General features: G+C 37.9%; 1 protein-coding gene and 1 non-coding gene across 2 annotated transcripts; both read right to left on the reverse strand.

Moving 5' to 3' along the window:
- Window positions 1–5,638: 5,638 nt before the first annotated feature.
- On the reverse strand, window positions 5,639–7,129 carry LOC105053628 (uncharacterized). Its single transcript, XR_012135476.1, has 2 exons — window positions 6,797–7,129; window positions 5,639–6,707 (listed from the first exon to the last, which is right to left on the reverse strand). It is a non-coding gene; the product is annotated as an uncharacterized protein (transcript).
- An 11,737-nt stretch (window positions 7,130–18,866) lies between these two features.
- Window positions 18,867–103,311, reverse strand: LOC105053627 (midasin). The gene is given in 85 exon segments (XM_029267180.2): window positions 18,867–19,226; window positions 19,456–19,581; window positions 19,687–19,785; window positions 19,881–20,060; window positions 20,149–20,430; window positions 20,582–21,037; window positions 21,040–21,251; window positions 21,254–22,072; window positions 22,075–22,276; window positions 22,365–22,568; window positions 22,653–22,799; window positions 22,935–23,243; window positions 23,740–23,958; window positions 24,031–24,189; window positions 24,289–24,356; window positions 24,437–24,563; window positions 24,656–24,913; window positions 25,183–25,415; window positions 25,546–25,643; window positions 25,733–25,890; window positions 26,607–26,763; window positions 26,865–26,933; window positions 28,067–28,180; window positions 28,263–28,342; window positions 28,428–28,540; window positions 28,618–28,693; window positions 28,777–28,941; window positions 29,020–29,150; window positions 29,242–29,323; window positions 31,358–31,480; window positions 31,565–31,792; window positions 31,883–31,984; window positions 32,131–32,319; window positions 32,659–32,838; window positions 32,958–33,110; window positions 35,048–35,161; window positions 37,599–37,753; window positions 37,931–38,054; window positions 38,543–38,632; window positions 38,711–38,852; window positions 39,694–39,770; window positions 39,855–39,940; window positions 40,040–40,175; window positions 43,897–44,157; window positions 44,245–44,327; window positions 47,719–47,784; window positions 47,863–48,049; window positions 48,166–49,019; window positions 49,022–49,673; window positions 49,785–50,081; window positions 50,084–50,676; window positions 50,809–51,016; window positions 51,161–51,325; window positions 51,419–51,484; window positions 51,575–51,664; window positions 51,742–51,842; window positions 51,944–52,042; window positions 57,236–57,386; window positions 59,179–59,252; window positions 61,156–61,306; window positions 61,890–61,944; window positions 62,402–62,595; window positions 66,613–66,918; window positions 67,018–67,122; window positions 67,282–67,477; window positions 67,566–67,633; window positions 68,400–69,688; window positions 69,691–70,174; window positions 70,293–70,418; window positions 70,507–70,683; window positions 70,764–70,820; window positions 70,898–71,020; window positions 71,132–71,228; window positions 71,300–71,360; window positions 71,363–71,398; window positions 71,480–71,602; window positions 73,110–73,188; window positions 79,332–79,451; window positions 79,531–79,640; window positions 81,651–81,817; window positions 81,926–82,132; window positions 82,223–82,494; window positions 84,811–84,895; window positions 102,663–102,967; window positions 103,067–103,311. Coding segments are annotated over 85 exon segments (16,320 nt in total). The 5' UTR covers window positions 103,172–103,311; the 3' UTR covers window positions 18,867–19,193.
- Between the last annotated feature and the right edge of the window lie 40,868 nt (window positions 103,312–144,179).

Here is a 144,179-nt window from a genome sequence, read left to right on the forward strand (position 1 = left end):
AACCAAGGCTACAGAAATTGCACATTACATGAATGCTTTCTTAAAATCCTTGAAAGAGCTTGCTCTTTTGGTTGATATAGATCTTACTCAATCCAACTTCTGTTAAGAGTTTCAACTGTACAAAGCAATATCCGGATCAGGTTTGGAGTAGACAAAACCTATTGAGATAAATGCATTGCCTTTTCATCCTGCCACGCATTTGGCTAAGAGTGTTACTCTTATTGAGTTGGCTTAGATTTACAGTTAAAGTTAATATCTCAAATATCAAGTTGATGATCTCCAAATATGTTTTGTGGTCGATAATCTCTATCTATGTCCTCATAGCATGTCTCTTGTCGTTATTTGCTATCAATTCTAAATTACACCTGAATTGCATTCACATATTGGCAACAACCCAGACAGCAAATTCTGCCTTTATATCTAGATTTGGGACCAGTATCGCAGGTGTTACATAGATATGCATCAGTTTGGTATCCATCACAGCTGTGCCAATTGCCATACATGGGCGGTCTACCCACAGTTAAGGGCAATCGCCCAGACAACTTGGTAAGCCTAAAATTGCCATTTGTTTTTCTCTCAGTAGCCCCTAATCTTTGATGGGTGGTCCTGAAAGCGATGCTCATGTGCACTGTATTCAAAAACTAGAGCAGATATATTTATTCTCTTTTTATGTGTATAAATTTGATGGAAAATCTTGTATTTGGTATGGACCACTACCAATCAGGTTGGTAGTAATCAAAGGATAGCAGATAATCACAATAGTATGATCCACTTGTGATGTCAGATCCTAGAGTCCACCCTAAATGATTAGAGCAAATCTAATAGGGCATTTGGTCTAATGGTATATGATTTATCACCTAGAATGTTAGAGGTCCCATATACAATTCCAAATCATTTGTTTTTGATCAATTTTCTATTGTGTCGGTAGCAATCACGACAAGTTTCAGTGCTGGTGAATTTCACAACCAACCGATAAATTTATCCTACATCTGTATAAGACTTTGTTAAGGTCATTGAAGAGCCTTTGTTCTAAATTCTCAAATGATTGTAGCAAGTAACTCCCAGATCTTCCCTTTTATCTTTTGTTTTCTTTCTTTCATGTTATTAGATGGGCTTGAAATTGGAAATTTTGCAGGAAAATACTCACTTATTTAGGACAGGGTCTTGTAGTTTTTTCTCATCAGATATATAAAAGTTGGCCAGATGAGACTGGTCTGGATTGTTAATGAACTACATGGAAGAAAAGTCAGAATGGGCATAAGAATAATGCAGAGAGAGGCACAAGTGGTGGGTGAAGAAAGGTCTCATTCAGACTTGGAAATGGAGCAGAATGGGTATGAAAGGATGAAAGATGGATGTCCATCCTTCCAACTTGGAGGCCCATTTTGAAAAGGTTGGTTCTAGCAGGAGAATTTTTTTTCCTAGGTTGAGCTCTTTCCAAGTCAATCCCACCTAACCAGTATTGGAAGCTTGTGAAGATTCTCTACGGTGTTCTTTGGTGTTCTCCAGCCTAATCTCGTAGCCTTCCTACACTGGGCATGTGCAAAAAAACCATGACCAAAGCCCAAGCACAGTAGTAGTTTGTAGAAGTATAATTACTAATTTGTGCTCGACCCGAGCGGTGGATCACAACTATTTTTCGCATGCCATATTTGCAATTACTTATCCATTCATGAGTTAGCCAAATCATTTTTGGGCATGGACATGAGATATGGTTATGACATGATTTGGATACCTTTATGGTCAATCTTGAAAAAAGTATGATATGATGCAGTTAGAATACGTCCCTGAAAATATGCATGTATGTATGTAGGTATATAGTTATGCATGTGTATATGTATATAATATGTCAAGCATATATATATACATAAACACATATATGTGTATAGAAAAATATTCATCAACCTTATTAGAATATCACAATAATACAGTTCATACTTGTTACTATAGCATCAATTTTTACAAGCCTGTCAATTAATCATCATGCAAGTTCATAGACTATAATCCATAATTGATACTTTAATACTAATTTATAGACTACAAAATTGACTCTCCCTGGGAACTATGTAAAGTCTATTTCGAAAGAATTTGTGGTACTCTTTTAACTCTTAAAAATAGGATACAAGTATCAAATACTTATATTTGAAAACTATTTAATGTGTATCAATATTCGATGCGGACATGTTTCAGGATTCAACAAACCCAACCTTCAACGTATATTTTTTACAACAGTTTATGATGGGAGTCAGCAGCTTCCAAACAAGCTTGACGAGCATGACAGCATCAAATTCCACATTAGGTTTAGGTATAAGCTCAATGAGCACTCGAACATCATCTGGATTTCACCCTTCGAGAAATGACATGATCATTATTTGTTTATTTGCTGCTTCAGAATTTTTATTCAAAGTTTACTTACTATATTAAATAAAAATTTGGCCTTATTGTATCTCCTAATCCAGAATGAATTTGAAGATAATTTACAAAGCAAGACAGATTTTAGACATTAGATTGTATGCAATTATAGGTTCAACTTATACTTTATACTATTGTAATAGAATAAGACTTTTTTCAAATCAGAAGGAATGACTCCAGTTTGGCAGGCTGGAACTCACTTATATTAGGAAGGTCCATATTATCCTAATTCGCAGCATTTTAGATGTTATCAAAAGCAAGGATGGACAAGTCTTTCCCGTTTTTTTTCCTCCCAAAGAAGTCCTTATTTTTCCTTTTTGTTCTTTATTTGAGATCACAGTTTACCAAAGAACAGCAGTTTACCAAATAGAACTTACCCATTGCTCCTTTCTCTTAGAGCATTACTCAATGACAAGTTTATTTTATCATCTACATAACTATATTTTTGGCCAAACAAAACTTTTTAGCTTGTGTCCATAAATGCAATCCCAATCATACTCGCAATGTTTTCCTTTTAGCTGGCTCAAGTTTGAACCATATCAGGCTTGAAGTCAAGTTCCATGCCTACTCCATTTGCCTCACTAAGTGCACTCTGTTCTCCAAATCATCCTCACATATATATATATATTAGCACAAATTTCTGCATGTTGAACGCCGTGATTAGCATTATAGGGCTCCACTACACATCTCTATCAACAGTAACCTCGTCCATGAACCTCGCACTGTCTAGGGGCTACTAACCATATCACCATCAAAGTCTGCAATTTCTCACTCACCAATTTGCTTAACATTGTGCCTGACAGTGAGAACATCATCTATACAATCTAGGTCAAATACTCGGAAAACAACACCATCAACATGTGCATCTAAAACTTTCTCCCATATGGAGGGGTGCCAACATTGAGCTAAGCCCGGTTTGCCAACTGTCAGGCATCTCTACAACTAGAGTGATTCATGCCACTAATTTTTGATCGATAAAAAACCTAATCTCCCACCTATGAAATCCTCAAATTGGTTTAGCATCTTTAGAGTGAGAGACTGCAATGTGGGACAACTTTCCGTCCAAACTTAGGGAATCATCCTCATGATGTTTATCGTAACTAAAGTTGAACATCAAGCTTTAGCCTCCATGATTTCCCTTTGTTACAGTAGTCGATCATGAGCTAGCTTAGCCTATAATTATGGTAAGACCAAGGTGCTTCTTATCCGATCTTTTTTTTTTTTTTTTTTTTCTTGACACCAGTCCCAGATCTAGTACATGTTACAATAACAATGATGTTAAAACCCTGATCAAATCCTTCAGCCTAACATCTTGGTCATGCCTCATCTTGTTTTCCATGATACTCCAATATTTTACTAGGGAGAAGCTAAAGGTGGGGTTGGATTGGAGACTTAGTCATTAAAGGTGGGGACAGAAAGAGAAGTCTAGTGCACAACCTAATGAAGCTACTTTATGATTACAAGATCCTCTCTTCTTTAGAAAAGCACATCTTATTATCCATTAGGTGGTAGCAGTGGTCATTCTCTGCCCCGCTTGCTTATTCCTCAGATCCTCCCAATTAATTGCTTGGCTCCAATGCAGACAAGAGGCCTCAGGTTGTTGACCACCATCCATGCATCCAGGACTCCCTTTTGCTGGGTACCATTGGAGGAACGATAGATAGAAGAGGTGGTTGTATATCCTATCCATTCATTTGTATATTTGATGAAACATAAAAAGATGGATGAAAATAACTTTCTCTTTTATTTGATATACAAAAAATAGAAAAAAGAGTAGATAATATTTATATGAATTTTTATTAAATTATTTTTAATAAAAAAAATATTATTATTATTAATTTATACTACTTATTTATACTAAAAAATAGTATAATACGTAAAATTATAATATTTATAAAAAAATATAAATACTTAATTTAATTTAATAAATAATTTATAAATTAGTTATATATGAATGATTTATTTATATATATTAATTATATAAATAACTAATTAACTTATAATTTAATTTAAATAGTTAATTAATTCTATATAAATAGTTAACTAAAATAATGAATACAAAAAAATAGAAGATAATTCGAAATATTTATTTATAATTATGAAAATTATGTACTAATATTATAATAATTAGTAATAAAATATAATGGTATGAGAGAAATAATTTAGGTAAAAATAAATAAATAAGATAAATGAAAAAAATAAAGAAGTGTTAAATTTTATGAAAGAAATAATGAAGGATAATCTTGTTAATATAAAAATTAATTTTTTATATATTTTATCCATCCTGCCAACTCTCTTTTCTATCTCCAACCAAACATAAAGTGCAAGGCATGTTTGGGTGATCTTAGGTGAATCAATACGGTCTAGTCAAAACCAAAGCTTGATTGGTCCATTCTGTTCAACTCCAGGATTGTAAAGGCTGGTATCTCAGCTATTATTTCTGGTGACTATGACCATGATTAATTGATGTACCAATTTATGTGAATTGAGAATGACTGCTGGAGCAACTTGCAACCATAACATCCTGTGATGTTGGTTGATGTATAGCAATCAAGAAATTAAATATCCACTTATATAATGAAAACAATATGAAAAATGCCAATCTAGACATTGGTAAAATCACTAAGAAACTATTTAAGACAGAAATTAAAAGACCTTTTCATATCATTTTATACTAATTGATCAGCGCATCATAGTAAGAAGCGCATTTCCTCTAGAAAGACATGCTTGATCAAATTCCTTACATGTTGTAGGAGTCCATCCTATTGACTATGAGCTTGAATAATTCGATCAAATATAGCATAATGTCATCTAAAATTGCATCTTCCAAACCTAAATTCAATCTGTTTACTTTGTAGGAAACAAAAAAAAATTAGCTAATAATTGGTTAAATCAATTTTAGTGTAGACAATTTGTTTGGAGTCAGTCTAAACAGATCTTTTATTGTCATGGGCTCCATTCATCAGGTAACTTATCTTGACTTGCCACCCTTCTCATACATCATGTATGTTGTGTAAGGAATAATCTCTCTCTGGCTGCAAAATATCTCCAATAATTCATTGTACAAATATGACCATAGGCTTCTCGAGACAGTAACATGCAAACATCGTTGAGCTGAATGGGACCCACATGGTAGCACCTCAATCAAATATCCATGGTACGAAGCCGCGTTATGAACTTTATCCAACGTTGCCACTTGCGAAGCCAACCATCATGATACGCTAAATTTACATACTGAAGTATCTTTTCTTATCAGAATTTTCACTCAATATCATCATATATTAGAAATGGATAATAAACTGTTAACAAACAAACAAAAATTAAAAAAAAAAAAAATTCATATACGTTTCGGTTATTAGGTATGAGAAGAAAAGGCCTCAGCACAACGAAAACATAACTTAAAAGTGGAAATAATAAAAAGGAACAAGAAAAGGGTCAAGAGGTGGAAAGAGCGGATCCTCTGGAACTTGGAAATTTCGCTGCTGTAGCTTTCGGTTTCCGGCGACAATGACCAAGAATTCGGCAGTGATTGGCAAAAAAAAAAAGAGAGAGAGAGAGTCAGAGGTGGAAAGAGCGGATCCTCGGGAACTTGTAACCTCCGCTGCTGTTGCTTTCGGTTTCCGGCGACGACGACGTAGAATTCGGCAGCGACGGCGGCGATGGCGGCGGAGACCGCCCCCCGCCGAACGCCACCGTCGTCACGTCTCCGGTCGTGGCGTTGTTGGAGTTGAGGAGGCCGATGGAAACGGGCGGGATCTCGAAGGTCTGGAGTGCCGGCGGTGGGTGGCGCCACTGCGGCAGCGGGCCCGCCAGCAGCAGCGTCTGGAGCAGCGGTCCCGCCGCCATCACCGCCTCCAGCAGCCGACCCTTCTCCGGCAGCCCCCGCCGCCGCGCCGCCGCCTCCATTTCCGCCTCCACAGCCGCCATCCCCGCCGGCGACGTCCCATTGCTCCTCTCCTCCTCCCCTCCCCCCTCGGATGACGACGACAAGCCCCCAGCCCCCGCCGCCACGTTGCTCCCTTCGTCCAATTGGACCGCCTGGCTAGGGTTAGGGTTAGGATTAGGGTTTGACGCCAGGTGGTTATTATGATCCATGAGGAGCAGGAGAAGGGCGTGGCACTGGTGGCGGGCCTCGTCGCGCTCTCGGGTGGCGATCTCGAGGAGGTGGGTTAGATTGAGGGCCTGGGCCTCCATTCGCCGGAGCTCCTCTTGGGCGGCGATCCGAGTGGATTCGAGCTCCACCGTCGTGCGGAGAAGCGCCTGCTTCAGCTCCTCGCCGTGATCCCGCTCGCCTCCTGCGTCCAATCGGTTCCTTTGGTCTTAAATTCGGCGAAATTGGCGAAAAAGAATCAGAATTGAAGATGGAGAAGAGGAGGAAAGGTACCTGCGGTGGTTCCCAGAGGAAGGCCCAGGGGGCGGCGGCGGAGTTGGCGTCGGCGAGAGGCGGAGGAGGAATGGATTGGTGGTGGTGGTGGCGGAGATCGTCCATGCGTCTTTTTTTCTCCTTTTTTTTGTAGTCTTGGAGTTATGGTAAAGAGGAAGCTCTTTCTCTTACACGCAGACACACATACTTCTCGTTTTCTTTTGTCAGAGACAGCAGAGAGATGGTGGGGGAGACCAACTGACCATGGGCGGAAGGACGGGAGGCTGCTATGTCTCTTTATAGCCCCTTGTTTCGTTTGCTAGTGTGAATCTGACCACCACCCGGTAGTCCAGACGAAGATTTCTTTCCTCTTTTTTATCTCCGTATTGGGACGGGTTCTAACCCGAACGCTTATTCTTGCCGCGCCCCATCCTATACTTATGGCATATGCAGGGGTGGCAAGTTATGATCCTGACTCATCGATCTCATCCATGATGACCTATTTTAAGTTTTTGATATAAATAATGAATTCGGCTAGATTTATAAGTCATTTAATTTATTTTAATTTATTTAATAATTATATCATGTCAGATACGTTTAACTCTTTAATATCACTAACTCGATTTAAAACCTATTTTACTTCTTTCTGTCTTATTTAATTTAACTCATTTAATCGGTTTAATTTATTTCAATTCATTTAATTTATTAAAAATTTATTTAATTTATTTAATCTGATTTGATTCATTTAATAAATATTTATATGATTCGAATCATATTACATATTTAATAAATAAATTGATTTGGATTTAATTTTATAATTTATTTTTAAATATATTAATTTGGTTGATTAATTTTTGATTCGATCAACGTGATCCAACACTCCTAGACCAATTGACCATAATACTCACTAAAAAGGAAGGCCCTTGCACCCACTCATGTGGCAAGAAAAATAATGCCCTCCCAAACAAAATTTTATTACTCATAATTTACTAGAATGTGCCATGTGCATTAGGTATATTTTCTTCTTAAAAAATTAAGTAATAAATAAATATAGGTAGAAGAGTTGAGCATCTTAATGTTAGTTACCTTATATGCATATGTTCAACAAAAATATGAGAGGAGAAATATTTAAGATATTGTACCAAAAAAAAAACATTTAAGGATATTAGGACAGAGTTTGAATGTACTAGATATGACTTGATATCGATATATTGTGGAGTTATATATATAGAGAGAGAATGGATAAAATTAACTATATAATGATGACCATTTTTTTTGGTTCAGTCTTCCAAAGGAGGTCTAATATGCCATATGCATTGGTAGCAAGGATTTGGATAATGATCATGATTCAACTTATGTGATAAAGATGATGGCTGTTATTCAACATTTATACTAATCATCAAATAGAATGAAGTATTTAAATTCAAATTTTAACCAGTAGAAATTTTATTTTTAGGTGATAAAATATTATTTAATCATGTATTGTCATTATTTTTTTAATGCTTAAAATTTTTAATTATAGTTGTCGGCGTATTTTTAGGAATCATGTAACAACCTATATTTAGCCATAATTTTTTTTTATCAGTGTGATCCTGTATCTATCTACATTGTTTTTTTTATTATAGTCTGATATAGATTGTTACATAATCCCTAAAGTCATTCCGGAAAGATTATGCTAAAAAAAGAAAATAATATAGGTTGATATAGGATCATAGTAACAAAAAATTAATGTCATTTGATATTGGCTGCTGCATGATTCTTAAAATTATACCAATAAGAAAATAATACAGGTTGATGCGAGATCAGCTGATGAAGGAAAACTATTATAATTGATACAAGTATTATAGTTTGATATAGATTATTGCGTGATCCCTAAAATCACTCTAACAAAATCATGTTATTAAAGAAAAATAATATCAAGTATTGTAGTTTGGTACAGATTGTTACATGTTCTCTAAAATCAATCTAACAAAATCATGATATTAAAAAAATAATATCAAGTATATAGTTTGCTACAGATTGTTACATAATTCCTAAAATCACTCTAACAAAATCATAATATTAAAAAAATAATATAGACTAATACAAGATTATACTAATAAAAAAAATATTATGATCTAACACCAATTGTTACATGATCTCTAAAATTATAGTAATAATAATAGTGATTGAAAAATTGTAAGCGCTCTAATGGTTGTGGTTTCAAAGATGGAATATTACAACAATATATAAGGTTATTAAGACTTTGTTGGAATAGATCTCTTACAAATTGTTATATTTTCCCTAAAAAAAAAATTTCTGTTCAAATAAAAGTTGGAGCTGTTATTTGCTCACTGCTGAGCAAGAAATAATATCAATGATGGTGGTTTGTTGTAACCAGATTATAAGCAAATAAAAAAATACTACGTACATGGTCAAATAAAAACCCCTGCAACTGCCACAGCAGCCATCCTGCCCGTTGGTCTTTTAATAAAGAAACCTGCAGGGCCACAGGCAACAAAGAGGACGCCCCTTGGCTTTGACTGGAGGCATTTGCAACGGAGAGATTTAGGAGGTAAGGCTAATATTTAAGGTTACCGGTGACCGTATGAATGAGTAATTAAAGGGTTGGTGAGAGGACGGCGCGGCAGGCCGAGGAGGAGCTCAGGGGAATGGCAGAGATGGGAACCCACTAGGAGGGAAAGAGGATTTGTACGCTACCTTGTGTTCGCCGATCCGTAGTTCTCTTTTCTTTTGTTACGAACATGTACGTGATGGCTATGATTCGTCTCACTCTCTAATCTAGGACTCTCTAACCTATGTAGATTGATATATAATACTGTTGAATATTTATAGTTCTGTACCATTTGTTCCCAATCTAATAGGAAAAAACCTCCTTAGTCTTGGTCTATCTTATGGTCTTCCTATCTTTCTTTCTCCGTAGTACCGGGAGGGACTCTGTTTGTCAAATTAAGAGTGGAGTTAGTTCTCCAATCATGGTTGTTTTGATGGTCGTGGTGAGATACACAGAGTTTCATGAGATAAGCTACTCCGTATGTTGCATGGGCTTCATCCAATCATAACAGCAGTATGAATTATGGATGGTTGTGATGGATAACTCAGATTTAAGATTGAATTAGAGAGGAATTTGAGAGGATTCTAACTGTTAATTAATTAAAGAAGAGAGTATTGGTGAGTTTTGAAGTTTCATGGATTGTTCCGTACTTGTTTTTTGTCAATGAAGTGGAAGCTAGCAAAAATAGGGCACTCTCTGAAGTCGCCTCTTGTAATTTAGTAATGTCTTTAAAGAGCAAGGATCAGGAATTGGTGTGAATCCAACTCTTAATTAAAGTAGAGAGTATAAGGTTTCATGAACCGTTCAACGCTTCATCTATGGTTTAAGAAATAATCAAGAAGGGGAAGCTAGCAAAAATAGAGCAAACCTATGAAGTTGCCTCTTGTACCTTCCGATGGTGTCACTCTTGGAAACTGGTGTGAACATTTCTTTTTTTTCTTTTTGTGGTAGAATAATGAGCTTAAAGTGAAGTAAAAGTTACAAACGCATAAAAACCCATCTATCTAAAAGCTTGGTGCCAAATATTCAATCCAGCACAAAGCAAAACTATAGTAGTATTAAACTAGTAAAATACGCATTATTTCATGTTTTCAAATTTTATTTAACTATTTAATACATCAAACATCAAAGCTTGCTATTAAAAAAAAAAAAAAAAAGAAAGCATAGATGACCCATTTTCAATGGTACATATTATACAAATTCATATACATGACGTTCATTTAACAAAATACTACAAAAAAAAAAAAAAATTAATGTAATGTGGGTCAATTCATAATTTACTTAATATTATTATACAACTTCAATTTTCTAACTATAGATTAATAACTAACATAGAACTCTCCTACCTGTTATTTTATATTACTTTGTACAATACTTTGTTCTTTATTGTTGTACTTTTTTATGCTAGACGCGCAACGTGCGTGTATGTAATCCAATTATTTGCAAAGGTGGTTAATTAGCTTAAAACATCACCATGATTGCTTGTAACTGAAATTCAATTCCCTTTCTTCATGTAAAATAGTGTAGTTAGACAGCAATAATTAGCTTAAAACACATGCATGCACCATCATTGCTTGTAACTGAAACAATCTATCCTCTTCTGTTCTTTCTCTTTCTTCATGTTAAATTGTGAACTCGTCCTCTGTAGTTGACAGCAACAAGAACTAAACCCCACAATTAAGTTATTATGAAACATAGTCCAGTCTGGTCCAGCTGGTCATCACACACTCCTCCAATGCATCGCTATGTTAAACTGTAGGGAAAACAAATTAGTTTACGCCAAACTAGCTTATGGATAACGACAGAACTTGCTTTCTGGGTCTTTTCTTTGCGTCCATCACGTAGTCAGTGCGAGTTACCTGGTTTCACGAAAACATTACGTGAGTGTTGTGAATAACGTCACGTGATTACTAGTTCATAAGCAAGAGAGAGAGAAGGTGGGTACCTGACCAGTGGAAGAGAATTAACGGACAACATGCTCTCTTCTCTTCCTTCATCTGGAAAACAGGCTTTCAAATATTAAATGAGATTTTTTAAAAATATTTATATTTATTGTTTCAATTAATATACATAAAAAAATCTCACTGTTTTGGGCACGTGATCTGACAAATGGTTTTTTTTTTTTTTTTTTTTTTTTGGAGGTATTGCTTATACTTGCTTTCAGATGCTACATACTAGCTGCCTTTTTTATTTTATTTTTTTTGTGATGCAATGTCTTAGTTTTATTAAATGCCTGCTATGAGTTCTTACCAAAAAAAAAAAAAGCCTACTATGAGTGGTTACCTTTTTCACATGGGAGAGGTTAATTCAGAATTCATATTTCTCAATGAAGACAATAAACAATCTCCATTCCAAGATATCCTCTCATCAGTTGGATCAATGCTTCTTAAACATTGTTATATGTTATAATCTTCAAGTATTTTTCTCTTAAACCTACAACTGAAGAAAAAGTAGCAGATAAACTTATCATGCAAACCTGGCTATGTCCCCCTTATTTGCTCCTTTGGTCATGGCGACCGCGGTTAATTTTAAATTCATACCATAGCGTGCGGTTTTCCTGTGGTTCGCTGCTCCCCAACAACCATTGCAGTGGGCCCCATCCGAATCATTAGGGATCTTCCACTTTAGCAGGAATCACAGGGACAAACATCAGCATGAAATTGAGTATAAGATGGGTTGAGTTGATTTGAACCCAAACTTAGGTGTGATGCTGGTTGGTTTGCTGGTACTAACCTCATAGTGAGTGGTGCACTTTGTTGGGTGGACCTCGATCCACTCCATGCCCAGGAAATCGGAGGTTTGAACCCGTGGGTTGCGAATGGCAAAGTAGGGGCTCAATTAGAGATGGCAACAAAATTCAAATCCGCGGCTATTCATTTCAATCCGACTTAATTGGATCGAGTAGTCAACGCATTGAATGAGTTTGGGTCGGATTTGGATAAAACCCAAATGCTTAATTTTGGGATCGGATTGGGACTAGATAGTTATGCACCCAATCCGATATCCGATCCGAACTCATACAAATTATTTTAATATTTTAATATATATATATATATTAAATATATTTAATCAATTATCATCTACTAGTTACTAAATTTTAACTTATTCATAAAATATATTTTAGCCAAATAAAAATTAAAAAATATTCATACAATCACAAGATACATGAATATTTGATATATTTTAAATTTGAACTTGAATTTCAAATATTAGTTATTGATAGCAGATTTAATTGTTGTTTTAGTCTTTTTGAAAATTGAAACTTAGATGTATTTTTTTTAAATTATATTTATATTTTTATTTACTTCAGAGGTGTTGGAACTAAATATTGTTGTTGATTGTCTTAGTTTGTTAAATTTATATTATACTTAAATTTTATTTAAATTGAATATGGAACTAAGTATTGTTGAACTAAGCGTTGTTGAATTTTATTTGCTTAAGATAATTTGAATTTTATTTTCATTGAACATGAAACTAAGTGTTGTTTAATTTTATTTGTTTAAGGTAGGTATGATTTGTGGAATATTAGTATGACTTTAAAGTTGATAGAAATGAAAAAAAAAATATATTCAATATGACTCAAGTGGGTTTGGACCGGATAAATCTGAATTATCCGATACCCAATTGAGATAGGTTTGGGCAAAAATAATTCAGTCCCGATAGTGTTTAGACTGGGTTTGGATAGATTATTCAGTATTTGGGTTTGGATTTGGATAGTTAGAAATCGAGCCCGATGCCATCCCCACTCAACTCATCATGCTTGTGCCAAGTTTAAGATCCAACGTTCACAATGAAATTTGTACATAGCTATTTAGCTTGCAAAAAATGGAGGCATAAACATGATTGCCTTATTAAGTAGCTACAAATTTCATTGGGAACATTAGATCACTTAAAGACATGTGCATCCTCCAAAACTTGTATTCATGATTTGTCATGACTCTGACTTGAGATCGTAAGTTGAGAGTCATAACAACCACCGTATATTTATAAAAAAATTTTTCACAAGCATGCAAAATATTCTAAAAATGATATCAATGCATCACAGTAAAATTTATAATAAATTAAGTTAAAATTTTAATTAATAAAAATTAACTTTAATCTCTCACAAAATTTCAATAATATTCTAAGATCTTATATCAATTACATCTCAAATAATAATCCAGTAAAATATATAATAAACTTATATTATCAACTCTCACTTTTAACTTACTTCCAAAGCAGTAACCCATGTCCACAATTAAAAATCTAAAAAATAAAAGAGAGATGATAAATTTGATAATCCAATAAGACATGAATATCTTAACTAAACATTCTAAATATTATCATAAGATATGATGTTCGAAAATAAATGCCATGAATAAATATAAGAATATATTCCATATAAATCAAATACTTTCAAATATTCATATATATATATATATATATATATATATATATATTATTATATATATATATATATATATATATAATCATAAATTTGATTTGAAATAAATTATATATAACTCAATAATCTTAACTACGACTACACTTATCTCTATGGTAGGGCCTAAAGTAGAGTGCCAACATATAACCCTCGTTAGAAAGGTCCAAAAATCAATGCACAATCACTATTGGTAGGATCCAAAAATCAACATATAACCTTCATTGGCAAGATTCAAAAACTAATATATATATCCCCCATTGACAGAATCCAGAACATAATTAAGCTGAGAGAACAAAATTTGATTTGTATCAAAGTACTTTTACAATATAATATATAGATATCATAATTTCATTGAACATATGCATATTTCATAATAAATCAATAAACCGTAATATTCTAGAACTTACTTTTCGTTTAAAATATAGTTTCATAAATCATACATAATTTCAAAGACTAATTATTTATTTTCAAAATAAATTATAAAATATTTTAAAAAAATGATTTATTATTTATCTCTATAAAATACTGATAGATAGATTCGACTTATTCTAAAAGTATCCTTCAAAATCTATTATTTAAAATATATTCTTTTATTAGCCTCAAGCCATAACTAATAAAAAAAATTTAAGTTCTGACACCCTTATAAAATTGACAAAAGTGATAGCATTTAACATTTCGATTGGTCGAATCGAGATAATTTTATCTGATCACGATTAGAATAGAAAACAGATATTTTAACAGAGATCCAAAAAAGTCAAAACTATTAGTATCTGACAAAAGTCAAAGTGAAGGTCGGTACACTGATTAGTAGTCAGAGATCAATTAGATCAAATAGCTTCATCAAATCAAGATAACTAAAATATAATGATTTGATAGAGCTCAATAAGGATCAAATATTGTGATACTCAACAAAGGCTCAGATGATATGCACATGTTGTCTAACTAATAGACCGTTTCAAAACCCCCTACTAGAATCAATTTGGATTCAAAGTAATTGGTTGAATTTATTGAGTTCATAAATCATATAGATAGAGAATATCAGAGGAAAAAAATTAATAAAATGAAATATAACTGATTAGGCAATACTGTCCGACATCCCGATTGATTCGATTAAGATGATTTAATTAAATCATGATAAAATTAGTGTATAGATGGTTCAGTAAAAATTACAGTTAATCATATCTAATGATATCTGGATCTTGACAAGATGGGTGCCAGCATGCTACTCGACGATCGCAGATCAGAACTCTTTGCTAAAGTCAAATCAAAATCATTGAAAGAGGGCTCCTAATTTGATCAATCTTAAAGAGATTATTTTATAGAGAGAAAAATAATTCTAGAGAAAGAAAATTCATAGAAAGAGAAAATAGAGAAAGAAAGTGAAACTTTATAGAGAGAGAAAGTGAGGATTTAAGTTCAGAGAAGAGAGAGAGAGAAGGGAGAGAAACTCACTCTCTTCTCTTTCTTTTTTCTTTCCCTTTTGCTTTTCTTTTCTTTTTCCCTTTTTCTTTTTTTTTCTTTTTTCTCTTTTCTTCCCACGGGTTCTCGACAAAAATGGGGACCTTTTGGTCTCTGTTTGTTCTCCGGATCATGAAGCACTACTGGTGCGGCAGTGGCCACTAGCAATTGGAGCTACGATGGTGCAGCCCAAGGATTCTAAATCAGTGGTCGGCGGTAACCATCAGCATTGGAAAAAATAAAAAGAAAGGGTGAAAAACTAGGGAAAATAGATGATATTCTTTTCTACAAAAAATTCCAATGATGGCCGCTAGAAACCCAATTTTCGTGGCCAAGGAAGATGGAGAAAAAAGTGAGAAGGGCTTTTACCTGAGTTTTAGTGATGATTAGCTATAAATCCTACAAACTCAGCAGATATCCTCGAAGAAAGAGGACTTTTTACAACTATGAATGGTGGCTGACGGAGATTTCATAAGGAACTTCATCTCCTAAAATAGAGGTGGAGGGGGAAGAACTTAGACTCCCTCCTGGCCTCAAACTTTGACTCCGAACAGGAGTCAACTGGAAGAAAAATCAATGGAAGAGAATGGGAGTCCTCTCTATTTTTCTATTTTTTTTAGGCTGCTTTAAGATTGATGCAACCAGATCTTTGATTGATTGGGATATTACATGATTTGTTGAACGCATTCATATATATGTACACACATATATAAATAGAGAGAGAGAGAGAGAGACAGATTGGACTTAAGTTGACTAGATCTGAGCCCAAATCTAATCAACTCTCCAATCCTTAGATCAACGTGGATCTCTATACACTCAATTTTAAAAAAAAATCTCACTAATAAGGATGGGACTATATTGGCCTTTATTGTGAGGTGGCGTTTGAAAAGAAAAAAAAAAGAAAAAACTATCTTAAGGGGATAGGACATGAAAGCAATGAGCTCAGCCTATAAACCTTTTGCTTGGATCATGTGGTGCTTGAAAGTAAAAAAAAATGTATTAATAAAGATGGGATACAAAAAGGATGAGCCCCCTATCTCTCGCCAGCAGGAACTCTTCTCCCTCCCCCTCTCTATCATCAGTGCAAATACCTTTCATTCTCTGTATATCTTCCTCTTTCTCTTACCAATATAGTCTCTTCTCATTCTCTCTCTCTCTCTCCGATGCAAATATCTCTCATTCTCTCTCCTCTCTCTCTCATTGGCACAAACTTCTCTCATTCTCTCTCCCCCTCTCTTTCTCTATAGCACAAATAACCCAAGCTTTCTCTCTCCCTCTAAAACTCTCTCCCTCTCTATCTCATTGGAACCGTGGCCTATCTTCTTATTCTCTCTTTCTCTCTCTCTCCTACGTCTCTCTCTCTCTCTCATCAGAACCATCCACTTGAAATACCTCTTTCTTCTCTTTTTTGGTGAGTCATTGAAATCTAGCTACATCTTTTTCATTAATTTATTTGTGATATATTTTGACAAAAAAAAATTTTGACTTATTAGATGGTTGTACTTTTTGCAGGAAAATGATTTCGAAGGCTACAACAGCAATTCATCTAAAGGAAAGCAGTTCGATGGGCTCACTTATGTTTTAGATAAACACAAATCGAGCCCTCAAAACTTGAATCATTCAAGGATCCCCCTTGATAAATAATAAGGGAGGAGGATAAATAGATGGAATAAAGATAAATTTTATAAAAATAACATAGAACTCCTCGGAGTAAACACAAATAGTTTAAGAATAAATATAAACCACACATAATAAATACAAACTTGACAATAAATACAAACCATCTAAAATAAATATAAGATAAGAAATGAGTTAAAGGAGGAGGACAAAAAGGAGAAGAGGGTGGAGAGAAAGAAGAGAGAAAAAAATGGGTTACAAATGAGAAGAAATAGAGGTGGAAAAGACCACTGTGAAAAGGGATGGCTTATGAGTGGTTTGGAGGAAGAAGAGCATGAGAAGACAAAATTGATAAGAAGGAAGGGAAGGAGGTACATGGAGTCATCATGGAGGAGAAGAATTGAATGAGGAAGAGGAGGAGAAAAGATTTTTTATCGATGAGAAGGAACGGATGTAGAGGGAGCCATCTAAAGGGATAGTGCTCATGAATTGGTTTGGAGGAGAAAGAGATTGAGAAGGAGAAAGAGGATGAGGAGGAAGGAGAGGAAAAGAGAAGAGAGGGACCATCGACAAGAAATAGGATGGAAGAGGAAGATAAGGAGTAGGATGGAGAGAAAGAAGATGGGGAAAACAAGAAGGAATAAATGTAAAGGAGGCCGCTGTAAAGAGAAATGATTTATAGACAACTTGAAGAAGGATGAGGAGGAAAAGTAGATGGAAAGAAAGAGGAGGTGATGGAGAAATGGATGGAGAAAAAGGAGGAGAAAGGAGGGAGAAAGAGGAGAAAAAAGAGAAGAGATGGGTTAGAAAGAAGGAAAGGATGAGAAATGAAAAGAGGAAGAAAAAGAGATGCCAGCAATGAAAGAGAAAGAGATCAATCAGAAAGAGAAGAGATGAAGATATGAATATTTTTATTATTTTAAAAAATTTTGTTAATAAAGATAGATGGTTGGATCATATTAGAACATATCGATAATTAGAAGAATCAGTTTGATATTTTTTAAAATATAAAAAAAATAAATAAAATTAAACTAAATAAAAAGATGTTCTTATAAATCTTTTATATTTTTTAAATAAAACCACCTCAACCAAACAGCCATAGAAGTTACAATTGAGTGCATCAAGATTTACATTGACATGATGTTGAGGAGTTGATTAAATTTGGATTTAAATTCGATCGATTTGAGCCTAACATCTCTTGCAAGAGTCAAACTAAAATAAAATCAACTAAATTTAGATTTAGATCTAATCATACAAAGTCCTACATCAATGATCTAAACTGTTAAATATAATCTACCATCTCAAAATTATTCGTATGTCCAAAGATATTATTTAAAAATATATTAAATAATTAAAAATTAAATAATTTAAATTAAATTAAATTAAATATATTTCTTTCTCACACAATCCCTATAATATGTAAATAATTTTAAAATAAAAATGACGACTCAAACCATGAATGCAATGCAAAACCTTCATTATTCAGTGTATATATATATATATATATAACAAACGAATCATTATTAATTTGAATAGAGTTCTTTTGTGTGGACACGATCCTCGAATCTCTCAACGAAAGCTGTACGGTTTAAAAGTTGAGAAAATGGAGTGTTGGAACCACGTGCCGCCATTTGATTTCTTCCTGCCGGTCTCTTTCGCATACGTACTCCCACCAAGGGCAGCGCACTAGACACATCTCTCAAGCACGATATATCATTTACCGTAACCCGGCCATATTTAGAGGCCTGGATAGCACAAAATGTACTCTGCAATTACCGAGTGACAGCAATAATTTGCACAAGTAAAATGCCCAGAGAGTCGAGTACACACTTTCTCAAGCATCATTTCATTTACATAATAACTTGGGCATTGCCTAAATGGCATCAAATGTAGTTGCAATTACAGAGTCATTGCAATAATTTGCATATAAATAAAATGCCTAAGAAAACTGCGTAGCATTTTCTCAAGCACCATTTCATTTCGACAGGTCATATTTGGAGGCCACAATGGCATTGAATGCACTTGCAATTACACCGACATTAAAATAACTTGCACAAATAAAATATAATTTTCCCTTGTTACGAGTTCTGAAAATACGCAGACAAAATTGATATATGGAACAGACGATATGCAGACAAAATTGATATACAGAACAAAATCTCGTATTGGAATATGTACACTCATATTGCATAGCTATTACCATGATCATTAACTTTTCCCAACTGTTTTTGGTTTAGACAGTATATGCTGACAAAATTGATATGAAACAAGATCTCGTCGATGCTATGTACACTTCATCTTGGATCCTGGAATGTACCAAGAAATCACGTCCATCATTGTCAGTTTCCGCATATGGCAAAAGTAATCTACTCGCTAATGCTCTGCATAAGCTCAAACCACTGCAAATAAAAGACAACACAACATGGTAATCAGAAAGTTCAAACTCACAGTTCAGTGTCTTATGAAAGGGTTGTGAAGTAGCGAGTTTAGTATGGAAAGGCCTTCTAAGCATGTAGAGTTGGACAGTACTAGTATCATCAAGTAATTACAACTGAGTGGAGGTGTCAATTTTGCCAAATTCTGAATGCTGAGGTAAAAGAACGGGACTATGCAGAAAGCAAGCATTACCTGTCTCAGCAAGTCAGCTAGAGTCCGAGGAAGTGCTTCAAGATTCTTCAACACAATATAATATGGGAATGGAAATGAATTTAGATATTTTGTAAAAGAAAGTTTTTCGCCTTCAAAAGATGCTTCCTGCAAGAAATATATATTTTCGGAATCAACTCCACCCGACCACAGAAGAAAGAATCTGAATCTAAATAACACCACTCCAATGGCGGAGTGCCAAAAGGCCCATACCATTAGGTCCATGATAGATTCTTGAGGGCTATCTAGAAGTATAAATGCAATCATCCGCTTTCTATTCAGAACATTCCTGACACAACGTTTCAGGTTTTCCTGCATTTACAAAAGTTTAGGGAATATTACAAAAGCCTGCATTTAGATACCTAGACAGTTGGCCTTCTTCGAGAAGAGGGGAGTAACTTAGATACCTTTTCATGAAACCTGCCATCAGCTATAATCAAAATGAGTTGGTGGAGTGGGTTCTGGCCTGAGGGCGTGCGTGCTTTTGCTACTGCAGTGTCAAGCATGTTGTTCAAATACTTTAACAGATCAACCATTGGTTCATCCGCTATGGTATTATCTTGCTTGAATGATAAGCTGGAAATCATCTGCTCCATTTTGGCCAAAAATGTCAGCAAAACAAGACATCAGAAATTCAAAAAAAACTGGCATAAAAAAAGTAGTATCATGATTCACCTTGACACCAGCTTCTCCAGTAAAAGGCTGATCAAAGTCATGAAGCAACTTTATGTTTCCCTTTTCACCAAAACTTGCAACAGCAAACTGCCCCACTTCCAGTTGTGACATTGCTCGGCACACTGTTACCAGAGCTTCAATGGCAACATTCCCACAAAGGCTTTCAGACATACTACGTGAATCATCAATTGCAACCACCACTTGATAATCCCTCTTGTTGGGCCTGGTTCGCCTCAACCAGATCTTATCTTTTCGGAAATGGCTTGCTATGTACGGAATAACCTAATAGTGACAAGCGAAACAGAATCCACAAAATTTGAAAAAAGTGAATAATCATATGGAGATGCATATGATACACATGAATCAAGAACCTATCACCATAGAAAAAGCACGGGGAAGCATATGGCGAATCATGAACATACTTTCATCTTACCTTTTTCATATTTATTCGCTTTCCAGTTCTATAATCTCCTTGAAGCTTGCTTGCCAAAGTTGGTTCCATGACCAAGCGCAACTGCTCAGCCAGTTCCTGAGACAACCTCGTTGTGACCAGTTCATACCTTTTCCAGTCTAAAATTGCTTTATGCATTGTCTGGTCGGATATTTCTTCAATATCCATGGACTTGGACAATGCTTTATCATTCATAAAGTTAGCAAGAGGCAAAATTTTCTCATCCATGTAAGAACTTCTGAATGAAACCATGTCCCCTGACAGGCTCTCCAAATTAGTTTCCTCCATTTCTTCCATTGATGCATCAATATCCACTACCGCATTGACCAATTCCTCATCAACTTTCTGTCTGGGAATTGAAGCTTGGTTAGCCTTCAGATGGTGCGTTTCAGAATTCTCCTCTAGAACATCATTTCTGTCAACATCCTTTTTCCTGAATAACCTTCCTCTGCAGTGGACTTGTTTCCTTCAGCACTGCTTTTAATCTGATCAGATGTTGCTGCTCCAAGTGCTTGAGTAGTGCTCTTTTCTGCTTCTGAAACATATCTATACTCATCTGCATTCTTATCAACAATATCATCATGAGCTACAGGTTGATGCTCCTGGGGATCAACTGACACCTTAGCCCTTTCTTGCCACTCCTCCATGGCATTCCTATACTTCTGTAAGGGTTCGTCTGAGTACTTTGCATAGGTGATGTATCAACTTGCAGAGTCTGAGGTTTTGGCTGATCAGAGGATAACCTGGAACCATCATTCAAGTCTGGCAAAGATAATTCAATTTTGGGCACCTCATTACATGGTAAATTCCTTGAAGGAGCAATGCCAGCATTCATGTCACTGCTATTTGCCCAGTGCATCTCCGGGTCTGCATTTGAGTCTATATTATGAGGATCACCTAGCGGCTCAGCTAAACCAGCTTGCTCTGCAGGATACTCAACTGACTCAATCTTAGATGACTGCAAAGTTTCTTTACTTGCATCCAAGTCCATATTTGCATTCTCAGCATCCTCCTCTCCCTTAGTCTCAGTGTTTTCATCTAGTTCCAAAGAGTTCTCATCATTAATGTGATCAATAGGACTGGAATTTTCATCTTCATCGTTCATTTCTTCATCAGACCGAGTAGGATCTGAATCGGTTCCATCCATCACATCAGAACCTTTAGGTTCATCCATGCTTACATCTTCCAAATTTTTCTCCTCTTCATGAAATTGAATTCCTGTTGGATCTTCGAATGCATTACCTTTGTCCAGATTCATGTCAACAGCATTCTCATCATCATCAGAAATACTAGGTTCCTTGTCCTCCTTGCTATGCCCATCAGACTCATCATCATCCATCTCTCCAGATTCTTCCACTTCTAAAGCACTATCATCTTTAGCCCTGAGTTCCCTACTACCGGAATCTGTTTCTTTGACAGAGGGACCTGATTCATATTTATCAACAGAAGTATCAGGTTTACCATCTTCATCTTATCCCAGAGCTTCTCATCAACTACCTGACTGCCATCTCCAGTCTCTCCCATCTTAGAGTCCAAGTTCATTTCCTCCTCATCTTCAACATCATCATCTCCTGAGTCCTCACTGACATCAAATGTATCAGCATCAAAATCATCATCCATCTCTATTCCTCTGTCCTTGTTACTTGGTACTTTCTCTGAGTTCTCCAGTTCATCCTGCTGAAAAGCATGATAGATAACAAGTTAGTTTTGAGCCAGAGTTGCTAGTAAGACAGACACAAAAACAAGCTTTGTTGCCAACTATTACCTTTTCAGAAGATCCAAGGAGCTGTGCTTCATTTTCTATCTGGTCGCTCACATCATTTATACCTTCACCCTCTCCCATACCAGTTCCACTAGCATCTTGTGTTCCATCACAAGCAGTATTTTCTGTTGGTTCTTCTACAGAACCAAGTCCTTTAGAAAATAGTAAAGCAAAAATATGGGCAAGCACATGAGTCATTTCAGCTATCTGCAAAAGAGTAATAGTATGTTCAGCTGATATTCCAGAAGGAACTAATCAAGGAAGGCAATGAATAAGGTCAGATATACTTACAGTTCCGTGTGCATCTAAAAACTCAGATAGGATGCCCTCAGCAAAAGTTACAATAAGGCCCAACAATACATGAAGATGCTTTAAATTTGTCTGTACCTGAGTGCACACTTCTGGTTTTCTATGTGCAGCACAGTTTACCAGTTTGCTCTGTAAAAACCATTCATTCAGATAAGGATCAAAGCAGAAACAAAGATGCACTCCGATAAAGAACAGAAATCATAAAATACAGCACCAGATTTAATGTGTGAGAAACTAGAATGGAGATCAAGGATAGGAATATACCGCTGCAACAACTGTTTTAGTAAGTGCATTATACATAAGGTCAAGATGTAGATTCATCATATATGATTCGAAAAGATCTTTCCACAAAGTGATATTCTCAGCTGACAATTCTTGAACAAGAGTATGGCCTTCATGAAGCACATCTAGCTTTCCGAACGCATCATTCATTAGTTTATTTGTTTGTGCAAAAGAATCAGCATATACAGCTCCAAGCTTACTGAAGACTTCCATGAAAATGGGATTCTCCTCACCAGCCAACTGGCTACTCGCCTCAATCTCAGAATTGAAATCCTCCATCAACATGTTCCCCTGCAAAACTCAGAAGTCCCTTTATTTCCAAAAGACTTGACCGATATAAAAGAAGAAGCAGATGTAAGCATAAGGTTTTATCCAATACAACATTTTGCTTAAGATATAAATATCATTGCTGAAGGTACATGAGCATCAGAATTGTGCAAAATTTTGATGTATATATTCATATCCTCACCTACACAAGAAAAGTTGTATTAATGAAAAATATGATAGATCTAATATAATAGGATTTGCAAGCATTGTTTGGTCTAATAAATTCACATAGAACTAATATATTGGTTTCTGTTTGATAGCAGCAATCTACAATCTACATCATAGATAATGGTGAGAAAGTAAATTGCCATATAGATAAGCCAACTTTGTTCCTCATCAAATTTCACTTACAGGATAGGTATTCCTACTGATGTTGATGGTTAAGATTTAAGATCCTACAAAAGTTGGTGGAAGATTCCACCCTAGTGTAAGAAAAATGAAAAACCAAAATAACATATACCTTGTTGATTAGCTCCTTCAAACGATCAAGCAAAATTCCCTTCAAAGATCTCATACATGCAGTTTCTAAGACCAAAGTCTGGATATCCTCTTTAATGTTGTTAATAATCTGAAAATTGCACATTACTAATTGTTCCATCTGTTCAGTAACAACAAAGGGCACATGTGCAGCTGTAGTAATAGATCTGTCACTGCCGATAAGATATTCATCCAACGATTCCTACAGCATAGAATGCTAAAGAGTTAAGCATTTGAGGCTAAGAAACCATCATTCAACAAATCCAATAATTACCTTAGACTTCAAAATGCTTGGGATAAACTTATCAATGAGAGCAGATAACACATCAGCTTCAACCCTGACAATGGTGCACGTACTCATATGACTGTTTTTGACTCTTCCAAGCAACAGGTTCACATCTTTTGACATGGCAAGTAGGCTATCAAGTAGTTGCTGCCAAAAAAAAAGGGGGGTAAAAGAAAAGACCAAATCACCTCCTACTTACAAATGAGATTCTCTATATCAGCTGGCAAAATACCATGCAAAACTTACTTTTTGAAGCCAAATGCACTTGAGCACGGCATTTTGGTTTGGACTTACAGAAATATTGCCACCAAATCCTACAAAAGAATATATAATGAAGCATCAATAAACAGGGCACACACAGTCACAATGATGTGTTATTAATGATATTGAATACCTGCGCTATTTAACAAATGAAACAGCTGCCTTAGATTTTTCAGCTGCTCGGATACACCATAAGCAACATATCGCTGCTCATGTTGCAGGATAATTAGATGGTCTAGGAAAGAGGCTGCTCGGTTAACCTGTATAACAAACAAAATGTGATGGTATATGCTCACATCATGCATCTCCACTAAGACATGTCATAGTTGAGAAGATAAGTAGTGAAGCTTGCCTGCTCTAGGCTGAGATCTTTATTGAAATTTAGGCAAATCTGTCTAAATTGCTGCATCATAGCCAGGCTTTTAAAGTAGTACTGATTTGCATCCTCCCATTTCAAAGCACCATTAACACCTGCAGGCTTTTCAGCATGGCTGGGAACACCAATATTGATGTCTTTACAAGATCGGTTGCACTCTTTCAGAAGCAAATGTAGCACATCATATGAAGGCTGAAGAAATGAGTTACTTGGCTGGCCTGATTGAACTTCAAGCTACATGACACCACCAAAGAGGTATCATAATCAGATGATCATAACAAACTCAACAATGTTGTGAAATGCAAACTCAAAAAACGATCAAAACTGGTTATCAGACTTAGAAGACCAATGATAAAACTAAGAAGGAACCCACAAAAGATCTAATGAATCTCTCACCTTTCTTATCATCCAGTCACAGTTTTTGTTCTTATGCATTCAGTTTAACAAGAATTCATCTAAAACTTTAAGAAATAAAGAAAATGGACTATAGATTATACATGTACCTCAGTAATTATGGATCTATGCCTAGATAATCCACAACCTTCCAAAGCCTTCAACAGATCCCCTAGCGCCCTCCTCTTTTTGAGATTTTTGGTTTCGTGTTTCCAGATATGAGCAAATTCAGCTGCATGGATGCAAATATTTTCAAGTGAAGTCCAGCCATCCTCCCATGCTTGCTTGAAGTGCCCACCTGTAGATTCAGAGAACAGGGCTTGCCTGATGGCATCTACAAGCCCTGCAGTAGCAGCATCAAATATTGCATTAAGACCTCATTTTTCATTCCCAGATATCAAATAACCACATCAACTCAGTTTGTTATACATTTAATCCACGTAAAAGAAAGCAGAAGACGAAATATATCAGACCTTTACTCTCCAAGAAATCAACACCAGGAATACTGTCGTCGCACATGCCCTGCAATGCTGATTCAGCCTTATTTCTCCAGTTGCCATACCATACGAACCTAAACCAAAAACAGAGGAATAGCTCTGAGAATGAATCTCATACAAAAAATGGAAGTGAAGTTATATCTGACAAAGAATGTCAGAGAACCTTTCTGTATTTCTCAGCTTCACAAGATCCACAGGAAACTGCAGCACCTCCATGTTCACTTCATTGCAGATCCTATGTTCAAGCCAAGATGGAACTTTATCTCTCACTAGTGCCGCTTCTTGGTTAAGGATAATCATCACAGGTTGTTGTAGAACATCCTATTCATTAAAAAGGTATTTACAGTCAGATGTAGTAAATATTTCGAAATAACACTAATCGTACATACAGATATACTACTAACAGACGATAATATCTTTCCTTTAGCAGACAATTTTCTGTTGAGAATCAGAACAAAGCCACTACCTGTTAGGCAGAACTCCAGCAATACCAAAATATGCAATGATGGAGATAGAGTCACACTAATCATCCAATTAGTAATTAACATGCATGAGAATGGCATCTAAATATAATGCAACCAACAATAAAGTCATATGTTAAGAACCCTGCCAGGATACATATGCAAAGACTTTGGAAAAGAATTATATAATCTTTGAGGTCTGGTTCCTGTTTTTCCTATAGTGTTTGGATCCAGGTCATGCATGGATCCTACCTGTATCCAACCTATGATTATCCTGTAAGCAATGCTCATTTCCTTTTGCCTTTTCCCTTTTTTCTTTCTTTTTTACTGGAGTTGAATTTAAATGGTTACCATGTAGATTATTAGTCTGCAAATCAGAAAAAAAAATCTTTTTGAATTAAAAAGTATATATTCTAGTTCATAGGAGGAAATCAACTCAAAGCAAAGACAACCAAGCAATCATCATATGTTCTATAATTGTAAAGATGATATAGATCCCAAAAAATAAAAAAGAACTTTAGACAAAGGAAAAAAAATCAGGATCATGAATTAAGAACAAGAAAAATGAGTTATTACATTGAATTTCTGAATTAATTTCCAGATCTTGTGTCGAGTCCTCCTAAAATTATCAATTGAAGAGTAATTGTGAGGGTGCTCCCAGTGGAAGAGTTTAAGATATTCTTTCAAATCTTTTTCAACACATCTTCTGCCAGCTTCAATGTGCTCCAAAACTCTGACAGCAAAACCAGTTATGAATTAAATATTAAATAGGATAAAAAAGGAAGAGAAGATATCAGACACTAATGAAGATTAAAAAGTGAGCTGAAAACTTACAAGGGCATAAATTGCACATAATATCCAAATGCATTGTACAGGATGTTCAGATTTTTTGCCATATTAGGACTGTCACAAGTCAATTTTAGAGTTAGTTCATGATAACCAGCTCATAAAAGGAAAAAGAAAGGAGAAAAAAGATATATGCACCATGATTATGGTTCAAGAATGTTAAAATAGAAGTAATGGTTCAAGGATGTTTGTTAAAATAGAAGCTCCATTAATTTTACCCAACAACATTGATGCAGAAATAGTAGAGGACAGAGTGAAGAATGAGAATATCCAAGTATTGGACCATCACATTGATTTGAAGATAAAAACAAATAATACTTACAGGAGCACAAACAAAAACATGCTCATGCAAGCTTGTCTTTGACAGCTGGGCAGTCACTTCAACCTAGTCTAAGGTGTTCTAAAAACAGATCATACTTCGTTTAGGGAATTATGGTGGAAATGCCATCACCACCCTTGAACCATGGACCTCTCCCCAAAGCAAGCTTTTAGGTGATGGGTGCTGACCAATGGGGACCCAAGTGCTAAAAACAAATCATATTTTAAATTGTAAGATGAGTTTAGTTTGTCCATGTAAATATGTAATGGAGTTTATTGTATAATAATAAATGGAAAAATCAATTATAAAGACTGTTCTTTTTTTTGAGAGAAGAACAAGAGCCCAACCCAGATTCATTACAAATAAGAAGGGCACAACAAGACAAACAATGCCCAAAGTAAACACAATTACAAAGAATTTTAGGGCTACCAATAAAATATATGTTAGTAATTACATACAAATCATTTTATCTGTTCTTCTCATTTAATCACCATCAACAATCCATGGAGTGCTTCACATTTTATACTATTGCACTTACGTTAATATTGTTCACTAAATATTTTATAAAATAAAAAGATCATTAAATGTTTTCCTGGAACCATTAGGGTTTAACCAAAAATCATTAAATTTCACAACATTAGAATGGACTATTCCCTTCTTACTATTATAAGAAAGGGCCAAGGGTCCCCTTGATTGTTTTCAATTTGCCTGAGTTCTCATTTCTAATTTTGGCCACAGTAGATTATTGACACAAACTGAAATATTCCCATATCATGTCAGCATGACTTGGATCACGGTTTCAAGTACTGACCCATGCTGGGCACGAAGGGATGTACACCATCAAAATCAAATTGCAATGAGCATATCTTACCTAGAATAAGCTTTCAAGTTGATACCATGTTTAAGCTGGCCATGGAAGGAGAGGAGGAGGTGAAGGCGTTTCTTAAACTCTCCCACACTAGAAGTTTGAATAAACTCCTCAATACTGCATGTTAACTTTGTTAGACATAATTCTGCATGTTAAAAAATAAACTGGACAATTAATGAGGAAAAGTGTTGGCACATGCCTCTGAATTGTAAACAAACTATCAGCTTCAGCATCACCAGATAATTTACGATGAAGAACTGCATGCAAGGGAAACCATAACTGCAGAAAACAACTAGAATGTTCAAAAATGCAATTGCTTGCCATCGTTAGTATACAAATGAATAAATTTACAACTAGCACATACCTTTCCAGCATTAATCTCATACTGTTTCTGAACATCATCAAGTAAAGCAGGCCAACAATCTAATTCAAGCTTTTGCCATGAGGACACCAGGTCATATATTGGTTGGAGCTCATCTGTAGAACATTATTAGATTGGAAAACTAAAAGACTAAAAAAAAAAAAAAATTGTTCCACCAAGATCAATATCTTACTTTTAAGGGAAAATCTAGAAGCATTCTCCTGCAACGATTGCGCTCGACCAACCAAAAGCTGCAACCCTAACAAAGCCTTCATAATACAAATTGTGCATTAAGAGGAGTGACCACTTAATGTTAGGCAGTCATTTAACACTCCAATCAGAGATCTCATACCTTCGACAAAGGTGTATTCAGTGGAATTGCTAAAAGAGTGTCTGTAGTGTCCAATATCTTCTGAAGACCTGGATGGTCCGGCCACTCATTCAGAAAAGATTTAATTTGTTCCTGAATGACTGTCAGTGGTTTGACCATTTTATGCATAACCGAAGCATTTGAATCCTGTAACATTAACAAAATTTGAGATATGTGCTAAAATCATACATGAAATGGCATAAGAAAAGATCTCTTATGCATGACCTTGTAGATATTGTAGACATGAGCTGGTTGACAAGATATGCCCAAAGTCTGCTCATACTCCAAGCATATGCGAAGCAAATGTTCTGGCATTAGGTTTTCATCCAGGATGGAAGAATGGAATGCCTGGAGGTCTGGAAAGAAAAAAGAGGCTATAATAAGCATATTTTACAAGAAGGCTATATGATTGAGGACCAGCTAACTGCATAACCCAGTAGAGATCACCTTTTATTATCCTGGTCCCTAATCTGTAGGATTCCATAAAGGAATGCAGTCTTTGTTCATCAGTAATGAGACCAATGCCAGGCTGTAATGCATGCCCAAAAAAAATAAGTCAACCATGAGAGAGAGAGAGAGAGAGAGAGAGAGAGAGAATCTGATAAAAGTTTTCATAAATAAAGCAGGCATTGCATAAATCAACTCAAAATCATAACAAGGAAAAAATAAAATGACAAAAATTTGCTCCCAAATCATATTTTAAGTTTCATGCTATCTAATAAAAAAATAATGCAGAATCCGGATCTTTTCCTTGCACAGTAAGGTTATAATTCTTAATATAACTCAAGTGCTTATAATTCTTGATGTGTTCCATCCGTACCACATTCACTTACAAAGTCTAGTGCATTTTAAAATCATCAGGGAGTTGAAAAATGCACTTTGAATTTGCAAGGGTTCAAGCAGTCTATAGAACAGTAACAGTGTATCTTAACACTATGCTTTCCAAGTTCCAACATATAATAATGATCAGAAATTATGGACTATCAGATACATAGAATTGACTCAAGCGAAGATATTTCTTACTTGGGCATAACATTATAAGAACCTTAAGAGTATAAAAATAGAATTATAAATATGAACAGATATAGATTTTGAGGAAAAAGAAAAGTGATGATGGAAAGAAGGCAGAGAGGGAAAGCTGTAGTAGGATATTTAGTATAGAAAAACACAACAAAAAAACTCTGCAATGGTCAAGTATAGCAAATGAAATGGGAAGTGCCGGGACTTAATTATTGCCAGAATTTAAAAATAGAAAAACACATAATGAAAATATTGCGCTATTGATTAAATTTAGCAAACAAAGAGGGGGAGTGTGGGGCTTTCTTAAGTACTAAAGCTAACAGAACATATTGCCTAATCGTGAAAAAAGGTAAGGATGGAGGCATGCAGGGTAAAATGCCACTTGTTTGTAGTCTCAGGGCAAGCAGACATACTACCAAGCAGCATCAATGATATACAATGTGTTGAGACAAGCAAAAACCAAAATGCTAACCGGATATTAGATATTTTCTATAAATAATCAAATCTATAATTAACTGGTTAAACATGAGGAATGATAGCTTTTCAGATAAGTTTGTGGGTGACATTTTAAATAAAGCAGTCCAAATGAACGCCAAATTACAACTCAAGCTATTGGGCATGGTTAGCCGTTCAAGTGCCCATTTAAGCACTTAAGCAGGCCCTTCTGACAACATTGACACTGAATGGCTAGCTAAAGTTTAAACATTTGAGTCCCACTCCACACAGTTGTTCATCATAGGAGGTTGGTGGATCGTCGTGTTGGGCGCATCGAACAAGCATGCTGACAATCTTCACACCTTATAACTCAAAAACATTTTTAGTAAACCTTGTGCCATGTCCAGAAGGGATATAGCCTGTTTGTAATTCAGGAGCAATACAGCACAAATAATTCTTACAATGTGGATAATAAATGACAATAAGACAGGTAACAGCAACAAGTGTTTCCTGGAGTCTTTGAATCAGCACTTTCCCAAGTGAATGTTTCCATTGCACCTACCATCAAGAAAGTTGTACTATTGGATAGTAGTTGGTGTGGGCCCATTTATGTGGCTTTGGCATTAGTCGCCAATTGAAGATTATTTTCTTGTTAAAAGTAAAATGATTAATGTCTATGCTGTTTAATAGCCAGTAGCATTACATGCAGAATGGTGCCACAGCAGTTACTAGAATCAAAGGAAATGTTCCACAAGGTTCGAGAGCAAGATTAGACCACGGATATGGAATTATAGAACATTAGGACAGCAAACCCTCACCTGACTGCTATAAACAAGATAAACATCTCTATTATTGGGTATACCTGTTAGTTGTTGAAAAATAATGTTAAAGCCATTTTCAAACGAAAATGCCTTTTATTCTGCAGCTTAATTTTACCTTCATGGTATGACTGGAAATCTTTAGGTGGCATGACAGACTATGTTAATACTACAAACCTCCTATGTGCCAAAAGACGTTAAGACATGAAGAAGAAGGGAAAGGAATAGAAAAGTGATTTTACACGTGCCATGTGGAATGTAAACCTAGCAAAGGAATAAATGAAACTTACTTCTTCAACAAGATCACTTGAACCAAATAATTCATTGTGGACAAGCACCATACTCTTCAAAATGTTGTCAAAAATGAGGTCCCATTCTTCTTCTTTAGTTTCATCTTCTTTAGCAGATTTCCTCTGGAAAATAAATAGTTTAAATAAGAAGCATATGAAAATCAAGACATGGAAGCGCAGCCAACAGAAAAGAAATTTATACCATACCATTTCAGTAAATTCTTGTTGCATCAAGGTCTCTCCATTCTCAAGTGTCAGAGGACCATCCGAATCCAAATCACTGAGTTGAGACATATCCCCTACCAAAATGTCTTCTATCTTGATCGAACGAGGCCTAAACTTGTAGAGTTGAGCCTCGTCATCTTCTTTGGCTTTCTTTTGTGATTTCATATTCATCCATAGGCTTGTAAAGTGACCAAATATATCATCCAAGAGCTAGCAAAACAAAGCATAACAGAATTTGTTAACCTTTCACTGTGGTATCCATGTGCAAAATAATAAATTAGTCTCAGCATGAGGGCTTACCAGGAAGGAAGCCTTGTCAATCACAAGAGAACAACAAACATGATGTGCCGCATGAATGAGCATAATATGATGAATGGTAGTTTGTAGCTGTACAAGTGAGATCTGTAAACCATGCAGCACATTTCATCAGCATTATATGTTAAATTGTAAGAAATGACTCATAACAAAAATTATGAAGTATCACTAATATGGATAAAATTTTAAGATCAGCAAATAATAATGACAAGCAAAAACTTATATGTACTCACTGATTTGTCAGGACTGATCTCACTTGATATGATAACCAACTTGTTCAATAAATTGAAATCAACTGCCAGGATGCTTGCAGATGCATTCATGTTGAAAGCTATGTTTTCAGTTCCTCTATCAATCAGCTCAACAGGGTATCCTCCAACTGGCAAACCTCTAGGAAACTGCATATAAGAATAAATTGTGGCCTGCAGCATCAAAGTCCTTCACACTGTCAATCACTACGATGGGCTAGTACATAAAGGTCATAAATTTGCAAAATTGAAAGAAACTTTAGGAAAACAATAAGATTAGAACTGCATATTACCTTGTCTAAAACAAGAATGGAGAAAAATACTGTACATCTGGATATATTCAACTATCAACTTACAAAACTAGTCACAAGTTACCGTAGAAGGAAAAACAAAAATTTTAAACAAGTATTAGATGTTTCACATTGTAAATGTGAATATGAATGCACCACTTATTTCAGGATAAAGGCTTTTCAAGGGGGGAAAAAACAACAACACTTAGAATCATATGCTTACCAAAATTCTTTCAATATTGTCTTCTTCAACCTTCTTTAGATACTCCCCTTCCAGAGCACTTGATACAACCATTGATAAACCCAATTTCATTTCATATACAGCAACTTGAACTGGTTGAATCAAGTCAATATACTCGGCAAATTCTTCCGACAGCCTTTTAATAAAGGAAGCAGAAGTGACCTGAATATTTAAATGACCAAATGTAGCAACAGATTGTAAAACAAAATACATGGTAATGCACGAAGATGTATATGGACCCAAAATAAAGAACCCGTAAGTTTACTATAAGCATATTTTACCTGCCAATTGCAAGCTACATTAATCATCAGTGAGCGATCAGCATTGCATTTCAGATTCTTACTAAGTTCCATGCAGGATGATGCAAGCTTCCGGAAGTCAGCACATACTGATCTCAAGCTCTTATATTTCTGAGGCTCAGGACGAAACACAACCTGTGAATGGTAGACTATGTCAAAAGGCTGTTATCAAATGAATTACATTAACTATCTTACATCCATGTCAACCAAGAAAATGTAGAAATGATCTCCAGAGCGCCAGTGTACAGATGGCTTTCACAGATTGCTAGCATACAGTGATGCAATATATAGATATTCAATACATTATGGAGTGCTTTGCAATCCAAATGAGTATGTGTCAACAAAGAGCGCAAGTCAACAATTTTCTATACATGACAGCTGCATCCACTATCACACTGCTAAACAAGTCAACAAAAGTATTTTATGTATCTGCAGTCGATCAGAGGCTGCAACTTGGGTGGGTGGGTGGGGTCAGGTTGAAGGCAAACCCCAACCCAATTCAACTATATATCTCCTAACACTGACCCAACCCAACTGAGCCTTGGATTGGATCTCTATAACCCAGGGCAACCTAATCCCATCTTAAGCTAAATATGGGTCTGTTGCTTCCTCGCCCACCTCCATTCTATAGGAAACAGGCAGCAAGTTGTGTCTGTAGTGGCAGTAGGCAGCTGATTGCCGCCATATAAAAAGAAAAAAAGGTATATTCAAGAGAAATGCTCTACACAAGCATAAGCACAAAGTTTTGAAGGTTTGTAAAGTTTTCCTGCCTAAGCGATAGCCTGGCCACATTAAAGCAATGCCCTCCACAAACTCCGTTTCTGTCTTCTTCCTACTTCCTTTCTTTACCTTGGAGTTTGGAGATCCTCTATTCTTGCTGAAAGAATGGGAAATTGAGAGAAAGAGGTGAGAGATTGGAATAAAATGAATTAGAGATTGAGAAAAGGAACTTGAAGTCTGTTAATAGGAGCAAAGGGCCGGCTGGGTTGCTCAATTATGAGAAGAAACCCCCATGGACAGATGGAGTCATGGACTAGAGAAGAGAAACCCAGCTTAAAGCCTTAAACAGATGTTGAAACCCTAACTAAGTGGAACTAGAAAGGCGGAGAGGGACCATGTGGAATTTAGAAGACTGTAGAAACTGGAGTCAAGTCCTGAGTTGTAGACTATGGACCACGTGGGCAAAGGGTGATGGTTGGCTCCATTCATCGGTATTCGGGTTGTGCCTTGCGCAAGTAGGCACTAGTTTCAAATTTTAAATGGAGGCAGTGGGCTTTATTTTAGACAGGACAGCTATCAAACGTGTACCTGACCCGACTTGACCGACCCAACCTATTGAATAAACGGATTAACCCGGTCAGAAGGTCAAAACCCAAACACGATCCAAATAACAAACAGGTTAAATGGGTTGACTCATTTATGACCAAACCCGTTTAGACCAAGCTCAAACCTCCTTATGGTAAGTCAAACGTGGGTCAGAGTGATGGGTCAGATTGCATTTTGCCAGCCCTACCTGGTATGCGGATCAATTCAGTGTATCAACACTCAATACACCTCTTATACCAAGTCTCCGTGGTATTGGTAGGGTATGGTACGGTAAGTATAGGGTGGAACATACTGATATAGTAAACCTTGGGTGATACCTTGGGTGAAACTAGTAGGGTTGGCAACTTTTCATTACCACCATGAGGTTAGATGTTATCATGGTAGAAACAAAAGAATAGCATTCGACAAAGTCTAGTTGTTTAAATGCCATAAAAAGACACCATTATACAAAAAAAAAAATATTGTACAACCTATGAGGTTCAATTAAATGAAACTCTAGAAAGAATGAAAATAAACCAGTATGAATATTCATGATATATATCGCATGACTGATGAATAAACAAGTAAAGCTTATCTCTTCTGAGCCTCAATGAGCTAAATGACATTATATATTAATAGAACATTCAGACAAAACGGTGGCCATTTATACAGGAAATTTCAGCTGAATTTTATATACAATGAAATTTAAATAATCAACAAAGAAGAATTGAGAAATGGGCTTTAGATAGAAAAGTTAACAGCATGACCTTTGCTTGTAGTCGATTCCGTTCCTCTTCCAGACTTTGTAATGAAGATACTCTCTGTTTTTCATCATCTCTTGTTGAGATCCTTCCTGCAAGCTGCTCACATTCTAGGCGCACCTACAGACAGCCAATCAATGATGAAGCTTATTTTTTACAAATAGACAGGTCAATTCAGAGACAAATACCACACTGAAAAATACGCAAGCCAAGTATGTAAAAGTGAGGAAGAAAACCATATATGCAACAACATAACAGTTTGTAGAGCTCTCACCTATTCCAGAAAGCATATTCTCCAAACTTGTACAGAGTGCTAAGTGGAAAAACATCTAGAATATATAATAGAAACTCCCTACGTCTTACAAGATATTGAATCAATCATAGGAAGGATGTTAAGCAAAGGTTGAACCCATTTTATTTTGCTGGTGGCATAGTCTATTTACGTGAAAATGTGCAATGTAATGAGAAGTTTGTTCTTCATTGAAACAATGAGGAAAACATATCTGTTTATTTCTTAGGAATGATGGTGGAAATTATTCTATTTTCCCTCCACAGGTGAATAAGGCTACTGCTCTGTGGAAGTTTACTTACAAAATTATGTTTTCTGATGTTCAAATGAATTAGCACTCTCTATCTATTAAACTATTGCCAGATGACATATTTATGCAGGTGCTTCTTTATTGTGATGCCAATCTCTCCTCTTTTTTCTGAGACGCTCATATACAAAACTACAATAATTTACCAATAAATTACCATAAAAGAAACATTTAAAAATATGATATGGTGGAGTAGTAAAATTATTCTGACTTTAAACGAACTACATGAAACTTAAAATATTGTCCTACACAAATTCACTAAACATTCTTTATCCTTACCCTTTACCAATCATAAATATCATTACGTCTCAAACATATAATCATATTTATATCTCAACGTATATCCACTTCTTAAGTAGGAGCGTAACAGATAATTTAGACAAAACATAGTTATCTAGTTTGTTTTATAAAATGTGAATGAATTATTCCACTTTCTAAGTTCAAAAGAGGTAAGGCCAATTTTTCCACACATAAATAGCCAATAACTCTTAATTTGTCAAGCATTTCAATAACAACAATCATAAACCTGATTTCTTATCTTAATCCTCTACATGGATCTACCATCTTTTAGCTTTCTATATTTGTGCTTTCCTAACTAAGAATCTATACATGTATATACATTTTTCATAGATAACTTTCCCATATTAGAAGCATTTTAGTAGGCAAGGATTGCCAAACCGGAACCGGATCCGTGCCGGCCGGCCGGCGGTAAGGTTTGGGACGCCTCATTGCCAGACCATAACGGGTCCGAACCGACACAGCACAAAAAGCAAAAGAGAGGGAGAACTAGAAGGGGGGGAGAGAGAGAGAGAGGTGGAGAGAGGGAAGGAGAGGGAGAGGCCAGCTGGCCACGATGATGGCCACCAAAGGCCGGTGAGGGCTGCGGATGACTGTAATGCACGGGATAGAATGTATTGGAGGGAGAAAAAGAGAGAAAGGGGGAGGAGGGGGAGTGAAGCCGGTGACCATGGTGCATGGGATAGGATGAACCAGAGAGAAAAGAAAGAGAGGAGGGAGATTGAAGCTAGCAAACCATTTGCCCGTTTTATTATAAACAGGCAAAAAAAAAAAAAAGATCACAATTTTGCAATCGAAACAGGGGCTTCTTACCCCTGTTGCAACCAAATGGAGGGGGAGGACTCTCCGGCGGCCTCCCCAGCCCTCCAACGGCCACAAGCGTCCCTCCCTCCCCCCTCTCTCCCTCTCCCTCCCTCCCCCCTCTTTTTATCTCTGGTTCACCCTCTATCACGCATCACGATCATCCATGGCCCTCCGACGATCACAGTGGCTATCCGCCACCTCCGACAACCTCTGATGGCCTCCCTAGCCTTTCCCTCTCCTTCCCTGCGCCGCCCCCCCCCCTCTATCTCCTTCAGTGCCCCAAATTCCACATCGGAACCATACCAATAAACCGCTAGTACGGTTTGGCATGCTCTGAACCATCCGGTTCGGATCAGTTCAGCGAACACCGTTAGTAGGTTTACTCAGATGTTCGTGCAGCATGCATTCATCTAGCCATTATAATTATAAAATATAAATCCTATAGACTCCATTATCATAGTTTACACTTGTAAATCGAGTGAAAGATGTCAAGATGTCTAATTTGTCCAAAAATGCAAGAGATCTAATGTAAAAATGTAATTGAACCACGCAAAGCACATAATCTTTCACTCATCATATATTTCATTTTTTTTATACATACAGTAACTTGTTATGCATTTATGCAATGACCATAATCCCAGTAGATGGGATTGCTATGGTCAAGCATATGACAAAAACCATGCCACTGTCAGGATATTGATAAGCCCATTAACTTTCATAAGCACATTATTCGCTTAGTTTTCACAAGCTACAATATACTGTAACTGTTCTGATTCTTCTGAATGTGTAAGCAAGTATCATTTGCAGGCAAGCTGATACAAAGAACCATACAGAAGAAAGCAGAATCAATTTGTGAATACCTTGATTTCAAGCTCCAGTAGGGCAATCTTTTCTAGTATCTGTGAATACTTGAAGGCATACTTCATTGCAGGATCAGGACCATCTGAATTTAACAACAGATGGAAGCGCAATGCCCCAATGTGTAACCATGCACAGCCAAGATTGTACAAAGAATCTGTACAAATAAATAAAGAAAAAAGCAATCTAAGTGCCAAATGATATTTGTTGTCAGAATATGCAGAACTGAAATATCCAGAAAGAGAGTAGCTCTTCGACTGACAGTATAGTCACAGAACTAATTTATTAAACCTACGAGTCAATAAACCACTTTATCATTAATACTGACACATACCATGGGATGGGTATTCGAAGTATAGTTCCTTAAGCAAAGGTTCTATAAGTGAATCCTCCAAAGAAGTCAGTACACCATGACTTGATGATGAGAGGAGTGACCTTAAAAATTGAAGCTCTTCTTGCTGCAGTTAATGCACACATGAAAGTTACAATAGGAAAAATTGAAAGCTTGCTGAGATAAAACAACACAAAATGGAGATCAGAATTCTGAGGAATACATTCAAGAACTCAATACTGATAATAGAAGTCCTTGCCAGGCACTTTGACTGTCAAATAAGCATTGAAAGCAGGTAAAAAAACATATTTCAAATAAATGCTCGCCTAGCAATCTTGGAATCACCTAATTTTACTATGTAATATAACATCCAAAAATTCCTAACGCCTTGGAAATTATTTAAAATAACAAATTATCAGATGACCTAACAGTACTTTCTGCAAGTACTAAGCAACAGCAACGCACAAGAATTATAATTAGTAACAGCAAAAAATAGACCAAAGGCCATTTCCATAAAGAATTACCACCAAAGGCCATTTCCATAATGAATTAATCCATGAAAGAACAGTAATCATGAAATTTCTTCAGAAAGAGATTTCATGGAAGAATGCTTACCGTTATACCATTATCCAACAGTGAACAAAGAATTGATTTTATCTTGCTGAATGCATCTTTATCAAAAGATTTCTCATGTACAAGTAGGATCTGTAACCAGTGAACCCAAAAGAAGATAAAGTTAGAGATGCTCATGTATAGAAAAACATATGTTACCCAACAAAGCACCTGTTTGAAGAGAGAATCAGCAGCAGAGTGAAGAACACCAATTAAATCTCCCTGTAATGGAGTATCTTGCCAAAGACATCTGGAGACAACTCTAAGCTTCAAGCAGTTCACATCATAATCCTTTACACAAGATTTACACTGACTGCAAAATAGATAATGTCATGCCTACAAGGAAAAAAAATGTCCAATAACACAAAAAGAAGGCCATGACGATCAACCACCGTATGGCATTAATAAAATACTAGAGCAGCTCAAATTTGGAAAACTACATTAATCTGAGATGGAAAGAGTTGACAAGATGAACCAATGAAGTGTGTACTTCATGAAACAAGGTTAAGTTTAAGAAACTTTAACTCAGATGTAAGATAACCATAACCATCTAGCATTTTCCCAACTACTTGAGGTCAGCTTTATGGAACACCATTCTCCAAGTATTCCGATCTAAAGCCACCTTAGATGTTATTCCAAGATTTTTCATATCCTTTCTCACAACCTCCACCAATGTTAACTTAGATCTTCCCTTCCTAAGAAACCTTCTACATGAACTAAAGCATCTTACATCCATATCGGAACCTTCTCGAGTTTTCGTTGTAATGTCCAAACCATCTTAATCGATTTTCCATCACTTTATCCCTAATTACTTTGAGTAACTCCTAAGTTCGATCACTCCTCCAATATATTCATTTCTCAATCTATCCTTTCTAGTTTTACCACATATCCATCTTGGCATTCTCATTTTACCATAACTTGTTTTTGTGAACCCTCTTCATCGCCAAGCACTCTAAGCCATATAATATTGTAGGCCTTATTTCAGACTTTATTGTTGCTTATACAACAATGCCCACCACTCCCCACCTGACATGATATACTAACTGAATGCAATTGAAAATATAGAAAATGAAGCTGCAGAAGAGCAAGATGTATGTTCCATCAAAACAAGAAGAAAGGTAACAATTTAGTCATAAAATAATTAATGATCTTACATAATCATGTCTATAGTTGCGGTTCTTGTTGGATAAACTAAGTGACAGGATTCACCATAATCACTTCCAGAGCTTATCTGCATTAGATTTTAGAGTTATTTTGTGGAGGGAGAAACAAAATCATACCAACAAAATAACATATTAAAAACATAATAACATACCTCAAGTGGTCCAGACCAGTGATTCCACAAGGAAGAATGATATTTGAACCACATTTCAAGAAGAAAATTGGCAAATTTTGTTTTCACTGCCAAAACATAAATCAGTGCAAATGAGCTGTTAACAAACAGTGATACTTATATATTAAGAAATCAAGGACAGACAAACTCGCCATAAATGTACTGACCTGAATCCACTGAATCCCAAGCATCTAGAATCCACAAAATCATTTGGTGCGGTGTGAAATCCATAGGTGACCTTGATGTGAAATCCAATGAGTATTCCAGTGCATGTTGCAGTAGATTGGATGTTTTGGACAAAACCTAGTACTCAGAGAGTGAAAGGAGGGTGATGGATAGATAGAGAGAGAGGTAAAGAGAATCAGAGATCAAACATGTTGGAAAACCAAGTCCTAGAAACCGATGGAGAGAGGCAGAGACATAAAGAGATCCACACAAACCCATATTAATACTTATGCCATCCATTCTTTTCAAAAACAGGAGAAATATTTATCAACATTTAAGAGCTATGTACCAGGGGAAAAGAAACAACTGGAAGAGTAGAGATGGCAATGGGTAGGGTTTGGGTCGGATATTGTACTACCCATCCCCAAACCTGAACTTAATACCCTATACCCAAATGCTACCCGATCGAATAAAAAAAAAATACCCATCCCCATACCCAATGGGTTCGGGATACCCATGGGTAACCCATTTCTCCATACCCAATCCATACCCGCCCCATACCCAAAACAATAAATAGCCAAAATAATTTTATGCATATTATCAATCAAAACAAAATTACCAATTCAATATAGGACATAATTTATAAGTCCAGATTTATAGAAATCAAACATAGAAATAGAATTACAATTCAACATAAAACATATAAACAACCAAAATAATTTTATGTATATTATCAACCAAAACAAAATTATAAACATATATATTCGGATATGGGTTCAGATATAGGTTCGAGTATTACCCATACCTGTAGGTTCGGATTTGAGTTTGGGTAGAAAACAGCACTACCATACCCTACTCATGCCCGTGCTACAGTTTTCGGTTTTACCCCAACTCAATCAAACCCTATTTTTCGGGTTTGACCGGATTTGGGTAGGGTGCATACCCATCGGGTCGGATCGATTTTGCCATCCTTATGGAGGAGAGCAAATCAGAGAATTTCACAAGAAAAATTATACGTCATAATGTAGTTTCCAATACTATAGCACCCAAAAGACCTATTCTGACCATATATAGGTTTCAAACTCTCTATGACATCAAAAAGAGAGATTCACAAACTGTATAGTCTATTCCCTATCAAACAGGAGAAATATTTATTAACATCTAAGAAGTCTATGAGCAATGTACTGAGAGAAAAGAAATAAATGAACAAAAGCAAATGTTAATAAATTTCACAAGAAAAATTATAGATCAATGAACTTGTAGCATGCAGTTTCCAGTACTATAACACCTAAAAGACCTTATATTGACCACATATCAGTTTTATACTCTCTATGACAACAAAAAGAGATTCACAAAGTCTACTCCCTAACTCCACTAGTCCAACCAAATTTTATGATAAAGAAGAGAATAACCTCTGCTTCAATAAGAGTCCAGTTCCAGCAAGAAAATTGTAAGGACTCCTCTACAATGGTTTACGAGGGAGATCTTGCAGAGCTCAAGCATGCATATCATCAACAATATGTTCCAGTTTGTCTATAGATGGATGTTGCAGGTTTCAGATGGATAACTGAGTGTGTGAAACTTTTATAGGATACTGAAGCCCTTCTAGGGTATATCAGGTTGCAATATCTCTGCACGACATATGAGTAAAAGGAACAAGGCTGCTGATTTTATTGCAAAAGACTATTTTCTTGATTCATCTAAGATTACTGACCCTTATTCCCATGTATCCACAATGTTCCTAAGATTTGAGAAATACTTTACATTATGATATGATAGAAGAAGTTATAATAGCAGCATTATATGGTAACACTTCTTAATATTCTTTTACCTTTCAAAGAAAAGAAACTTGACCGAGTATTCATGCAAGTATTACTAAGACAGGTGGAGAGTAATTTACAGACCATAAAAACTCTGGGCCTTGGCTACATGGGCTGCTCATTTGGCAGGAAACATATCCATGGGTGGTACTTGCAAGTAGCAACAAATGTGCACAGGCTTCTGCAACAAACATGTCTTACTAGCTGGATATAAGTCAGGAAGATACACCAATGGTCTTTTGGCAGAATTCATAATGGAAGAGTATGGCAAGAAAACCATGACCAACTGAATTTTACAGAAGTTAAATTTCGTGCTCTATGTGAGTAACTATGTAATGACATAAAAGGATTGGTCTGGTGTAAGCATATCTTTAATAGGCAAGAGGATGTTGACATCTAAGGTGGCCATAAAATCAATAATTTTCTATAAAGACTTGCCAGTTGATCAAAGTTGGATAGGATAGTTCCTGAGCTATTTACCTGGTAGGGAATATCAATAGAAATTATAGGTTGTTTTGTTGTTTATTAGCATAGAGAGAATTTGGTTGCATGCAATTCTATTTGATAAAAATTGAAGTTTCAATACAACTTGAAAAGCAGCATTCCAACTTGCAATTCTTTGGTTTTGTCTGCTTGCAGCTGCAGTTGCAGACTGAGACATGAAGACAAAGAGATCACATAAAGCTTTAAAGAGGTGGAGTTGACAGGACCAATTGGGTGGCACGTGTGATCCAAGCAAGTTCCCAAATGGCCTGCAAGAAATGGCCTGAAAGATGATGAGTCTAATTGCAATAGATGGGATCACATTCCAACTATATATGCTGCATGTTGGGGGACTTGCAGGTCAAGGAACAAATTAAGCACATGACTCACCCCAAGTCACCTTGAGGTTCATGACTCATAGGGCTGTCTTTTGCAGGTACCAAAACAGTCCTTAGAAAATTTACCCATCACTACAAGCATAAATCATTTTGTTGGTCAGCTGTCTTTGAAGGATGAGTAGTATTGAACTTCCCATTTGTTTCAATAAGGACCCTCCAAAAATATCTAACAGATTAAGACAATGACCTTAAGTTGTGGTCTTGGAAATTCCATCCAGAAGGCTAACTTTTTTAATGTAGTTATTGGACAACTTGGATGCATTAGAGGATCCTATTCACTATGGATGCTGAATACCTACTCTTTAAATCCTCAGATATGTATATTGTTTATCAAGCATACACTCAGCACAAAAAGGTGATCACTTAAATTTGTTTACCACCGAAGTTATTTGTAATCTACCTCCTAAAATAAAGCCACTGCCCATCGTTCCCAAAGAAGTCTAAGGCACTACTGAACATTCCCTCAGCACTTGATGGACACACTACAATAAGCTCATTGGGCACTTCATATTCTTTGCCATATTTCCTTCCTCTCATTTCTTTTTTCTATTTTTATTTCTTTTCTTTCCCAGGAGGGGCAGGCTGTGAAAACAAAAGGACATTTGGCAGTTCCATCAATGAAAACATGCAATATCCTATGCATGCCTCTATGTAAGACTTCCCATGCAAGAGCCATCTGCATAATCTAGCAGGTTTAGTTGATGATGAGAAACAAAGGTTTGCCTCTCAGGTGAATGCCATATTTTCGTGAAGACCAGTGTTATAGCTCTTTCACTTGAATATTATACTCTATTACAATTATTCATCATGTGCTACAGGATAGAAAATGAATCTAGCAAAAAGGAATATCGTTAGTGAATGCAATTTCAAAAAAAAAAAAATTTAATGCCTAGGCCTGATAAACTATCTTCTGTACATCACAATACATAATTATGTAACATCTCAATGTTTGTCTAGTGGTGTAAAACAATAAGGTTGTTCATGATCATGCACTATCAATTGTCCAAATATGTGCTTGACTAATTACCATCCTTGAAAGGATATCATACCACACAAAGATTCTTGAATGTTAACATTAAGCTACAATACAAAATGATTCTGCAACAGAAACAACATATGTAATGACAGAAAGCATCAAGATTCAATTAAGAGCCTTACCTGATGAACTTCGCAAGCATTTGCTGAGATGCACTTCGAAAATTCTTTGAGTAACTTGATATCCAGTGAAAAGCTCTTTATGTCAAATAAAGGAACAATCACCAACCAACTACTGAAACCAGATTGTCTGCATAAAATATCAGAAGAAAAAGAACAGCAAGTAGTAGTCGAACCCCCCATTGTGGAAGTTTTTGTTCTATCTGTAGACCCAAAAACCAATTCGATATTTTTCCTTTCATATTCAAACCTATTTAAAAGCCTCTGCACAAATAAAAAACAATAATAGCAACAATAATAAATCTTGTATAAAAATATAATCAGAACCACATGACTCCAGCAACAGCAAACCTGATGCAACTCCTCCAATTGAGCCACAGCGTTGGCAGTTTCTTGATCTCCCTTGGTTGTAATATATGATGACATACAAACACCTGTAACATAAACACAAAGAAAACCACATAAAAACAAAGAGTGTAAGTTAAAAAATAAAATTAAAACCCATAAAAAATTCAACAATTAACATGCTGAAGTTGAACCAGAAGCAGTGCAATTTAATAGGACACACAAAAAAAAAAACTCTTGGCCATTGGTAAAAAAATGTCATAACTAAATAATCAAAATGGACAAGCATGTTCTGTTAAGTGATCAAAATGGACAAGCATGTTCTGTTAAGTGCCTTTACAAACAACAGGTAAAACCAGAAACGAGAGAGAGAGAGAGAGATTGAAAAACATCATGAAATGTTCTAAATTAGAGATCTGGTTCTGGGATGTGTTTCAGAATAACATATGGTATAACTGTGGAAAAGCAAGAATGCAAGGGTTCAGTCTCATGGACCCCATGCTAACTCCGTTACACACAGAATCCAGCCTTCTTGTAAAGATAATACAAAAAAACACCTACCTACCAACATGTGCCGGTCTTTCAAAATTCAGGGATCTCTAAATTGGAGGATTTAATTCAATATGCAGATGTGTGGATTAATATTCTTTTTTTTAAAAAAAAAAGATTACTAAATTTCTTCGGTTAAAATTAGCCATTCATAGCTGGATAGATGGTTAAACTTATTAAAAGATTTCTAAGACTTCCTTCTCAACTACTAATAATGTTTGCCGAACCGCATCATACTGGGTCAAAACTATCACGAAAAGTCGAAAACAATATTTGGATTAGTGCAGGCCCTATACCCACCAGTGCTGACCCATACCAAGGTGAACCGGGTTGCGTACCATATTGTTCAGACCCATAACAACCCTTATTGCCTGTTTCAAGTGAGCAATATTGTGATGAAAGTGAGAAAAAGGACTGAGGATCTTAGTACAAGGTGCGTACCATACCGTACCCAACCAGTAATGTACCAACACAAAACCCAGTACCGAGATTGTAGAATCCATGAGGTCCTAAAGAAACACAAGGCTCGAAAAAAATTCTCTCAAAGAATGAAATCCTCATCTTAACAATATCAACGAACAATATGGAAAAGGAATATGACATCAAGGTCATCTTTCATTTTCATTTTTTTAGCTTTTACTTTTTTATTTCCTTTTGATCTCATTATGTTTATTATTGTTATCATATACAAATGCTCTTCCCTAGTCTTCTCTTCTTTCATCCCAGTTCCAAATTTCTTCTTTTTTTCAAAAAAAAAAAAACTTGGTTCCAGAATTCATTTTTGGGGGTTTTTTTATTTCAATGGTCGCCGAATCGATACCGAGACCCCAGACTACTCAACAATCGACACAGTACAAATGGGTCCATAATGTACCAACCATACGCTGCAAACTTTTTTTTTTTTTGAATTTTTTGAACTGAATTCAATAAATGATTTGTCAACTCCATTGACCCCTGCTTCAAAACAAATTACGGAAATAGGAGATCCCTATTTCAAAATGTAATAAGGAGGTGGTCGAACAAGGTTTGTCGTCTTGGTAATGGACCCTATACTGGGGTACCATCCTTTTATGGTGTTGGTACGTGGTACGAACCGGTACAAGGTGTCGGTATGGAACGGCATGCCGGTATGGGGCAATACAACAAATATTGAGCTTAGAAGCCCTCTCTCCCTCTTTCCGAGCCCTCTCTCCCTCTTGCTCGGATTCACCAATACCAACAAGCATCAACGGAACTGGACAGCCTTCGACGGCTTCATGACAAGGGAGAGAGGCTAAATTCGAAGGATGAGGAAGAGAGAGAAGCTGGAGCCGATTCCAGGCCAATCCACCATCATTTTCGGCTGGAGCAATGATATCAGAGCCGATTGCAAGCCCTAGTCTTTTGATTTCTCCTTCAAGGGCCGAAGAGAAGCTATTGAAGCTGTCATCTTCCAATTCCGAGCCCCCATCCTCCTCTCTCACATCAAATTGGGGGATATATGGATGTCTCGAATCAAGCATTTGAATCATGCCGTAACCATTGGGTATGCCTCAACATGGTTCTACCAACCTTGGCTTATTTAATTTCTTGCTATCTATTTCAAATTTCAATCTATTAAAGAAGTAGTTAATTGGACTGTTGAAGTATTGATTATGCCATTATGGTTTTCTGAACTTTGTTTTTAGGGAGCATTTCTTGCCCTCTTAGTAAAATTCTAATTCAACCTTAGTTGCAAATGTTTGAAACTTTGAATCCTTGAAAAACTTTTAAGTAATAGAGGACCTTGTTCACTAATGCATGAAGCGCATCTCATATTCCTTAAAGAGTGAATGCTATTATTTCCCAAGTTTCTGTGTATTATTTCCATAACTTCCATTTGACCATCCAAATCCACCTTTCTAACCTCCCATCTTGTGAAGTCAACCTTCAAAATAACTCTAGCAAGGTAACAATAGAAATGAAAAAAAGAATCAATATATATATATATGGAGGGAACTGAGTACTACTAAGAGAATGGGAAAGAGATCAAATTTCTACCATAGCACTATGAAACGGTTGAAGCTGGAATCAAAACTGCAGCATATCCTGCCTTTTGTTGTTGGATATCTAGATGTCTTAATTCTTAAAATTGTATTTAAGAGGTATATTACATGTTTCATAAAATTATGACTAAATACATAATCATTGGGTTAGAATTGTTATATTTAGTTTCATAAAAAGCAATTTTTCCATAATTTTTACAACTAATAAGCTATTAAAGAATGATTTTCTAATTAGTTGTTATTATTAATCCATATAAGGTGTGTTAACATCAACTGTACAAGTTAGCTGGTAAAACAAATAGGAGAATGAAAACAGTGATGTATTAGGAATAATTATGGTAGTAGTGGTGGTGGTAATAAAAGGTTAGATAAGAAAATTAACAATCTAATTATGTGATGTATGACGTTATCATACCTTTTGCATTTTAATTAACAGATTAGCAATTGACTTCATGAATATATTGCTGGACCAGTGATTCAGAGGTCCAGCTGATCAAACAGCTGCTTAAATGCCTGAGCTGACTTTTAAATGGCAAAGAGGGCTAGCAAGTCCTCTCAATCCTTGGTGACTGTCTTTCATTATCCTGATGGGACATCATGCATACTATAGCAGAAGAGAAATGTGTTAAATCAAAAACAAAGTTGTGAGTTATGACCCTTCTGTTTTGTATGCCAAAACAGAACTTGGATGAGTGACCATAGTTTCATAATCCATGCCTACTCATATTAGCGGTCTTGTAAGTTAGACAATCATCTTCAAAAGAATAGTTTATCTGGCATATATGAGAAAGAAAATTTTCCAAATACACTCATAAGAAACTGATGACAGATCCTAAAGATAGGCCAAACGAAATTGAGTACAAAAAGCATTCAATTGAAAAAAAAGTATAACTGGCATTGTAAATACCTTGCATTGCGAGGTGTCGAAGGTCAATATTAGTTGATAGAACAGCCTCCATTACTAAATGACTATCTGTAAAAGTATCCATGTATTACTAACAATTACTTGGCAAGCTAAATAATAGAAAATATAAATTTCACAAACTCATACCACTAAAATTTTGCTTTAATAACTTTTTCCTTGGCCAAACTGCATTACAAAAGCTCAATAGGTGCTGCAGTTTGTAAAAAACATCAGCAGAGGATGGTAAAATGGGATGACCCCCATAAATCCATAAGGTGGGCTCTTCTGTGTGCAGACTCCAAGTTGAGATATGGTTAAGGTTCAAACTCACCGACTGCAACAAAAATTTTTGTTAACAATAAAAGCCTTAACATGAAAAAGTGTGTAAGAACTTCACAACTGGTCAAATCCATCCTTTAAAAAAAATAATAATAATAAGAACAAACATACCAATAAAGCACCCACTGCTTCTGGGAATCTGCGCTGCAATTTCATTGCTTCCTTTCTTAGACAGCTCCAAATCACCACCAAGTATTCAAAATGAGATGAGGTAATGCTCTTCCAAAACGACAAATGATACTCAAGAATATTAGAGTATATTTGCAAAAGTTTCTTGGACTCTGCTACTATTTTAAGCACCTCACTTTCCAAGCATCTCAAAGAATTTAATACTGGTGATAATAAATAACACAAAGACTTTTCGCCATAAGAATAATCTGTTTCAGAATTCCATTGTTTATATGTAAGCCGCAACAAGTTCACACACTGGATTGCATTATCAAGATGTTTCTGGACATTCTTAATGTTTCCGTCTGAAGCTCCCAACTCCACCAATTTCTTAGAAAGCAATGGAAGAGGTCGCTCATCAATATTTATTTTATGATAAGAAACGACCTCCCTCCTGCCATCTAAAATGCAATTCCAAATGGGGTGGTCCCTTTCTTGTTCGAGTATAGTCGAAAAGGATTTAAAAAAATGACAATACGGTTCTAACATGGAACTGTACCACTTGAACCATAAAATATACAATACAAGATCATTTTCTGTTGCTTGTTCAATAGTCCAGTTTGCAGCAATGAAAAGCATCTGATTGACCAGTGCCAAATCAAATTCCACAGGCATGATGTTAGACTTAACATTCTGCTTGCCAAGAGCATTTGGAAATAAAAGAACTTGCAGCATATTTGCTGGTATTACAGATGGCTGATCTTTGCTGATCTTGTCAAATGGAAAAGTTGCATCACTGCTAAAATTGAATTTGTATGAAGCACATTTTGCACCCAAGAACTCCAAATACATGCATTTTGCTTTACACAAGCTTCTTTTGAATACCACAAAAAATTTCTCAATGTATGGGGCACTGGCCATCCTCCTGGCAATGATAAGGAACAACCTGACAGTGGATCCAATTTATACCATTCAGTATTTGATAAGTAGGAAACTTTTGCTTGCATGATTGTGTCTGTTCCCTCAGCTTCACCCAATGCTGACAGGTAAGTATGCTCCCAACTTAGTTGGAGACTCCATGTGAGCTGGTTGCCATTCATGAGAAGCTGCTGGAATAGCTGAATCCAACGCATAAGCTCAAGAAGAGTAATACGTACACCAAGACGTAATCCTGCTGCTTTGGCATACATATGTGCGTTGCTCATTGCCAAAATCAACTTGCTACTAGGTATACCAGAGAAAGTTAAGAGACTCTTTACATCGATTATCTCACTACCCATGCAGTCATCACTTCCTTCTCCATCAAGCAGCCAATTTGGTTGCATCAAGAAAATTTCTAATCCTCTGTTACGCATGGCTCTAGAAACTTCACCATGCTTTGGGTCTACAGTAAGGAACATTCGAAATTTGGGATGGGCATGAAGTACCACAGGCCTTCCATCAACAAGACCACATTCGTTTATAATGATGGACCCATCTGGCTCCACCAAAGAATTGATCCTATCAAGAACCTGAATTCAAAGACAAAAGGGATAGGCATCATAGAAAGTAGTAGTATATATGCACAGGAAAAAAAAGTAAGTTCGGAAAAAAATAAAAGAAAGCGTGGATTGTCAACAAACCGTCGGATTGCAAAGATTTGCATTGTCTAGAACAATCCATTCACCGCAATCAATGGCCCTGATCAAGTCACCTGCAACCCATTCAAAATTTGCTGATGGCTGCATCATCTTTTTCCTTTGCAATTCAAGGACAGTCTTTAGGGATTTTTCCAGGTCTTTGCATGACCATGACACAGGCAAGTGAAACATTTCCAAATCATGCTTCAGTTCCTCAATAATCTCAATTAATGGACTAAGCAAACTGTGAGATTGGGTTTTCAATGTTTCTGCAGATGCAGAGGCAGACATACAAGAATAGTTTTTCTTACTGCCAAAAATGAAAACCACTTTGCAAATAGATCTTTTCTACTATTTATTAAATCCATCCAGTTGACCTCCAACCGTAGACTGAAGTACTCATCAACATAGTGCTCAACCTGGGATATGACTGCCTTACAACTGCGATAGGAATTATACTGCTCAAACGATCCAAGTAACTCAGAAACATCAGTTCCAGAAGAAAGGCTTAGTTCAGTCAATTCATTTCCTGTGAGCTGAGCAAGCAACCGAACAAGTGAAGTTTTCCCAGATGAACTTGGACCGACGAAAATGCATAGCCATCGCTGCTGTATACAGTGAAGAGCAGCTTCCAGACTCTGACAAATCCCTGGCAGCATATTGATTTGGCTTTTTAATATTTTTGCAGGTTGAAAATGATTTCTTTCAACACATGCATTCCCCATGATCAGATACTTTGGATTGACTCGGAGTCTTGGTGTTGGAGTTATAGATGGTTTCAACCCAAATACAGCTTCGTAAAGCTTCAGAACTTCTTTTCTGTCAGTTGCAGTACGCATTCTTTGAAGGTATACTATATTCAAAAAGCTGTCAACTTTGGCATTCGCAGGTGCACCTTCAAATCAGAACTCACAGTATCATAAGGTTATTTTTAAATTTTAACCAACAAAAAAACGGATACAGCCAAACATTGGTTAAACTCAGTTATTAATACAAAGAATTCTAAGACTTTGTTTCTAGCTTGTACCTTCTATAATTTGGCATGATCTAATGACATCACGTAGATTGAACTCCCAGGGAGAGCCTTCTTGACCATATTTTCGATAAACCATCGTATCCTCATAAAGACAGTTGTTAAAGGAAATGAGCTTTGAAAGTACTGTTTGTGGGATTGATGGAAAGCGTGATTGGCAGATGAAAAGATAATCATCAGCGGCTAATTCATCCACATAAACCTGAAAATAATTGCAAAAAATAAAGCTACTGAAATCAAAATTCATTACTTAAAAAGAAAGCATAAGTGCAAGTAAAAATTGGCATTAGCATCATCAGTCTAACTAATTTTCTACATTAGCTCTACTGTAATTTACTTGACCAACCTTAGTAAAGCGATTGAGAAATGACTTTGGGAGACCTTTCCTGCCACCACCCTGACAAGAAGGATTCTGACATGCAAAAATTCGGAATGAAGGAGGGCATTTAAATGTTAAACCCAGCTCTGGTATGAAGACCTCAGCACGGTGGTCTAAAATAGCATTCAAACCCTGAAATTTGAAATCTTTTGTTTACTATAACATAGAAAGAAAATTAACATGACTGGATTGAAAAAACAATTCAACTTAGTGCAGTGTCAATGCCTCCAGGACAGATTGAGGAGCAAGATTAAGTTCATCTAACAAAACCCAGCTGCCATTCTTTAGAGCCTGCAGAAATTAATGGATCCAGAATAAATCACTAGTAATAATGCAGAAAAATTGGGATGTAAAATTGTGGAAAGAGATTATGCACTCAACCTGGAGAAGGATGCCATCAGACCAAGAAAATTCCATTCCAGTCTCTCCCTGAACAGGCAAGTCTGATCCCAAAAGATCCATCATGTCGGTCTGGTGAATGAGCAATAGGAGGTTAAAACATTTATCCAAGGTCAACTACAAGAAAAATAGTATTAAAGATCTTGAACCTGCTCAGAGAGGTTGATCCGCACAACAGTATGACCAGAGTACTCTGCCAATGCAACAATTAAACTTGTTTTTCCAACACCTGGACTACCTTCCAACAGAACTGTAGCAACTTGTGATGTGAGCAATTGACCAGTGATAAAGAGGAAAGGTATCATAAATGTCCATTGCTAACTAAAAATTACAGAAGCTATCCTTACAGACCAGGTTTGGAAAGCTGCATTGCACGCAGTACCCGCAAAACGTTCCGGCTAGTAGTAGGTGCCAGAAATTCGAATCCCTCATGCTTACACTCATTGCTACCTAAATAAAGGAGTGTAGCATTATGAATACAAAAAGTTCACAGCTACAACTATATCCAAGAAGAGTGAAATTTCTCGATAATATTGCCAACATATGTTATAGCTCATCATTTTGAAATGCAAAAATCAAGTTGTACAATAAGGCAGTGCACTAAAAACCAAGGCAGCATTTGGCTTAGTGATGAGGCGGGCATAAATCTTCCAATAAACCTCATGCTCAAATAGGAATAAAGAAAATAGTTATCCAGTTAAAACTGCTTATGCGAGGAATAATTATCATGAGGGAAGGCTAGGGTACATCATTCTGGGCATAAATGCCACATATATCCGCTTTTCCTTTTCCCATGGACAAAAATACCTGCACCTAGAGATATTCCAAAAATTTAGCCCAATTAAAAGAAATATGAATAACTTGCAGGTAACTAGCTCAAAAGGGATAATACGATTTTATCCCATTTTATCGTATTACCGATTGAAACACAGCCCAAAGGTCTCAACTTCCCACATCAACAGTATAATGCCAAGGCAGTTGGTGAGCGCATAGACAGTTTGAGGAAATAAATAGAGCAACTAAAAAACAATGAAGTAATGAGATCATGTAAACAAAGAACCGTTAAATTACTGGAGGCAGGCTTTACTGATGATACACAAGATATGGTTCAAAGCAAAAAAATTTGTACTAGAAGGTATCAAGACATTATTGGCATGATTTGTAAATATACATTATGTATTGCTCAATATCCACACCAGTGCATTATATTCACATGCCATTAAGTATCCTCTCAGTATGCAAAACCTACATATGGATATTACTGGCTTCAATCACTTACCATAGAATTCATTATGGACTAATAAGACTTATTAACCAAAAAGTGTTTAAATACAGACAACATAAATTTGATAAGATTTTCATCCAATTTCAACATCATATAGTGTGCTTATAAATAATCTACTAAAAATGCTAGACTTCATATTATAAAAATTTCAATAATTATGTTTTACAAAAAATGTAGGAAAGGAAATAGAAAATTAAATAATTACCCAAAAAAGGCCTTTGGTACACACATTCCATGCAAACACATATGAAGTATGTCGTAATATGATCACAGTAGAGGTTAGCACATATCATTTTAAACACTTAAATACTCTTCCTATATTTCCATGTATATCAAGATATCTGCGTGGATTAATCAAGCTTTAGAAGAGCCACCATCAGCCAATGCAATTGACCTTTTCTGACATAATGATGCCCTCATGGATGCAAATCCCAATAGGACATATCACAGGATGTTGAGTTGGGTACCATCACTACTCCTAAGTGTCGAGACAAGACCGTCATAAGTGTTGAGATGGGATCATCACATCATTATTTTACGTATTGATTGGTGCGTCCTAGGATATTCCCCAGCTTAACCCTCTATTTGGTACAAAGAATGGATTGAAGGAAGAATGGGTGGAGAAAGGATAGATGAGGGATAAGATGGATGGATCTTCCATCCATCTATATGTGGTGAAACATAAAAGGATGGATGGAAATGATTCCCTTCTCTGATTGGTATAAGAGGAATGAAAGGATGGATGATATTTACATAACATTTTTACTAGACTATCCTATGATAAAAAACTTACTATTATCAATTTATAACACTTATTTATACTAAAGAAGTAAACAATATATAAACTTATAATCTTTATAATCTATAATTATATAAAAAATTATATAAATATTTTAATTTATTTTAATTTAATACATGATTTTATAAATTAATTATTAGTGAATTGATTATATATATTAATTTTATAAATAACTAATTAATTTATAATTGAATCTAAATAGTTAATTAATATTATACAAATAGTTAATTAAAAATAGTAAAGAAAAAATAGAGAAATAGAGATAATTCTAATTATTTAATTATAATTATCGAAATTATGTACTAAAATTAAAATAATTAGTAATAAAATTCAATAATATATGTTTAATAGTATGTATAAAAACAAATATAAATAATATGAATGAAAAAGTGAAGAAATATTATAGTTATGTCAAAAAAATTAATGAGGGGTAATTTTGTCAATGCAAAAATCCAATCATCAATGCTTCATCCTTCCTTGGGAAGATGCAAATTAGTGGGCCAAAATGGATGGACACTCCTTTTTCATTCATCCTCCCAGCAACTTTTTGAACCAAACGGTGGATGGAGGCCATCCATTCTTCCAATTCATACATCCACCCTCTCATGACCCCAACCAAACATAGGGTAAGTGTTGAGATAAGGAGCAATGACAACTTATCCCATTCCACAAAGAAACTAGGTCAGCCCTATTCCACAAGATTCAAAACCTTTTAAAGCAATACCTCTACTCTTATATCTGAGGGGAAAAATGCAGAAGTCCTTTGATAAATGGGCGGTATCGAAATACCTCTTCCATCAACTGTGTTTCCTGGTACGTAATATAATTATATATGTTGTGATAATATAGATGGGTTGTGAAGGGAAGAGATGATGTTACATTCACTAGAAAATAAATAACTTGTCGCAAAATGAAGATATAAACTATGAAGTGATGTAAAGAAAATCTCAAAGGCTCAAACACCTATGTATTAAAAATTGTATGATTTGGAAAGCCCAGGCCCATAACTAATGCAATGTCTCGTCATTGTAAATCAAATATTGGGAAGATTAGATGCATAGGCAAGAGGTTTCCAATACATATAATATTTTGTACATGGTCATTATAAATTTTGTACATCATGTCCAACATTTATATTTTCATTTTGCAAATCAAATCATTGAAGTTTGTAGTAGGTGTGAGATCCTCTCTTTACACAATGTGCATATATTCGTCCATATATGCTAAAACTAGGGAACTTTTTAGCTCATAAATTACAAGAATTCATGGAGATTTGAAGAAAAAGCATACACGAAACCATGCCAGATTTTAGTTTTGACCACCTATGAATGCAAAGTTAAGCTTATTTGCGATTCCCACTAATAGGATGCTAATCAGTACCATAGATCCAACCCTAGGTCCAAGATGTTTCACCAACAGAAGAATTCTTTCCCAAGAACCAGATGTTTTGATACTAAAGCTTTTGTAAGCCCCACAAATTACCTCCACTTGGTTTTGGTTTAGAGATGCTGTCATTTAAGATTTTCATGGGTCCCAAAATTCCAATTATGTCAACTCCATCCAAAACCCATACTTAGCACAAGTCCTCTAAAGACAATAGTCATCTCAAATCCCTAGCAGGCTTGAAGGCTATACTCTAATCACAAGCATATAATATGTATCCCATTTTCGTAACACATTAGATTTGATAACTCCACCCAAGATATGCCTGAGTCTACATCACTCTCACCAGTCCCTCTTGATACATCTTTCTCCAATCTTGATCTCTCCCTTGTGAATCTCCATCTCATATTGCCCTTCCAAGACAAGGTTACCTCTATTTTTTGGCAGGGAAAAGATACTGCCAGTGGATGGTCAAAGAGGAAAGCTATGAAGGTCTGACTAGCAATAATATTTAGTATTTTCTATTATATTTGTTTTCGTGTGGGCATTGGTTCGATATAGAAGCTGATTATGATTTATGAATAATGCCTTCAAAGCATATGATTTCAGTTTTCAAACGTGTTAGATTTGTAGATATACACCGCACTATTTTTACAGCTATATATTAGATTTATTATATCCATGTTCTTTCCCATATTTGAACAGCAAATACCTTTCTATTATGCTTTCTATAGAATATAACATGATAGTATCTTCTCTATTATTTTTGGCCCTTCATGATGGAGTATGACCACTTTCGTTATTATGTATCATTTGTACTTTAATACAAGATAGCCAAAATATGTTTCCATATGAAATTTTCTAACATGGCACGATCTTGATAATACTCAATAACAGCAAATCAGTAATGTATTAGACATTTTTTAGAATCATTTGACTCAAATCAATCTTTTATTTCCTTCTCTATATCATACGTCACTTTGATTTTATACTAATAACTTGGAGGTATGATTCATTCAGAAATTTGTTAATCTAAATTCACCAATCCAGAACAACTATATCTTTTTGGGTTTGTTATTATTAAATTATTGGGCTCTTCAGTTGGAGAACATTCTTATCTGCAAATGTTTATTCGCCCTGACTTGAGATCTAAATAAGCAACTCAGCCATTTCAAATTAATCAACACAATTCATCAACAATATTTTCTTAATCTATTTTATTTTTAACATGCATTACATGGGTTTTTGGCTACTATATTGCACATGCATGCAAACATGATGCATACACATACATATAATTATGTTTCCTATAGCAACCTTTTGCAAAGAAAAATGTAACGGATAGGCACCAATAATCGGTTAAACTCCAAATGAAGGTATTCCGTCTTGGTACTCAGCTCTATACTGGTGCCACCCTGTTACTGTGTCAATATGCCTGGTCCAGGGGCCAATTCGGTGTACTAAATGTCGATACACCTCCCATATCATGTACCGGTACCAAACCAGTATGGTACAGCACACCGCATCCTGCCCAATTCGGTATGTTATCGCATCCCTTGATCCAAATGCAAGCCAATAACCAGTAGCAATTGTTTTTATCATCTATGGCATTTATATTGTATAGCATGTCCAGACCTCCCTACATGAATCTGGAACTACTACGTTAGTTTCTTCTCTATGCTTTGATTATGAGTGTTCTGGTTTTGATTAATCAACTTGATGTATCTTAAGTATCACTGTTGGTATGCAAATTGCCAAAAGATTTCCTTCTAAGAATGCATCATAAATATTTAAATCAATATATTCTAAAACATTTGACATCAAGATGTCCTTAATGTTAGATAATGCACCAGTTTGACAATTTCAGTTCAAGTTATAACCATCAATAAAATAAATTTGCAACCTCTCTCTATAGCAAGCTTTACACTCATTTCAAATTGCACAGATAGTTCTGAAAGCAAAAGTTATAGCCACACTAAATGGAGAACAGAAATTCACACGAACCAAGCTGCAAGTAATTGCACACATTATTGATGAGGAAGTTTTCACTGATATCCAAATTAATATATCAAATCAGCCAAAAAAAAAAAAAGACTGAATCAAGCTGGCCACCACACCATGAAAGCATTGTTATTCCACAAAATAATAAATCTACTTCCACATATAAACCAATTACCTTTAGCAATGTAGAATGGCTCGATACCAAAGAGATCTTCTGAATGCAAGTCATTGCTGAATAAGTTATCTGCGAGCTTTAGATCATCCCCCCATCCATAATTTTCCATTTTAAACAACCGTGAGTCAACCAAACTACCATCAGACACCTCCTGTATCAAAAAAAAATGATTTTCATATGATGTATTTAAACTGTGTAAACTATAAAACAATGGAGGGTAGACCAAATCCATTATTTATTTCAGATAAACAAACTAAACAATAAAATATAATTAAGGATTAGCACAGAAGGAAATGCCTCTAAACATATGCATTTTAGAAATTTGGCTTCTTAGCAATTGAAACTCCAAAAAAGAATATACCAGTGCAGAAATTCTGGGGAGATTCAGGAGCTATTGGTCATGATGGGCCCATATACAAATAATCTGATGCTTGCAGCGATCCATGACCCAAGGCTCCAAGCTACCTTCAGGATATGTTATGGATGACTAGGCAAGAACAGGGGAGTGGATCGAAATAAAATCAGTTGGTCATGTACGATAAAGACAACGGACAGTTTACCGGGATACAGCGGAATTAGGGGCTTCAATTACTTTGACTAAGTTGGATGATATAAAAGAAAACACATCGTGATGAAAGCCAAAGTCAAATTTGAATCGGATGGATATAAGGCATATGCATGCAAAAAAGGTGATAACTATGAGTTAGTAAAGTTATATTAAAGAAAGCAATAGTGTTGCCAACCTTATCAATGAGAAACAAAATGAGCAAAAGCAAAATAGTATAAATAAACAAAGAAAAGAATGTGGTAAACAGATGGGAAATTTAATGTGAAAGTTTGCTAAAAGCAGGATGAAAAAAAAAATGTAAGGCGTGCTAAAAGATTGTTGAAATGGTAAATCCTTTGCTGTTACAATAACAGGAAGGCTGGATAAGAAAGAGGGCACCAGAATTGCAATCAATTGGAACAGAAGTGGTCCAGGACCAAGCAAGCCATGATAGTAGTTATCAACAAGGATTCAAGTCCCAGTGGGACATCCTGCGGAATGTTGGAATGGGGCACTATCCCAAATGCTCACCATCATCATAGTATCCCAATTGGCACATCCAAAGGCATTATGTCAGGATGGGCCGAGATGGCATCGTGTCTTGTTTCATGGGAAAACCATGATGCCGTGCCTCACACAATCTGAATCATTGTTATGAAGCCTACACTGACTGGAAATGTACCCGTGATAGAATTGAATGGACTAGGATGGACAAATAGAGAGAAATATTAATACAAAGAATTAAAAGGCAAAAGCTGCTAAAAAAGTCCATATTTCCATGTATCCTTTGCACCAAATGACATGAGTAGCTATCGCACACATATACTTCAAAATGCAAGCTGTGCCTATATCCACTAAATATATGCATTTGATCTGGTCATTGTCTAATACCTTTTTAACTCTTCCATGTTCAAAATTAAGAAAAATGCACCAGTTACTTCCAGAATACATCTAGGAGGCTTCCCAGATACATCAGGGGATTTATATGGGTGGCCGCTGGTGGCAGTCTAATGGCTGTTCACATCTTGATAATGGGCATGATGTATGGTAATACTAGCCTATGTAACATTGATGCTATTGTTTAGAGTCAAATGGATTGGAAAATGACTTATTTGACCAAGTCTTTAGATGTTGATATTATTATATGGAATATGAACTATGTTATTGAGATAACCCAATATGCTTAATTGATAGTTTTTTACATGTTTATTTTTTTTTTTTTTTAAAAAATCCATCTGGTTATCATCATAACCCATCTATATCTCAACCTTCACTATCTACTGTATTAATGTATCTACTATCTAGTATGTATACATTCATCACAATTGGGTAGCCTATCTTGTATGAACAAAAATGAGACCAGCGGGAACTCATAACATAATCAATAGTTTGATACCTTTAGTTCTTTCAGAAGAAAAGACAGAGAACGCTCTCTTAACAATTTAGCATCATTTTTGGATATACCTGTCCCTGCAGAGTAATTAAGATTTCAACATCAACAGCTAAGAATAGAAGTTTAGAATATGATCTGCAACAAAATTACAATAAATCACCAATGATAGACAAACAAGAAAAAGAAATTACCAGACAGAAGTACAGAATAACAGAATATCAAAAGATGGATACCACTAGTACATGTATAATCCACACAGTTCACCATAAATAATAATAATATAATAATGATAAGAGTCACTTAAGTAGAGCCATACATACTTCCTAAGGAATAACTTCCCCATGATTACATATCTTTATAAATTGGATCACCAAAAACAGCATTAAGCAAAACATCCCACATGGGCCCAAAATAGGATTACTGGACACACCAAATAGGTTCACTTTTCTTCCAAATACAAATAATTTTATGTGAATAGCATGGAGCAAGCACCATATCTTATCCACAAAACATCCTATGCCAATAAGAGATAAGCGTGATTAGTGGATCAAGCGAGTGTTGGACACTATACCTTTTGCACAGAAAAGTTTTCCACGTATCTCAGAGTAAACTATTCCATCCTCATGGAGTATATTTTTCCAGAGTAAAAGAGGATTATGCGTAACTTAACATATTTACTCCAGGTTAACTTAATCTAACTACATCCAAACCAAGGTTACTCGTACCACACCAAACCAGCCAGTTTGGGAAGTGCCAAACCAGACTGATTGGTCGCCAGAACAGTTTAGCTGGTCCATTAGGGATATGAAGGGTGAAGCCCTCCCTAGTTTGAGACTCCCTTCACTTGGTTTCAAAACCCTACTCCCTGATGCCCTCTATCCTTGTCAAGTCGACAACAACGATCTATAACAACATCCTGGCAAAGTGAGTCTCTCTTTCCCCCTCCCTATCAGTCCCTGTCACTAGATCCAGAGCTCTCAAAGCTCCCTCATGGCTCGAAGCTCCTCATCCTCTCCCCCTCCATCTCTTTCCCCCTCCCTCTCCCTACTTCAGTACATCCTACAACAGCAAGGTACAGACCCATATCGTATCAAACCGATCATCAGCTGGTACGAGTCCTAGTATTGGTTCAGCAAACCTTGGTCCAAACAATCAACCAATTTGAAAATCAGATTTTCCAAATATTAACCTGTACTCTAAGACATAGGTTAGATTGTTTGACTGTTGAAATACAAATGTTTTCAGGCTAAACAAGCTGATATAGGTTGGCACTAGCAGAAAAAATGATCAAAAGAAAGACTCCTGCAGAGACATGTTCAGAATTTTTTTGACCAAAGAGGTGCAAGAGGATCCTACTCTGCCTTCTTGAACAGGCAAGGGTCTGCCCGAGCCATTTGGATGAACCATTATAAAACTATGATGCTAAAAAAATAACAGAGGAATCTTCATTATTTACATATACTATAAATTACAGAATAATTCTACCCTATTATAAATCCGAGATGAACTCCCTCATCATGATGCACTGTTGAGGAGTTAGCTGATTGCCCATCAACCATATGCTACATCCTCCAGTCCAACCACATCCCATGAAAAAAAAAAAAACTTTCAAAGATAAAATAAAACCTCGCTTTTCCTGTCTCTACCTACTTCTCACAATGAAGCATGACACATGACCCAAATAAGTTAAATATTTGTATATCTAAGTGAAAACATTGATTATCTTACTTTTTTAGATAATTAAACACCCCAAACAAAAAGAAAGAAAGAAAAACTAAAAAGAGAGGAAAACATCTCACCTAGATTCACTATCAAGAGTAATTCACATATAAAGAACAAATCCATACAGTATACAAGAATTGCTAGCTTTTTAGGACAAAAAACAAGAACTAAAATGGCAGTGGCTAAGAAAATATCTAAGAACTACATGGTTATTTGCGATAAAAACAAGAATTAAAAGGTCAGTGGTTAAGAAAATACCTAAACTTAGGCCATCTAGTAAAACGAGGAACACCCCATGTATGAATGCATATTCAGATCCAAGACTTCCCTCAGTCACATTTATAAATGAAATCCAGGACAACAAATCTCTCACTGTGAGTTGCCTCCCAGTTTGCAATTGATTGAACCACTGTTAAACAGATAGAAGAAAGCTGGTTGTTAGATCATATGAGAATAAGGAGAAAAGAATAAACAATGAGGCCATAAGGTATCTTTTTCTGGTGGCAGGTACAGTGAGACTACATAACTTAAAATACTTCCGATAAATAAACAATAAGATAACATAGTAATAAACCAAAAAAAAGGTTCCCCAACATGCAGTTATACTGAGCAAGCGAATGTTCTTTCCAACCTGCAGCCTGGTGATTAGGACTTAGGCCTCAAGTAAGTCCATCAATCCAGTAAATGTATATTTTATTGACCATACTTACAATAAGTGCGGTAAAACTATACTAGATAATAAACGAAAGCTTGATTGTAAGTAAATCTTCCAGTATTCATGAAAGAACACATCTACATGTCAAAAAGGCTGCAGATAAGTATTATAGAACAGTTCTCTCCAACTCTCATGGCAAGATTCAGCAATATATGGCATTTAAGAAGCCATCTGGCCACACATGACATTATGCTGCTCATGTGAACAACTAATATGCAACATTGACCTGAAATAAAAAATTGAAAGAGATATAAGAAACAAACAAATTGTTCCATACCTGCCAGAACTTTAACATACAATCTGCTAAGAACAAGATTTCTGACTTAACGAACCTGTATTTTGAATCAAGGAACAAACAAATACATCTCACTCTTCCATTCAAATAAAGAGAAAAGGGGAAAAGAAAAGAAACAAGAATAAGGAGGAGCAGTTCAACAAGATCCAATTCACCATAAGAAATATGAGGAAGAGACGCTAGACCTACAAACACATATAGGTGAGAACCACCAACACACAGCATAGACTACACAACCTCCATATTGATGTAGACCCTATATCCACTTCATGCGGGATACATATATAAAGTTGGTCTTGCTGCCTACACATATAGGTGAGAACCACCAACACACAGCATAAACTACACAACCTCCATATTGATGTAGACCCTATATCCACTTCATGCGGGATACATATAAAGAGTGGGGAAGGGCGTGGTCTTGCTGCCTATTGGCAGTTCTCATCCACACACATTTGTAGGTTCAGAGCCTTCCACAGAAATGATGCACATACCTTTCAATTGCAATGCTCTTAAGTTCATTAACATCATTCACAGGAGGAACCCATATCTCAGTAAATCGATTTCTCAATGCTGGAGAAAGCTCCTTCTTCCCATAATCACCTCCCGGATTCATTGTTGCAAAAATGAAGAAACTAGGATGAGCAGTTATCTTCTCAAGAACAGAACCCCCTTTCTCAGCTAGTGACTACAAAAATGGTAACCGGATTAGAAGAAAGTTGTGAAATCAGCAATGCAATGAAGGAACAACTTCAAAGGAAGAAATATGGTGCACTTCAAAATCCTCATCAAATTCCAAAAGCATGCAGTCAAAAACACGTGATGCAGAATAAGACATAACAGTTGTAAAATAAATATAGCAATAAGCTTCCTTATCAATCGTCCCATATAACAAATTAAGCATCTAAAAGCACTATTATGGATAAGAATTTGAGCCATGTGAGTCCAACAGGGGCCCAAAATGGCGTGAGCTTGAGGCCCTTGCATCGATACGCATGTTATGCACAAACCGATAATGATTTTCAGAAATCTTGTGATTTCTATGGTTCACAACTTTACATGCACTGATGAAAGTTGAAGATACACTTTTCAGAATATCATCATTGTCAGATGCAACGAACAATGGTAAAAAAATATAATACAGTCACTTGAAATCAGTGCATAAGAACTTGAAGAATAGTGCAGTAAAGACAAGGAATTCTAATTGAAAAAAAATGATAATCTGGTGAAAAATAAAAATGTATAATAAAGGATATAATGCTGAGAATCAGGAAAGTAACTATTCTTTTAAGGGACAGTAATCTCAACTTTAAGAGTCCCTGCACCATCCAATATCCAATTAACAATCAAATCAACCAAAGAAGCTCCCTTAAAAAGCAATGGACAAAATATGATCTTGAATCACACAACATTAAGGCCAAAATTGGTGGAAGCAGACAGGGAGAAAGAAAAAGGAAAAGCCAACAAATAAAACTCAATAAAGTGCTGAGAAAAGATTTAAAAATTTAGCACAAAGCATTGGATATCAAAGAATAAAATAAAAAATAAAAAGCAGAGGAGAAGGCTTGGTATCGTGAAAGCTGGAGTGGAATATATTGATTTGTCTTTGTACACCACTGCTTGGGTTGCTCTCACTTTCATTTAAGTTTCGATTTTTTCATATTTATAATACTTCAACACAAAATTCTAATAAATAACAGTCAAACTAGAACGTCGAAGAGAAGGGGACTAATATGCATTTCAAGCAGAAATAATATGATTTTAGTGAAAGATTAACAAACACGAGACCTTGAAACATATTTTAGACATTGGAATTTTTATTCTGGATTCTACCAGATATTCATATGAACAAGCAAGAATTGGGGTCGAGATAGATGCCAGCTGTTTCAATGAGACCATATGGCACTACTATATAAGAAATAGTATTGACGTACCAAACAGAACAAACAATCATTAGATTTGAACTTTTGACATACATCATGTTGTAATTGAAAGAGAAATTGACCAAAGCAAAGAAAATGACAACAATCACAAAGAACTGATTTGAGATATACAAGGAAGATCAACTATGAAGACAGTTTCTTTGCTAGGCCAGTCAACATTACAAGATGTAATTTAACAGGCAATGAGAAAGGTGCCCAAAATACAGCAAACATGGATAGCAAGTAACGAAAATCAAAATAAAGCTGTTGCTCAACAACTTAATTTTAAGTTACAGTGAGTTAAAAGGTCAGACTAAGCCTATACTTCCTCAGTAATTACAGATAAACTGATTGCTGACACAACTGAAGAAGCATTATAGTGTATCTATGATATACTATTGAATGCTGAATAAGTAAATGGCTGAACATCAATTCTAGATTGTAAAGGAAAACCTCGGCCCTTTGATTCAGTAGAATGAAAACAAAAGGAATGACAATCAGCATTTACGATCAAGACCTACTTTGGTTATAATAATTGATTTGCAAAAGAACGATATCCAGGTATAAGACTAAAATGGTGCTTCTGTAGATGATGCGAGAGATGTATGCTTTGTGATCCAAATGATCATTTTGTAAAACAACAAGAAAGCCCACATGCTGTATGGTTCAAAGATATTTGGGCAAGCAACTGCTCGACTAAACATGATGAATGTTGCGCAGGTGGTGGTTTGGAAGAGTGCTTGAGTTGTGTGCATGGTGGTGATTGAGTAAATGAATCATAAAATGAGAAATAAAATGTAGACACAAGGAAAAGAGATTATAGGAGCTGGCTTAATTGAGGGCCAAAAGATAGAATTGATTGCGATACTTGGACATGAGCAGGGTTTGAAAAGGATGTGCAAAGTCCTGGATAGAATTGGTATTGAAACTTAAGGCAGCCAGAAAGGCAAGAGAAAAGCCTCAGCAAATGCAGAAGCTATAAGAAAAAAATTTTGCAAAACTCATAATAAGACCAGAACACAACTCAATGGAATGCAAGGATACAGGAAACCTAGTCCAAACAGTTCAGACCAAGGTGTGCGGACTAGGTACTGGAACCCATGCCAACCAGCCGATGGTACATGTCGATACCAGACTGCACCGGTGCCAACCGACACAAAACAAAAAATCGAACCGGGAGGAAAAGAGAAAAAGATAGAGAGATAGAGAGAGGGGGGAAGAAAGAGAAGCAGAGGGGAAGCCATCGAACAGGCTGCCAGTGGGGCTCTGACTAGCTGCTGTGGCCACCGAACAGCGCACTCGATGCTTGCAGCACCGCGGATGTGAAACAGGAGCGATCGCCCATATTTCATGGGTTTTTTTAAAAACACAGATTACGATGAAGCCGGCAAATCCATTAACAACTTCACTGTTTTTAAATTTTTTAAAAAAATTTCTTAAAAAGTGAAGCCAGCAAATTAATTTGCCGACTTCACTATTCATTAGCTTTTTTAAAAAAAGCCGACGAGTGAGCAGGGGCGATCGCCTCTATTCCGCGACCACAGCTCCATCCGCATGTATTCCACTGCTCGATAGCCACAGCAGCCACCCGACGCCTTCTGATAGCTCCTCCGCCATCTGCTCCTCCCTCTAGTACGGTCGCTCCACCCGCCCTCCTCTTTCTCACTCGTTTAAAAGTCCTATCGGACAAGACCGAGCTACGGAGGCTTCCGCGGCCCTCCGACGGCCCCACCATGCCACTGCCAACTTCCGGCAGCATCGTGCTCTCTCCCTCCCCTCCTCTCTCTCTTCCTCTCTTTCCCTCTCCCTCCTTCGGTGTACTATTTTTCACGGTCGAACCATCCTGGTTTTCTGCCGGTCTGGCTCGGTACAGGGTGTACCAGCCAATTCAGGCCAATACATAATTCCATGGTTCTGACTAGACTTAACAGTTATATAGCAATGCAAGAGTTCCAAAGACAAAAACATCTGGTGTTTTATGACAAAAATTCAAATGAAGCAGAGGAAACATCCTTCTTAAAAAAAAATAGTTAACTTTCATGCAATTGAATATGAAAAGATTAACATGACAAATCAAGCAATGAATAAAAGGCAAAGAAGACTAAACTGTATCTATTTTCAAAATATTCTGTTATGCAATACCTTCTCATTTGTAAATTTATTAAATCCATAAAATAATTAGAAATTATAAAACCCACCAAAATATACTTATGTGAAGATTATGTTTCCGAGCACAACTTACGGTTTTGCGAGTTGCCTTTACAAATGCAGGTCTTCATCACATAATGAAAACTACATAGAACATGACAAAGTATGATCTTATCAAACTATGTTAAATTGTTAATATTTGTTTTATCAAAATAGTGCATAAATAATCAGTGAATTATCAAGGTGGACCATATTAAGTGGTATTCACACAATGAACAAATGAGAAATTTCAGAAATACCTCTTAATCTTATCTAAGCTCCCCCATAACATGGATTTCATTTTCTTGGACTCAGAATCCAGATTTCCAGGAACAGAGATCAGTCTTTTATAGAATTTTGGTTTTAAAAACAAATACCAACAGGCTTAGTAGATTTCCCTGCTTGAGGCAGTAGTTTGTCAAGTTAAATCAGTAGAATAAGAAAAGAATTCTTTTGTTGGTACTTGGTAACGAATCATACTAACTCTTGTCCTATCATTATCTACTGTTGCGAGATGGAATCCTAACAAGATGACTTTTGTCTCCCTCCTATATCTGTTAGAAGTAAATTTATTTACAAATAGAGGCAAAACCCACCAATTTCCTTTCAGGTTCTAAAACACTGTTCAGCCGTTCAAGTACGCTATCATCAGCCAAGGAAATTTCATCCACCAGAAAAAGATCTCCATCCTTCATCGCTTGCACAAGTGGTCCATCCTGCCAGAGGAATATGGTCTGCCACTTCTGCTTCAGCTGTAACAGATCCAGTTTTATTTGCTCAAATGCCTCAACATCTTGTTGAGTGACATCAGGATGCAAGGGAGCATTTTGATTGTAATTATTAAGTATTTCATTTAGTTGACTTATAGTCATGAAACCTTGTGATATGTCAGAAGATAATGCCTGCATCACATGAGATGTACGTGTTAACAAGCAATATCCTTGAAGGTTTAATTGTTGTAATCTTCCAAAGGTACCCGAAAAAAGTTAGAGAACACATACAACATCTCCTGCAAAGTGAAGGAAAATTTTGGATTGCTTCACCCTCTCAATCCCATGTTTGAATTCCATAACTAATCTTGATCTATCTCGCACTGGATAAAACCCCTGGTAAAAGATAGAACATGTTAAGATAGCAAGAGATGTCATACAAACAAGCATTTCAGCTTCATCAGACTAGTGGCCCAGACATTAACAGAAATGAAACTTAAAAGAATATAAAGAAAATCTAGAAAATGTGAAACTGTGATCAAAATATAAACACACCCCAATGAAGTCTGAAGTCTCAGTGTACTGATGGCAATTCAAAGTGTGCAATCTTGCCCTCAAAACAATGCTCAACAACTGGCAGACTGTGGTCTTCCCACCACCAGTTTCACCAACAAGAAGGACAGGCTCACGTAACTCATAGCAACGCACAATAAGAAAATATAACCTCCACATACTTTTAGTCCATGTAATACTGCAAAAATTAACAAGATATGATGATGAAATTTAGAACAGTGCAAAGAACAAATGCACCAAGTATGAGATAAGAAAGTCAGACTCACTTTCCAAAGTTCTCTTGTCCTCCTGGAATCCTAGAGAACTCAAAAACAGCATCACCCTGGCCTCTTTCCTGCATTCAAAAAAAAACCTAACATAACTGTGCTATCCATCAAATAAGAGCATTAAGTCATCAAACAAGAAGCATGCAGCAAACATAATCATTGCTAGGCCAGAATCACAAACAACAAGAACAACAACAATAATCCTAGGCCAGAATTATATAGAAATCATTCTGCACAAATACTAACTCATTGTGACACGTGCTTAAATGAAATAGATGGGCAATAGCCATCAGCGAGCATAACTAAAGTGGTAAGTTTAAAAGAACAAAAAACTTAAGCATGAAACAGATAACCCTCCCAAACGTTGCAAGATAAGTGAATCAAAAAAGAAAGTGAACAAATTTCTCAACATGAAGCAAATAAGGAAAGGCAACACCCCAAACATCAAAGCAAACCACCTCATTGAACAAGATGACACTCTTCCACCATAAGCTAAACAATCACCAATACAAGTTGGCCATATATGTAGAATAAAAATTGCACGATGTATATGCATTCTTAGTTCCACAGGATCGAAACAAATTATTACTGTTATCAACAAAAAACACATCAGTCCGTTTCTATGTAATCATGAGTAGTATCTCATATGCTTAAACCACCAAAATCATATCAGTTAAAAAAAACAACAATCTAATAATTACTTGGAATTAACTAATACAAAGCATGTTTGGCCAACAAATTAGATTTACATCAGAACTACAACAGAGAAAAATGTAGCAGTTCATAAAATCAGAGAACATGTTTCAGAAAACAGAGTAGGAACAACTGACGCACCGCTTTGTACAAGTCTTCTATTATCAGTTTCACACGAAGGCACCGTTCCAAAGTTTCTTGGACAACATTCTTCTCATTTTCATCTCTCAACCTTTCGGCAAGAAGAAGATATCCATCTCTTGCCAAATCTTCATAGGATTTCCCAAACATCCTGAAACGATTGGCCCATCGAAACAAGTCTCGTGGGGTGATGAAACCATGTTTTCCAGCAAAGACTTTACTATTTTGCCTATGCAACTGCAAAGCCTTCATAACTTCAACCATTTTCATAGCATAGCTTGCAGGTATCTTGCATCTATTTTCTAAAATGATGGTCAATTCATCTTCTGGAATTTCATCAACATGTATCTCCAAAAAACGATTGCGAAAAGCTCGAGACAACATTTTGCGCCCGCCATATAATGTAGGTGGATTTTGGGTTGCGAAAAGCATAAAATCAGGGTGCGCAGACACAGTTTCTTGGAGTTCAGGTACAAAGAGTTCCCTGTTATCATCTAATAGCCGATTTAAAGCTTCCAACACATCTGAAGGAGCAAGATTTAACTCATCCAAAACAATCCAGTGTCCCTTGCGTACAGCCTTTACTAATACACCCTCCTGAAACTGAAGTCTCCCAAAAGAATCTGTAATATAAGAGCCAAAGTACTCCTGCAAATCAGTATGCTCGTGATTGTTGATACGGACAAATTCATGACCAGTAACTGAAGCAAGATAGTGAACAAGGCTAGTCTTGCCACTGGATGTGGGACCCTGTAGAAGAACTGGATATCGTTTGATATACACTGCACGTGCAAGGTTCTTGAGATGCTCCTTAACACTTCTAGTAAGAACATAATTCTCGATGAAAGTAGAAGAGTCTGAAACATCTACAGGTTTTGATTTTTCAGAAAAATAAGCGTCAAAAGTAATACTGGGAGGCACAGTCCCACCTAACAAGTATGACACTATCATCTTGTTCATAATTTTTGCACTGGAGCCATCCAGTGAAGTAAGAAAGAACATGCAAAAGCCATCATAAAGGGCTCTTTGGAAGCCAAAGTTCTTCTCTGCCTTTTTAGTATATTCCAGTGCACGAGCGAGGGATCTCAAACTGAACTGTGGCTTCTGGTTAGCCCCATCCTGCAGCCTCTCCTCAGATTCACTTTTGGCAGCTTTGTAAAACCGAACAATCCTGCTAGACATATCACCCCTAGTATTTATCTCATCCATATATTGATTAACAAAAAGAGTCAGATCCTCATCATCTAATACATCATCAACAAAATATTCAGTAAACCTGCTCCTAAAGAATATGGCAGTTCTCGCTTTCCAGCATCTGTAGCAGGATTCATGCAAGCAAATAAACGGAAGGAAGGATGGCGATCTATGTAATCAATATCCCCCCTTTCAGTCAAGCAAAGAGTACCCTTATCTCCATCTAAAACACCACTTATTCTCTGTAATGTTTCTGGTGGAGCAAGATTTATCTCATCAAGTAAGATCCAGCAGCCACTTCTTAGAGCAGTTATAAAAGCTCCCTCCACAAATGTGAATGACATGCCTGCAGCGGCACCAATTTGCTTACGAGCAGCATTAAGTCTCAAAGAAAAAGACTCCCAATCTTGAAGTACATCTTCAGACAAAGGCCTCTTTCTCTTTGAGCCACAGCCAGAATCAACCCTCCTATAAACACGTTTCTGAACAAACTCAACTGATTTTTGAAAGGCATGTAGTAGCTTTTTCCAGTTCTTTTCTATTGCATATATCTCATAATGACGAAGCAACGCTTCATTATCCTATTTGAAGAAGGTAAGTATTCATCAAACAAGTAAACAATTTTCTTGTGTTAAGAACAAGTTAACAAATTATTAGCAATAAAAAGACCAGCTGGGCATATTTTTTTTATCTATATACCTTTCCAGAAAAGGTTTTACAGAACAATTGCTTAAACTCATGATAAAGAGGAACGCAAATTGAGCGTGCATCTGTAGGCTTGAATCCACCCAAAAGATCAGCAACATCACTCTGCTGGCTTAAGTTCTGCAGTAAAAATTATCCATGTAATGTCATAAAACTAGCATTTATGAAAGAATTGATACTAATTGCAATATTATCCTTTGGCCGGTACCATCACAGTAAGTGGCTGGCCAAGCCTCATGGCCAGATTCTGCACAAGTGTAGTCTTCCCAGTACCAGTTTCACCCACCAGAAGTACAGGTTCCTTGTTCTTCACAGAACAAGCAATCCTCTCAAGAACATGTAAGGCACTGCGAATACCAACAAAAGGTCTCTTCGGTTGAACAACCTGCAACAAAAGAAATCAACATCACATATAACAGAAGGAACAACATAAACTCGGCATAATTGTGAAGGCCATAAACATACTGCAGCCTGAGAGCATTGTAGAACCACTCTTCCAACTTGTAAATCCGACCGTCGAGTCTGCGATAAAAGAAGCATTAAACACAACAAGAAACAGTGAAACATAATAACTATCACCATCAGAAAGCAAGATAAACCTGAAAAACTGGCTTGCTAGGAGGATACACATTTTCCACAATTCCCCAAATCCTAGCAATTTCTCTCATCATCAATAAGCGGTTTTCAAAAGAGGATAAGGAAGCTGCAAATATATCAACAGCCTGAACAATATAAGAAATGTTACAAGTCAACTTACAATAAATAAGAAAGCATTTAGTAAGAAAGTTGGTTTCTTAGATTAAACTCATCACCAAAAAGGAACTAAAATACACCTCTTGATATATAATCTGACGATCACTGGCTGACAAACCAAGGCCAGAAAAGTTGAGATCTAGACCAGCAATTCTCCTGCACCATTTCAGAAGATCCCTACAAATGCCAAGGTTTCAGCAAACAAATAACAACATCAGTAATGAAGTCGAGAAAAATAGAGCACATACCTTAACGAGAACCTACTAAAAGTACCAGCTGATACAACCCCAACATCCTGGATTCCTCCCATCGGTATGAAGCCAAAGAGTTTACTTTTTCAAAAGTTTCTGTAAGACACATTACCAAATGCCTCGTTACATGCACTGAGATGCAGGAGCAAAGAAGCGTAACATAGGAAGACAACCTACCAATTAGCTTCGAAGAAATACATTCTAAACTAGGATACCATGCATTCAGTATGTCTAGCACATCTCCACTGCTTGCCGTCGCAACCATCACTTTTCTCCATAAGACGCTAAAGGGCAGACTTCCTATAAAACAGAATCAACTCAGTGTTTAAGAGAATCCACATAAGAAGCAACTATTTTCCGAATATGAAAGTAGTAGCAATTATTGAAATGTGAAGATAAAAAACTTCACCAACCGTAAGGCATTATATTTTTTTTCTTAAAAATTTTATTGGCTAAAGAAAAATGCTAACAACCAAAAGCAAAAAATGTTTCATGGATTAGCTGACGACTATTTCACCTATTTTTACCTTTCTAGTTTCTACAGAAACGAAACAGATAAGCAGCAACTGCATGCTGACAAACTTGTCGGAAAAGCGAAGTCATGCAATGGATGAATATAAATTCAGTGTCATCCAAAATAATTTTCCATCCATAATACAAGTCCAACACCATACCATATCCATCAGTATTGTACTGGTAATGTACCAGTAGCTCAAACCTTGGCCCAAAAAGTATACAAGCATCCCACAAAGTATACAGGGTTATGTTCTATTCCAGATTTTACTTTTTAGGAAATATTTTGGGGATTAGTTATTTGTCTATCAAGAGTACTAGTTTACTTGAAGCAAGTCATAGAAAGCCTATAAAAGTGTCTACTAAGATTGAATGACAAAGTATTGCAGGTGATTTGTTTTGAATGAATGAGACGATTTCTTTAGGTCACGTTTGGCCTGGCCTTCCTTATCTTTCTATCCCTATCTATTTGTTTCTTCTTCTTTTTCTCTTAGTACTTCACTAGTTCACATTATTTCTTCCCTCATAATATTCTGTCATATTTTTGTTGCTCTTCTTCTTCCTCACTGGACTGTTGGCACTGCAAATTGATTTTCTGCAAAATTAAGTCAGATCTTTGCTGGAATTAACTTTCAGCTGTTTTAATCCCTTGCTGTCAGGAGTGGGGAAGGTGCATGCAGGGGACCAATTGAGTAGGTTTATCATTCAAAACTCTATTACTTGTACCACCTAAAGAGAACTTTTTTTATGATAGGAGAAAAGGGCTAAAGAACTTCATGAAACTAACAATCAATAAGTGGTATAGATCAAAGTATAATAAGAAAAAAAAAATACATCAGGGATCAACTATGCAAACCATGAAAACAGTTGGTCCAGGCGTAGAAGAAATTGTATGAAGTTTTAAATTCATAATATATAAATTCATTTTAAAAAATATTAAAAAGAATTTCCTAATTTATCATGACTTTAAGTCATGAGGAGGTTGTGCATAAATATTAGACCATGAAGGAAAAGCAAGCTCAAAAATGTCTAAAAAAAACAAAAAGATTAATAGATGACATGCAAGTATATGATATTCAAGGACAGAATATTTGGTTTGTGATTTTTATAATAGAACACAATTTACTAGTAAGAATTAAACACAACCACAAGTTTGTAGGCTGACAGCAGACTGCTATGATCAAAAATAGAAGACATTATTGCAATATATAATATTCTAAGAATACCCAATAAAAAGATCAATGATTAAAAAAATAATTTTATTCCAAAATGATGAATAAAGACACAGTCATACCTTCTATAGCATGAGCAACTTCATGCGTTGAAGTTGACACAGTGGCAAACAAGCGGAAACTATCAGCCACACTTATTGCCTGCATAAGTGACATGTATTCAGGAGATTGGTAACAGAGATTGAAAAAAAAAAAAAAAGATCAGCAAGGCACCTTTATACAAGATAATCAAAGCAAACATTTGTAGTTTTGTACTACAAATATCATCAATATATACAGAAGAATGACCATGTCAAGTCAAGAGGAGCAAAAAGTAGCATGTGAACAGTTGACAGTCTGTGGAAAGTGAAAGTTGCTTGAGAAGTATGTGTTACAGTTGCAATAAATATGTCGGCACTCGAAACCAGAAAAGAATTGCTAGCTGACCATTGATCTACACATGAATACTGAAAATCTGCTTATCTTCTATCACATTTTAAAAGAATGATCAAACTAAGTTGAATACAAACTTGTTCAATGATTCAAGCACTAATAACATGGTACATGCGCCATGCCAACACGCATACCATGTTGTACTACGTACCAAGTATCAGCCAAAATTTACAAGAACATTCTGTAGTATTATTAGTAAGGGAAGGGTCAAGGATTTTCTGGGATGAGATATACATTGTTGAGGAACCCTAGATAATGTTAGACTAAAGGATCATCAACAAGGAAACACCAGTTGGTTGTATATTCTTATCCAACACCTGTATCATTTGATGATACCATGTGAATCATAAAAAACAAATATATGGCTAATCCAATAACGAAATTTTTGTACGCAAAGTGGAGCAAGCACAGAAGTCATCTTTTTTACTCAAGATTGGGTCTTTATGCCAGGTGCTTATGCCAATGGCTTCGGGGGGTATTAATGTTTGCCATATGCCTGCTCTGATCGGAATCACTAGGGATGATTCCATGCTACAGTTTGACAGAAGAACTATTGGACACAAGATTTTCTAAACCATCCCAACCGAACAATTCAGACCGTGCCAAACCACACCGGTGGTAAACCAATTCGATTCCGACAGAAAACGGCACAACGACCATCTCGGAGGGAGGGATAAGAAAGAGAGGAGAGAGAGAGGGGAGAGAGAAGGAGAGGGAGAGGGCCTCCGGTGGCCATCGGAAGGCCGAGCTCGATAAGGGCGAGGGGAGGGAAGGATCAAAGGAGAGAGGGAGAGATCTTCCTTACCAGATGTCCAAAGGCCATCGGAGGTCTCCGAACGGACAACGATGCCGTCGCGATATCTCCTACAGCCGGCTAGTGAGCGGCAAGGGCGACCAAGGTTGGAGAAGCCAAGGGGGCCTCCGCCCTCCTCCACTGCAGAATAGGGGGTTGCCGACTTCAACCGTAATTATAAAAAAAAAAATAATATATGGAGAAGTCACAACACAGTTGCCGACTTTGCGCAATAAAACTGAAAAAAAAATGAAACAGGGGTGAACCCCTGTTCCACAGTGGAGGCCCTCGGCTCCTCAGCCTCAGCCGCCCTCACCGCTGCTCGCCGACCGTCGAAGATGTCGCAGCAGCATCGCCGTCCGTCCGAAGTACCTCTGACAGCCTCCGAACACCAGGTAAGAAAGACTCCCCCTCTCTTTCCTTCAGTCCATCCCTCCCTCCGCCCTTACCAAGCTCGGCAAAAGCTCAGATGGCCTCCGACGGCCTTCTCTTCCTCTCCCTCTCCTTCTCCCCCCTCCCTCTCTCTCTTCCTCTCTTTCTTCTCCCTCTCTCCTTCTCTGCCCTGTCGGTTCAGCCCGACACAAATCGGTATGGAATAGTACCACCGGCCTACCAGCACAGTGTTCGATTCCAGTTCAGCGATCCTTGATTGGACACTCTTGGGGAAATGCACTTGCTTTTCCTGAATTCTATGATCTAAGAGATCAAAACATTCATGATATGCATCAGGTTGGTACAAAGTAATACCAAAACAGTGCAATGTGAGGAAGTGTGCTTGGAGGAAAAGAAGGCAGGGAAATTTATCGATAGTGCCTAAGACATATAGGGACCATGGACCTGATGATCCCACAATCATAGTTTTTTTCCAAGCTCGAATATGTCAAAAAGGATTTCAAATTTTCAATAGCTAATCAGAGGGATGCTCTAAGAGTGCAAAACTTGGCCAAATAGAAAGAGTGCAAGGCAAAAGCAGAAACAACAATTTTTTAAGTATCTTACTAGGGACAATGGTCAAGGCTGAAATGAACTAAAAAGAGAAACAAAACCTTAGCTTTCCTCATGTTGCCAATGCTAGAAAATGCAACTAGTTTCCCAACTCAATGTTGCAGACTAGGAGAAGTCCGACATTAATAGGATCCATGGTGCTGTGCCCAACAATTATTTGGTCAATCAGATCCAAAGTTCTATAGCTTGTTAAAAATAACAAGGATCACTTTTCTTCGAGGACGAGAATACGAGATGAAAGAAGCAAATAGGGAGAAAGCATCTGGACAAGATGGTCTCTAATTCCCGAGGAAGAGCTCATCCAACAGCTAAAGCAGCTGGACAAGATGGTCTCCAAGTCCCAAGGAGGAAGAGCTCATCAAAAGCTTTCTTAGCAGTGTTTTTAAGATCATTTTCAAGGTTTTGGCTAGCAGAATTGCTTGTTGAATGCACCCATGGATTCAACTAAATGTGCCTTTATTAAAGGTTGTTTCATTGACAACAGCTTCCTTGGAGCCAATGAAATGATCAATGACCATAAAATATCCTACAAAAACTAGGTTCTGAGAGAACTTATGATCGTTTCAAATGGGCTTTCATTACTATAGGTAAAGGGAACAATTGATTCAATAAGTAACAGGGTTTGCAGATCACTCAAAATATCCCATATAGCAACACCATCATTAGTGAGTGTACATGCAATTGGATTAAGGGTGAATGAGGAAACAAAAGAACTCAATCTCCCTTGTGCTTTTTGTTCTCTGATTATCTTATTTGAAGTATGATGAAGGCTGGAGAGGTGGGGATAGTGGAAGATTCGGATGACAGACTGACCCTTTATAATCCTACTCTTTCGTAAAGCTGATGTTGAACAAGTTTCCTTGCTGAAGTTCATTATCTTTCAGCCTTGAAATTTAATGTTTGCTAGAGTTCCATTACGTACCTGGTTGGCAAATGCAGCCCTTACCATTATGAAGCCAACTATTATGCAAGCCCATGCAAGTGGCCTAGCTTCATTTGGTTGTGCCTACATGTTGGTTACGTTATGACTGAATGCAAGTATTGTTGAAAAATGTTACATTAATTGCTACCAAGTAATAACTGCTACATAGTAGGCAGTATGTGTTGGTTAATATTATTATTGACTTTGCCATATTGTTAATGTATATTTTATTTTTTAATATATTATACTTTAAAATATGTGCTTGCATATGGATCTGTATGTTGCATGTGCACCATGTGGTCCTTGACCACCCACATGTGGCAGCCAACTTTTACAACTCAGCACTTTAGGGCCATTAGGATGTCTGGACCCAAAATCCTATGGGATTCATGGATTGGGCTCAAAGCCTCAGACAACCAGCTAAGTAAGACTCACTTAGACCGATGATTATAAAAATCCAAAGAACCATGGAAGCAGTCTGGCCCGAATCCCATAAGGAAAAAAAAAGAGACCTCCACAGGTTTTTTTTTCTCCCTATGGGATTCGGGCTAACCCACTCCAATAATTTTTTGACTTCTTATAATTATAGGTCTAAGCCAAACTTAGGCCCTATTTGGGATTGCTGTTGGCAGTAGAGCTTTTGGAGTTTTTAGAAGTAGAATTCTTGAGAAGTAGAACTTTTAAAAATAGAATTTTTACAAAAACTGTTTGTTGTTTGATAACCACATTTATAAAGTGTTTTGAAACTTTAACATACGATTGGCAACTGAAATAAAAAAGCGCTTTTAGTATGATAAAATGACAATAAAAGATATCACATAATATTGTATAGTGGAGAATAATACAATATAATATTATATATTATTATGTATTAAAATATTATTATATTATATTATTACGGTCAAGGACTTGTGGCTCGACATGTGAGATATTGTAGCTCTGACCCATAGGCCTAACGGTTTTGCCCTTCAAAAGGTGTCTCACATGGAAAGATGGTCCCTTCCTATATAAACCAGAGTCCCCTTGACTCACAACCAATGTAAGACTAATGATGCCCTCCGTTCTACACCACAATATATATAATATTATTATCATATGTGACAATATTGTAATATAATATAACATTATTATGATTATAACAAATAATTTATAATGTAATTTAATATATTCATTATAATATAATCTAATAATAGATTATAATATAATACATTATATTATATTATTATAATATAATTATATTATAATAGATTATATTATATGTTTATAATGTAAATATTTTTATATTTTAAAATATTATTTTATTGTATAATATTATTATTATATAATGTAATATAATATAATATTATTATAATTATGATGTAATATATAATGTAATATAAAATAATGGAATATAATCTAATCTAATAATAAATTATAATATAAAAAATTATATTATATTATTATAATATAATAATATTATATTATTATAAAATATTGTTACAAATTGTATTTTTATAATATAATAATACTACAATAGATTATATTATATGTTTATAATATATTATAATATTAATTTATTATTATATTATATTATATTTATAGTATAATAATATGATATGATAGGATATAAGATGTAATTATGAGATTTATTAGTGGGTATTTCAGTCAATAAAAAATTTATTTAAATTAAAATAGCTTTTCGACATTATCCAGAAAGTATTTTTGGGGAAAGCTCCAAAATAAAGCTTTTCTCAAGTAGACCTTTTTCAGCTTTCTTGCAAAGCCAAAAATAGTTTTTCAATTTTTTATCAAACATTATTGTACCATCCAAAATATTTTTGGAGGGCAAAAAGTGCTTTTTGACACTCTAAAAGCTTAGCCAAACAGGGCCTTATTTAGTTGATTGTCTGGGCCCAACCCACGAATCCCGTGGGATTTTGGGCCCAAACATCCAAGCAGGCCTTTCGAAATATTTTTAACCTTAAAGGAAGCATAGGAGTATCTCTTCTTCCAATGACAATGCGGGGACTGAAGGGAGTTAACAAACATCATTGAAGGACTTCAGACTGAACAATGCTACCAGCATGGTATCTTTGGAATGAAACACGCAAGTGGACTTTTCTTGGCAAATTTTTAACAAAGAAAGTTCTCTTTACATCTTCTTTCTCTTTCTTTTAAAAGTGGAAATAGTTGGATTAGACACCATTATATATAAATGCAATCATATGTGGAGAATCTCTAAGTACTTTAGTTCTTTTAAGTTTTAAGTACAAGTGCTCCTTAATATAGGGATTGTCCCTTACTTTTTATTTCAAAAATAATAATAAAGATAACAATAATAGTAATCCATCACTAATGAGGACACTATAGAGCTTATGTAGCCTTACATGGAAAAAGTTGTGGATTTGCTTTTGGCATGAAGATTCAACTATATTATTCACCATAATCACCAATCTTTTGTCACAATTAGATGATATTGATGCCTTCCATAGCTACATTGCTATTTAAATATTTTGCTACTTCGCAGGAAAATTTGGTTAAGAATCAAACAGATCAAACTATTAAAAGAAAAACAAAGAGATAGCCATGATGAAAAACAACATCAAGAGCTTAAGGAACTGAAACAACTCAGTTACAATCAAGCCCAAAATTACTGGCACCAACATCCATACCAGCAGCCTACTAATACAGTATAGATCAATGCAATGTGTTACCATAATGACACATAGCATGTCCATTCATGTTTGATGCCACCATAGCAGTAGGAAGTGATAACATATACCAATACAGTACAATACAGAGGGGCATATCAGCATCAATGCTTTATCATTATAGTGCAGTAGAGCCAGTATGGACCAGTACAGTATGGTACTCCAATTCATGCTTGCAAGTTGCAATGATACTACCTTCAAAGTCAAGTACTTAAATAGTGGATGTCTACTAATAATGACCGTGCTAGTATAAAATCTATAATAATATCATGATTTGCCATGAATATTTTAGCCTAAAAAAAAACACTTAAAAAGATAAAGTCAATCTAAATATGTTAACGTCCCTTAATTTCCAACAATTCTGAAATGGAGAAAGCTTGGTAGCATCTACCACCATATAATCTGTGAGACAATAAGGGAACAAAAAAATAGTAGTGATTACCTCCCCATGACCGGTTACAAATGAACTTGAACCTTCCAATAATGGTAAGATGATTGATTGTATTTCATTAGGTGCTTTATCTATGTCTTCAAACACAACCCAAAATCCTTTCAGAATAGCCTGTCACAATAATTTGCAAACAAAAATTTTTAGCAAACATTCATGATTGAATGCACCAAACATGAGAAATAATACAGACCTGAGATAGTGAACCATGCTGCCATCTGAATTCACCAGGTTGTTCTGAGCAGATGTAACTTCCTACCAATGTTTTGCTGTCCATTTGTTCATCCATGTGAACGAACAGAACTGAAAATGTGAAAATTTCAAGAAATTAAATGGAGCAGTAACTTCTAGCAGTCATTGTAAATTTGTAATGAACTGATGAAATAAAAAAAATGAAGCTGTAGCCCTACTGTATATGCAAATGCATGCTTCTCAACCACCAGCAGTATGGGCCGAAGGAGCGAGCATGAAAGGTTCAAGGAATTAATTGTGGAGCAACTACTAGCAGTAGCAGCCATTACAAAAGATAGATGGAATAAAAGTTTAAACTGTATTCCTATTGCACACTGTACACACAAATGCATACTACTAGCCACCAACTCCCCATCCGACACCCCCCCCGCCCAAAACCTTAAAAAAAAAAAGAAATGGGTCCCCCATGGCAAGACTGGCTGACCCACAGCCACAGATGTGCATCTGCATCCCACTAACATTCAAAAAGCACCTTTACACTGTCACAAAACTAACTCAATATATAAGTATTTCAAAAGGTAAAAACCAAAAAAAAAAAAAAGAAGAAGTTGACCTCTAATTCAATCTATAAGTTCATCATTTCACCTTACCATGATTTCCATAATGATAAAACAATATGTGAAAAATTAAGTACTAACTTTTTAATATATGTGACAAGATTGAATATTTGCACTGCAAAAGAAAGAAAAAAAAATGAAAAAGAAAACCACCTTTACTCAGTCGTAAGTTTAACCTTTCATGTTATCATGACTTTTTGTGATGATTATCGAATTCTCAGAATGACAAAAGGACATGAAAAATTCAGTACAAAAATTTCAGATATATGGCAAGATTATATAAATTTAGGGATTTGAGCCAAGATTTCACAACCAAAATTAAACAAATAACAGCAGAATGATACATTTGAAGTTTAAAAGATGCACATTTTAAACAAAACTAGGATCACTCAGCTTGCCAAGGAGCTCCATTCAAAAATCAGACACTTTGTATTGGCACACCACCAGTGTGACAGGTTATGTTCCAACAATTAATACAGCATTGCATACACTGTGCATTGGGCTGTATCAGTATACATTGCTATAATAACCATGAAACAGTACCATAAACAACAAGACAGGCTGCAACATGCTTTACCATTTTAAATTTGTATCCACCATTCTCAACAAACATGTTCCTGCTCGAGAAAATCTGAAGATTTTTTAATTTTATTGAGAATTAGAAGGATGATCTAGACATTGAACAAGGTAATTATGCTATTGGTAATCATGTAACCATTCTACAGTAAAACAACAATATACTTATATCTATCACCAACACTTGGGATGGTGCCCTGTCCCAAAAGACACATCCTACCATCCCACCGGCATTTAAAACCTTGATGTCAATTCTACTTATTCATAAAACAATAACTTATTAGATTGCCTGGGTGTTAATCTTATGAAGCAAGGTTCGCGGACTCGGTACCGGAACCCATACCGATTGGAGTCGGTACCGTACCGTACCATATCGGACATAAAAAAATTCAAAAAAAAAAATCCCACCAAACAGCACAAAAAAAAAAAAACAAAGAAAACCGGACCGAACCGTACCGAACCGGACCAAACCATCCGGTATCGGGTGGTTCGGACCGATACCGTACAGAACCGACCGGTTCTGTCCGGTTCAAGCCATTTTCCAAAAATTCAGCTTGAACCGAACCGATTCCCCACTGGTACAATACAATACAGAGTGTACCGTCCAGTTCAAGCCAATACGAAATATCATACTATGAAGTATGAACCCATATAATATGCAAGTCACCAACTCAACCCATATACAATGTACAATAAAATAACTAACCATACATCTTTTAGCAGGTCTGGCTGGATTTTATTTTTTTGCTTGTAAGGCCCATAGTTGTAACTTGTGAGTGCCACTACCTATAAGCCATATAATGCACTAAGGGACAGCCATAATGAAGCATATATTGAATCTGGCATGAGCATGTATCTAAATAAATGTAGATATTTATATGCCATTCAAGTATAAAAGAGAATGTTCAATGAGAACCGCACAGAGTACCTCGATTTCCACTTAGCTGTGCCAATTTATTGATCAGTGCAGTTTTTCCACCACCTGCAGGGCCATGGAGAAGTACCGGCCATTTTTGACTCAATGCCATTAAAACCATCTCAAAACTCTTTTTTACCGTAGGAGTCAAGACATAATGGCTTCCCGATAAGACATCACTAAAGGCAAACATCAAAGGGGAAGTTAACATTATAGATAAAAATTGTACAATTTAAGTAACAGCTGCATCTATCTAAGATTATAAATATATTGATCACATCACATACCATGAGACCTTATTCCTGCAACTTCTACTTCCAGATTCCAGATCTCGAGAATGTATTGATGAATTAATGAAAGAAACATTGTCAAAAGATTCTAGACAAGGAGTAAATTTAGTAGTTCCAATAAGACAGCCTCCATTTTCCATTTCAGGTGCTTGAAGATACCAACCAGCCTTTTCCAATGAAGTATCCTTACAAAACTCCTCCCACCTGCAGTATACAAAATACAAATTATTAAAACATAGGACCATCTTGCTTGCATGCATGGAAAATTTTCTGAAACTATGTAATAAAACTAACCGGAGTAAGCACATAAAAGCTTCTTCTGGTGCTAGACCAAAATTTTCAGTAGCTCTATCACTTATCCTAAGAACAACCGATAATATCTGTACACTACACCATGTTATGTCCAGTGCGTCGCTCGATGTTTTGCCATCAACTAAACCAATATTGCAAGTCTGCTGGGGCACGTCTAGGAAACAGGACCAATCCCATAATTCAGCAAACACTTTCGGTTCCATGACCAGAAAACGATAGGACACACGAACAGAATCAAGCAACTGTTTAACATCCTGAGATTACAGCAGCGGTTAGACAATGTTAATAAGCAGAAGATTTGATCAAATGGCCTGGAAAATAAAAACGACTCACAAACTCCAATAAACAGACCACATATCAAGTGGTTTCTATGACATTTAACATCTAAGGGTCTGCCAAAATGGCCCTAAGAAATTAAACTCCACCACATGCAAATACACTTAGATACACACAGAGTCACAGACTACAAGTATCAACAAACAAAGCAGCTGATCCAAACAAATGTGTGCAATACAGTGTAATCCACATTAGCCTACAACCACAAGCACCCGCAGGCCATAACATATGATCGTAAATTCCCACAACATGTGAATCAGTCTTATTGAATAAATACACCAATATGTTATGGTAAAATAAATAGCATCCGAGGAAAGAGCGAGATATAAACTAACAGGCATTAAAACAATTATCAGAAATAAACAACTAAGACTAATTTGCAAATGCACTATTTTACAGATGTAAGAAATATTAAAACACTGAAATGTTAGTTTCTACTAATGAAGTAGAAACTGAACATTAATAGCCAAAGAAAACAAGCATGCATATATACTCTATATAAAGCAAATAGTGAAACCACATAAGAACCGTCAAAGGCAAAAAAAATAAATAGACAAAAATATGTTATTGCAAAATTTCATATATGTTTGTAATAATACAATTGAGATGTTGGAGTTCACTTATAATGAACGCATATTGATATTCCAAAAGAAGTACTAGACAGATTATCCTTTTATTTCCTGCTGTTCAATCACCCCTCCCTTCCCTTGACATTGAAAAATCGCTGCTACAAAAGAACCATGAAAGATATACATATATATACTACAGAAGAATTGCAATAATGATACGTGCCAAAATTGAAAATATTAAAAAAAAATGAAAAACAGTAGTACTGATCAAACAATCAGTAGGGTACCATGAACATACGCCAGCGTGGATCGCTACAGACCAATTCAGCCACTATTGCTACAGTGGATTTCAGCATCCCAGCACCCATACCGGTGCTGGTTTCACGTTGGAACAGTATGGCACCAATGGTACCATTCTGTTCTGGTGGCATTTGAATCCACAGTTTTAAATAACAGGTAGGACAGCCATCTCAAATGTAAAGACAGGATGAGTCCAAAAATGGACCAAGATGGGAAGGGACATCTGCCGTCCTAAGTATCAAAATGGGGGGTGTCCCATTCTACCAAAACAGGGGAGAACCCTGTCCCACAGAATCTAAACCTTGATTGATACTAATGAAACTGCTAGACTGCTAGTTAATCTATACAATTTTCCTACGGTTTTGCTACTATAATTTTTATTAGTTTATATGCAAAAGTAAAAAACTTAATCCTGGTCATCTATTTCCAAAGGGTTTTAAGGAAATTAGTAGACTACCAGCTGCATTCAGTTACTTGTATATGTTATTATTTTTTATTTTAAAAATAGCTACTGTTATGAATATTCCAGCCCTCCCCTCCCCAACCTCTTCATGCCCTCATCAACTATTAATTACCAAATGATTAAAAAAAAAAAAACCATACAGTTAAGAAGTATGGAACATCTAAAAAACAGATTACTTCCCTAGCTTCTGAAATAACAAGAACTTGACAGTGGTGATTGCACAAGAACAAGCATTTGGAGTAGGTAACCTATATCCTTATAGCTGCTAATGTTGATCGTATAAAAAATAAGACTATGAAGTAGTGATCTCCTCAATATGACGATGCAGTAATCTAGGCATCACTTTACAGTGCAATTGCATAACCTCGAGATGCTGTTAATCGGATGAGAAAAATTAGAAGCTTCTTCTGGCTAATCAAGAATTTCCAGTTGAATGCCATGATATACCAAAAATTCTCAAGAGCATTTAACAAAGAATGAGACAAAATTAGTAATCTTTTTAGACAACCCCACTGTTCAAGATACATGGACAATGATTTAGAGTATAATTCATCTGGATCAGCTGCTTACTCAGTGTAAGATTTTAGTAGCCAAAATATGATTGTGCTTGTAATATCCTCTAGAAAAGATAACAGTGAGACATGCATTTATAAATCTATAGGAATGATCATCTTTTGCATAAAAAATGGAAAACAACAAAGATAACAAAATTGATATGGAACTCCAGAAGTGAAGTAGATAGAACTTATATTTCTCTACATCTACAAAATGTCACAGAAGAGGTTCGATATTTAATTTTGATTTATGATATATCATCAATGGCAAATCAAGTGACAGATGTAACTCCATTGAAATTTACTTCCGCAAACAAACTACAAACCCATGAAGCTTTAAAAGAGCACCTTTTCTGTGAACTTTGAAGCAGACCGCAACAATAAAAGACGTCCGAAAGGAGGTGGGGAAAATTTAAAATAACTCAACAAACTCCTGCAAGAAAAGAAAAAAATGCATCATATGCTGAAAATATATGAAGCACGGACATTTTGTTGAAAGAAAGCAACTAGCATCCCTGGCAGTTGTAACCTATTGCACCTAATACCTATAACATGCAATAACACCAACCAAAAGAAGTTTCACTTTTAAAATAAGCTGGGTGCAGCTTTGTGTACGCCATGAACCTGTTTGGATGCCAGAAGATCTAGATCTAACCTTAAAAATTTCAACTGCACCAATTTGTTTGACTGAGTACTGTCGTGAAATGATGTGTCCCAGACATCTGATGAGTAATGAAGCTGCATGACAATAGGTTTGAAGCATGAAGTGATGCCACGACATGGTGCAAATCATACCACATATGATATAATATGTGAGACTGACAATACCTTGAACAACTTGCACATGTTACATCATATATGTGATCTTGATTTGTAATTCAGTATTCATTCTTTTTTATGAGCTTCTGCATAGTTTGTCCATGTGATCTTGTATCTGGGATCTCAACATTGACCTTATATTACCTAAACAATTAATTAGCTTGATCTAAGCTATCTATGCCAAGTACCAAACATAGAGATCCTAAGAGGACACTCAACAAGATATGCTTGTACATATACCCGAGATTCCCCAAAAACAGTCAACATATACGTGATGATTACAATTTACAAGACCCATCTGTATATCTAAAATCAATCGAGTATGATATCGTAATATTCTATTTTCTGTAAATTTTCATAGTTGCTCAGAAAACTTCTGTCTACCTGCTTCTAGAATATTCTATTTTTTGTATGTTATGCTGGAACGATGTTGGGAGCATTTGGCTCCAAATGCTTCCCCATCAAAATCAATAATAAATGGCCTCTCAAAATGAAATTTGACACCATTGATCATGATCTAGTTATTTCAATTTGTTAGAAACTAAAAATCACAATTTTTTTTTGTCTTTTGCTTATAAATCAAATAAAAACAAAATTGAAAATTTCAACGATATGATATCACAATTTAGTTTGATCTTAGAAACATCCAAATTAGCTAAAATTTGATCTGCATATGTCTTAAAATATTTAGATCATTATCAGTGGTTTGGATTTGTAAATTATAAAATTTATGATATGTTTTCGCTCATTAGATATATTTCTATCATTTTTTTTCCAGCTTGATGCACACATAACATAACTCCAAAACAAATGATTTTTGTTGGTACATATTTTATAGATCAGCATAGGTCCTCCATTGATTTTGATTGGAAGCATTTGGAGCCAGATGCTCTCAGAAAAATTCTAGCCTATATGCATATACATAAAAATGTCATACATATACAGACACACATACAAATATATATCCTTCTTAAACTATACAAAACAATAAATAAATTTCTATCAACAGCCACTGATGGCCTTAGATTTAGTGGGTATCATCGAATCCATCCATGCCGGATGTGACTTTATCAAAATCCACAAAATCAAATTCAGATTGAAATGGTCCATCCAGCCACATGGATGGCCGAGTCTAGGACACAGTCACCATCCCAATTGACTAGATTGACCAGGAAGACAAATACGAACAAAGGATACAAATCAAGGCACAACCGGAATCAGGACCTATGCTGATTGGCCGCAATACGAGTCGGTACGGGCCCGAAGAGGAAAAGGGAACCAAGGAGGAAGAGAGAGAGAGAAAGAGAGAGGGGGGAAGAGAAAAAGGAGGGAGGGAAGGTCTCCAGAGAGGTCTCCAGCTGGCCGTTGGATGGTGCCATCGAGGCCTGCGGCACCATGGGCATTAAACAGAGGCGATCACCCTTGTTCCACAAGTTTTTTTTAAAAAATCCCAATTACCGTGAAGCCAGCAACCCATTGCTAGCTTCACTATTCATCATCATTTTTAAAAAAACATGATAAATGAACATGGGTGGTTGCCCCTATTCCATGACCATAGCTCCGTCCTTGTATTTTCCGCCGCCCAATGGCCATTGTCTAGGGCTGAGCAAATAATCGAAACCTGAAGAAACCCACCCAATCCGACCCAATAAACATCGATTTCGGTCAATTGAAAAACAATTTGGATGGAATCGGATAGGAATTTGTAAAAAATCAGTTATTTACGATCGGATTCGGTTCCTACACTTTTAACCCCTATGAAACCAAACCAAACCGATGTAGTATTTCACAAACTCACTTTCATTTTTGGGATGGCGTCATTTAGACTTCTATACTTCATTTTAAAAAACACCCCATCACCTATTTGGATTCATGAAAATATTAATGTTGAATTGTTGATGGAAGCACATCAATTTAAGACAATTCTAAAGTGAAAGCTTTCAGATGTAGTTGCTTTCAGATGAGTAAATCTTTCCTATTTCTATTTTGTTTGGTACAGATTCAAAATAAGTCCAAAATTTGTAACTTATAAGGTTTAGACCTTTTTTGTATTAAATTGATAAAAAAAAAGTAAATAAGTTTAAGTGGGCCAAACTGGACCTAAAATCAGCATTGGATCAATATTGAAGTCCAAACCAACACAACCCACCCAAACCCGCTGCAAACCGTTCACTTCAGTTTCAAACGGTTTATACAAGATAAACGATTGACACGGGTTGAATTTTCTTCAATCCGATTGGGTTCGATCAAATGAAATTTTTCTCTCAACCTGATCGAACCCGACCCATGCTCAGCCTTAGCCATGCCGGCCACTCGACGCCCTCCAACAACCTCTCCGCCAGCTGTGCCTCCCTCCAGTACTGTCGCTCCTCCACTCTCTTTCTCTCTCAATTAAACATCCTATCGGGCGACACGAGCCGCGGAGGCCTAAGTAGCCCTCCGACGGCCTCAGTAGGCCACCACGGCCCCGGCAGCATCATCCCCTCTTTTCCTCCCCTCCCTTCTGTCTCTTTTCCTTTCCTTCCCTCTTTTTTCCTCTTCCTCCGATGTTCCGATTTGCTCGACCGAACTGTCCCAATTTGCCGCCGGTACAGCTCGGAACGCCCTGAACGATCCGATTCAGGATGGTTCGGCAAACCTTGATACAAATATTTCGATACAAAAAATATTGAAAAAGACATGGCATGGCTAGAATATGTCAATGAATGCATGTGCATTCTATGCATAGTTACATACACAAATGTGCATAGGCAAATAGATCTACATATGCACTAAACAAAGAATTTATAAATTGTAGTCCATACATATACAATATCATCAACTTTTACAAGTTCATCATCTAGTCATGATTCAAATCCATAGACTCAAATCTGTTAACATGAAAAGAGAAACAAAAGCCCTTCCCCTCATTTTTGGAGGTACAGGGAAGAATGCCAAGAGTATCCAAGAAATATTTGGACTGCTGTTTTTTTATTTTGGAAGGTAGGATACTTAACACTGGTATTTCACAGGTAGAAATATCTAACAAAAATTGTTATCCGATATGGACACGGCATGTGGTATCCATGCTTCCTAGTTGACAAGAAGCTTGGTGGTGTAGGCTGTAGCAATGTTGACAGCTTCTATTTGGACCAATTCGGACCTCCCAATAAAATTAGGTGCATTAGACAAGCAAACTGAATTAAATTTGAGAAAAGGATAGTCTCAAAACATATGGACATCCCCCACATTCCAACAAATTAAACAAGCAGGGATTGTACAATCCCATATCTAGGTTTCCATTTTGGGTGGCCCAAGGTCAACCTTTTCTTTTCCTCTCTCTCTCTCTCTCTCTCCCCCCCCCCCCCCTCCTCCCCACCTGTGACCGGTCATCACCAAGGTTATAAACAATTTATGAAACACCTCTTGTCGTTAAAGTTTTTTTTTTCCCACAAACTTTTTTTAAGCTAGAAACCTTTTGCAGTTAGAGAAACACCTAGTAGTATTAATGCTGCATGGACTACATTAAGAAGGAAGAAAATTGCCAAACATCAAAGAAATCATAGGGGCGCAAACTTTTTGAGTTAGAGAAAACACCTAGTAGTATTAATGCTACATTGACTATATTGAGAAGGAAAAAACATGTCAAACATCATAGAAATCATAGGGACACCATAATCATTGCCTTTGCCTGTCAATATGGAACAAAAGAAATCAAAAAAATTTCACAGAAAAACAATCCTCTGACGGGCAGATCCTCCTCAACGTCTTCCTCCTAGCCAAGGATTGGATTGTTTGGGATCATTCAACCCTTCTTGGTTGAAAACACATTATCTTTTTAACATTTTCTTGTTTACTCTATTTTTAGTTTGGTTCATTGTACTCTCTGCCATGTAATATTCGCATGGTGGGAGGTCCTCTTCCCTCCCTTATCCCAAAAGAAAAGGTTTTTTCCAAGATCTTTTACCTTGCATTTTAGAAAAGAGAATAGGTAAAGGATGACATATAATAGAAGGATCTTTATATATACCACCAATTTTTTTCTTTTAAACTTTGACAAATATTCTCTATTGCAACAAGTTGATCTACTGCTTGGTATATGATAAAGCTTCAACTTCACTTATTTGCAGGTAACAAGCTTTATAAAGAATTTTTCACTTTAAAATAGATTTCAAAAATTATATTGCAGGGCTAAAGAACTAATAAAATATTATAAATTTTCATACTGACAAAATATTTGCATTATTTTGAAGTTTACCATATCAATCATGTCAATTTTAAGAATGCAATTTTCAACATTTTTGTCTCGCTATAATGGCAACATGGACCATTTTCAAACTTCATAATTCAAGGCTTGCTATTTACTAGTTTATGATATAATCCTTATCAACCATTGATATTTTGTGCATCATGTTCTCATATTTGTATTTTCCATAAACTAATGTATATTATAGATATTTTATTATTTTTATATTTATTCATGTGGGTGAACTCTCCCAATTTTCCAATCTGCTCAGATTGGCTAAACTACAAGTTATTCAACTTTTGTTAAAACTGGTCCAAAACCAAAGCCAAAAATCATTTGATTTTTGGTCCTTCACACCCTTGGCCATGAAAGTCCAACACCATGGAAGCTGTCTTCAAACCAACTAAAGCACTAACTTCAAGTTATATGGGAAAAAAAAAATCCTTAAAATCCTGTAAACTACTAAGAAATAACAGAATAAACCACCAATTGGTCATAGTACAGAAAAGAAAAACAAAGATCTCTTTCTTATTGGATTCCATAATATATCCCATACTCGTCTTTCAGATTTTCCATAATCCAGGTCTCTGGCATAGAATGCATGGCCCCAGGTTACATGGAAGATTTCAAACTCTAGAATTGTCTCAATCAGTTCTCTTGGTTTCATAAGAAAAACAAACAATCTTGGTCAGGAAAGAGAAAAGGAACCAGATAATGATAATGAGTCATATAAACCAACAATTACTCTATATGCATGTTGCACACCTCATGATAACGCAAACTCAAGAAGCAACCCCCATCAACAAAGGGGTGAGTTGAGGGTTATTACCCACATGCCCTGTGGCAATATTAATTGCAAGAATATTCGGCAAAGTGCTTTTGAAGGCTCTAATGAAACCAATATAGTGCCTGGGAGGCGTAGCCTTGTGCTCTAAGCCATTAGGTAGGTTCCCTTTCAAAGGAGAGTAAGTGATACTTTAAGCCAAAAACAAAATTTCATCATTTTTAGGCATAACATTTATTGTTTTTCAACCATTTGTATTGTCAATTAAAGTTAATTGAGAATGCTTTGTCAACTTAGTGAAGAGAGATAATCTTAGAATACAAAGCAAAATATACATATAACTGGGTGATTCATATTATTCTTAAAATTAGAGACTTGCTCTTTCTAAATTTTTTTTGTAGAGCCTATATGAAAGTAAAATGGCTCTCGTCGTAATTTTTTTAAATAAAAAGAAAGAAAGAAAGGTGAGTCCCAAACGTGGTACGTTGTACCAGTGCATACTAGACATAGTTGGTATGCCATACCATACCGAACTAAGTGATACAAGCATACCATACCATACCAGTTCGATACCCATATGTGGTATGGTGAGCATATCGATACTCAATACGCCAAACTGGCCCCCATACCAGATATACAAACACAATAACAAAGTGGCATCAATACAAGGCTTGATACTGAGATGGCGTACTTGGGACATACCGTACCATTCCATTACCAAACTGATACACAATACGAGGGGCATACCAATGTGAGACCGCAGAACCAATCCCTACAACATGTGTAATGACATTCTACCAAGTTGTTGCAGCCACAGATCAGATATTGAGAAGGCAAACCATGATCCTAGTTATGTCACCCATAAATATCTATTAGTTCTTCCTTGATTAGTCGATGCATATGTTATTTACAACAAAATTCAATTGCAAAGTCTGTCCAGATTTCATCTCAATTTTGAATTCGCAAACTCTGTAAACATTTCCATAGCTTTTTATGCTTGCTACATGAAGATACCACCCAACAATCTAGAGGCTCAAATCTCGACCTTGGGAGCTTGAATTATGCACAAATAGCAATACATTAAAGTTTAACATTCTCTAGGTATCACTTCACTATTCATATTTATTGTGATTTAATTCTTCAATTATTAATAAATGAAGGATGTGTTGCTTGCTATCGTTGAGATGACCGGTGTTTATCATGATATTGTTGCTTGTTATTGTTAAGATGACCGAACTTCTAGTGAAATTTGGCACTCATAACAGCAAGTACTTTCAAAATTGAGTTAACATGATAACAAAGTTAATTTCATGCTATTGGCTATTATTTAGCTCGACATGCATTTGCATGTCAAATTTTACTAGTATACAATAATATGAAACATTAATATTACAACGTTCACTTGTATCCACTAATCTCGTTTTGCATCCACACCATCATGTCAATAGCATTTTCATTGCTTAAGAATTAAAATTCATGTGACTTCAATACTACTCATTCATGCTTCATGTGAACCAACCTCTTAAATCAGGTATAAACTCTTCTTGTCATCCATACGTTCTTGTCACATGGCTCTACAACTATTCTTAACATGTGTCACAACTATTGGTGGTTTCTCTCACCTGCAATTAGATGGATATTCTAGATATATTAATGCTTCACAATGCAGCCTGAGCTCATTATCACACAACTCGACAACTAAGTGTAGTCAACCTAGCCAATACATATTTTTCAATAATGACGGCACCAATTAAAGGTCCATTTTAGCAATTATATTAGAGATCTCTTCAAAGGTTCAATCATAGTTTTCACGTTGCCTTTGTTATCACACGGAAACGTATGAAACTATGAACCAAAAATAACATGTGCAAATGCATGAACTAAGAGTTGGGGGGAAAGCACACTAATGAGTAAGTGGACACAAACAACTGGCAAACACAAATTCTCATGTATAAATGATAATCCAGAAGCATGATTTGTTGTTTTGTTAGAAGCTCTAAAATAGAACCAAAAGTTTCATTTTTGGCCAAAGCCCAATCCAAATGGAATTTTAATTTATATTTATGTAGCTCATTCTAATTATCTAAATTTCTTCATTTCATTCGATGTTAAGACACCACAGTGGCAGGAGCCATGTGCACTAGGATACCTTTTCTATGATCCAAGCACTCAAATCCCATATTTTTGCTGTCAAGGTAGTGCGATTATGATTTGATGCCCTAGATTTCCTTCGAAGACATGCACAACAAAGATATGTTGGCCTAAAAGACCAGTATCAAGAATCACTTCGACCAAAAGCTAATAAAAATGGAGGCAGTAAAGACGAAAAGTTGACTCCTTGGCTCAAGAAACCAAGATCTTCCAAAAATCCGAAGCAACATCATATATCAAACCAGGGAAAGGCAAAACTAAGTAGTTAATTCCTTTTGATCACAACCAAAAAGCAACTAAAAAGTCATTAATGTTCTACAACAAGGATTAGGTCTTGCTAAAACAAGACAGTTCCATCAACCAAAGCTGTAGTGATACCATGCTGGTCGAGTGTTGGTATTGACTAATATGGGGATTGTCCGATGTACAGACACTCAATAAGCCTCCCATACGAGTCTTTGTTCAATACCATACAATATTAATTTGATACTCTATAGTATAGTATGCCCAATATAGGATGGTATGCAACAATACTACAAACCTTGATAGTATCTTTCCAACACAAAAATGAGACCTAAAACACCTACAGAGACCAATCCGTGAAACTAGGATGTCACAAATGGTAGGCCAAACTGATCAAGACCAGCTAGTACCATTCATGACCCAACCGAGTCACTTGAATTCATAATTAAAAAGATTTAGTGGAAGCAGAAAAACAAAAACAAGAAAGAAAGTAACCAAGAGGAGAGAGAGGAAAGGAGGTAGGTCTGTCCTACACTTATAACGATCTAGCTCTTGATGCTAAAAATCTTGCGCATATGGTAAGGCTGCCTCCCCCCTTTTCCACCACTAATTCAGCAAAAAATATAAAAGAATAAAAAAGACAAAATTAAAAGAAAAACAAACCAAAAGTCATTCTACATTGTCAAACCATATGAAGAGTCAAGATAACAACATCCTGGTACTATCTCGAGCCTCAACTAAACTGATACATGGCTCAATACCAATATTTTAAACCTTCTTCTACGTTATCTTTGACAAATGTTGAACCGGTCTAACTATTAGAAAACAACAAACTATCTTGTGAATTACAATCTATTGAATACAATAATTTTACATAAATTTTCATCCAATATGCTATATGTGGCAAGTGCAATGGCATGTGATGCTCTATTGGCACTGGAGTTATAATTAAGCCACAGTAGGGTGTGAATTAATTTCACGCCCAACTTGTTTGTCGTTTGATTGAGCCTAATTTGAACCAAGTTGAAGTCAAGCCTATTTTGAGCAGCTTGATAGTTGAGAATGGTTCATGCTCATATCAAGCTTGAATCGAACTAATATCAAGCTTGAATCGCACTCGAATTTAGCTTAGTTATACCTCGAGCCAATGGTTGATTATGACTCAATGAACTGAATGTAAGTTATTGGATTAGATTCAGCAATCAAATATATCTAATTAATATATAGTATATTGATAATACATAATATACTTCAACAAATTCAATTTTCAAGCATTGTCAAACCAATCTAGAGCAGGCTAAGCTATCTTCAGGCTTGGCTCGAAATAGATGTAAATCAAACTTGATTTGAGCTTTAGGACAATGACACGTATGAAAGGATCTCAGAGCTAATCCCAACAAACGTGCGGCTCGGTCTGCTCTTCACAGGGCTGAAGAGAGCTAATCAGCCTACCTAGCGTGGGAATCTAGTCTCTATGGCTTAGACCACGCCCAACAAGATTATGCAGTGGAACACAACACCAGGAACACCACGAAGAAGAAGAAATATGGGGAAGAGAACTTTTATTAAATAATCACTCACTTGATTACAATAGAAGCTCTCCCGGTCTCTCGATCTCTCACAGATACAAGAAGATCCCTCAATGATCTCTCTCTGATCTCTAACCCCGCCCTTGAGGGTCTTTTAAAGAGGAACAACCCTAAGTTACAAGTCCCTCACGAACTCAACTATCCATGTACAAGATAAGGATAAACTCCAGGTAGTTGCGAAATCCTCGCTCCCGCAGGATTCTGCGCAATCAGTTAGAACTGCCAAGTTCATGCCCCAAACGAACTCGGATTACAACGAAACTTGATCCGTTGGACTCGGAACGAAAAATCCTTCAAGATAGCACTATCCCCACTTTGAACCGCCTTCTATGCAGTTTTCAGAATACTCATCAAAGCTGCACCCCCGAAACTGCCTGAAACCGCATTCTGTTATGGAGATGCGTGAGAGACGCATTTCTATTATGGAGACACGTGTACAGCTTGTTTCTTGTTTTCTTGGGACTCATGCCACATTTCTCCATCAGTGGCACGCATCTCCATGCAGCCCAATCATCGAAATTAGGCCCATGCTTCGAGATAAGCCCGTAACACTGAATCAGCCTCATTGCAGCAGCTTCTCACCTGATAATGAACCAGCATGTATTCTCACCAATAGATGTCTCGGAGCACGTGTCCACATCTCATGCTCTTGGGTACTCCTTCTAGATCTTGTACATATTTTCCTAGATGATTATAGGGCTCAGATTTGGTCTCCAAGTTGCCCAAATCTCAAGAGAGCACGGTTAGACCTCGAACCCGTCCAGCGACACGATCTGGTTTGCACCTTGATCCGTGCTCGGTCCATCCCGATTCAAGGAGCCGTGACACCCTCCCCCACCTAAGCCGAAGTCGTCCCTGACAAGGCTCGGCGGTATTTGTTGATGATGTCCTCGAACTACCATAGCTCGTCACCATACTCCCAGCTTGCTTCTGAGTCCGATAGTCCTCTCCATCGGACTAAGTATTGCACTCGCTATCCTTCTTCCTATCTGCCTTGATTTTAAAAACCTTCTAGGTGTAATGAACTCGTACGGCCACCGGAGCTCGCCCGCTTTGAGCCCGAGAAGGGTCGGTTGTGTCCTCCTTGAATGGCTTCAACAGGGACACATGGAACACCGGATGCACTTTCAACTTGGAAGGCAGCGACAACCGGTATGCTGTCTCTCCAATTCGATGTGTGATGATGAAAGGACCTTCATACCTCCTCACGAGTGCTTTGTGGTAGCCCGACTTCAATTTCATGTGATGGTAAAGCTTCACCAATACCCGATCACCAACCTAAAATTCAGCTGCACGCCGCTTTATGTCAGCCCACTTCTTCATCCGTTTAGACGCCTTCGATAAGGAGACCTGAACCAAATCTGTATCCTCCTTTAGATCCCTCACGAACCTGTAGGCGGTTGGACTACGTCCCATGTAGTCCGCTGCGATACTTCCTGGAGTGTCTGGTTGCTGCTCTGTTATCACCTCAAATGGTGACTTTTCGGTTGACTCCAATCACTGCAAGTTGTAGCTGAATTGGGCTTGGTCCAAGAGTCGCACCCAATCCCACTGGTTGGCACTCATATAATGCCTCAAATACATCTCCAATAATGCATTTGTTTGCTCCGTTTGGCCATCAGTCTGAAGGTGGAAGGCGGTGGACATTTTAGCTCCGTTCCGAGTATCCGAAATAACTCGATCCAGAATCTTCCCGTGAAGCGAGCATCGCGATCAGAAATGATACTTCGATATCCCCCAATATTTCACCACATATATGAAGAACAACCGCACCACATCCTCCGCATGGCAAGTAGTAGGTGCTGGAATGAAGACTCCGTACTTTGAAAAGCGATCCACCACTACCATGATGGAACTGTACCCATCCACTGGAGGTAATCCGATGATGAAATCCATGGAGACGCTCTCCCATGGACGCTCCGGTGTAGGCAATGGCCCCAACAATCCCACAGGTCGCTGATGTTCACCTTGTCTTGTTGGCATACTAGACAAGTGCGAACATACTCCTCGATGTCATCCCGCATCTTCGGCCAATAGTAGCTGTGTTCTATGAGAGCTTGGGTCCGATGCACCCCCTGATGTCCCACCCACATAGAATCATGGTGCTCTCGCAACACCTCACGCCTCAGCCCTCCGCCCAAAGGCACATAGACACGCCGCCCCGTGTCAAAATCAGCCCACCTTCGGTCCAGAAACGGCGCGCCTTGCCGTCCTTAATGAGTTCACCCATGGATCCCTCTCTATCTCGATCTTGACCCTCTCCATTAGGTCACTTGCTGGTCCGGAAGTGGAAGAAACCGCAGCCAACTGTGCCTTCCTACTTAAGGCATCAGGGACCGAATTGGTTCGGCCTGACTTATACTCAATGTCGAAATCAAATTCAGCAAGAAACTGCTGCCATCTCACCTGCTTGGGGGTGAGCTTTGGCTGGGTTTGGAAGTAGCTTGTGGCCACGTTGTCCGTGCGCACCACAAACTTGGATCCGAGGTAATGACGCCAGGTTCGAAGGCAGTGCACAACGCTGTCATCTCCTTCTTATGAACCATATACCTACGGTCGGTGTCGTTCAATTTTCGATTCTCGTAGGCCACTGGATGCCTTCCTGCATGAGCACCCCTCAATGGCAAAATCCGATGCATCGGTGTGAACTTCAAAGGAATGGAGAAGTCCGACAGCACAAGGACTGGCTCCTCTATGACCCCTGCTTGAGACGATCGAACATCTCTTGACATTGATCCGGCCGCCGCCATGGTCGATCCTTCTTCAACAAATCTGTCAACAGGACGCATAACTTCTAATATCCGGTGATGAATCTCCTGTAGTAATTTGCCAATTCAAGAAAAGAGCGCAAGTGTGTAACACGTGTAGGTACCTCCCACTCGGCTATGGCTGAAATTTTCGAGGGATCCATCATGAGCTTTCCATCCCAATGATGTGCCCAAGGAACGCACCTTCTGTGTGCAAACACGCATTTCTCCCTCTTCACGAAGAGTTGGTGTTGCCGTAAGGTGGAGAAGACTTGCCTCAAGTGCGCCACGTGCTCGTGCAATGTCCAGCTGTATACAACAATATCATCCAAATATACTACCACAAATTTGTCGATGAAGTCATGGAGTACACGTTGCATCAAAGCACAGAAGGTTGCTGGTGCATTGGTGAGGCCAAAAGGCATGACAAGGTACTCGAAGCTCCCATACCTCGTCACACATGCAGTCTTCTCGATGTCCTCCGCCACGCGAACCTGATAGTACCTGCTGCGAAGGTCCAACTTGGAAAACCACCGTGCCTTACCAAGTTGATCGAACAAATCATCAATCCAAGGTATGGGGTACTTGTTCTTCACTGAGTTTGTTGAGGGCCCTGTAGTCAAGCAGAGTCTCAATGAACCATCGTGCTTCTTCTGAAAGAGTACTGGTGCTCCATATGGGCTCTTCGAAGATCGAATGAATCCGCTATCCACCAACTCGTTAGCTGCCTCCTCAACTCTTGGAGTTCAGGTAGGGCCATCCTATATGGTACTTGAGCTGGTGGAAGTGCTCCATGCACCAAATCAATCCGATGATCAATTCCCCTCTTTGGCAGCAATTGCCTGGGTAATTCGGGGGCATCACATCCCCGAACTAAGTGAGAACACCCTCGATGGGTGCTGGAATCTCTCTCCTTCCAATAGGTCTTCCTCCTGAAGGGACACAATATATGTTGAAAGTCCCCTTCTCAGTCCCTTAGCAAGTTGCATCGCCGATAGGACTCACTGCGGAGTCCCTCTAACTCGCTTCCCTTGAACCACGCAAGGCCCGCTTGAGTTCAGGACCACCACACATCTGAATCCGCCTTCACCATGGCTTATAGTGGATAAGCAAGGACATACCAATGACCACCTCGTAGTAGTCGATAGGGGCAACTACCATTGTCACCCATCCAATCTATGCACCGAATTGGATCTCAACATCTTTCGCTGTTCCGCTCGTAGCTACCTCTGCGGAGTTGACCGCCTTGAACGTGTGCTCATCACGTTCAATCTTCAGGTTGAGCTTCTTCGTGTTGCTGAGTCCACGAAGAAGTCGGTGGCACCCGTATCAATGAGTGCCTGAAAGGTGTGACCACCAATACTGATAGGTGCATAAAGTAAGCCTCGCGACCCCTTGGCCTTCAGGGCATTGAGACTGGGTGAACCCATCCTTTGGTCGGTCTCTTGCTGCTCCTCACCGTCATAGATCCATCTTGCCCCTCAATGGACAATCCTTCACCTTGTAAGATCCATTGCAGATGTAGTATGAGATAGTGCTGGTACCTTGCGCCACCCCTTTGCCCTTTGCTTGGGAAGCCCCTCCACTTGAGGAGCCCGGATTCGAGCCTTTTCCACCTCCTTTGTAACCTAATTTGCTCCCCCACCTTTGCCCTTTTTTGATGCTTGGGCTTTGGGAGCTGTAGGTTGAGTCTTGAACTCAATGAGAGCCTCTACTTGAGCTATCGCCTCGTTCAAACTCTTGACTCCCCTTGGCTGCAACTCCATCTTGGCCCATGGTTTGAGCCCATCAAGGAAGGTGAACAGAGAGTCCTCGTTGCTGAGGTCTGTACGTCCAACAATAGTTCGCTGAACTCTCGCACATACTCACGCATATCATCCTTTTTGCATGAGTCGCCATAGTCGTGCTCGAGCATCATCCTTAGCGAACTCGGGGAAGAATTGCTTCCGAAGTTCAGTTTGGAACTGTGCCCAAGTGGTGATTGGAACAGCCCCTCGCTTCACATCGTCAGCCCGACGTCGCCACCAAAGCATCGCCACATCCCTCGAGAACATGGCCGCCATGCTCACCTTCATGGCTTCCCCCTTACACTGTAACTTGCAGGTATTGTTCCACGGCAAAAAGGAAGTTATCCACCTCCTTCGCGGACCGCCGTCCACAGAATTCCTGCGGCTTGGGAACATCAAGCTTGTGCAGAGGACGTGTAGCTTCACTTGTGACCTCCATTGTCGATGTAGAAGAGGACACGCCCATGGTGGTTTTTTCCTTTAGAAGGTCAACCACCTGAATTTGGAGAGCCTTCATCATAGCCTCCAACTTCATTATGCTGCAGCACTTCCTTGTAGTGCTACTCCATATCAAAGAAAATCTGGTTCAACGAGCAGCGATCTCACCTCGAAGGATTGCGTCCTTCCCCTCAAGGTCCTCCACTCGCCCTTCAATCTCAGCTATCTAGGCCTCACATCTCCGTAATCGATGGTCGGCGGAGAAAATCAGAGATGCAATCCGCAGCCCTTGCAGGGAATCATCAACTGAGTGTGCTCCACCTATTATTTGCCTCCTCCTGAGGTAGAATTGGGATCCAAGGTCGAGGATGATGAATCCCCCATTCCCACCATGGATGCTGATGTAGATGTCGTCTTCTTCGTTTTCGGTATCGCTCTGATACCAAGTGACACGTATGAAAGGATCTCAAAGCTAATCTCAACAAACGTGCGGCTCGGTCTGCTCTTCACAGAGCTAAAGAGAGCCAATCAGCCTACCTAGCGTGGGAATCTAGTCTCTATGGTTTAGACCACGCCCAACAAGATTATACATGGAACACGACATTAGGAACACCACGAAGAAGAACAAATATGGGGAAGAGAACTTTTATTAAATAATCACTCACTTGATTAAATAGAAGCTCTCCCATCTCTCGATCTCTCACAGATACAAGAAGATCCCTCAATGATCTCTCTCTGATCTCTAACCCCACCCTTAAGGGTCCTTTTAAAGAGGAACAACCCCAAGTTATAAGTCCCTCACGAACTCAACTATCCATGTACAAGATAAGGATAAACTCCAGATAGTTGCGAAATCCTCGCTCCCGCAGGATTCTGCGCAATAGTTAGAACTGTCAAGTTCATGCCCCAAACGAACTCGGATTACAATGAAACTTGATCCATTGGATTCGGAACGAAAAATCCTTCAAAATAGCACTATCCCACTTTGAACCGCCTTCTATGCAGTTTCCAGAATACTCGTCAAAGCTACGCCCCCGAAACTACCTAAAACGCATTCTGTTATGGAGACGCGTGGGAGATGCGTTTATGTTATGGAGACACGTATACAGCTTGTTTCTTATCTTCTTGGGACTCATGCCACATTCCTCCATCAGTGGCATGCATCTCCATGCAGCCCAATCATCGGAATTAGGCCCATGCTTCGAGATAAGCCCGTAACACTGAATCAGCCTCATTGCAACAGCTTCTCCCTGATAATGAACCAACATGTATTCTCACCAATACATGTCTTGGAGCACGTCCACGACCCCATGCTCTTGGGTACTCCTAGATCTTGTACATATTTTCCTAGATGATTCAAGGGCTCAGATTTGATCTCCAAGTTGCCCAAATCTCAAGAGAGCACGGTCAGACCTCGAACCTGTCCACGACCCGATCTGGTTTGCACCTTGATCCGTGCTCGATCCATCCCCGATTCGAGGAGTCGTGACACAAGCTAGCTTGAGAAAATCAATTGAAAACCCCAATTGGCACATCAGAATAGCAAACTAGCAAAGAAACAGTATTGTGCACAAATCAAAAAGAATGATAACCAACAGGCCATAGGGATGAAAAACTAGTATTGAATGAAAGGGAAGAAAGGAACAAAGAATAACAACTACTAGGATGGCACATGCTTGCAACAACTCTTCTAAGCCTTATTTACTTGTATTTGTTTCTTTATTTAGTTCAAATTTAAATTTACAATTTATTTGTATATTTTTATCTCTTTTTCTTCAAATCCAACAATTCCTATTTTTTCATACGAAAATGAGTCACGTGATTTTCTACTATCCAAAGCAAATAATTAACTTGATAAAGCAGGAGAAAGACAAATATTTTTATGATAAGCATGATTGCAAGTAGATTATTCTACTAGCTCATACAGAGTTCTCGTGCTCATATGAAACTATTGTGGTAGATCAAAAGATTAGTATACCGCTGCAAGCGAACCAGGCATGAGGCTGCCAGGGCTCGACTTGTTCATCTTCACCAAGAAGTGCAACCTCATCGAGGGATTGAGCTCTCAAATATATAGACATGGCTAGTTTCTATCTTTAACAAGCATTTTAATAAAGCAAGCCTAGAACAATTATGAAGGGCCCAGTTCATTTACAAACAAAGGTTGGAAGCATAAGCATGTGTAGCTGGTCAGTTTTTTTCTTTATCAAGGATACAATCTGATTTCGCAATCGATGAAATGTCAAAAGAATAGTTCCAAAAGTGGGAAGTAAAAATGGTTCCATGATGGTAACAAATACAAAATTTCCATATTTGTTTGATAGCACTTTGATTCACATGTCACATTCTATTAAGAAAACATTAGCTATTCCAATGCAGTATGATTTTTTTCATTTCTGACATTTTCTGGAAGTTAGAAAGCAAGACCAAAGCACAGAAAACAAGGTTCATGCTTCTCCTTCTCGACAGGCTGCTTATGCCAAAACATTGAGGGAGAACAACATGGGAACCATGTGTGCCTTAGCTTGCAGATACATAGAGCCAATAGAAGGCAAAAAATGATCCACTCTTTGTAGAGATCTAAAGTATATGCTAAAACCATCTAACTGGATTGCTCCATAAGAAATTGTCTTGTTGGCAGCAACCAATAAAGCACATGTAAAGCATGCCAACGAACTTCTTCCAGATGCCACGTCAACAAATTTGCCACACTCACTAATCTTAGTGGAAATGTTTAATATGCACTTTAAGTACAAAAAAGCCACAGCCCTCGAGCTGTTGCAGCATTGTTGACCTCGAAGAAGGATGGATTTCATTGATAGTACTGCTATAAACAAGAAAACAATGAAAAGTTGGTACCCCATACATAGGTTGGACAGTATGATTGATATATGTCATTCATACACACTATTTTCTAGAAGACCAATATAGGGGTCCATACCATCGAGTCGAAACTTGATATTAAGAAGAGGCACAATACACTATATGGTCAAAATGTACCTTTCAGCCTTAGTATAGTATTTAGATTGGTCACTAGTTCCTATATGGTTACTTTGTTTTAATGATATATTTATTTGCATTCAGAGCTAGGGACAGCATAACAGCATACCTGACATTATGTTCAGTTTGTTGGAGATAAAAAATTCAATTCTAGTGTAAATCAAGAAAACAATATTAGAACTTTTCTTTAAATAATTATGAGTTATTCCACATAAACAATCAATAAGATCGATGCACATCTAGTATGCCACTTATATAACTATAATTCTTTGCACTTCTACAGTTAATTCTTTAATTATGCATTGCAATGTTCTCCATATATCATCATAACTACCACTAATTGAATAACACAGAGAATAAAGGAGCACCAGATTGAATAACAAAAAGAGAACAAAGGAGCAAAGAGTAAATAATCACCCCAGCAAGAAAGGTGCCAAGTCTAGAGTAAGGCAGAAGGCCAACGAAGCCAGCTCATGAAGCCTCAAACCTCTCCCTCTCTCAACATAGAAATCTATAACATGCAAATCATCCTCCCCAATCTCCTCGACAACCTCATTAGATTCTGATTCCAAGCTCGGGACGCTGCTGAGCTTCGCCACAACCCTCTCGACAATTTTCCGACAAAGTGGGCGGAAGCATCCCATGATCGGAATAGTATAACTCGGGTGAAGAAATGGGTCGGCGATCACGGCTACCACATCGTCCACCGTCAGCACTCCGCCCTGCTCAAACCACGAGAATGGACGACAAGAATCAAACAAAAGAGACAAGAAACGGAATTCGAGCGAGAGGAAGAGCAAGGAGGAGAAGAAAGAGCGCACCTTTTGCGAAAGAGCGACGAGCCTGGAATTCAAGCGGAGATTGGGGCAGCGGGCAAGGAACCGCTGGAGACCGGCCTCGCAGACGAAGCTCCCGTCGAAGGACATCGCTGGATTGAGAGCGGTAACCCTAGATGATCGAAGGGAGGACGAGGGAGGCAAAGGAAGGCGTTCCCACGGAATGGAGCGGGAGAGTGGGCGGTGAGGCGGTGGCTTGGTGGGGTCTATAGGGAATGGGAGAGGCGGTGGGGGTTTAGGGTTTTAGGCCGCAACGTCTCTTTTGTTTGGGGGTGAGAGCCCCCCTCCGGAGTCGGCAGCTGGGTGGTTGGAACCTTTATAAGAGGCTCCCCCGCGGTTCGACTCGACCGGAATCGGACATGACTCGGTAAAGGCCGATCCAACTAGGGCGTCGACCACAGCGACTAGGGGAACATTAAAAATAAAAAATAAATCGCAAAGCTCCGGTAACCGAGAAAAATCACAATGCAAACCCAAGGAGCAGTGAGAGGAGTGGTTCTTTAAGTTCCATTTTTTGAATTATTAAAGCATTTCTTAAAAAATGAATTGCAAAACCCCCCGCATTGGCATCACATAATATATCTCAAAAAAAAAAAAATAAAAAAAGCTGCTCGTCTTTACCTAGAAAGATGAACAAGAACCACACATTGCGTGCTTGAGCATGTCTTGCATTCAAAATCATCTGACAAGGTATAACAAATAATGTAGAAGGCATTAAGACCATGATTTGATGAAGATAAGAACTTGGTCAAATATGAGGAAGAATTCAAATGTAACATCAAGAGTCCAACCATCAAATTCTTACCATCAGCACCCAAAATAAATAAATAAATAAATTTTTGCCATAATTTGTTCAAGAGTTCAGCCCAAAAAATTCTCTAAGGGTTTGATTATCTATATTAATCGAGCACTCAACCAATAACTACTATTTTGCATGTTCTTAAATGAATTTGAATTATTGAGACCTAAAATGAGACTCCCGTCTTCGTAAATCAAAGTATATAAATATTGCTACCTTTTTTTTGGTTAAGAAAAAGGAGTGAAGAGGGGGGGACCAGCATAGCTACCCCTCTGGGCGTGACCATGAGGGCCCTCACTCCACTGAAGAATGTTTGATGTGTGGTGACAATAATTAAGGTTCAGCCACTTCAGAGTCCAGATACTATCCCACGAATCACGTCCAGGCATCCAGGAATTAATTCTTCATTTAATCGAATTTCGAAGGCTCAAACCTCGAATGTGAGGGCGTGGAACTAACGGTCCATACCAACTAAGCTATCACTTTGATGGTAAGTATTGCTATTTTTCAACGTGAAAGTGGACAATCATAAATATATTTGCTTGTAAATATTATAGTTCGTAAACATGTATATTGCAAGGGATGCTGTGTTTTATATTCTTATTATGTGTTGAGATTCAAAAGTGATAATGTATAAAAAACAAGCGAAGTGAATACTATTCTTTTGGAGGGTGCCTAAGTGAGATACATATTTATCATATCTTAGTCCATCCTAAGCCACAGTTTGTAAGTAATACAGCTTTCTGATATTACCTAAGCAACATAAAATAGTGTAGAAAGTAAATTTCGAACATTACCTAAACCACGTGTAAAAGGATAAGCATAAATATATTTGTCTATATATGTTGTAGTTCATAATATGTATTGCTATATTTTATATTTTTTATTATATATTGAGGCTTGGGGTAACAATATATAAAAAATAAATAATTTTGACACAATTTCTTTTGGAGAGTGCCCAAGTGAGATAGTATGTACCATTTCTCAGTCCATCCTTCAATCATGAATTCTATTAATTTAAAATTTCTCAATATTCACATTCTTCCTAACCGCCAATTTTCCCTCCCTCTCTCCTCTTTCATCTTATCATTTTTTTTTTAGTGGCTACAAAGGTGGATGACAATTGGGCTATCCCAATCTCCATACCATCTCTTGATCTGCTCTCAATATAGGTATCAATAACTTTATTTTCTTCACTTACTACAACATCATTGGCCTCATTTTTCTCACCCCCTTTGTCTATTTTTTTGAAAAGTAATTGCTCTCTCTCTCCTAAAAAATTAAAAAAAAACCCTAAAATTTCAATATTGTGTATATTTGTAGCTATGTAAATTTTATAGAAACAAGCACTTAGCTATGACACTCCTTTCTCATTCAATTCTTTATCTTTGCACTTTATGGGTAAGATCATATCTTATATTACTTTTAATTTTTCTATTTTAGTATTAAAAAGTGGAGATATTTTATATGTGAACTCTCTTTTACCATCATCAATATTACCGTTATTACTATGATTACTATTATTGGTGTTGTTGTTATAGACTACCCTTGTCACTACACCGTCGAATGGAAATGGCTAGGGAGAGGAACTCAAAGAGAGGAAGGGCAAGATGACCACTCAGGGAGGGCTAAGAGAAAGAGAGATAGAGAGGAGAGATAGAGAGAGAAGAAGAGAGAGAGATGGGGAGGGGAGAGATTTGATTAAGTCTAATTACTCATTACGTATCAAAGCATATGAAATAAAGAAATTATATATAGTTATTTCAGAAAAACATTTTTGTAGTATGAAATTTTCAATTTATTTTTACAAAGCAATCAATTTGTGATATTCTTTTTGGATCTTTATTGGGTTGGTTATAGGTTGCATATGATAGTCCATAAAACAAAAGAGAAGGGATAACACTCTTTAGCAACATTATGTTAATTTAAATCGTTGGCTTGCAAATTGAATAATGTCATCATTTTCTAAAATTTTAGATTTTATGCAATTTCATGTGGCAAGGAACATGAATGGAGAGGAAATTTAAGTTAAATACAACAAAAGTAGTGGTAAAATTTAATGAGAAGAATACAAGGCAAAGAAATGAATTCTTAAAGAATAGTTGGTGCTTATATAGAAAAAGGTGAGTATTACAATACTAGAGAGGTATCAGATTGTGGAACAAGAGTTGTCTTTAAATTTTTTAACCATTGGCTTTTATATTGAAATAAATATCTCTGATAGTGGTGAACATAGATTAGGCTACCAAGTTCTCTGTTTTTTTCTATAAACGATAAAATAGCTTTAGAAGAGATTATAGAGCTCCATATATAAGAATAAAAAGCTATTATTTTATGTCCTATTTGGCAAAGCTTTTGGGGAGTAAGAAAGCATTTTCTGACTCCCCAAAAACACATTAGATGATTATAATTATATTTGATAATAAATATAAAAGATGTTTTAACCTTGGTAGGAAGTTGAAAGGTTTATTTGGGAGAAGCTCCAAACAGCTTTGTCGGAATTGAGCTTTTTTCTAAAAATACCTTCTACCATATGTCAGGAAGTTGTTTTTGCTTTATAAAAATTAGCATTTCGACCAAAATACCCATGATAAAATATATAATCATAGTTATGTCCCTTTAAAAGATAAGGAATAAAAATATCTCCAATGAAGATGACACCGTCAAGATTTCTCAAGAGTCCCAACGTATGAGGAGAACCCATCCCACAATCCAAGACTTTTGAGGTGTCCCATTTTTCCATCATCCATGGCCTTTAAGGCTTTCTCCCTTCCCATGGCTTCTCTATTGCTTCCAAAATATGAGCATCATAATTTTATAGAACAAACTCTAGATCTTCTTTAGGTCTCTCCTGGCTTCCTATTGTTTCTCCGAGTAAGCTCTCTTCCAAAGGTCTGACATTTTTGGATACAAGATTTCAGTCTCCACTCTCTCTAGATTAGGATTCAATCCAATCTCTTTATTTGGATGCTCTCCTATTTGTTTCTATGTCTTTTTGTTGGAAAATATTAGATTTGAGTGGTTTTCTCAATTCAAAATATGTTATTGCTATGAAAAAGAAATACTTTGCAACAAAGTCCTTTTCTTTTGCAATAATCTGGATTCTTAGTTTATTTCTAAATCTTCATATATTATATCTTTCTCTCTGTGTGGGGACATAAAAAATAAAAAGATGGAAACAATGCATTTATGCGTCCTCTTTAGGGTTTGTTTATGTTAAGGTGTGAAGTTTCTTTATTAAGAGGTTTTAGATAAGATAATTTATATTCTAAGCGAACAAATAATTCCCATGGGACTTGGATTTTGATTTTTTTTGTGAAAGAGATGTTAGAGAGGATAGGGTTGATTATATAGGGATGGATTGTAATTTTTAAATAGTTACTGATCATGCTGAACTCTACCTTTCTTATATGATTTTCTATCACAACCAATCTTCAACTTTTGCATAGCTTCTATGGCATTCTAATTTGATTTTTTTTTTTTTTAAACTAGATTCCTCCAGTAGGATTGCAATTGCATGCCTATGGATTACATCTGCAATTGCAACTACACTTGAGCTTCAGCTTATGCCTTTGTTATTTCTCTTTCTTAATCACTGTTGAGTTGTTTTGCTCTTAGTTTTGCGGTCTATTATGTTTATCAGGCTTTTTCTATATGCTCTATACATCAGTTGAGTTTATATTTTTGTATCTTTTTATTTTTAGCTTTGTTATTCTATTGTAAAGTTCTTCACTCGGGGACATGCTCACAAAGGGAATGCAGAAAAAAAGATATAAAGCCATGGGTTTACTAAAAACTTTGTAATAAAACTTTATGGCATCTAGTATTTTTTTTTTAATTTATACAATCTATAAAGCTTCTTGTCATGGTTTATCAAAAAACAAAATCCTATTTTTGACAGAATTTGGCTAGGGAGGTGAAAGATTTAAAGCTAGGATCCATGAACCAATGTTGGAACATATTTTTTTTGTAAGATTTATATATAAATCCTGCTTTACAAAAAAGTATATATAAACCTTGGCAACTAAGCAACTTTTTGGCATCTGCATGGAATATAGTAGTTACGTATTTTATATGGATTTGAGCTATAATTAATAGGGTTCAGATACAAAATTCTTCTTCTTGCTTTTAACTTGTTTGTCCCACCAAATTTCTAAAAAATTTTGGTTTTTATACATTTTGTGACCCAATAAATTAGATAATGCCTTTTTCTTTGGTAGCATTCATTCATCAATGTCTCTGTAATTGTTTATATATTGTTTTCCATGAAACCTTCATATATTTTTCAGAGAAAATTTGAAAGTAGAAAAGTTATTTAATTGCATTTTCCTTTCATATCCTAATCACAAAATAAAAATCCCTCCTTAAAAATGCATAGACCTTGATTCTTCTTGTTTATGGAAATATTAGTATAGATCAAGGATGCTTTCTATGAGTGATGACCTTGAACTACGTGGAAAGCCTGTTGTCTTCCTTATCCATAGGTTATTCTTATTTTTCTTGATTAAGCTCTTAGAGATGTCATGTGATCGGAAAAAATGATTGGTAATGGTCATATTGCATTAAATTTTTATTGTTGGTTTTGCTTTTTATGATATATTGTTCTACAATGGCCATGATATATTGAACTCAGATGTTTCTATGAATGGATATTTAGAAGAAATGAATGTATGTATGTATTGTATGTGCATGCATATATGAATTGGATATATTTATGCATACTTTACAAAGTATCTTGTTGCTAAAACAGTGCCTTATAATTAATAAAGTATTTTATGTATTTATTGTTGCATTGTAAAAGAAAAAAAAATGCTTAAAAAGAACCAAAATACCTCGATCCATCTGCCCAAGATGAGCAGAAGACGAAGGCTATTTGGAATGACATATTGATGGAGTTTATTGATATATGTATCGCTGAAGTTGAAGCTGGTAATCATCCAGAAACACATTTCAATAGGCTAGGATAAGTCTATATAATTAGAAAGTTCGATGACAAGACTGGAAATCAATATGAATACAAACAATTTAAAAATAAATGGGATAACTTAAAAGCAAATAAGAGTATTTGGATGAGATTGGTAAGAAAAGAAATGGAGTTTGGATGGGATCTTGTTAAAAACACAATAGATAAGCTAGATGCATGGTGGAAAAAAATTGTAGGTATAATAACGCTAGTTTTATGTTTATAAGGTATTTTATACTATCATTCAAACAATACTATCGATAATTTCATATCCTTAACTTGCAGAAGATTCTTCATGCTGTTAAGTTTCGAAAATATGGTTTCGAATATACCATAAAGTTAGATAGGTTATTTAATGTATTAATACCATTAGGGAGGGGCCTTAGGCACCAACTCTGTCGATATGGGAGGATGTTGATGGCATATTAATTTGCAGCAGATGAGGGATTGGATGGGGTTAATAATGATATGTTTATGGCCTTAGGTGACTCAAATGAGGATCCTAGATTAATTAAACATGGAATTAATGGCATTCTCATTAACATGGATAATATTAATCCTATCCCCATATTTTACGCTGCCAAGAAGAAAAGAAAGAAAAGAATAAGCCCTAGGGATCAAGGTTAAAAATACAAGAATATAGGAGATACTGTACAATTATCTCACCAATTGAGTCATCTTATTCATACAGCAGAGAAAAAGAGTACAATGCCATTCAGGATGATTGATAAGCCTGGACATAATATCAATGAGGTGATGAAAATAGTACATGCTATATCTAAGATGATAGCACAATTTGAACTACTTCTAATTATTGCTAAGGTGCTCTTTAAAAGAGAATATTGGAAGATATTTGTGACCCTTCAGGACACCCATCTTTAGAATGAATAACTCAAACGAGTGTCAAATCTATAAAAATAGTTCTTGATATATCACTATAACAAAAATAGCCTATAGCGATAGAATTTTTGTAATACTCATAAAAAAGTATTACTATAAATACTCTCTAGTAATAAATTTAAAAAAATATCATAAAAGCTATATAATATTATAGCACTCTATCAAGAATATTACTTAAAATTATTATATAACGATGGTATCTTATAACTATTACAAAAAATTATATTTTATTATAACAATTTTAAAAAATATCATAAAAAGTTTATAATATTATGATGGTTATTTATAGATATTACTAAAATTTATAATGTTATATAGGTATCATGTAAGAATAATATTTTATGGTTAAATAGAACCTAATCGATAATATTTATAATTTTATTATAGAATATTAATTATTTATCAATGAAATAAATTTTACCATTTATACATTATTATAGAACTAATAGTTTTTATTATTAATTATTTATAAGTTATTTTTATGATAAATTAGTATCATTGCAAAGTAATTTGAATTTTTTGTGATGATAATATTCGATCACTAAATATGTATTTAAATTTTCTAGAAAAAGATATTACATATATATATAATAAATTTTAAAATTAATAATATTCAGTTATATGAGTTAAGATAGTTTAATAATTAAATAAAAATAATTCTTGATATGAATGCATAATATCATAATCAATTGTTGATTTATGATGTAATTATTAAAAATTTGAATGAAAATAGATTTAACCAAGAATTTGGATATGATCCAATCCAATTTATATTAAAAATATATGAAAAACTGAAGGATTACTTATATAAAATGTATAATATAAAATTTTAAAATATTATATAGTAAATACCATTATTATTTATATTTTAAAAATCTTTTAAATAATAACTTTTTCAAAATATTATAAAGAATAAAATGAGGTAATTTATTTGTTTATTTTTTTCGTAAAGAAGAGGATTTATTTTTTGCAAAAATTATTAACTATGAAAATTAAAATATCTTAATATAGTTGAAATAAGTATACTTTATAATATGAATAAGTTTTGAATAAGTATAATAAAATATAACTTTACATAATTTTATATTAGATGTTAATATTATCATGGTGGCTAAGTACTACATAATTATTTAATAGATCTTTAGTTCAATTCTCTTAGCTTTTAATGATGCCATCCATTACCACGATTTACTAGCCATTGGTATATAGATTTTATATTTTTTGTTATAATTTTGATCGCTACTATCGATCATTTTTGTTGTAGTGTATATTATGACGATATATTTTTTGTAATTTCAATTACGAACTTTTATGTTGGACTTATGGTCGATTATATGTATTAATGTTGATTCTTGGATAATATTGTTGGGAATAGTGTCCCAAAGCCAATCGTCAGCCTGTTGACGGTTGTGCTCCTTTTGTATTAGTACATGAATTATAAATAAATAAAAGTTATTTTGATATTTTTCATCACAAATATTTCATCTTCTAATGAACTCATGTGTTGTGGTAAAGTCCTTAGGACTATTTAGACTCGACAAAGGAGGATTTGTCGCTTAGTCCTTAAACATGTTCGCGACCAAATGATACGTTGTTACCAAGGACGACAACGTTTATCGAGCATAGGTCGTTGTGTGCCATATGGGTTGGTTGTCCTCATAACCTAAGAGTGTGGAGACACTGGTATGGCATACAGGTGAGATGTAATGGTACATCTGCACTGAACGTGACCAACTCCGGAGCTATTTCTGCTGTCAAGATTTGCTCCGATGGGATATGGGTATAAATATCCCTCAGACCTGAGACCGTCACGGTGACTTGCAAGCAACTCACTGCACTTAGGCACTGGACTACCTGAATTTCTAATTCAGTGACGGAAGGCTGCTGGGTGTAGTCAAGTACTTGACTTGTCGGTGCGTGTGTCAAGATGGGATTGACCACTCCAGTTTAGGAGCTGTGTATAGTCGTGTTTCAATTTAGCAAAACCTTGGCCAGGGTAGTCCTAGTGAGGAGTCACAGGACTAATTGAGTTGAGCACGATTCGGATGATCTCATCAGGGTTGACAGTTTAACCCTGAGTCGTCCTAAACACAGGGGTCAAAAGGGATGAATTATACGGTAACCATATTCACGTAGATTTTGAATATTGCGATTGCGATTATTCGACCTATCCGATCGTCGGGTACCATTGCTAGATGGTCACTTCGATTAGTACAGAAATTGGTTCCTGTGCTACCGGCTTAGGTTCGAACCTGCAGGGTCACACACATTAGAGATTCTTCTCTGATCTGATGGCTGATTATGAGTCTTATCTATCTGGGACTCTATGATTGAGAATTAAGATTCTCTGATCATGAATTCCACACATTTTGGGTACCGGGGTCAAAAATTTTGAATTTCAAATTTTGAATTTGAAATTTGAATTCTTTGATCAGGATTTCATATCGATGGTCTCTGATGCCTGATTGCCCATCGAATTTGGACTCAATATTTATGAGAGATTTAATTAGTGATTTGATCGCTAATTAACTCAATTTGATTGAGTAATTATTTTTGGATCAAGTCCAATTGAATTGGATTCAGTTTGGATTGACCCGATTAGGTTAAATGTTGACCTAATCGCTAAGGTGGTTTAGTCCCTGATTTGATCAGGGGTTAGGCTTAGTAAATTTTTGATTTAATTAAGATTTTATTGAGCCTAATTAAGCCTAATTATGTTGGGTTTAATCTATTCTAATTGTGCTTAACCTATTTAGATTAGGTTGGCTCAATTTGAATCAAACCACCTTGTTTTAAATTTCCTGCGACACCCAACTTCCTTGAACCCATTTGAATTCACGAGAAGAAACTTCTCGTGAAAATTTTCTCATGCAAAACCCTTCCCCACGCCCTCATTTGTGCGCCATATGGATGGATAAAATAATTAGTTAGCCATTCAAATTCAAAGCATGTTTGAATTTGAATGGATAACTTATCACTTGCCCCTTCATCCTTATCCATTTTGTGCGCCACATTACTTACACGAGAAAAGGTTTCTCGTGAAACATTTTTACGCACAAAGAGCCACGCCCCTTCTCTTCTCACGCCCAAAAGGATAGGGATAAGTTGGTTTTCGTTTGAATTCAAATTTGATTTGAATTCAAATGTGTAACCACTTGTCTTTATCCTCTCACGTGGATAAGACACGTTTGACGTTGTTTTAAAAATGGAAGAAAGGTGGGGCGTGCGCAAAAAAATTAAGAAAAAGAAAGTAGGGCGTGAGGAAGGCTTGTGTGCGAGGTGAAGGTCCAAAACCTTCCGAGAGAAAAAGAAAGAAAAGAGAGAAAATTGGACGCAGGGTTTTTGGTGTGTACCCTAGGGTTTCTACCTAGGGATCGGGAAGTGAGATTGGTGTGCCACAAGTGTCGTGAGTCCACCAAATTTTAGAAAGAGATCCATCAGCCTCTCAACCAACTGTGTAGATGATCCGGAGCATCCAAGAAGTCGGCACACATCGATCGAAGGAGTTCGATCAACATCTACCATCAAAAGGATGAAATCACGAACTAGCATTCGTGAGGAGCTGATCAGACGGGAGCTTCGTGTGGACGATCCGCAGAGGCCAGACATTTGTGTGGCTGCGACGTGACGATCAGAGCCCTCCGACGGTGATCAGATTGCGGTGATCGACTACCCGTAAAAGATGATGTGTTCTGAACAGTATTGTAAAAGGTTTACTAATTCAAATTTGAATTTCAAATTTAAATGCATGCTGTTGTATCATATTTAGATCCTAGTGTAGGATTAATTAGTATTAATTAATGAGATTAATTAATAATTCTGCTGTAAAATAGTAATTTTGAAAAAGTTTTTAAAATTACCATTTTACCCCTGCACAAAATTTTCGCTACAAATGGTATCAGAGCCAGGTTCTAGAATATGATATACATATGCATGCATAGATTAAGGTGTAATCTATAAGTTTAAATTTGAAATTCAAAATTCAAAATTCGAAATTCAAAAAAATTTAAAATTTAAAATTTGAAATTTGAAATTTGAAATTTGTTAGAAGTTTCAAATTCGAAATTCAAAATTTGAAATTTGAAATTTGGTTGAAATCTCAAATTTGAAATTTTAAATTTGAAATTTGAAATTTGAAATTTGAAATTCAAAATTCAAAATTTAAAATTCAAAGATTGGAAATTCGAAATTTAAAATTTGGTTGAAATCTCAAATTTCAAATTTAAAAATTTGAAATTTGAAATTTGAAATTCAAAATTTAAATTTTGAAATTGGTATATTTAGATATACTTGATCCAAGTAGCAAGTAATCTAATTGGGTTGGTTGCCATGGCCGTCCGGTCATAGGAGAAAAGTAGGGTTTAAAGGCCCTCTCTTCCCATTCGATGGGATCTCCTATGGCGGTAGGGGTGCCGATGCAATTATATCCCATGTCGATGAAGCAGCGAAAGGACTTAATTATAAAATTTATCATGAATGTGTTAGATTAGATCTAAAAAAAAATTTATGATTTATTTTAAGTTATTTTCTATTATGAAATGAGCAATGAGATTGCTGTTTATGAAATGTGCTGATCCGTTTATGAAATGAGTCAACACATTTGGTGAACAAAAAATAAAATCTTTCAAAATTTGAAAATTTATTTTCGAAATGCCAAACCCTGACCCATCAGCCCAAGTACTTAATTAAAAGAATTAAGTGTTGTCTAGTAGGTCTAGAATTGTGAATTAAGACCTAAGATAATTGCATAAACTTGTGGGTCAGTGGGTTAGATGAATTAGGTCCATAATTGGGTTAGACCTAAGGTTAGCTTAAAAAATGGACTAAATGGAGTAATTGATCAAATCTAATCAAAAGTTGAATTAGATTAGGTCAAGGATACTCTAGACTCAACTTCAATAGTTGTAGTTGAATGGGTCCATGTCTTTAACTAGACCAAGATGGACTTAATTCATGGCTACGCGGTGGAGCCCTATTTACTAAGTTGATCAAAATTAAAACTAATGAACCGGTTGGTGTCTAAGGTAAGTTCGACAGTTTTGACCAGTGGTTCTTAAGCGGGAGCTACTCGCATTGATTTGATCATTGACGAGTTAATGGCAAATCCCCACCACTGATCTCACTTACCTGGCTAATCTGGTAAGTTAGATTTTGATTAGATCACTTGGTGATTAGAGCTCACCCATGTCATTAGGTAAATCAGTGTGACTGATTTAGGTGCTCCTAATGCCAGCTTTAATTAAATCCTTTTTAATCTGACTTGGTGAAGTCAGTGGGAGGATTGAAATTGGCTGGATGATATCTTCTCTACTATTCTTTAATAAAATTCTCAAAATTATTAGGTCCCTAAAATGATTAAGTTATAATGATAACTAAATCATAGCCTCCCATTAAGTGAATGATAATGAGTCCATTAGTTCAATGATCATTGGAGGCCCAAAGGCCTGGTGCTCATTGGCTAATGGAATTATTATTCATAATATGATAATTTGATTGAGTCTTTCTGATGGTGGTTAGGTTGGTCGGTCAAAGTCGGGCCTGATCATTTATTGGTTCGATTCACTAAATTAAGTCATGTTAATAGTTGGACCTAACCAGATCTTTTCAGTGGAGGCCAAAGCCTACTGATTAAGTTCTGGGGCAAAATCAATTACTAGAAGTTGTTTAGAGAAACAACTGGTTAAGAACCTACCCATAGATGCACAAGGGTTGACCAACTAAAGTTGGGCTCGTGTGTAGTCTGTGTGGATTCTAGTACCCATTAAGGAATTAAAGTAATTCCTCGAATTGGAGGATGTGGCTACCAGTTCGTAAAATATTGGAAAAAACTTTAGACTAAAGTCCAAGTCTTTAGTATTAATTTATGTACTAATAGAGGTCTCGTTTTTCTTTATGCAACTATGGCCACTACCCTGTCGCTCCGGTCATTATTAGATAATGACAAGCTCATGGGACCCAATTTCGATAGCTGGTATCGAAAATTGAAAATCATCCTTGAGCATGAGCGGATCCTTTATGTAGTAACGGATCCAGCACCTGAGGAGCTAGCTCCGAACGCTAGTAAGGTGATCCGAGACACTTACTTGAAGTGGCTCAATGACCGCACCACCGTTCGATGTATTATGCTGGCAGCAATGAATGACGAGTTCAGCCGAAGGTTTGAGAATGCCCAGCCACAGGAGATGCTTCAAATGTTGAACGACTCCTTTGGCACGCCTGACGATGTTGAAAGGCACAAAACTAGTTGTGCCATTTTCAATGCTCGGATGAGGGATGGGACCTCAGTCACTGATCATGTACTGTACATGATCGAGATGATTGAGCGCCTAAGCAAATTAGGCTTTCCTCTGCATGAGCAGCTCGGTAAGGATGCGATCCTTAATTCCTTGCCCAAGTTCTTCCTCCCATTCCTTACTCATTTTCGAATGACAAAGCCTGCAGTAAACTACCACGGATTGTTGGGGTTGCTGCAGAACTTTGAGAAGGATCACCAACTCCATAAGGAGTCGGTGAATGTAGTGGGAGGGTCTTCTTCTCGTCGTCAACCCTTTGGGAAGGGGAAGAAGAACAAGAAGAAGAAAAATAAGAAGGTGCAATCTCATGCTGAGACAGTAGCACAGGGTCAGACCAAGAAGCGCAAGCACGACCAGAGCCAGGCGGAGTGCTTCTTTTGCAAGAAGCAGGGGCATTGGAAGAGGAACTGTCCTCAATACATTGCCTCCCTGGATCCGAACAGGCCAAAGAAGAAGCAAGGTAATTATATGATAACTCCTTGCAACTTTTCGATTTGTGATACTACTGCCTCGGTATTGGATATCGGAAGTCCTTATCATATTTGTAATTCGATGCAGGGTCTGCAGGTCAGTAGGAGATTTGATGAAGGCGAGAGGTTCCTGAACGTTGGAGATGGAAGCAAAGTTCCAGTTCTAGCTTTAGGAATCATGAGTCTTGTAATCAATTCTCGTAATATAATTCTGAGTGAATGTCACTATTGTCCAAGTTTTTTATTAAATATTATTTCTGTAGGCCTTTTGGCCATGTACGGTTATGATTTTTTAATAAAAAAAAATATTTACAATATCATTTTGAATGGTGTTACAATATTTGTTGGATAATTAAATAATAGAATTTACTTACTATCACAGCCTGTTAATGTGGTTCAAAAAATTTCGATAAACGCTCTAGAATAGATAATGTGTCAGAAGTCTACCTTTGGCACTGTAGGCTAGGTCATATCAATAAGAACAGGATAAACAGGTTGGCTCAAGAAGAAATTCTTGAAGTTAGTGATTGTGAATCACTTCCAACCTGTGAGTCCTGTCTTCTTGGGAAGATGACCAAGTCACCTTTTACTGGAAAAGGTGAGCGAGCCAGTGAACTCTTAGGTCTGGTACATTCTGATGTATGTGGACCCATGAGCTCAAGTGCAAGAGGTGGATTTTTCTACTTCATAACCTTCACAGACGACCTATCTAGGTATGGGTATGTCTATTTAATGAAGCATAAGTCGGAATCATTTGAAATGTTTAAACTATTCCGAAATGAGGTAGAAAAACAAACTGGGAAGTGTATTAAAACTCTTCGATCTGATCGAGGAGGTGAATACCTTTCCAATGAGTTTCTGACGTATCTAGGAGAGAATGGGATTCTCTCTCAGTGGACTCCTCTTGGAACACCACAGCATAATGGTGTGTCTGAAAGGAGAAATCGGACCCTGTTAGACATGGTTCGATCCATGATGGGGTTTGCTGGTCTGCCGATCTCCCTCTGGGGATATGCGCTCGAATCGGCTTGTTACCTTCTAAATAGAGTTTCGAGTAAGTCTGTAGCCAAAACGCCATATGAGATATGGATAGGACGTAAGCCAGTACTCTCGCACCTTAGGGTTTGGGGGTGTCCGGCTTATGTTAAACGTTTAATTACAGACAAGCTTGGACCTAGGTCTGACAAGTGTAATTTTATTGGGTACCTGTTGCCCAGCTATGCAACCCAAGAGGGGGGGTGAATTGGGTTTCAAAAAAAATTTTAAGCCCAACAGATTACTTATGAAGATCAAAATAAAGACTTTAATTCAATATTAATTACCTAAAGCAGGAATGCAAGAATATAATAAAGAAATAAAGTGAAGAGATAAAGCACACCACAAACACAAGGATTTATAGTGGTTCGGTGCTAATCTTGCACCTACATCCACTCCCCAAGATCCTACTTGAGAATTTCAATCTACTATCCTTTGTATTCAACCCGAATACAAAACGTCGAAAACTCCGACACTAGCTATCCCAAGCTAGATCACTTATTTTTCGGGTACAAGTAAACTCAAAATACTCCGATTTCAGGTTCGGATCAACCTTTTCTTGTTTTGGAAATCCTCCAAAAACAAGAACAAAAACTCACAAAGAGTTAGAAAATTTTGAGCACAGATTAATACAATAACAGCTCCTTAAATGAGCGAATATAACAATGAAAGCTTTACTCAAATGAAGAACCCCTTTTTCGAATTTTCTCAAAGTGGATGAACGCTTGAATGCTTGAGAAGAGGTTGATTATTGATTGAAGATCTCTTGAAAGCTTTGAACGATCTCTAGATCAAGGTTGAAACAATAGGCGTGAAGAATTCTCTCCTTGAAAGATCTTGCTTTTCTCTTTCACAATCTCTCTGGTATATTGTGGATCCTCTCTCTTTTTCTTTTTGGATTTTTCGTTGATCTCAGACTTTTTCGTGCAGATTTTGGATCCTTTCTTCTATTCTTCTCTCCTTTTTGATTTCACGTTTGATCCGCTATTTAATCTGAATTTCTTTCACCATTTAAAGCATTTTGTAGCATTAGAAGCAAGAGAAAACAATTTAGGTAGATAAAGAGCCGTTAGAGGATTTTTAGGAAGCATAAATGACAATTAAAATGGGCAAAAAAAATAGCCGTTGCTGACATTTTCCGTCGCAGGGGTCGACTCATGAGTCGACTCATGCTTCAGGGGTCGACTCATGAGTCGACCTCTGTTGCAAAAATCAGAGAATGCGTTTCTGGAAATTCTTGGCTCAAATTAGCAGGGGTCGACTCATGAGTCGACTCATGCCTTGTGGGTCAACTCATGAGTCGACTCACAGGTCGTGCCAAGCCAGAAAACTAGCATGCCAAGGAGAATTTTTGCGTGCCAATCAGCTCATAGTGCCATGAGTTGACTCATGAGTCGACTCATGCACTTCAAACCTTCATAACTTCAAAAATATAAGTCCAAACACAATGAAATTTTCACCAATAGATTTCAAATCATTTGTTCTACCAAATGGTACTATCAAATCAGAATTTTAGTGAAATTACGATTTTGCCCTTGAAGAGCATAAGGACTTTTTCATTTTAAAATTATTTGTATCCCTTCAATCTGCTTTGTAATCATCAAAATCAATCTAGGAGCAAACAATCTCCCCCTTTTTGATGATGACAAAACATTTGAACAAAAATATTTATGTTAATGCATTAATTTCAAAAGAATCCATTATAGGTGTATATGCTTGAAAAGAGTATGATTCTTTTGGCATGTAATATAAATGCAAAAATAGTTTGTCCATTTTCTTAAAGATTTGAAAAGGGTATTAGATCATTTTGAGTTCAAGATATATCAGAGCAAGAGAAGAGAAATAAATTTTGCAATGTATCAGAGCAAGAAAAATATTTTTTTTTTTTTTTTTTACAATGTTATCAGAAAAGATTTTATAATGTATCGGAGCAAGAAAATTTTATAATATATCAGAGAAAATTTCACACTGTATTAGAGCAAATGTCAGAGAAAATTTCACACTGTATCAGAGCAAATGTTATAATATATCAGAGAAACTTTCTCACTGTATCAGATCAAATGTTATAATTTATCAGAGAAACCTTCACACTGTATCGGATTAAATTTTATCATGTATCAGAGCAAGTTAAAAGAAATTGTAGGGTGTATCAGAGTAAAACAAATTTCTTAAGATGTATCAAGGTGAATAAAATTTCAAAAGATGTATCAGAGCAAGTTTGAATTTTGAAATATATCAGAGCATATAAAAAAAATACTTATTTGCATTGTACTTATGATTTTGCTTTTGATGGATGACTTTTTGTTTAAGTTCTGTCTGATACCAAATTTTGATACCAAATTTCTCAAAGTTTTGTTTAATCTTTCAATCCTTGTTTTTGTTTAATTTCTCCAATATTTGTTTAATTTCTCCAATATTTATTTAATTTCTCCAATATTTGTTTTAATCTTCCAATCTTTGTTTTTGTTTAAATTCTCCAATATTTGTTAATATTTGTTTTAATCTCTCCAATCTTTGTTTTTGTTTAATTTCTCCCCCTTTTTCTCATAATTTAGGGTTTTGCTTTTTGTCTAATTTTAATTTTTGTTTTTGTTTAATTTCTCTCCCTTTTTGACATCATCAAACATAGTTAACTCTTCCTTTTCTTTTTCTGAAATATTCTTTAATTTCTTCCCCTTTAGAGTTTTTCACAGATGTTTGCTCCCCCTTAATATAGCAATTATCAACAGCAAACAACAACAAGGAGAAGACAATATTTCAAGAAGAAAATATATAACCAAAATATGATCATTACAAGGAGGTAGAAATATAGGTAAAAGATGATTCCATTAATATCATAATTGTTTCAATACATAGTTCTTAAAAATAAAATTCAACCAGCTAATTGTCAATACATGGCCTCAAGGTATAGATCCTAGAACAAGATATTAACTCCTATGACCTAGTAAAGATCAAGATAAGTCAATGATCGGAGTCATCAGATATAGGGTGAGGAGATGATGAATCAGAAGTGCGTCCTCTACCCCGTCTGCCTCTGCCACGAGTAGGAGGGCGAGATGAACTGGGTGGCTGAGAATGCTGAGATGCTAGGGCTGATACCATGAGTCTGATAGAATCAAGTACGTTCAGTGCTCTGGAAATAGATTGAAGTAGAGCAGTGAACTGGGTGGTAGCATGCTCACTCGATCCTCGGATCTCTTTCCTCATTAATTCATATCCACCTTCTAGTGCTCCTCTGAGCCTGCCAGCCTCTGCAGTGAGGTCTGTGACCTCAATAGTAGACTCCTGTGGCTGAGGATGGGCCAATGCAAGGACTTGCCCTTGCAAGTGAAGAACTCTGCCAGTCAGTTTCCAGACTGTGTCCTCAAGCTGCTGTATCCTGACGGACTGATCTGAAATCATCTGAAATACAGTGGAGATGTGGGGAGTAATGGTCTGATCAGAAGAGGTAGCTCCAGGTGCAAAAGAAGTACTACTCCACTGGCTAGACAGCAAAGAAGCCACACGCTAAGATATATGCTCGATCTGATCATCAGCCAGTCTGAACTCTGAATGAGGTGCTCTGCTCTCTGGCTGATAGACTGGTGTGGGCATCCTAGTAAACTCAGAAGGGCCAGTCTCAGTATCAGGAATGAACTGGGTATCTGGTGAAGCTGCCCTGAAGTCATGTACAGGAGAAGATGGACCTTCTTCTTCTACTCTGCCTTCAGTTCTGTCTTCAGCTCTTTCCTCAACTCTCTCCTCAGTTCTTTCTTCAGAGCCCTTGATCCAACCACCAACAGTCTTTGTAATTCCCATTCGATGCAGGCTGTGTTGGTTGAAAGTGTCCACATGTGAGAGCTTGGTAGGTGTCTCCCCCTCACAGCTAACTCCAAACCTCCTAAATACTCTAGTAAGGGCCATACCATAAGGCAAGTGTGTCTTGCATCTGTTCAAAGTTTCTCTCATGGCCTCTATCATAAGTGCAGGGAGGTTTAGGGGGGTCTGAGTGATGATATGAAACATGACACATACATCTCTGCTGGAAAATAAGTCATGTCTACCACTCCTAGGAAAGAATAGCTTTGTTACCATCTGATGCAGGACCCTCATCTCAATGGACAAAATCTTTGCTTCCAATTTGTTTAAATTTTCTGAAAAAGCTTCTCTTAAGATAATTCTGATCCCTTCTTCTTTAATTGAGAGTTCCATATATGAGTATCCTTCACTAGGCAACTGAAGTATTTCTCCCAATATCCTAGAATCCAGGCAGATATCAATTTCCTTGACTGTTGAAGTCACTGACCCATTTCCATAATTTAGGTTTTGGTAGAACTCTCTAACTAGATCAACATAGGTGACTTCCTTAAGAGAGCAATAAAGTTCCCATCCTTGATTTTTGATCTTGGTAGCAAAAGTAAAGCCTTCTTTCTCAAAGAACCGAAAATCTATATTTTTCCCGATTTCTACTTTTCTATCAGAAAGAGGATTTACACTGGGGCTTATGGAGGATTGAGAGAGACCTTGAGCAGGTACTGAAACTGAAGTGGGAGCAGTTGAAAACTGAGCATGCCTTTTCTTTTGGACAAAATCTTCAGGCTCACGGATTGATTTCCTTCTTTGAGGAAGCTTCATCTTTGGAGCTATATCCAATAAAGTAGCAGACAAGAAGACTTGAATTGAGAGGAGGAGGGATCACAAGAGAGTAAAGAGGAATTTTAGTGGAGAAAGGAAGTGGATTTTGGAAGTTCGGTGAAGTGCTAGAGCACGTTCAAACCACGCCAAGCAAAGCGAGAAAGCACAGAAAATCTTTTTGAAGGAGGCAATTTTTGGTGGAGAGTAGGAGGGAGAATTGCCTCAGAATTGATCCTTGGATTTGGAGCAAGAAGAGTTGGAGAAGATAGCTTTTGGAAGAAGAACGATGGGAAGATGAGTCGTCTCACAAACAGTAACCCTTATAAAAACAATGAATCCGTTGAAAGTTGGTGGGATTTACAAGTTTGCCATTGAGTCGACTCATGGGGGTCGACTCATGAAGTTCAGAAATTCAGAAAAAATAGAAATAAATTCCAGAAAAATTCGAAATTTTGGGAGAAGGAATTTTGCTCAATGATAAGTTTTTAGAGTGATAAATCTGAACTTTTGGGACCAGGATGGATGTTGAAAATTGAGCTCTAATCAATTCTTTGAAAATTGAGAAATTTTAGGTATATGGATCTAGAATTCCTAGATTTCTCTTAATTTCACAGAATCTATCCTCACTAAGGGCCTTTGTAAAGATATCGGCTAATTGATTTTCAGTGCAAACATATTCAAGAATTATATTTTTGTTTTGAACATGTTCTCTTATGAAATGATGTCTTATTTCAATATGTTTAGATCTTGAGTGTTGAATTGGATTTTTAGATAGATTTATGGCACTTGTATTATCACATTTTATAGGTGTTTCATTAAGTTTGATTCCAAAATCTTCGAGTTATTGCTTAATCCACAAGATTTGAGCACAACAACTTCCGGCTGCAATGTATTCGGCCTCAGCCGTAGACAGTGCCACCGAATTTTGTTTCTTGCTAAACCATGAGATTAGGTTTACTCCAAGAAATTGGCAAGTTCCACTTGTGCTTTTTCTATCTAATTTACATCCAGCAAAATCAGCATCAGAATATCCTAACAAATTAATTTGTGAGTCCTTAGAGTACCATAACCCTATAGTTTGTGTACCATTTAAGTATCTAAGGATTCTTTTAACAGCATTCAAATGAGATTCCTTAGGATTAGATTGATATCTTACACATAAGCAAACACTAAACATGATATCAGGCCTACTTGCAGTTAAATACAATAATGAACCAATTATACCTCTGTAGTATTTTAAGTCTACGCTTTTACCTTCATCATCCTTGTCAAGCTTACTTGAGGGACTCATTGGTGTGCCAATTGGTTTGCAGTTCTCCATTCCAAATCTTTTGAGTAGTTCCTTGGTGTACTTGCTTTGGGTGATGGAGATTCCCTCTTTTGATTGTTTGATTTGGAGTTCGAGGAAGAAGGTGAGTTCTCCCATCATGCTCATTTCGAACTCTCCCTGCATAAGCTTAGCAAAGTCTTGACAAAGGGATTTATTAGTAGACCCAAAAATTATGTCATCAACATAAATTTGTATAATTAGCATATCATTTTGGTTTCTTTTAATAAATAGGGTTGTATCTACATTGCCTCTTGAGAAACCATTATTTAGTAGAAATTTGCTTAGCCTTTCATACCATGCTCTAGGTGCTTGTTTTAGACCATATAAAGCTTTATTTAATCTAAAGACATGATTGGGAAAAGCATGATTTTCAAATCCAGGGGGTTGTTCTACATATACTTCTTCAGAGATATATCCATTTAAAAATGCACTTTTAACATCCATTTGAAATAACTTGAAATTCATAAAGCAAGCATATGCAAGTAGAAGTCTAATAGCTTCTAATGACATGTACACGACCAGATGTGGCATACTCACTAGGGATAGTGAGTAGATACCAATCTGATCCAGGAGAGAATCACTGGAAGGTTGTTAAAACCATCCTGAAGTATTTAAGAAATACTAAAGACCAGTGGCTTATATATGGTGAATCGAACTTGAGACTTATAGGGTTTACAGACTCTAGTTTTCAGTCTGATCGCAATGATAGCAAGAGTGTGTTAGGATTTATTTTTACCCTTAATGGTGGGGCTGTCTGCTGGAAGAGTTCCAAGCAGCACACTGTGGCTGATTCAGTATGCGAGGCAGAGTATATTGCTGCATCAGATGCTGCCAAAGAAGTGGTGTGGCTGAGGAAATTCATCATCGAGCTCGGAGTAGCACCCTCCCTTGTTGGTCCAGTTCTGCTCTACTGCGACAGCTCTGGAGCCATTGCTCAGGCGAAGGAACCAAAGGCACACCAGCGGACGAAGCATATTCTGCGCCGCTACCATCTCATCTGGAAGATCGTGGATCGAGGTGACGTCGACCTTCAGAAGATCGATGGGAAGGAGAACCTGGCCGACCCATTCACTAAAGCCATTGCGGTGAAGGAGTTCAACGACTACAAGTCGAAGATGGGTATTAGATACTGCACCGATTGACTTTAGGCCAAGTGGGAGATTGTTGAGAATAGTGTCCCAAAGCCAATCGTCAGCCTGTTGACGGTTGTGCTCCTTTTGTATTAGTACATGAATTATAAATAAATAAAAGTTATTTTGGTATTTTTCATCACAAATGTTTCATCTTCTAATGAACTCTTGTGTTGTGGTGAAGTCCTTAGGACTATTTAGACTCGACAAAGGAGGATTTGTCGCTTAGTCCTTAAACATGTTCGCGACCAAATGATACGTTGTTACCAAGGACGACAATGTTTATCGAGCATAGATCGTTGTGTGCCATATGGATTGGTTGTCCTCATAACCAAAGAGTGTGGAGACACTGGTATGGCATACAGGTGAGATGTAATGGTACATCTGCACTGAACGTGACCAACTCAAGAGCTATTTCTGCTGTCAAGATTTGCTCCGATGGGATATGGGTATAAATGTCCCTCAGACCTGAGACCGTCACGGTGACTTGCAAGCAACTCACTGCACTTAGGCACTGGACTACCTGAATTTCTAATTCAGTGACGGAAGGCTGCTGGGTGTAGTCAAGTACTTGACTTGTCGGTGCGTGTGTCAAGATGGGATTGACCACTCCAGTTTAGGAGCTGTGTACAGTCGTGTTTTAATTTAGCAAAATCTTGATCAGGGTAGTCCTAGTGAGGAGTCACAGGACTAATTGAGTTGAGCACGATTCGGATGATCTCATCAGGGTTGACAATTTAACCCTGAGTCGTCCTAAACATAGGGGTCAAAAGGGATGAATTATACAGTAACCATATTCACGTAAGTTCTGAATATTACGATTGTGATTATTCGATCTATCCGGTCGTCGGGTACCATTGCTAGATGGTCACTTCGATTAGTACAGGAATTGGTTCCTGTGCTATCGGCTTAGGTTCGAACCTGCGGGGTCACACACATTAGAGGTTCTTTTCTGATCTGATGGCTGATTATGAGTCTTATCTGTCTGAGACTCTATGATTGAGAATTAGGATTCTCTGATCATGAGTTCCACACATTTTGGGTACCGGGGTCAAAAATTTGAATTTCAAATTTTGAATTTGAAATTTGAATTCTTTGATCAAGGTTTCATATCGATGGTCTCTGATGCCTGATTGCCCATCGGATTTGGACTCAATATTTATGAGAGGTTTAATTAGTGATTTGATCGCTAATTAACTCAATTTGATTGAGTTATTATTTTTGGATCAAGTCCAATTGAATTGGATTCAGTTTGGATTGACCCGATTAGGTTAAATGTTGACCTAATCGCTAAGGTGGTTTAGTCTCTGATTTGATCAGGAGTTAGACTTAGTTAATTTTTGATTTAATTAGGATTTTATTGAGCCTAATTAAGTCTAATTATATTAGATTTAATCTATTCTAATTGTGCTTAACCTATTTAGATTAGGTTAGCTCAATTTGAATCAAACCACCTTGTTTTAAATTTCCTGCGACACCCAACTTTCTTGCACCCATTTGAATTCACGAGAAGAAACTTCTCATGAAATTTTTCTCACGCAAAACCTTTTCCCACGCCCTCATTTGTGCGCCATATGGATGGATAAAATAATTAGTTAGCCATTCAAATTCAAAGCATGTTTGAATTTGAATGGATAACTTATCACTTGCCCCTTCATCCTTATCCATTTTGTGCGCCACATTACTTACACGAGAAAAGATTTCTCATGAAATATTTTCCATGCACAAAGAGCCACGCCCCTTCTCTTCTCACGCCCAAAAGGATAGGGATAAGTTGGTTTTCGTTTGAATTCAAATTTGATTTGAATTCAAATGTGTAACCACTTGTCTTTATCCTCTCATGCGGATAAGACACGTTCGACGTTGTTTTAAAAATGGAAGAAAGGTGGGGCATGCGCAGAAAAATTAAGAGAAAGAAAGTGGGGTGTGAGGAAGGCTTGTGTGCAAGGTGAAGGTCCAAAACTTTCCGAGAGAAAAAGAAAGAAAAGAGAGAAAATTGGGCGCAGGGTTTTTGGTGTGTACCCTAGGGTTTCTACCTAGGGATCGAGAAGTGAGATTGGTGTGCTACGAGTGTCGTGAATCCACCAAATTTTAGGGAGAGATCCATCAGCCTCTCAAGCAACTGTGCAGATGATCCGGAGCATCCAAAAAGTTGGCACACATCGATCGAAGGAGTTCGATCAACATCTGCCATCAAAAGGATGAAATCACGAACTAGTATTCGTGAGGAGCTGATCAGACGGGAGCTTCGTGTGGATGATCCACAGAGGTCAGATATTTGTGTGGCTGTGATGTGACGATCAGAGCCCTCCGACGGTGGTCAGATTGCGGTGATCGACTACCCGCAAAAGGTGATGTGTTCTGAACACAGTACTGTAAAAGGTTTACTGATTCAAATTTGAATTTCAAATTTAAATGCATGCTATTGTATCATATTTAGATCCTAGTGTAGGATTAATTAGTATTAATTAATGAGATTAATTAATAATTTCGCTGTAAAATAGTAATTTTGAAAAAATTTTTAAAATTATCATTTTGTCCCTGCACAAAATTTTCGCTACAAATGTATCATGGATATTATGAATAATATGATATTATGGATAATATATATTGGTGTTTCATATTATTTATTTTATTTTTATTTTATATCTTGGTGCCATATATTGTTTGTTTTATTTGTTATCGATATTTTATTTTTGGCATAATATTTTTTTTACAAATATGGATAGCATTGGCAACAATTCTGAGAATACTGTTTCTAGTGGAGATGAGATAGTTGGTGATATTGACTATTATATATTTATGACTACCAATGCTAGTGCGGCTGCTGAATATTATACAAAATATATTGACAAGAAGCTTCGTAGGACCTCTCATCAAACTGGATCTATGTTTGTAGTACATATTCTATAAAATAATCTAGATAAATGTTGCAGTAATTTAGAATGGAAAAACACATACTTATTGATATGTACAAAGAATTATAAGTCACATACGGTTTGAAAGCTTCCAGCAAGAAGTATTCCTGTTAAGGGGTTTGTAGCAATATTTTTGATAATTCTAGGATAGATTTGGAAATAGGATGGTTCAAAAAATATTTTAACATTCTGAAGAAATAATTAGTAAATATTTTACTCATGTATTAAATATTTATCTTGAAAATGATGAAACATTATTAACTCAATTAATAGAAAGTTCAAGAATATTTCAAGTAAAGTCTATGATGACAATCGTTGGTGGTCTTATTTTAAAGACTGTATTGAAGCAATTGATGGTACTTGTTGGTGCAAGATATCGGCCGGTGCTAGAGAAGGTGGAGATGGCTGAGATCGATATGCCTGAAAGAAAAACCTGCAAGACAAAGTCCCGACCGAAGGCGGCTCCAATGGGGACCCTCCGACGCTCAAGTCAGTATCTCGTTCCACAGAGGAAGGAGCATAACAGGCAAAATAATAGTTTACCTTAGGGTCTCCTTTTTTGCCTCCCCTTATAACTAGAGCCCAGAGGTTGTTAGGTTCCAGTCCATAGGCTGCCAGGCTAGGCCTCCTGCCGCCTGTTTGTCGCTTAGGTTGTTAGTCGTGAGCACCTGCCATAATGCATGGCCACGTACTAGTGGCTCAACAGGATATTCTGTCTACCACGTTTCGAAAGTTTGTTGGGATTCCTTAGGGGATCCTGTCCGCCACGGTCAGAGAGTTTGTTGGGATTCCATCAGATCGTGTGTAGGTGATCCGCACATCTAGATCGTCGAGATGAGTCCAAGGTTGTGTCGGTGGTGTCAGGTGGGCTATCAAGGGTGGTCCACAGGCATTCTTCCAGAAAGGTGGACACATTCTTCCAGAAAGGTGGACACAAGGTGCGGGATCTAGTTGCCACCAAGGACTGCTCGGCAAGAATTTTCAGCTCAGGAAGGGACGCTTCATCGATCTGTGCTTTGGCAGGCATCCTTGGGGATCAAGTTACGATGGATCAGGTGCCTGACTTGCCATGAATCTATTGAGGATCCATCAAGTTCTGTCGATGGATCCTCGATGTTCGCCTCCTCCCAGACCTGACCATCTGGGAGTCAGGCATGGGCATAGAGGCTAACCAAAAGTCGGGGCTGGTTCTAGGCTCTTCGGAATTGGGCTTGGCCATCCTGGGCCTTGAGCCTCTTCACATCCATAGGCCATACAGATTTTCCGCCAACACATGCCCCCTACTCTTGAGTTTTAGCTATGGTCGGACGATGGGAGTATTGCCTAGTCTCGGCACCGAGGATGTGGAGAGTCCGATGCAGGGGGCATACAGCTTCAGGGGTGGATATGCGAGGCCTTGGTAGGCAGTTGTGACTGAACATGGAGCTTCAATTTTAAATTTCGATGAGCGTATTTCCTGGCTGGGTGTATTAATTTTGGATGACTAATGGGAGGAAGGCAATTGATAAGGAGGAGCCACGTGTAGGCTGTCTGTTCGTGGGCCATGATTCGTGATCTTCTGGATTCATCTTTTCTTAGCTATAAAAGGGGGTGCCAGCTTTCCTACCTTTTTACACTATTTAGCGATATTCCTTTTCCTTCTAGCTTTTCCTTTCGGTGCCTTTTGATTCACCATCACATCGAGTTCGCTCTGCTGAGGATTTTTCTTCTCGACGGTATTCTTAAGAGCCGCCTAAGAGTCACTCTTGTTGTTTTCTCCTTCCTTTCAGGCGGGTCTTCCTTTGCTGCCCTCTTTTGCTTCTTTGGTCGAGGTATATTTAGACCTTTTTCACTTCTCTAGATTTTGTCCTTCTCGATTTCTTTAATGGTGGGGTTCGCTGGTTCGGTCGGAGAATGGTCCACCTCTTTAGGAGTAGTTTTTGAGAATCTTGTTAAAAAATGTAGGGGTTTTGAGGTCGATTGGCTTCTGGGCCCGATAATTTTGATTCTGTGCTAGGGCTAGAGGATCTAAATCAAAATTTGGGCCTCATATAGAGTTCAATCGGAGTTTGATCTGGAGCTTTTTGGAACTATGGGTAGGGCAAACAATCTACCATTCGGTCGATTGGTTGTGTACGAGGAGATGTTAAATGTCAGCTTTCGGCTTCCTATCTCTTCCTTCATCCTTGGCCTTTTTTGCTTTTATCGTATCTTTTTCTGCATCCTTGTTCCAAATTCTTTTCGCTTTATCACCAGATTTTTGGTCGCTTATGCTTTGACGAATGCACGGCCATCCATCTTCCTTTTTCGAACTTTCTTCACCATCAAGAGACACCTGCATGTCAGGGACTAGTGGTACCTTTCAACCCAGAGGGGTGTGCCTCCTTTAATTAAAAGCACCCCCACCTCTGTTCATGCATGGAAGAAATGTTTTCTTTTTATTTCTCAATTGTAGCTCGATAGTTGGGATTTGCTGAACTGGGGTTAATTGGGGGATTCGGCTGGCAACATCCTAAGACTGGAGGTCGAGGAAGAAGGTTACTTTAAAATACTTAAGGACTTCAAGGTTCCCCCCTTAGGAAAGCTGCTGTTCGAGGAGGCCCTGGTAAACACAGGACTTAGTCTAGTCGTCTCCAAAGGTGAATAAGAAATAGTGGTCTTTTCTTCGTTTTCTCATCACACTTCTAACCCTTACTATATTATTGCAGACATGAAGCCCGACGTCTTAGCGAGGCTAAAGAAGAATGCTCCCAAAAGAAGGACAGCTTTGGCCACTGAGGATCCCTCGAAGAAAGCGAGGGCGGCCATCGAACCTAGTCGATGAGGGAGACCTGCAGGGCGATTTCTAGTTAAAGATACCGTCGAGGGTGCGACTCTTGATCGATCGAGCACGTCTTGCCTGGATAAGGTTCCTATGACCCCTCCTCCGAGTTTTCCTTATATGGCAACTTTCTTCCTTACACAGGGGGAGGAGAGACCTCCATCCCCGACGATCAGGCTCGTCAGACTGGCCACCATGGAAGGATTGGCTGATGGTGGGGTTCAATCATCCAGTGCTCCCAAGGGTACTGCTTTCGATGATTGGAAGCTTGTTCGGGGTCTGATGGAGGGGATACTTATTCTTTTAGAGGAAGGAAGATTTAGGAGGCAAAGCTTTGTCAGCCTATGGAAGCGCATCGTGACTTCTCTCCATGAGATACTATGATGATGCTTTAATTTTCTTATTCTTCTCTCCTCCTCTTTCTTACATAATTTTTGGACAGATGTTTCATCTTCTTGTCGAGCTATCGAATCGTGTGAGCAAAACAGAACAAGTTCACACCCGAGCAGAGGCGGCGGAGGCAGAAGTTAGGAGCCTAAGAGAGTCATTGGGTAGATCAGACTCTGCTCTTACTTGCAAAGAAGAAGAGCTACAAAAGGCTGAATCGTGGGCCATCAAGGTGGAGGAAAAGGCAAGAGTTGCTACGGAGGTCTTAATAAGAAAGACAGAGACCTCTGAGCAAGAATTGCGGAAGGAGATGGCCTCGAGGATAATTAAGGTCAAGAAGAAAGCCGATGAGCACGTCGCAAAAGCTAGATGTTTGGCGATAGAAGCATTTGAAACCTCCGACGAATTTAAGGACATGAAGGTCGCCTTCGGGCAAACATCCTTTAATGTTGGTTGGAAGGTGGGATTCGAGGAAGGCCGATGTTTGGTTATCACTCAACTATCTGCAGCAGATCTCTTCTTTTTGGATGGGATGAGGAAGGAGTAGCACTAGAGCCTGTTCCTCCTGAACTCGGGATCGTGCTAGGATGGTCGGGAGGAGAGCAGATGGTTGTTGAGGTTTCTTCATCCCCTACCATTGATGCCATCACCCCAACTGCCCCAGTGACGGCACCTATAGGCCCATCGGAAGCCGTTCCGAGTTCGATAGCTCCTTCTAGCAAGGTCGACAATGTGAATCCCTTATAAATTTGCTTTGCCTTTTGCCCTTTTTTATGTAAAAAAAACTTTCATTAATGAAATGAGCTCTTGCATTTTTTTGAAATCATGCCGCTCTTTACATATTCATATAGTCTCGATGAGTCACCAATAGGAGTAGCCTTTCCATCCTTGATGCCGAGCCCTTGTCGGTGCCTATTGTAGTGTCATTCAAGGCCAGCATCGGCGAACTGGAGAGGAAGGTAAGAGCATGGAGAAAAGGGGCTCTTAGTTGGAAGAGGGAGCTTATCGAAGTCTGGGAGGTGCTCAGGAAGGCTTCAGCAGAAGTCGAGCATAGTCAGGCAGCTATTTGGTCAAGGGACAAAGCTCATGCCGAGGAAAGGAACAAATTGGCTGTCAAGTGTAAGAGATTATCAAAGATCATCGAGGAGGCAAGATGGGATGCAACCTCTAGGGTCCTCTGCTATAGTTGTCAGCTCCAATTGGATCAAAGAGGATTTCAACATGGGAGTCATCGAAAGTAGCCAGAGAGGATAAGTGGGAGTCAGCTGTACATATCGTGCAGCTCAAATGCGAGTTGTGTGATGCCAGGGAGAGATCTTGAGCCTTGAGCGAGCCTCGAAGAGGGCTGAGCCCGATACGTGGGTGGAGCCTGATAATGCGGCAGCTCCGATATTCATGCCATAGGGGGATCATCCTGCAATAAAGATTTTTGGCCATGATTGGGCCTTGGCTAAGGGTTGATCATCAATAAATTTTAGTCGAGCCCTTGTTGAGAGGAAATTTGCTTGTTTCGATGAGACCTCGAGCTAGTAGAGAGCTCGGTGATTCTTCTTTTGGAGGTTCTGATGATGGGATCCAGCGCATGTTTGATTATGGCTTTGAGACGGACTTCATGAGGTACTAGAATTGAGTCAAAATGTTATTCTCCGAGCTCGACCTCTCTGACCTTCCAAGAGACAACCCTTAGCTTGCGACGTCCTGCAGTCTTTCGAGTGAGATGGCGACCTAAGAGGTCATCTCAGAAATATTCCGACAAATAATCGGGGTGGAGCTGATCCTCCCATAGTTATTTGCATGCTCTTTTTCTTCTTATACAGTGATTGTGTCGATACCAAGCTTCTGCGCTTGAGCAGCTTTGAGAAAACAGTCTCTGACAAATGAGCAGTCTTCAAGGTCCCTCTGGATTCATGGTCCCATGCAATCATTATGGACAACTAGGTGCTTTTGGAAAATGGTGCTTCAAAAGCCTTTATAAAGCGATGGGCCCATTAATTATTGCTTCAAGTATTAGATACAGAGGTTGTCGCTCCCCCAAAAGGAATCGAATTGAGGGAACGCCCCTCACTAACGGATAGCCGTTGCGGAAATGAGCTGGCTCATAAAGAGTCGCTCTGAAATAACTTTTTTGGGACTGCAAAGGATGCATTGCTCATCGCCAGGTGGATCATCGAGGTCTTTTTGATGATTGGGTTCTCGAGAATCAGAGTCTATATAAGGAAATTGATGGCTTTCAGGCATTATCATCCATACCTTTTTGAAGCATTTGTGATTCTCTGCCACCTTAACCATAATGAGGCCCTCCAAGAGAGAAGTGAAGTTGGCCATTAAGGAGAAGCAGCTTACAGCGAAGAGGGGGGCTGTCCTGCTTGAAAGGACGAGAAAAAGAGGATCAAGACAGTCCTTTGACACTAGCTCTCGGTACGTTGTCTCCCATTCCTGCCCCCCAACCTTGTCAGATGCAACCCGAATAAGCTCCAACCGGGAGGGAGCGATTGCAGCTTGTAGGAGAGGTTCACACCCCGGGTGACTCCTTGTGGATTCCGACGGTCATTCGGGATCAATGTGTCAAGAAATTTCGGGCCTCGACCATGTTTGAGGAGGAGGTCACCGATGTCACCATGGCTGCTTTTGTCCAGGGCTTTGAGGATTGCAAAGTCCAACTTTGGAAGATAATGCTGCAGCTGGACCTTCATTATCTCCAGCTGAACAATAGTGATGAGTTGTTCAACTCTTCTTTTGATGAGGAGTGAATCCTCAGTTTTGTACTTGCCTTCTTTCTTCCCTCCTCTTTCTTCTTCTTCTCTCTTTTTTTTTGTTATAAGAACCATCGTCTTCAATAAGAAAGGCAAGTTTTTTTTTAATGTATATTCCTTGTCTGTGTCTGAATTTTTGCTTTTGATCGATTGAACGCCATCTGACATAAGGTCAAGACTGACCTTGTGAGGCCAATTAGGGGTCAGACCGTCAATGATTGTCAATAGGGACTGACCCAAGGTTGCACCGAACAGAGGTCATCTAGTATAGGGTCGATGAAAAACCATCAGGCTGACGCTGCTCGCCACCTTTATGCTGACTATCCGAGGTCCCACTGACCATTCACAACATGGCTCTCAGCACGCAATCCAACATAGTCAGATGAGGATGGGTGGAAAGTCAAAATGGTTTCACCCCAGGTGACTAACTCGCTGTTAGCCCGTGAAAGAATTTTTGTCTAGTTGAACAAGTGAGCTCGTGGGTCAACTGTGAAAGCCTCTGAGACTCGGCTAACAGCGTTCCTATTATTCAGTGAGTTATATTCTGATCATGTGATGGCTATGTACTCATCAATCGAAAGTTGCCGATGATAAGTCAAGAGCAACGTGGAGCTATAGCATGCTATGCTTTAGCATGTCATGACCCCAAACGAAACTTCCTCGATATGTGCCCCCTACTCTAGAATCTAAGCTTGGGTCAGGCGGAGGGAGCAGTCCTGCCTGTATTGACAAGGAATGCGAAAGGACGGTGTACTCATAGCACATGCACATGATTTTTAGGATGCATCTATGCTTCTATGCCTATATTAAATGTGATCTATCACTGCAGTCTGGCGGAAGAAAATGAAGCGATGCAGCTTTTTCACTGGTGTCTGAATTAAATGCACACCAGGCAGGGGTGGTGCCTATGGCCAATCTCCATTTGACATTTTTTGGGCATAAATAGGACCTGCTCCTCTTTTTATAGAGGGAACTTCTTCCCACTCTATCTACCAACTCACTAGAACCCATCCCAAATCCATCCTCTCTGATTTTGAATGAGAGTTCACCTTCCAGTAGCCATACCATGGCGGAACAGCCTCCTAAGAAAAAATAGAAGCTGTGTTTTTGATCAGAGCCATCGGGACTCACCTCGTGGGCTTCAGCTTGGCTTGGGAGGTTTTAAAAATAGCCATCATACTTTGTGGCAGCAAGGATCCACTGCTTCAGAGGTCTCCTTAGCCACAATACCTGGGATGGGTGTGGCTTCAGAGGCTCCATTGAGGATATGCTTCTGAGAGGGATGGATACCGCACCGCATCTCCGATTGCGGTGGAAGCCACAGCCTTCGCCTTCGGGAGGCAGCCTCTGTATGGCTCTCAATGGCCTGTTGAGGTGATTTGGACATATCCTCCACCTACCGACACCGACTTTCCATCGGACTCCTGACTGGATTAGGACTCCATATCAGGGCAGTGGTGGATAGTGGTTGTATTAAACAGTCGGATGTGAGAGCACCTCTTTCTCCCTCTCATGCTTCTACTAGATGACCGACCTATCCCTCGTGCTCCTGCCTTGGTAGAGGCGACAGGTAGCCAGCATCCTTCAGTGGGAGAATATGGGGATCTCGTCTGGGGAGCATCGAGAGGCTCCCCTCGGCATCCGAGGCTGTGGTTTCTTCCAAGATGAACGCTCGGGATGTCGAGGTCAAGTTGGGGAAAGAGCCTTCTGGCCTAACTCTGATGGTTAATGGGTTCTGAATCCAGAGAAGCACTCCCATGATCTTCGAATCGTCCATATCCAAGTATGGAAGATTTTCTTAGGCAAAGTATTGTGTTCATTCCATCATGTATCACTGCTTCATTATCATTCATGTAATACTTCATGTATTGTCTTTATGAAAACTTATCTTCGATTGAAAAAACAAAATTTTCCTTATATTTTGGTGTGCTCGATCGACTAAGGATCGTTAATTCAAATAGGGTCCATAGGTTAGGCATCTGTAATCTGTGTTGAGGATTGATCATAGGGTGCATCGGTCAATGGCCATCCCATGTTGAGACTGACGATCGGTCACACCAACTGGAAGCTAAACAAATGGCTCCTTCAACGTTGGACCATTCAAAAGCCATTGATTATTAAAGCTGATCAAAAGCTCCTTCAAACATTAGACCAATCAAAGGTCGATGATTGTTAAAATTGATCAAAGGCTCTTTCAAACGTGGGACTGATCAAAGGTCATTGGTTGTTAAAGTCAATCAAAGGTTCCTTCAAACATTAGGCCAATCAAAGGCTATTGGTTGTTGAAGCCGATCAAAAGCTCCTTCAAACATTGGGCCGATCAAAGGCCATTAGTTGTTATAGCCGATCAAAGACTCTTTCAAATGTTGGGCTGATTAAAGACCGTTGGTTGTTAAAGCCGATCAAAGGCTCCTTCAAATATTGGGCTGATCAAAGGCTATAGGTGACAAGTAGCTGAAAACAAAAAGGGCAAGGCAAATAGTAAGAATTCTATTAAAAATAATAGAAGTAACGCTGTACATTATTAATCGTATATTCGAAGATTTTCTGAATTCCATGGCTAGAGAAATAGAGCTTTGTCTAACTGTTTTAGGTGGTAGGTTTTTGGCTTGATAATTTCATCCACCTAGTAGGGACCTTCCCAGTTCAGTGCTAGCTTGCCCCGCTTGCTTGGCTAAAAAACTTCCACTCGCGTAGGACCAGATCACCAACCTTGAAGCACTTGCTTTTGACCTGAGAGTTATAATAACGGGCCACCCGATGTTGGTAAGCAACCATTCTTGCGTGAGCCCTTTCTTGGGCTTTCTCCAGCAAATCCAAGTCTACACGGAGTCTTTCCACATTAGTCTGCTCATCATAATTTTTGACTTGCGTTGATGAAACTCCGACCTCAATGGGGATCACTGCTTCAACCCCAAAGATGAGGCTAAAAGGGGTTTTTTTGATTGGGATCCTGGGTGTCATCCGATATGCTCAGAGAGCATGGTAGAGTTCGTCGACCCATGCTCCTTTAGCTCTATCCAGCCTTCATTTTAGACCTTACAGTATGGTCTGATTGGTTACCTTTGCCTCTCCATTCACTTGAGGGTGTGCCACAGTGGTAAAATGATGTGAGATTCCATATTCCTCACAGAGTTGATCCAGCCTCAACCCTACGAACTAGCATCCGTTTTCGGTTATCAATATTCAAAAAAGTTCAAAATGGTATATTATGCTCTTTCAGATAAAATCCACAACTTTTGCCTCAGTGATGCAGGCCAATGGTTCCACCTCTATCCACTTGGTGAGGTAGTCTACCGCAACAAATAAGAATTTTCTTTAGCCTAACGATAGGGGAAATGGACCGAAGATGTCCATTCCCCACTATACAAATGACCAAGGCACACATATGGGTGTGATCGGGATGGCTGACAAATGCTGTATGTTAAAATATCATTTGCACCAATCACATCGCACAACTAGATTTTGGGTGCCCCGCTGCATGGTCAGTTAGTAATAATCTTGTCGGAGGAGCTTGTAAGCTAACATTCTCTTTCCGACATGACTTCCACACATGCCTTCATGCACCTTCTTTAGGGCGTGTTCAGCCTTAGTCAACTGTAGACATTTTAAGAATGGTAGGAAAAATGATCTCCTGTTGAGTTTTCCCTCATAAAGCAGATACCGGGGTGACTGGTTCCTTTTACGTGCTTTCTTTCGATCGATTGGTAAAGTCTCCTTTGAGATAGCTGATCAGAGGGTCCATTCAGCAGGATTCTTCTTCTACCTGCATCACCATAGCAGGCTCCTCTATGTACGGCAAGCTCATTACCTCAAAAAAGATGTCTCGCTGCAACTCCGACAGTGCTAACGTTGCCAGCTTAGACAACAGGTCCGTGCAAGGTTTTTTCGATCTGAAAATCTACTGAATCTCGAAGTCTGCAAATTGGGAGACCAAATCTCTAATCTTCTGGAAGTACTTCACCATATTTTTTTCGCGAGCTTCAAATTAGCTTTGGATGTGGTCGACAACTAATTGAGAATCACTGCGGGCTCTCAGTCCTCGAATCCCCAGCTCCCTGACGATCCTGAGATTAGCAGTTAGAGTTTCATATTCTGTCTCATTGTTGGTTGCTAGGAACTCGAAGCGAAAGGTGTATTCGGTGACCTTTCCATCCGAGCCTGAGAGAATCAACTTCGCTCCCTATCCCACGAAGTTGGATGACCCATCGACAAACAGCTCCCAGGCACCTGAGCCAAACCCAAGTTGGCGCTCGCGGGTCTGTTCCCCGAGTTTCAGACTTATTTGGGATGGTGCATTTCACTACAAAGTTGGCTAAAATCTGAGCCTTGATCGAGGGTTGGGGTCGAAATTGAATATCAAACTCGAAGGGCTCTATTGCCCATTTTGCGAGCCATCTTGATGCGTTAGGGTGATGGAAGATACTCCTCAAGGGTTGGTCTATCAAGAGTATGATTGAATGGGCTTGGAAGTATGGGCAGAGTTTTCAGATAGCGATAAGGAGACTGTAGGCCAGCTTTTCGAGTCTCGAGTCTCGAGTATCGGGTCTCCACAACCCTTAAAGTCTGGCTGACATAATATATCGGCCTTTGGACCTTATCCCGCTTTTGGACCAGCACTGCGCTCATTGTTGCAAAAGAGACGGATAAATACAAAAATAATTCTTCATTAAGATCAGGCTTACTGAGTAATGGAGCAAAACTGAGGTAATTCTTTAAGTCAGCGAAGGCATTCTGACACTCGTCCATCCACTGGAAGTCCTTCGACTATCTCAGGATCTGGTAGAAGGGCAGGCAGCATTCAGCGGACCTTGAAACAAAACGATTCAAGATAGCAATCCTCCCTGCTAGACTTTGTACCTTTTTAACTCTTTTTGGAGGAACCATCTCTTGCACAGTCCTAATTTTTTTTGGGTTGGCTTCAATCTTTGATTAGAGAACATAAATCTCAGGAACTTGCCCACAGTTACCCCAAAAGCACACTTCGTAGGATTGAGTTTCATCTGATACTTTCGGAGGGTAGTAAAGGTCTCTCTGAGATCTTTAATGTGTGCTTCAGTGGATTTGCTCTTGACAAGCATGTCATCCATATATACTTCTATATTCCACCCAATTTGGTTCTTGAATATTTTATTCACTAGGCGCTGATAAGTCGCACATGTATTTTTTAGGTCAAAGAACATAATTCTGTAACAGAAAAGTTTCTTGTCAGTAATGAAAGCTATTTTTTCCTCATCCTCCGATGCCATCCAGATTTGATTGTAATCGAAAAAGGCATCGATGAAGGTGAGGAGCTCATACTCCAACGTGGCGTCGACCAACTGATCAATTCTTGGTAAGAGATAGCTATCTTTCAGGTAGGCCTTGTTTAGATTAATAAAGTCGATATAAAAGTGTCATATCCTATTTGCCTTTTTCACCAACACCACATTTGCGATCCACTCGAGGTAAATCGTTTCTTTAATGAAGCCCGCTTACAGCAATTTATCTACTTCCTCGATGATTGTCTTTTGCCTCTCGGGGGCAAAATTATGCTTTTTCTACTTAAATGGACGATGCCGCAGGTCGACATTAAGTTGGTGCACCATCACTGAGGGATCAATATCCGGCATATCTGCTGGTGTCCAGGCAAAAATATTTGCATTCTCCTGTAAAAAAGAAACTAACCAAGATCTCAATACCTGGTTGAGGCTGGATCTGATCCGAACGGTGTGCTCTGGGTTTTCGTCCACCAAAGGAATGGATATGAGGTCCTTGATCGATGTCCCATGCTCCTCAGTTAACTCATCACGAGTGTCTAATCCTTCAGTGGGGTAGGACTCGACGGGTTCGCCTCCTCGGAGGGCAATATCGTAGCAATGACCTATCAGATCTTGGTCCCCACAGACTTTTCCGACTCCCTCCATCATTAGAAATTTTATCTTCAGATAATACATGGATACAATGGCTCAGAGCATATTGAGGCTTGGTCGCTCAAGAATCGCATTGTATGCCGAAGGTGCTTAAACGACCAAAAAATCAATCGGGATGATGGATTGACGTGGGTATTGACCAGCCTTCACTATCAAGGTGATGACCCCTTCCACCGAAATAGTGGCCTCGATAAATCCGACAAGTGGAGAGTTTGTTCTCCCTATTTGAGTAGCAGATAATCCTAATTTCACAAAAGCACCATAAAATAAGATGTATGAGGATCTTCCATTATCAATCAAGATGCGACGTACATCATAGTTTTCGAGATTGAGCGTTACAACTATCGCATCATTGTGTGAGAATTGGATCCCTCGAGCATCCTTCTTAATGAAGATTATGAGGTCCTCAGTCCATTGTTTCTTCACCATCCTTCTTTCTCCGCTGTCACCACCACTGCTCTAACCCCCCGTGATGGTGTTTATAACGTTGAGAGGGGGTCGATCCTCCTATTGTTCTACCTGCGGAGGTCGCCCCATCGGTCGAGGTAACCTCGATTGTTCATCGTGCTGCTCCCTCCGACGTCTGATAAATCAATCAAGGTGGTCATGCCTGATCAGATTCTTAATTTCATCATGGAGTTGGATACAGTCCTCCGTATCATGGTCGTGATCCCGATGGTATAAACAATACTTGTTCGGGTCCCTCTGAGCCAGATTTGTCCACAGCTTCTCCACCTCTGGTAGTTGCCTCCTGATTTTTATGAGTACCTGAGTCCTTGGTGAGTTCAGCAGGGTGTGGTTGTTATATTTCTTCGACAGTGACAAAGCTCGTCGATTCCTCCTTTGGGGGCTTATGGATCGAGGATTCCTCGGGGGCCCGTTCCTTTGATGACAGAAAGGTGATCTAGAACACCGACGTACTCTCGCCTCCCTCGCAGACAATGAGTCCTTGTTCTGCATCCTATCTCCACCTCCATCCAATGGGATTGGTGGGTGTCTCATCCTCCGTGAAGGCCTCTTCCAAGCAGGCCTATTTCTCTGCCCTTGCCAACATATTAGGAAAGTTCGAGGGTAAGTTTTGGTTAACAATTTTTTCAAATCATTCTTCAACAGTCGGCTTATCATCGCCGACATCGCGACCGAATGATCCAGGTTGCGCACCTCAAGGGTAGCCATATTAAAGTAGCCGATAAATTATCGAAGAGTCTCTCTCGCATTTTGCTTGATGGTGTAGAGATAGTCTCACCGTTTTTGCTATCGATGACTACTAGCAATACCAACATCTGACTGCCCCCTTCAATATGGAGGAGAACGTCTGGTATAAATCTCATTGATCACTCCTTGAAGAAGCATCACCGCTTTGAAACTCTCCAGGTGGTCGACGGGGTCTACCATCCCATCATAGCTCTCGAGTTGGAGAATCTTGAAATGATGAGGCAAAGATTCCTGCATAATCTTGTTAGGATTTGATGCCTCAAGATTCAGCCCATATTGATCCCACAATGAGGTTCGCGGCAAAAAATAGAGTCCAACGAGATCAAGATCACCTGAAACGGAGCTCGGATGGAGGAGATACGAGCTTTTGAAGTCAGCACGAGATTCGAGGCGGTGGAGGACCGCCGGCGACCGGCGGCGGGCGGCAGCGGCGCGCGGGACACGCGACCCACGCGGGCGTGCAACCCAGGCAGGTGTGTGGCCCAGTCGGGCACGCGGCCCAGGCGCGCGCAGGCCCACGTGCGGGAGCGGGCAGGCCCAGGCCAGTGGCCTGCTGGCCCTTTGCACCGGTCCACCATGGACCGAGCGGTCCACGGCTGGGCCTGTGGACCGCGTGGACGTTTCCCACATATTTCTCACGGTCTACAATACTATTCTATGGACCGAAGCATGATCTGAGGGCGTGGGTGGCTCCCGGTCTTGATCCGACGGTCCAGGGGTTATCTGGCTTTGTTTAGGACTCCTAATCCTTCTCTAATCAAGTTTTTAACCCTTTAAATAGGGCTGATCGGTAACAGAGAGGGGTGTGGTTTGGATTTTTTACCGTACGAAGTCCGTACGGAACCCAAGAGAAGGGAGAGGCGGAAGCGCTTAGAGAGGAGTAGGAGGCTCCTGGACAGTGGTCGCCAGGCACTTCAGGGGTTCAGGGGAGTCTTCAAGAGAGAGAGAGCTTTTGTGAGGGAAACTTCTAGTGAGAGAGAATTGGGTGTACAAGGGTTGAGGGTGAGGTCTCCTCTTGTAAAATTTTTTTTTTCATAGTGAAGTTTGCATGCCCTGTGGAGGCGAGCCATTTTGTGGCTGATCCACGTATTTTGATTGTTTCCTTTTGTTTTGTTTCTTCTTTCTTCCTGCTGCATCACGTGGTACTGAAAAGATTTTGAGAGGTGGTGTCCTGGCCAGACATCCACCCAACAAGTGGTATCAGAGCAAGGCAGTACAAGAACGCAGATTGCAGTGGTGGTGAGCAAGACTGAAGATGGAGATCAACAAGTTCGATGGTAAGAGCAATTTCTCCTTGTGGCAGGCAAGGGTGAAGGACGTGCTCATCCAACAGGGGTTGATCGATGCTCTCTTGTGCGATGAGAAGCCGACCACCATGGAGGTGCGGGATTGAAAACGGCTACAGATGTAGGCGGTGAGTACCATCCGCATGTACCTGACGGATGAGGTGGTGATCCATGTGCTGAGCGAGACTTCTCCGACGGTGCTGTGATCGAAGCTCGAGGAGTTGTACATGGTGAAGTCTCTCACCAACACATTTTTTCTCTGGAGGCAGTTTTACCAACTGTGGATGACTGAGGGACAGAGCGTGCAGGAGCATTTGAGCCACTTCCAGAAGATCCTCACCGACCTCCTCAACGTTGGTGAGAATGTTGAGGAGAAGACCAGGGCGCTGGTTTTGCTAGCGTCGCTTCCCCCTTCGTATGAGTCCTTGGTGACTGCTCTTCTAGTGGGGAAGAGCACTATTAAGTTGGACGAGGTCACCACGGCGATACTCCAGAATGAGGTTCTCAGGAGGGAGAACCTAGCTTCGAGCTCAGGTGGTGGTAGCTCATCTTTGGTGGCTTCTGGAAGAGCAGGAGGCGGTAGACGGAGCGACAGGAGATCGCAACGAGGGCGGTCTAAGTCCAGGAGGGACTTGAGCAAAACCAGGTGTTACCGGTGTGAGGAGTTGGGGCATCTAGTCAGAGATTGCCCTCAACTCAAAAATCAGACGGTGGCTGCTGTAGCGACGGCCGGCAGCGATTCAGATGGAGATGTCTTGGAGATATCTGATGAGGTATCTACTTCTTTCCAGCAGTGGATATTAGATTCTGCATGCCCCTATCATGTATGTTGCAAAGAGGAGCAGTTTGACTCTCTGGAGAACAGTGAGGGCATTGTATATCTGCCGGATGGATTGAGCTGTGCGATCAGAGGCATTGGGACGGTCAGCTGGAGGACACATGACGGTGCAGTGAGGAGATTTGGAGAGGTCCGATACATACCCGATTTCAGACGGAATCTTATCTCACTTAGCAGACTGGATTCGAGAGGCTACAGGATGGTAGCTGGTGGAGGAATCCTGAGGGTGTTACGCGGCGATAGGATTGTGCTGGAGGAAAAGAAAGGGAGCAGAAGATATTATTACCTGACAGGGAGCCCAGTGTGAGGTGGAGCTTCGGGAGCCAGGTGGAGCCCAGAGCGAGGTGAAGCTCCAGGAGGCGGATCGGGCACGAGACAGGAGACTCAAGAGGACGAGAGGCGATGTCGCAAGGTGAGATTCCTATTGCCGCAGGATGATGCCCCGAGCAGGTCTCAAATCAGGAGGAGCACAGCATACGATGGAGATGGGATCGAGCAGCCTGGCTCAACTCCCATGTTTGCCCATCTATGATCAGCAGGCGATTGCCCCAGGGCATGGGGGTGAGGAGATCCAGAAGCTCTCGGAGTTCGAAGGAGGCTGAATATCGAGTCGAGGTGGAGATTGTTAGGATTTGACGACTCGAGATTCAGTCCACATTAATCCCACAGCGAGGTTCGCGGTGAAAAACAGAGTCCAACGAGACCAAGATCACTTGAAACGGAGCTTGGATGGAGGAGATACGAGCTCTTGAAGTCAGCACGAGATTCGAGGTGGTGGAGGACCGCCGGCGATCGGTAGCGGGCGGCAGCGGTGCAGCTGCAGGCGGTGGCGCGCGGGACGTGTGACCCAGGCCCACGCGAGACATGCGACCCACGCCGGCGCACGGCCCAGCCTGGCGTGCGGCCCAGGCGCGCGTGGGAGCGGGCAGGCCCAGGCCAGCGGCTTGCTGGCCCTTTGCACTGGTCCATCGTGGATCGGGTGGTCCACGGCTGGGCCTGTGGACTGCGTGGGCATTTTCCACACATTTCTCGCGGTCTACGGTACTATTCCGTGGACCAGAGCACGATCTGAGGGCATGGGTGGCTCCCGATCTTAATCCGACGGTCCAGGGGTTATCTGGCTTTGTTTAGGACTCCTAATCCTTCTCTAATCAAGTTTTTAACCCTTTAAATAGGGCTAATCGGTAACAGAGAGGGGTGTGGTTCGGATTTTTCACCGTACAAAGCCCGTACGGAACCCAAGAGAAGGTAGAGGTGGAAGCGCTAAGAGAGAAGGAGCAGGAGGCTCCTGGACAGTGGTCGCCAGGCACTTCAGGGGTTCAAGGGAGTCTTCAAGAGAGAGAGAGCTTTTGTGAGGAAAACTTCTAGTGAGAGAGAATTGGGTGTACAAGGGTTGAGGGTGGGGTCTCCTCTTGTAAAATTTTCTTTTTCATAGTAAAGTTTGCATGCCCCGTG

Source organism: Elaeis guineensis, chromosome 11 (assembly GCF_000442705.2).
Source record: "Elaeis guineensis isolate ETL-2024a chromosome 11, EG11, whole genome shotgun sequence".
Lineage (NCBI taxonomy): Eukaryota > Viridiplantae > Streptophyta > Magnoliopsida > Arecales > Arecaceae > Elaeis > Elaeis guineensis.